The 136862-nt window shown below is 40.4% G+C and overlaps 16 protein-coding genes and 1 long non-coding RNA gene across 29 annotated transcripts in view; 9 read left to right on the top strand and 8 right to left on the bottom strand.

Moving 5' to 3' along the window:
- gale (UDP-galactose-4-epimerase) overlaps window positions 1-5960 on the top strand; it is a 6621-nt gene extending 661 nt beyond the window's left edge. Inside the window, exons 1-11 of one of the 4 annotated variants that reach the window (XM_086147479.1) lie at window positions 1-64; window positions 599-728; window positions 871-983; window positions 1789-1902; window positions 2151-2327; window positions 2413-2526; window positions 2698-2764; window positions 4909-4994; window positions 5114-5191; window positions 5385-5499; window positions 5610-5960. The exon at window positions 1-64 is cut by the window's left edge and continues 47 nt beyond it. In XM_086147479.1, coding sequence (XP_086003605.1) covers window positions 608-728; window positions 871-983; window positions 1789-1902; window positions 2151-2327; window positions 2413-2526; window positions 2698-2764; window positions 4909-4994; window positions 5114-5191; window positions 5385-5499; window positions 5610-5674 — 1050 coding nt within the window. In that variant the 5' untranslated portion in view covers window positions 1-64; window positions 599-607 and the 3' untranslated portion in view covers window positions 5675-5960. Of the gene's footprint in view, window positions 65-598; window positions 729-867; window positions 984-1788; window positions 1903-2150; window positions 2328-2412; window positions 2527-2697; window positions 2765-4908; window positions 4995-5113; window positions 5192-5384; window positions 5500-5609 lie in introns of all 4 variants that reach the window. The other 3 variants (XM_086147465.1, XM_086147458.1, XM_086147472.1) reach the window with 3 other exon arrangements.
- A 120-nt stretch (window positions 5961-6080) lies between these two features.
- On the top strand, window positions 6081-9911 carry zbtb8a (zinc finger and BTB domain containing 8A). 2 transcript variants are annotated; one of them, XM_086147442.1, is made up of 4 exons: window positions 6081-6488; window positions 7555-8423; window positions 8562-8731; window positions 8864-9911. In XM_086147442.1, exons 1-4 carry the CDS (start codon window positions 6424-6426, stop codon window positions 9179-9181), a joined length of 1422 nt encoding a protein of 473 aa, XP_086003568.1. In that variant the 5' UTR covers window positions 6081-6423; the 3' UTR covers window positions 9182-9911. The 2 variants fall into 2 exon arrangements, with proteins under 2 accessions (XP_086003568.1, XP_086003572.1); XM_086147446.1 differs by lacking the exon at window positions 6081-6488 and adding an exon at window positions 6515-6766.
- A 3894-nt stretch (window positions 9912-13805) lies between these two features.
- hmgcl (3-hydroxy-3-methylglutaryl-CoA lyase) lies at window positions 13806-16403 on the top strand. The gene is made up of 9 exons (XM_086147490.1): window positions 13806-13934; window positions 14071-14154; window positions 14347-14454; window positions 14622-14717; window positions 14819-14967; window positions 15086-15149; window positions 15251-15439; window positions 15561-15686; window positions 15825-16403. The coding sequence occupies exons 1-9, from the start codon at window positions 13839-13841 to the stop codon at window positions 15924-15926; spliced, it is 1014 nt and encodes a 337-aa protein (XP_086003616.1). The 5' UTR covers window positions 13806-13838; the 3' UTR covers window positions 15927-16403.
- A 526-nt stretch (window positions 16404-16929) lies between these two features.
- On the bottom strand, window positions 16930-19664 carry gjb3 (gap junction protein beta 3). 3 transcript variants are annotated; one of them, XM_086147420.1, is made up of 2 exons: window positions 19315-19664; window positions 16930-18787 (listed from the first exon to the last, which is right to left on the bottom strand). In XM_086147420.1, the coding sequence occupies exon 2, from the start codon at window positions 18660-18662 to the stop codon at window positions 17799-17801; it is 864 nt and encodes a 287-aa protein (XP_086003546.1). In that variant the 5' UTR covers window positions 18663-18787; window positions 19315-19664; the 3' UTR covers window positions 16930-17798. The 3 variants fall into 3 exon arrangements, with proteins under 3 accessions (XP_086003546.1, XP_086003555.1, XP_086003540.1); XM_086147429.1 differs by having other exon boundaries at window positions 16930-18776; XM_086147414.1 differs by having other exon boundaries at window positions 16930-18729.
- A 2058-nt stretch (window positions 19665-21722) lies between these two features.
- gjb10 (gap junction protein beta 10) lies at window positions 21723-24070 on the bottom strand. Its single transcript, XM_086147406.1, has 2 exons — window positions 24001-24070; window positions 21723-23670 (listed from the first exon to the last, which is right to left on the bottom strand). The coding sequence occupies exon 2, from the start codon at window positions 23634-23636 to the stop codon at window positions 22845-22847; it is 792 nt and encodes a 263-aa protein (XP_086003532.1). The 5' UTR covers window positions 23637-23670; window positions 24001-24070; the 3' UTR covers window positions 21723-22844.
- Window positions 24071-24949: 879 nt separating this feature from the next.
- ppie (peptidylprolyl isomerase E (cyclophilin E)) lies at window positions 24950-31715 on the bottom strand. The gene is made up of 10 exons (XM_086147404.1): window positions 31674-31715; window positions 31229-31327; window positions 31089-31132; window positions 30451-30477; window positions 30160-30241; window positions 29970-30073; window positions 29759-29882; window positions 25985-26170; window positions 25753-25895; window positions 24950-25131 (listed from the first exon to the last, which is right to left on the bottom strand). The coding sequence occupies exons 1-10, from the start codon at window positions 31702-31704 to the stop codon at window positions 25063-25065; spliced, it is 909 nt and encodes a 302-aa protein (XP_086003530.1). The 5' UTR covers window positions 31705-31715; the 3' UTR covers window positions 24950-25062.
- Window positions 31716-34082: 2367 nt separating this feature from the next.
- pabpc4 (poly(A) binding protein, cytoplasmic 4 (inducible form)) lies at window positions 34083-44926 on the bottom strand. Of its 2 annotated transcripts, none has more exons than XM_086147402.1 (15): window positions 44311-44926; window positions 41759-41952; window positions 40900-41015; window positions 39206-39345; window positions 39022-39116; window positions 38803-38940; window positions 38618-38713; window positions 38245-38514; window positions 37545-37635; window positions 37349-37441; window positions 35959-36086; window positions 34977-35067; window positions 34776-34906; window positions 34553-34673; window positions 34083-34456 (listed from the first exon to the last, which is right to left on the bottom strand). In XM_086147402.1, the coding sequence occupies exons 1-14, from the start codon at window positions 44501-44503 to the stop codon at window positions 34572-34574; spliced, it is 1878 nt and encodes a 625-aa protein (XP_086003528.1). In that variant the 5' UTR covers window positions 44504-44926; the 3' UTR covers window positions 34083-34456; window positions 34553-34571. The 2 variants fall into 2 exon arrangements, with proteins under 2 accessions (XP_086003528.1, XP_086003529.1); XM_086147403.1 differs by having other exon boundaries at window positions 34314-34456; window positions 34567-34673.
- Window positions 44927-47214: 2288 nt separating this feature from the next.
- Window positions 47215-48910, bottom strand: zpcx (zona pellucida protein C). Its single transcript, XM_086168770.1, is given in 5 exon segments — window positions 47215-48086; window positions 48145-48230; window positions 48300-48385; window positions 48450-48787; window positions 48904-48910. Coding segments are annotated over 5 exon segments (1269 nt in total). The 3' UTR covers window positions 47215-47334.
- A 1996-nt stretch (window positions 48911-50906) lies between these two features.
- tmem54a (transmembrane protein 54a) lies at window positions 50907-54984 on the top strand. The gene is made up of 6 exons (XM_086147394.1): window positions 50907-51133; window positions 52555-52751; window positions 52984-53043; window positions 53571-53765; window positions 53868-54005; window positions 54627-54984. The coding sequence occupies exons 1-6, from the start codon at window positions 51121-51123 to the stop codon at window positions 54759-54761; spliced, it is 738 nt and encodes a 245-aa protein (XP_086003520.1). The 5' UTR covers window positions 50907-51120; the 3' UTR covers window positions 54762-54984.
- LOC147237331 (putative histone deacetylase 1-B) lies at window positions 54876-62906 on the bottom strand. Of its 2 annotated transcripts, none has more exons than XM_086147374.1 (14): window positions 62760-62905; window positions 61986-62098; window positions 61778-61895; window positions 61614-61688; window positions 61358-61496; window positions 61087-61228; window positions 60923-61015; window positions 60715-60823; window positions 60471-60611; window positions 60092-60200; window positions 59755-59885; window positions 58630-58800; window positions 56213-56264; window positions 54876-56119 (listed from the first exon to the last, which is right to left on the bottom strand). In XM_086147374.1, the coding sequence occupies exons 1-14, from the start codon at window positions 62806-62808 to the stop codon at window positions 56092-56094; spliced, it is 1470 nt and encodes a 489-aa protein (XP_086003500.1). In that variant the 5' UTR covers window positions 62809-62905; the 3' UTR covers window positions 54876-56091. The 2 variants fall into 2 exon arrangements, with proteins under 2 accessions (XP_086003500.1, XP_086003507.1); XM_086147381.1 differs by having other exon boundaries at window positions 55618-56119; window positions 58648-58800; window positions 62760-62906.
- Window positions 62907-63790: 884 nt separating this feature from the next.
- On the bottom strand, window positions 63791-75083 carry lck (LCK proto-oncogene, Src family tyrosine kinase). Its single transcript, XM_086147366.1, has 13 exons — window positions 74914-75083; window positions 73456-73568; window positions 72863-72923; window positions 72098-72188; window positions 70782-70880; window positions 70558-70661; window positions 70001-70150; window positions 69765-69917; window positions 68748-68927; window positions 66160-66236; window positions 64603-64756; window positions 64286-64417; window positions 63791-64160 (listed from the first exon to the last, which is right to left on the bottom strand). Exons 2-13 carry the CDS (start codon window positions 73561-73563, stop codon window positions 63964-63966), a joined length of 1506 nt encoding a protein of 501 aa, XP_086003492.1. The 5' UTR covers window positions 73564-73568; window positions 74914-75083; the 3' UTR covers window positions 63791-63963.
- Window positions 75084-77092: 2009 nt separating this feature from the next.
- On the bottom strand, window positions 77093-79127 carry fam167b (family with sequence similarity 167 member B). Its single transcript, XM_086147401.1, has 2 exons — window positions 78782-79127; window positions 77093-78232 (listed from the first exon to the last, which is right to left on the bottom strand). The coding sequence occupies exons 1-2, from the start codon at window positions 79079-79081 to the stop codon at window positions 77969-77971; spliced, it is 564 nt and encodes a 187-aa protein (XP_086003527.1). The 5' UTR covers window positions 79082-79127; the 3' UTR covers window positions 77093-77968.
- Window positions 79128-80301: 1174 nt separating this feature from the next.
- Window positions 80302-85765, top strand: LOC147237328 (myotubularin-related protein 9). 2 transcript variants are annotated; one of them, XM_086147356.1, is made up of 11 exons: window positions 80432-80569; window positions 80692-80819; window positions 81412-81520; window positions 81661-81736; window positions 83424-83597; window positions 83675-83892; window positions 83989-84150; window positions 84321-84462; window positions 84916-85136; window positions 85248-85399; window positions 85477-85765. In XM_086147356.1, exons 2-11 carry the CDS (start codon window positions 80804-80806, stop codon window positions 85575-85577), a joined length of 1371 nt encoding a protein of 456 aa, XP_086003482.1. In that variant the 5' UTR covers window positions 80432-80569; window positions 80692-80803; the 3' UTR covers window positions 85578-85765. The 2 variants fall into 2 exon arrangements, with proteins under 2 accessions (XP_086003473.1, XP_086003482.1); XM_086147347.1 differs by having other exon boundaries at window positions 80302-80819; window positions 81611-81736.
- Window positions 85766-85899: 134 nt separating this feature from the next.
- On the top strand, window positions 85900-91198 carry tdh2 (L-threonine dehydrogenase 2). The gene is made up of 8 exons (XM_086147387.1): window positions 85900-86906; window positions 87497-87539; window positions 87622-87692; window positions 87791-87940; window positions 88047-88219; window positions 88302-88392; window positions 88496-88765; window positions 89694-91198. Exons 1-8 carry the CDS (start codon window positions 86729-86731, stop codon window positions 89837-89839), a joined length of 1122 nt encoding a protein of 373 aa, XP_086003513.1. The 5' UTR covers window positions 85900-86728; the 3' UTR covers window positions 89840-91198.
- Window positions 91199-96226: 5028 nt separating this feature from the next.
- Window positions 96227-107995, top strand: srrm1 (serine/arginine repetitive matrix 1). Of its 4 annotated transcripts, XM_086147307.1 has the most exons (17): window positions 96227-96326; window positions 97109-97198; window positions 97403-97525; window positions 100168-100338; window positions 100535-100629; window positions 100709-100930; window positions 101210-101392; window positions 101480-101599; window positions 101817-102025; window positions 103389-103469; window positions 104226-104309; window positions 104485-104620; window positions 104738-104827; window positions 104927-105403; window positions 105502-105688; window positions 106888-107061; window positions 107205-107995. In XM_086147307.1, exons 1-17 carry the CDS (start codon window positions 96306-96308, stop codon window positions 107313-107315), a joined length of 2574 nt encoding a protein of 857 aa, XP_086003433.1. In that variant the 5' UTR covers window positions 96227-96305; the 3' UTR covers window positions 107316-107995. The 4 variants fall into 4 exon arrangements, with proteins under 4 accessions (XP_086003433.1, XP_086003459.1, XP_086003451.1 ...); XM_086147325.1 differs by lacking the exons at window positions 96227-96326; window positions 97109-97198; window positions 97403-97525 and adding exons at window positions 97794-97917; window positions 99519-99647; XM_086147333.1 differs by lacking the exons at window positions 96227-96326; window positions 97109-97198; window positions 97403-97525 and adding an exon at window positions 97791-97917.
- Window positions 107996-108670: 675 nt separating this feature from the next.
- On the top strand, window positions 108671-132389 carry clic4 (CLIC family member 4). The gene is made up of 6 exons (XM_086147296.1): window positions 108671-109036; window positions 123481-123590; window positions 127316-127441; window positions 127561-127667; window positions 130087-130268; window positions 130827-132389. The coding sequence occupies exons 1-6, from the start codon at window positions 108968-108970 to the stop codon at window positions 130989-130991; spliced, it is 759 nt and encodes a 252-aa protein (XP_086003422.1). The 5' UTR covers window positions 108671-108967; the 3' UTR covers window positions 130992-132389.
- LOC147237325 (uncharacterized) lies at window positions 118763-123068 on the top strand. Its single transcript, XR_015106194.1, has 3 exons — window positions 118763-118845; window positions 118954-119004; window positions 122558-123068. It is a non-coding gene; the product is annotated as an uncharacterized LOC147237325 (long non-coding RNA).
- Window positions 132390-136862: the final 4473 nt, after the last annotated feature.

The following is a 136862-nucleotide window of genomic DNA, read 5'->3' as shown; positions in this document are numbered from 1 at the left end:
TAATTTTGATAGTTTGTCCGAGACTGGCTTTAGTGTCCAAGCTCAGGGCACAATCTGAAACAGAGTGAGTATCAAAACTGACAGGGCTTCAGATTTATGATGACAAAGATCTTAAATATAAATAAGTGAAGGTTTGATCAGTCACCATTCACCAAGTTGATATATTTCGTGTGGTCTGGTGTCAATCGCCCAAACAGAATTATTCTGTACTGTATCAAATTGAATTAAATTCATCATGACAATAGTTATGCTTGTAAATTGAGTGCACAGTCGGTTCAAATAAGTTCACTCAATTGAAAAATGTAGTCATGAATGAAAAATTTTGCTGTTACTCTGTATCACTGTTCTAACTGTTTTGTTAGGTTAGGTTAGGTTAGATAGGATGATATATCCGGATTATGTGTACATATAAAATGGGTGTGTCATGTATCCGTCAAGCCCACCTGGAAAAAAAGAAAATACACATATAGAGGCAAATATCCTGTTTCAGCAGGAAGCCTGAAGTCATTCAGTGCTTTGGAATACTTGAAAAGGTGATGTGGCATGTGACCTGCACAGGATTTTGAAGGAAGACTGGACTGTATTTTGTGCTTGACAGGGCCATAAAATGGCAGAGAAGGTGCTGGTTACGGGCGGAGCAGGCTACATTGGAAGCCACTGTGTTGTGGAACTCATTGAAGCAGGCTACCAACCAATTGTGGTGGATAATTTCAGCAATGCTGTACGAGGTATTTAAATATATATACAAATAAATAAATAAAAAAGTTCCATGTCTGTGTTCTACTGATACAATATTTACATTGGGTGTGTGTGTGTGTGTGCCCGTGCGTGCTTGCGTGTGTATGTTACAACTTGTGGTGGATTGAGGAGATGGGAATGTGCCAGAGAGTATAACTAGGATAGAGAACCTTCACAACACCAGCATTGAATTTCATGAACTGGACCTTCTGGACGCACCCGGCTTGGACAAAATTTTCAAACAGGTCAGAATTACAAAGCAAACAGTACGGAAATTTCAATATGTATATTCAGTTGAATCACATAATTTGTACATTTTAGGGGACCTTACTTTAAGAAATGCTAAATGATTTAACTTTTAAACAGAATTTGCTCGTTGTGATAAAATGCTATTCATGTATTGGTAGAGAGTACAAATAAAATAATCTTAATGTGCAGTTTCCCCTGAGTGGTACTAATTGAAAATTCTCTGATTATATTTTCAATAATATTTTCTTTTTTTTTTGATTGAATCTGCTTTATTTTTATAGCCATTACAATTGCTGAAAATTATTGGTACAGTTGAAATGTTTCACAGCTTAAACATAAACAATTTGCTGTTTACCCAAGTAAGCTTAAATTGGAAAAATGAACATAATGATATCATGATCTTATATTTTCTGATATTTTACTACATATTCACATATATGCATCTACAGAAAACACAAATTATTGTAGCGAGTCACGATGTAGGAGTTTATGTTGATGCTTGTTTTCTGTGTGATTTTGGGGTTGCTGGGAATTTCGTTGGTGTGCTTTGGGGTGCAATGAATTCTGGGGGTATTTTAACTGGAATTGGGCGGGAACAGTTAGTTGTATCACAGGCTTGTGTGACATGGCTGTGACCAACAGCTATTTCTCATTAAACAGGTGTTTTACCCTCACTCAGATGTTTCCGTGACTAAAACGCTACAATATGGAAAATTTTGTAGGTGCCGCATTAGTCAGTAGTTAATGCCTTATTTCGCTCACTGTACCCAGTCTCACGTCTATGTTCTCTCTGAATCCCAGCATTCTTTCAGTGCTGTGATTCACTTTGCTGGTCTGAAGGCTGTTGGGGAATCAGTGGAGAAGCCATTGCACTACTACAGGGTCAATCTCACCGCCTCCATGAACCTGCTTGAGGTAAGTCTGAATTTGTAAATGCATGTGTGTCTTCACATAATACTCTGCATCAATGTTTTCAGGCTGTCTATGTGTTTGTGTTAGCTTTTCTTTTTGCATTTTCAACCATTCAAACTGCACTTGTATTAACATTTTATATGCTTTTAATGCCTATCGTTATTAATGCTTGAGCCTAACGTGTGCAGCTGACAGCTCCTGTGTGCCGTGTGCCATGTGTGTTTGTTTGTGTGTGCAATTGCATGTTCCAGGTGATGCAGGCTCACAAGGTGCACAATCTGGTCTTCAGCAGCTCAGCCACAGTGTATGGAGATCCCCAGCATCTGCCGATTGATGAGCAGCATCCTGTGGGTGGCTGCACCAACCCTTATGGCAAGACCAAGTTTTTTATTGAGGAAATGATAAAGGACCACTGTATGGCGGAGAAGGTACTGAGCTGGGGCAGAGGGGCACCATTAACAGCAACCAAACGTGAATGGTAGATGTCCTTATTTTTTCACTCTTTGTGAGCAGGACTGGAATTCTGTGCTGTTGCGCTATTTCAACCCAATCGGTGCTCATTCCTCCGGCCTCATAGGGGAAGACCCTCAGGGTATCCCCAATAACCTGCTACCATATGTTGCCCAGGTATATGAACACAAATCCTTGCTACATCACTGTGATATGGGGGGGAGTCTCAAAACATGTCTCAATATGAGATTTTTAATGGCCAAATTTGGGCATCTGTTAGCTCTTGAAAAATCTGTTGACTGCTCAGAATTGGATTAGGATCTGTAACTTGATTTATCCTTGTCATAGGTCGCTATTGGGAGAAGAAAGTGCCTCAGTGTATTTGGGAATGACTATGACACACCTGATGGGACAGGTACTTGGGAAAGCTACCTTCCCTAACTGCATAATACATCACATCTAATTTCTAACAGGAGAGGATTTGACTTTTTTGCGTCTGTGGCCACAGGGGGGCACCAACTTATTGTGGTGGAGGAATTTGCGTCTCCCAGTGATACCCAGGAGCTATGTTGTTGCAGGCTTTATGCCCCTGGTACAGTCACCCAAGGCAAACAGATCCTGGGTGATGGACCAGACAAAGCGTGGCTCAAGAAGACACTGAATGATGAAAATTACAAATGGGCCTGGTTTTCCCTTGCCCGAACATGGGTCACCAGCGCGCCTCCCTGGAGCCAGTCCCGGGGCGGGGCTTGGTGGCAAGCACCTGGTGGGCTCTGCCCGAAAAGGGCAACATGGGTACTCCTTCTCTTGGGCTCACCAGCCATAGGAGGAGCCATGGGGCTGCGATGTGAGATGGGTGGTGGCAGGAGCAGGGGGACCTTGGTGGTCTGATTTATGACTGCAGAAGCTGGCTCTAGGAACATGGAACGTTACCTCTCTGCTGAGGAAAGAGCCATGGGTGGTGCATGAGGCATGTGGTTTCATACTCACCTCAATGTGTAACTTGGGCTCTGAAATGAGTCCTCTTGAAAGGGGTTGGACTCTCTTCCATTCTGATGTTGCCCCCGGTGAGAGGCGCTGGGCAGGAGTGGGCATATTCATTGCCCTCAGAGTAAGCGCCTTACTGTTGGGGTTCAACCAATTGGATAAGAGGGTAGCCTCCTTCCGCCTTGGGGTTTGGGGGACAGGTTCTGACTGTTGAGTGTGCCTATGCACCCAACATTAGTTGTGGTCCCTAGAGGGGCTGCAATAAAGTTGTTCTCATCTCATCTCTCATAAAGCACTCCCGTCGGGGAGTCTATCTTATTGGAAGACTCCAACGCTCATGTAGGCCTGGAAAGCCATGAATGGGAGAAACAGTCCCAAAATGAACCCGAGCTGTTTTTTTTTTTTTTTTGTTTGTTTTTTTTCACAGGACTGTGTTCATCATGGACTTTCCATAACAAATACCATGTTCAGAAATGTGTGCACATGGCACCATTACACCTTAGGTGTACTGGTTCAATGATCGACATTGTGGTCGTTTTATCTGTCTTGAGGCCGTATGTTCTGGACACTGGGTTGGAGAGAGGAGCGTGGCTGTCAACTCATCACCACCTGGTGGTGAGCTGGCTCATATTAGTGGGGGAGGACGCTGGTCAGACCTGGCAGACCCAAAGGTAATGTGAGTGTCTGTTTAGAAGAATTCACTTTCAGAAAGAGTTTTAACTACCACATCCCAGGGAAGGTAGGAAACATTTAATCTGAGTCGACCATGATCCGTGCCTCCATTGTCAAGGCGGTAGACCAGCGCTGAGATTCGGGTCCGCCTTCCACTGCAGTCAGGGTATTGAAGGGATACCAGTTTGGTGACCTCAGGATTGGGTGTTTTTGTGGATGATGTGATTCTGTTGGTTTCATTGGAGCATGATCCCCAGCTGTGTCTGGGCTCTTCCTTAGAGATAGGGTGAGGAGCTCGGCCATCCGGGAGGGGTTCAGAGTAGAGCCGCTGCTCTTCCATTTGGAGAGGAGTCAGATGAGGGGGCTTGGGCATCTGGTTAGGATGTATCCTGAACGTCTCCCTGGTGAGGTGTTTCGGACATGTCAAACTGGGAGGAGGCCCCTAGGGAAGATCCAGGACACACTGGAGGGACTATGTTGGCCTGGGAACGCCTCAGGATCCCCCTGGAAGAGCTGGAGCACGTGGCCTGGGAGATAGAGGTCTGGGTCTCTCTGATTCAGCTGCTGCCCCCACGACCGGATCCTGGATAAATAGTAGAAAATGGACGGATGGATAGCTTGCTGACTGACTTGCCCAAAAAAAAAAAAAAAAAAAAAAAAAAAACCTTGACTGATTCACGTGCATGAGTGAGAAGCAATTGGCAAGTTTTCAAAAACAAATACCTGCAAAATGAATGAAAATAAAATGCACTTTATTTTAAACAACTTTATTCTGTCTTTGTGGCCTGGTGGCCCGTTATCAAATGGTCCATAGCCCGGTACCAGTCCATGGCTTGGTGGTTGGGGACCTCTGTTCTTAATTCTCAATTTCGAATTATGACAGTGTCCCTCTCCTGGCAGGTGTGAGGGATTATATCCACGTTGTAGATTTGGCAAAGGGACACATAGCAGCTCTGAAGAAGCTAAAGGAAAACTGCGGTTGCAAGGTATATTTGGTCAAAATGAAAAACTCTAAAAATCTCTTGTCTATTGGCTGGAAGGTGTTGCGGTATTTATTAGTGAACACCTGTGCTTCAATGTGTTTTTTTTTTTTTTTTTCTTCCAGGTTTACAACCTTGGAACAGGAAAAGGCTACTCTGTTCTTCAGATGGTTAAAGCCATGGAGAAGGCATCGGGGAGAGAGGTGAGCTGTTTGTCCTGCAAAATAAACTGTTGAGGGAAGATGCTTGGCTTGCAGGAAGATTAGAGTGACTTTGGAAGGTTTAACACATCGACCTCTTCCTTGTGTGTGAAGAAATGAAACTATCTTGATAGACTTTCAGATATTAAAACTGCTATGATTTGGCCTGGCTTAACTTTTGGCTCACTTTCTGCAGATCTCATACAAAATTGCCCCTCGTAGGGGAGGAGACATAGCATCCTGCTATGCTGATCCTCGCTTGGCTGAGCAGGACCTTGGCTGGAAGGCTGAATTCGACTTAGAAAGAATGTGTAAGGATACTGTTAAATGTATCGTTAAGGTTCATGGCTTCCTTTTTGTGATAGAAACGCTTCTATAAAGCACTGATTTGTATTTTGTTTTCATACATGTTACTGTGTAGGTGTCGATCTTTGGCGCTGGCAGTCGATGAACCCAACTGGATTTGCTAATGGCACAGCCTCCTGATACCATCCCACCCCAATCCTCATTCAAACCCCTGGGCCAAAGCGAATCACTCTTTAAATATTGCTATTAGTAAAGAAATTGCAGTCATCAAATGGGAGGTTTCACATGTTTAATTGTTTTTCCTAATTATTTCAATAATTTTGATACTGCTTATTATTAGATGAAACAAGTAAAATATCTGTTTTTGCTGTATGGTCATTTTGAAATGGACATTTTGTCATTGATGTGTTGATTTTCACACCATAAAAAGACTGACTAAATAAATTTTATTTAAAAAAAAAATAAAGACCCGATTGCAAATGTAAGTTTTGGAAGACCTGCGATCCACTTTTCAAAAAGCTGTATATCTAGATGGCTGAACATACTGTGCATATCACATGAAAGCACACCGTTATGTTGAGTTGCTCGGTTTCAGTTATTTAGTTAAATGCAATTAACTACAGATTCAAGAAAATCCATCCTCTGTTCACCCTTTAACAGTTCTTTGCAATTTTTTACTACTTTGGGGAATTTTCAGGAATCCAAAACTATGGCCCAACTACACTTTCAAACTGGGCGCTGGGGCTTTAAATGGCTCCTTGAACCCTCGGGCACCCAGTTAATAAACACCCACGTCAGCACGGAGCTCCAGTCGCTTTAACCGGGTTTCGGTCTTTAGGGCTGAGCAGGAAGTAAAGAGTGTGGACCCTGGACGAAGGGGGGGGGGTGAGGAAAAAAAAGAGCGTCGACAAAGACAGACCGAATCGAAAATGGAAATGGTGACGGACCTGGGGGTGAACAGACTCTATCGGGCGCCGGGCGAATCAAGTCACCAGTGAGTATCGATGGGTTTTCGTCCGGTGGTGGGTGTTGAAGGGGGGGATCATGGCGTGGGGCGTAAGCGGGTCCTTTCGGTTCCCCTCGCCTCGGAAGGAGTCACTGGGTCTGGACAGCAGGCGAATCCCTCCCGCCGTTCGCCGCGCTCCGGACCTCCAGCTAGAAGCGGGGGGTGGTCGTGAGGAATGAATACGGGTGTGTAAGGAGGGAAGCTTATCCCCAGGCGGATGTCCTCTGGATATTTATGAATCCGAGCCTGCCTTGCTCTGTCGGGAGGTTTGTGTCTATTTTTCTATTGTGTGTTGGCCGGAGCCTGAAGTGGGCGTCGCTCCAGGACAGGCTGGGCTGCTCCGTCGCACCGCTGCCCGCTTTTTTCCTCTCGAAGGACTGCAGCACTCCCGTATGGCTTTTTTTTTTTTTTTTTGTGGGACCGGCGCCTGGATTTCACGGCACACGGCTCGGTCGAGACGTTAGATTTGGAGCGGTTTTTTTTTATTATTCGCACCGGGGATACAATAGCGGGTTGCGGGCGGGTTGTCGGGCGCTGTCAGCCAGCTAATTAAATATAAATGCCTTTTGTGGAGTCGATGTGTGGATGAGTAAATAGGCTGCCGAGGAAATAAAAAAAAAGAAAAAAAAACTACGGTTATGAATTGCAAGTGTATTTATTTTCCCAATAAGCCTCGAGTGTTTTGTTGCATCGAGGGTTTCATGTCCGCTGCCGCTCTTCCGTCCGGGTTTTTTTTTTTTTTTTTGTCACCCGACAACCGCCGCCTGGTGTCGGGTGTAGCCCAGACGAAGAAGGTTTTTTTTTTTTTCCTCTTCTCTTTTTCGATTGAAAGCCGTTCCAGCCAGTGACAGCGCAGTGTGAGGTCCCGCTGCGGACTGTCTGCGAAACCGCTACAGAAACAGAAAGTGATTAACAATTGCATCGTCGGGTGCCACTGTTTTTAAATGGAAGCACAATTACTGTCCTAGCTAATCTCAAAGTCTAATCTCGGTCAGAAAAATGTTTGGTTTTTTTTTTTCTGTGCAAGAACTGATGACCCTCCTGTCTCCTGCAGGCAGCCCCAGAGGTGGTTCAACACAGCGGACATCACAGTGGCCCACCAGAGCAACCTCCTGAAGCAGCTCAACCAGCAGCGTCGCCAGGAGCTTTTCTGTGACTGCAGCGTGCTGGTGGAGGGCCAGCTCTTCAGGGCCCACCGTAACATCTTGTTCGCAAGCAGTGGCTACTTCCGCATGCTGTTATCTCAGGGGCCTGACGGGCTGTCAGAGTCCGTCAACGCCACCTTTGATGTCTTCAGCCCAGAGACTTTCACCGTCATCCTGGATTTCATCTATTCCGGCCAGCTGGATCTCTCCAGTCACAATGTGATCGAGGTGATGTCCGCAGCCAGTTACTTGCAGATGAACAGTGTCATCAGCTATTGCAAGAACTTTATCAAGTCCTCCCTAGACATCAGTGTGAAAGATGAAGACAGTGACCGTTGCCTCAGCTTGTCAGAGACCTGTAGCTTTACCAGCGGGGCTGGAGAGGACACGTCCGACCAGCAGCAGCAAGGCTCCGTCAGCCCACCACCAGCACTTTGGACACGGGACAACTCAAGATCCCAGTCAAGTTTCATGGGGAAAGACTTAGACCAAGATATTCTGGGCTCAGCCTTAAAGAGTAACCCCAGTAGCCCCGCAAATGAACTCAGTGAAGAGCCAGAAGAACTACAGGACCCTCAGGACCCTTTGTATACTCTGCCAGGATCAGAGCGCCGGCGTAGTAAAGGTTCGTCTAAGAGGAAGGCGCCAAACAGCAGTCGCACCAGTCAGCATGAAGACCTGGACATTCAGGAAGCGAAGACTCAGAAGGCTGAAAAGGCAGAGGAGCTCTATGCCACTCTACCTCCTATTGTAGGTGTTATTGGGCACTTTAATAAAGGTGAGTTGGGCTGTGGGAGAAAAAAATGACTCAATTTTTTTTCTTAATTTCTAGGCATATGAGAAAAGGAATTACATCATCTGCAAACAACGGTTTCAGGGGAATGAACAGAATTAGAGAATGTTTGCTTTTTTGCAGACTCCAACCCCATTATGCGCTTCAAATGCCCCTTTTGTACACACACGGTGAAGAGGAAGGCCGATCTAAAGCGTCATTTGCGATGTCACACTGGAGAGAGGCCGTACCCCTGTCAGGCCTGCAATAAGCGTTTCACTCGCCTCGAGCACCTCAGAAGCCACTTTGAGACGGTAGGAGGTTATTTAAATTAAGTGGTAGCACAGTCTCATTCTAAACACCTGTGTCATTATGTACATTGACAAACTGACAAATCACATAATAAATCTCAACATGTTTATCTCTCACTTTTGGTTTCTGATCAGATCCATCAAGCCAGGAAACTAGTGTGCAGGAAGTGTAAGTGTCAGGTGACAGAAGAGACGGGACATGTGGTCTGTGAGGGCACACGACGCTACCGCATGTGCACTGCATGCATCCAAGAGGTGGGCTGCAATACCATCTCCATGGATGGTCTTGAGGGGTCCAACGAGGAGCCGGCCCTGTTGCTGGGTGTGGATGGGGAGGAGGAGGAGGACAGCAAGAGGACATGGATGGTAAATGATGATGACGACCTAGCAGAAGACTCAGGGGCGGACCTCATCATTCAGCAAGTGGATGACAGTGATGAGGAACTGCAGTGAAATGGGACCAAAGCATGCGTGTGTGTGTGTGTGTGTGTGTGTGTGTGTGTGTGTGTGTGTGTGTGTGTGTGTGTGTGTGTGTGTGTGTGTGTGTGCGCGTGTGTGTGTGTGCGTGCGTGTGTGTGTGTGCGTGCGTGTGTGTGTGTGTGTGCGTGCGTGCGTGCGTGCGTGCGTGCACCAGTGCACACACACGCTTGTGTGTACTTGTGTATGGGTTTGGGTCTGTGTGTGCAGAAGCATACACAAATATTGGGAATGTATGCAGCAATGTCATCCACTGATGTAAATATACACAATTACGATATATATCAGTCAGCATAATACTTTAATCATTATTTTCCCAGAGATTTTTGACCTTTGTGACAGATCTGCTTTTTGTTTAGCTTCATAAACATATTAGCTTCATATCCAGCATTCAAAGCATGCATAGTCAGTATTTCCTTTTGCTTTGATTATTATTATATAATAACTCCTATAATCATATATATTTTCCATATGCATGGAAAAAACACTTCTGCTTCTTTATATGACTTTCCACTTGGATAAATGTCACGCGAGTGAAACAAAACCACGGACTGAATGAGGGCTCTGCTGTCTCCTTTTAGGGAAACTCCAGTATCTTACTGCCAGAGTGCTCTCTATGTTTGTTTATGATATGCACTATAATGTGAAACCAATTTTAATTTATTTCTTTTTTACTTTTTTTTACTTATTAAAGATATTTTTCTAGATTTCTACGTCTGGGTTCTTCTTTCTGAATAAAACAATCGAGGCTCTCAGTACAATTACAATTTCACACTGGAAATACTTTTAAAGAAAGTGTTACATAATTACAAAAATAAAAGGGTCCTTAACAATTCTATGTAATTTGGGGTATGCTTGGTATATACTTTTGGAATTAGACATGGCCAACACTTATGAAAAAACCTGTATGACACGGTAATATTCATTGTAATAAACAAAACTGCATGTGAAACGCAATAGTTGTTTTCCACAGAAATACTGACAGCTGTCAGTATGGCTATGGCAAAATCTTAATATCTAGAGGAATGTTTTTTCAAAGAATGAAATACAATGAAAATGCAGTTCTGAATACATTTGCAATAAGAGACTAATTGGCTTGATAACGATGTGGCATCATATGGACATTTGGGCAACATTTTTGCAGGGAGTGAAGAACAACGAAAACACAAAGAAAAGTAACTGAACATTCTATTCCCCATGGCTGTTTATATGTCACAATGCCAATATTAAACAAATAAGCATGTAAATATCAGTGAGAAGTATAAAAGTTATTTGTGCCTGCCAGATTTGAACCCCCATTTTTGTCAGAAATGTGTTTCTGTTTTTGTTCCTGCTGTTGGATGTATGGACTTCACTCTTTGACGTTGTGAATAACCATGAGTTTTACACTCAGAAGTTAACATTTTAATGGAGCAAAATGTAGGTCTCTGGGATTGGACACCCTCTCTTTGCTTAAGAATAGGCTTAAAACATTCCTATTTGAGAAGGCTTGTAGTTAGGGTGAGGCTAGACCCTAGTTGCGGTGCAATAGGCTTAGCCTGCCAAGAGAAATCCCATGCTGCTCCTCTCGGACTCCTCCCTCTTTGCACCCATGTCTCATCATCAATGCATGACTGTAATCCATATATTCGCCCAATTCCTGAGATTCCCTAATTACACAGGAGCCCATGGGGACATGGCTCGATCTCCTGCATTTGTCTCACCAGGTCACCATTGCTATTGTCATCATGAATCTTAAAGTTACCGGTATTATTTTATCACTTTCAGCAATTATGCATGTGGGTGTCATTGCTACTAGTTTGAGCTGTGATAGATACATGAGCATTTGTTTCTGTCCTTCCCAAAGCCTGCATCACCCCTCTATCTCTATCACACTCTTGCTTTCTATGTCTGTCCTTCTATTCCTCTCACTCTGTCTTTCTCTCTCCCCCTTTTTCACCTCATCCGGTCGAGACAGAAGGCCACCCACACTGAGCGCAAACCTGTCCAAGGTTTCTGCCTGGTAAAAGACAGCTTTTCCTCACCGCTGGCAATACATGCTTTCACATTTGGGGAATTAGCTCTTGAGATAACAGTTTTGATTTGGAACTATAAACATACCGACTTGACTAAATGTTATCTGTGCTGTTAACCCTCTCCAGGCAGATGTTGCAGATTTGCAACAGCTAAATGCTACTTAGCTAATTACGCCACAACTTAATTTGAGCCTGAGAGGGTTGCAAAAAAAAAACTTTTAAGAGGGGGATGTAAATTTGTCTCATAATATCACAAACATGTAAATGTTAAGAAGACAAAAGTGATGAGGAAATCTATGCCTCAAGCATAGAAGTAAATACTGTATTGAAAGAGTTTTCGTAATATCAAAGCCTGCTGCACAAAGACACACTACCCAACTAAAAGATGAATGTTATGGGTATTTGCCAAGGATTTCAGTGTGATTAAGTATACAGATTCATTTGATATATTAATACTCCTAAGCTTGTGTTGTATACTTTGAGGTATTCTACTGTGGGATTTTTATGTGGAAATAATGTGATGTGTTACATATGAAAAACACCTAATCTTAAAAATAGATATGTTAAAGTTTGGATGTGATGTAGCTGTTTGGGGTCCCACACATGGTAAATCAAGAGTCGCTGTGATATTGGAGACCGCTGACCCAATAGCAAAATAGAAAGGAATGCAATAGTATTTTTATTGTCATTTATTGTCAATGACACTTGGTTTCAGCTCTGCAAAATGCTCCGCATAAACAGTAGGTTTTCTGTGTATATGAATGTATGTACGTATTTATAGTTTAAAAATTAGAACGTCATGAAAAAGCTCAATATTTCTTGTCATCCAGATCAGGAAGTGAAACCCATATATTACATAGTTCCATGACACATAGAGTGAACTATTTCAGGCCTTTCTTGAAATGTTTATGATAATGGGGCAGATAATGAAAACCAACATTCAGTATCTCAAAAAATTGAATGTTACACAAGATTAATAAATAAAGGCCTCTGAAAAGTATGTTCATTTCTATTCTCCTCAATAGCTGGTGGGGCCTCCTTTTGCATGAATTACTGCATCAATGTGTCATAGCAATCAGCCTGTGACACTGCTCAGGTGAAATGGAAGTCCAGGTTGCTTTGATTGCAGCCTTCAACTCATCTGCATTATTGGGTCTGGTGTCTTTCACCTTCCTCTCAATAATACTCCATAGGGTTCAAGTCAGGCAGGTTTGTCTGACTTGAAGCACGGTAACATCACGGTTATTGAACCAGCTTTTGGTACCTTTGCTGGAAAATGAAATCAATTTCGTGGTAGATGACTGCACTGACTGGACTTCAGAAAACACAGTGGACCAACACCAGCATGACTTGGCATCACTGACTGCGGAAACTTCACACTGGTCTTCAACCAACATGGATTCTGTTGGAATCCACCAGACTATGAAAATTGCTTATATTGTCTGCATCACCCCCGTTAGGAATCTATCAAGACAAAGATGCTCTCACAAACATGGCGTTAGGACAATGCTCTCTGCATACAGTAATCAAATCAGTTTCCTTTAATAGATCAATGGTGAGTTTATCTAACCTCTACACGAGTAATAGTTGCTCCTCTTGCCAGTCATTAAAGTATCAAAACAACACAGAAATCTGAGAAGGGGTGACTTTCGACGGAAAGGCTGAAGGAACAGTCCAGTTCTTTTTCTCCACAGCCCAGGTAAGACACTTCTGATGTTGTCTCTGGTTCAGGGGTGGTTTGACTCAAGGAACGCAACATTTGTAGCCTATCTCTTGGATTTGCTCTTTTGGCTCTTGATGTGCTGACTCCAGCCTCCGTCCACTCCTTGTAAAGCTCCCCATAATTCTTGAATGTATTTTGCCAGAGAATCCTCTCAGGGCGGCGTTTATCCCTTTTGCTCACCTTTTCCTACCACACTTTTCTTTCCACTGTACTTCTTCTTTAGCAATGACCTTCTGTGATTTACCCTCCTTGTTGAGGGGGTCAGTGACCGTTGTCTGGACATCTGTCATGTGATTGGGTGGCTTACTGACCCAGACTGAGAGACCATTTAAGGGATATCTTTGCAGGTGTTTTGTGTTAATAAGCTGTATAGAGTTTGGGACTTTTCAATTTTGAGCTTCTTCACAGTATTATAATATTCTGAGACACTGAATTTTACATTTCATTATCTGCAAGCCATAGTCATCAAAATTTCAGTCAATGAAGACCTGGAACGCTTCACTTGATATATGGGTTTCACTTTCAGATATGAGTAACAAAAAACATTGAACTGTTTCATGATGTTAATTTTTTTCAAACTGTACTTTATACATGAACATGAACTACTGACAACTAGGGAGAGTGTGCATAAATACAATATCAATATAACTTAGGTGGGTAGGCTCCAGCATCCCCCACGACCCTAACATGGATAGGCGGTTGATAATGGATGAAATATGGACATGAGAGAGAATGACAATTTGACGGTAAAATACGCAGACTTCTTCCAATATAAAAAAAAAAATCAAGACCTGCTGTCTCCCCCAAATTGACCGCTAGATGGCGCCCGCGTGGAGCTTTAGTAGACTGAAGCGTCTCCACGGAAGAGGGCTAAGTGACGTCACTCCTGACCAATATGGCGGCTGTCCTGAAGCACGTCAATAGACGCATATTAAGTCCAACTATGGGTCAACAGAATTTGGCGTTCAGTTCCGCTGCGAAGATTAAGCCAGTGAGTTATGTAATGTTTCACAATATGACGGCATTTAGTTCTCAAGTTGACAGCTATTTGGGCCTAATACTCTCATCCGGCCCGCAGGTTCTAATGTAATCGCTAAATTGCTAATCCAATGTGTGTGTTTTACCAGTCGGGTCTGAGAAGATGTGAAGCGCTACCAGAAAGGGTAAAAATTGTCGAAGTAGGACCCAGGGATGGGCTTCAAAATGAAAAGGTAACATAAAATATCGTGGTTCATACATAACGCCACCACGACAGATTTCGGTCAATATGTTTTTCAATCTGTTTTTTTTTTTTTTCATTACCGGGTAACACGACCTTGAACGCTTGATGGGCTGTTAGTAAGTGGCTTAATACATCAGATTTTCGAGTGTTCGTCATCTTGTTTTACTCCGTTTATTCTCAGGTTATTGTGCCAACAGAGACCAAAATCCACCTGATAGACTTGTTGTCAGAGTCGGGGCTGTCAGTGGTGGAAGCCACCAGCTTTGTGTCACCTAAGTGGGTTCCGCAGGTTAGTTTCCCCTGGCAAAACAATTTGCATTCAAATGGATGTAAGCTCCACAGTCGGTGTTTAAACTGCAGCGTTAGCATAGAAATTGCCTTTGTGTTTTTCTTTTTTCTTTTCTTTGTTCTTTTTTCTAAGAAACATTTGGTTCCTGTTTTTTGTCTAAATATCAGATGGCTGACCAGGTGGAGGTGATGAAGGGGATCACAAAGAAACCCGGAGTAATTTACCCAGTCCTTACTCCCAACCTAAAGGGCTTCCAGGCTGCTGTTAGTGTCATTTAGAAACTTTCCCTCAGTTGTCTTGATACTATGTTTCTCTTACTCTGAGTGCTGAAACATGTCCCACTCCTTGATCCTACTTGTCACAGGTGAAGGCAGGGGCCTCAGAGGTTGCCATATTTGGTGCTGCATCTGAGCTCTTCAGTAAGAAGAACATAAACTGCTCTGTGGACGAGAGTTTATTGCGCTTCGACGAGGTTATGAAAGCAGCCAAAGAAGCTGGTGTGCCAGTTAGAGGGTAGCTGTTGTGGTGTATTTATGACACTAAACTAATTTTAAAAAAACAGAATTACAACCCACTTGTAGCAAAGATCATCTCCATGTATGTATGTTTTTTTTTACCCCCTACCCTACAGCTATGTATCATGTGTTCTTGGCTGCCCATACGAAGGCAAGGTGGCACCGGAAAAAGTTGCACATGTGAGTTCTTCCTTCATTTTCCACAAATCTGTCAATTGTTTTTTAATTAAATCAAGTTAAATAGATCTAGTCACTACAAGAGCCCCCAACATCTCTCACAGGTAGCAAAGCGTTTGTATTCCATGGGCTGCCATGAGATTTCACTTGGGGACACAATTGGAGTTGGGACTCCAGGGAGTATGGGTGCAATGCTGGAGGTGGTGAGCAGAGAGATGCCAGTCAGTGCCCTGGCAGTTCACTGCCACGATACGTATGGACAGGCTCTGGCTAATATTCTTGTAGCCTTGCAGGTTAGACTTGGCTTCGATTACTTACAAAAAATACCCTCCTACAAATACCTTGACAGACTCTGGTCCACAAGCAACTGCGTGTCATTTATTATCAATTATTGTTTTGTTTTTTTGTTTACAGATGGGGATCAGTGTGGTGGACTCTTCCATAGCTGGACTGGGTGGCTGTCCTTATGCCCAAGGAGCTTCTGGAAATGTTGCTACCGAAGATGTGGTTTATATGCTTCATGGACTAGGAATTCAAACAGTAAGAGGCTATATTTTGTCCTTGCATACTTCAGCACTTGCTTTATTAATAATATGCTAATCTAATACTAATATTGTGTAATATGTGATATGTTTGAGCTTGATCCCAACTTGCTCCAATTTTTGGACTTTATCACAGGGAGTGGACATTTCCAAGCTGATTGATGCTGGGAGTTACATATGTCGAAGCCTAAACAGGAAATCCAGCTCCAAAGTGGCACAAGCCACCTGCAAACTGTAAACAAAAGTCAAACATCTGGCTGTTTCACAGTCAAGCAAAGCTGGTACCTGTGTGTGCAGGTTGTTATATTGACTGGTATGACTATCTGTCTTTGATATTTTAATTCAATGCAAAATAACAGCTACAACAGTGCCTTTGGTGAGGTCAGTTTCATCAGCCTTTCCGTCAAAAGCCACCCTTTCTCCCAATTTTGTGTTGTTTTGATACTTTACTGACTGTCTGGCAAGAGGAGCAACTATTATATTTTGTGTAAAGGTTAGATAAACTTACTGTTGATTGGTTTAAAGAAAGCTGTTTTGATTACTGTATGCAGTGAGCGTTGTCCTGATGCTATGTATGCGAGAGCATCTTGCTTTCCACATATTGTGTCCATCATCCCCTTTACAACTAGGTAATTTTCATTTGTGGAATTTATTTTTGTTTTTCTGAATTTAAAATGTATTTACAATGTAAATAAACTATATGTATTTAAACAAATGCGCTGAGGTGTGGTGAAAAAATTCAAAAGCATCGTAAAAACTGCATGAAGAAGGATGAAAGGTGGTGTACCAAGAAGTTAAAACATTGGGACAGGTCATCCAAAAACTGGTTCAAGCCTCCATTTTACTATTACAGGGAATTTAACATACGTTTTGTCTTTTGTATCTCCCTGGGGCTTTTGAAGTTTCTAGGGAAAATTAGTTCCAATTTGAAAAAAAAACAACGACCCTGTTTTCTTACCGCACCTTTAAGGAGCCTGAAGAACAAGTCAAACAGGCAGGCTGAGATTCCTACTTCAGCTCTTGGCAGTACCTGCCAAAGTATACAGCAATGTGTATCACAGAAATACAGTCACAATGACTCAAAGCATATTGAAATGTGTAGTTGATAATTTTCATTCAGGGGTCAATAGTAATGAGTCGGCATTAACAGACTTCCACGTTCTACTGTAAGTAGTTGTCAAACAATCACTAAGTAAAATGGCGCTTCCAATGAAATTGGATTTTAGTGAGTACCCCAGGCCCACAAGTTCAATTAATTTATTTATATATCAAAAATTACAATATACATGTATATATACACAAGAAGTGCCAAATACATATTTCCAACTTAAAATTCCACAGTGGATGGTTGAGTAAACATGAGGCCAACCTTGTCCACATCCTGTGCAGCAGCACAAGAGCTCCAGTTCTACCAACACAAAACTGCAGCATTCCTCTCTTGATTTCCATGAACAGTAATCTTGGATGAGGCAAGATTGTTAACAAACATGCCAAAACACAGCGATTTAAGATTAACGAGTGTCCGTGCAGCATAAGCCCACCGAGGTTTTGAGGGAAAATAGATTCACTTTGTGCAATTTGTGACTTAACAATTCTGAGAAAGTATTTGTAAAAGAATTTCAGCCTGTTTTCACTCCCAGTTTCTTCTTCTTCTCCAAGTATAACCCTCCTTAAAAACTGTCCAATCTCCACAGTAGTTACTGAAATGTACAACTAACACTTGGTCACAATAGAAATTGACACGTCAGCGTGGACACTGGAGCCCTCCTGAATATTCCTTTTTTCCATCCCCTCCCATGTCAAACCTCAATTCTCTGAGAGACATGACTGGAATATCAAATTGTTTTAAGGTTGGTGATGCTGATAAGGTAGATAGGCCGTTTATTCCAATAGCATCACAGGTAATCTTAACAATTCAATATGCCCCATGCTGACTTATCAATATCGTGCCTGAACCAAAGTTCATGTGCCTGAAGAGTCTAAAGTGTGGGCGCAAGGGTCCCACAAGATGAGCCCAGTGCATCATCTTCCAAGGAATGACACGGGCCGCTGGTCGGCTCTTAGTTCTGAGTTTGCCTGTTCTTTCAGCCATTTGTGCTTTGTTTTTGTGTTAAGCGTGACTTATCAAGTTCGGGGCAGAGGCCCGGATCTTTTCCTCCAGCCTTAGGCCAGAGGGCCTGTATGCAGACCTATCGAAGGTTCTGAAGGGTGGAGGTTTGTCCTCAATGTCCAGTTTGGAAGAGGCAAGTCTGGCATTGTTACAGAAGTTGTCATTATAGTTGTCATGGTGCACAGCCACGTTACGATGGCGCCTCTTGAGCTTGTTTGCGATTCGTACAATCCTCTTTGCAATCAGGTAGATGATCTCACAGATGTTGAGAACAATACAGAGGGCCGAGGCACCGACCATGAAGTAGGTGAAGACTTTCTTCTCAGTGGGGTGGCCGATGTAGCAGTCCACAATGTTGGGGCACGGCGCCACCTCACACTTAACCACTCTTGGCAGGTAGAAACTGTCATACACGTAGTGGAGGAGGTAAAGGAAGGCCACCTCAATGCCCGTTTTGACGAAGAGGCTGATCAGATAAGTCCACCACAAGCCGCCGTGTTTCTTCCCTGTGTTGTTGTACAGCTTGGTGTCATCTCCGTACTTAGCCTTGTATTTGCGCTCTCTGTCGTCACGGTATGCTACATGCATGACCACCAGGAACGATGGGCAGGTAATGAATATGAGTTGCAGCGCCCACAGGCGGATGTGGGAAATGGGAAAGAAGTGGTCGTAGCAAACGTTGGCACAGCCGGGCTGCTTGGTGTTGCAGTCAAAGTCTTTTTGCTCGTCGCCCCACACTCGCTCAGCTGCTACGACATACACCATCACCCTGAACACAAACACAACAGACAGCCATATGCGTCCAAACGCAGTGGAGTACTTATTCACCCCACTGAGGAGGGCTTGGAAGGTCTTCCAGTCCATGTCCTTGGCTAAGGGTCAGATATGTCTCTCAGGAAGACTCCTTTTCCAAGTTGAGTTACACCGGAACCTGAAGATGGCAGCGTGAAGAATGAGTGGACGTGCTTCTATCACCTGCTGAATATTCACTTCATTTTAAAAAAAAGGTTCATTTCAGTTTGGGGTTAGGGGGGCACTTTAGGCGACTCAGACAACCACTAACGTTTCATGAGAACTTTTCAAATACACAATTTATCTTCCGGAACAGCGAGTAAAATGAAAACATTTTCTGCATGTCTCATTTGTCAGGTTTCAGAGGGGATAACATTAACACAAAGTTCTGAACAGGCTTCCAGCCAGACCCTTCATAAAGGAAATGCTTTGGCTCAACACAGCAGCGGTTGATAGAGACATAATTTCTAAATCCAAATTTGTTTTCAGGACTTCACATTTCTTCTCACTTTTAAAGGGACGTTCATTTATTGGAATTTATAAAAACGAAAACGAATGAAGCCTGTCGTGGAAGGGCTGCGCTTTTTGCTGTTTTTTTTTTTTTTTTTTTTTTTTTTGCGGTTGTTCTCTTAGTTTGTTCGGCTTATAAGTCAGAGGCAACACAGAGAAAATACTCCATCCGATCGTGCGAGGAGAACGTAAAACAAAAGTTTTTCAAACTTACCAAAACGCGCTTTTAGTCCATGTGAGCGGAACAAAATACGAGATCCGACCGCCGGGTTTCCGTTGACGTTTAGATTTCCTGCTGATTTCTGTCCTGGAAACAAAAGCTATGATCCTTTTTTTTTTTTTTTTCGCCAGGTAAACGCGTAAAGCGCAGAAATACCTCCGTGGGTGTGGTTACAGAGCCGAAGACTACGAGCAGCCCTCTACCTCCCTCTCACCCTTCCCACGCAGAGAAGCGTGGCAAATCACATATATTATGGCAGAGAGAAAAAAGAGATCCATCCTGTGAAAAGTATGCCTCCTGTGTTGTAGGGGAAGTTTGACAATGCAAGCCCGTGGGAGTGGGGGGCGGGGGGAGATTTATGTCTAAATCTAGTAAGTACTTTTATCTACTGAATTTAATAAAAAAAAGTTGGAAGAGTTCTTTCCACCGGTCTCGACTGAGATCAAATGGATTACGTTTTCGGAGTGTGTGTCCTTGCACATTTAGGGGTAAAGGGGTATTTTTTTTTTTGTTGTGTTCACTGTAACCAGGAACAAGATCGTCCTCTTGTCCCATCTTGTTTGAGAACTACGCAAGAAGCGGTCACACCCCAAAGATGAATGCATTTTTCCCCTCTCATCGGTGTGTTTTGTTGTTGGAGGTTTCCGCTTCTGTGACGAACGTCGGACGACATTCTTTGGTCTGACGGTGTGGAGTGATGAAAAGGGTGGGTAGAAAAGAAAGTATGGAGTTTTATGCAAATTCTGGCTTAATAAGACCTAAAAATACATCTCCAAATACAACAGATTACACTGTGGTTATTAGACATCCCTGTTATTTTGCATTTACTCGTTTTACAGTTGGGATTTTGGTGTCAAGTAGAGTGAAGTATTATTTATATCGCACCAAATCTCAACAAAGTTGTCTCAGGACACGTTTCATACCACACTATTTAAAGTAAATAAACGTTTGTTACAATCCAGTTTCTTTTCCTGACTATTGCTTTCTATTTTGAGGTTTTGATTTTTTACTTGTTGCTTGACCGTTTTCATTTTAGATTCTAATTTAACCTTGATTCGTCCCTCATGGGGAAATTCTTTCTCTGTAATTAACCAATCATGGATGAACCATGATCAGTCGGCTGCCATCCTGCTGCTGCAGGGGAGCAGTCAGGGGTTCGGTGTCTTGGTCACCAACATTTTGACACACTAGTAAGAGCCGGGAATCAAACCTGGAATGTTCAGTTCCAAAGACTATTGCTTTACCTCCCGCGCCACATTGTTGACTAAAATGCGAGTCCAGTCAGTCTCTCACTCTTAATTACCAAAAAGCTTCCAGGGACACAAATGTTCAACTTGGAAGAAAACTTGTGTGGTGCAAAAGCCAAGGATGGATATCCCGGAACATTTGAAAATATGGTAGCTTGGTGTGTAGCCTCAATCACATCATTCATTCATTAATGCCAATCCTGCAGTGAGGGTCAGTGGAGTGTAAACCAGCTGTCACGCGGCACACACAGAGACATGCAATAATTCACATCTGCAATTAACTTTATGCACCGAGTGAGGGACCCGGAAAACCCGGAGGAAACCCCCGCAAGACACGGGGAGTGCAAGTAAACTCAAAACAGGCCCCCTGTTGGGATCAAACTAAGGACCTCCTTGCTGTGAGACAAAGTGCTGACCACTGCACCATCGTGCATCCTTAGTCACATTATTCTCTAAATATCTTTTAAATCCTTTTATATTTTTCCATTTATATTTCAAACAAGGGGGAAATTGCTATTCTGGAGGATGATCACAGTCCTGTCTTCTCTGAAATCAAGCACTCCCTTCAAAGTCTGGCAGCAATCTGTGAAAACCTACACGATCTTGTCAGAAGTCTCAACTGGCTTTGAGGAAAAGTCACTTTTGGCTTTGGCTTAAGAACAGGTAAGAGTTTGCGATAAGGAGAGAGCATCCGAGCGGCAAAGGTTCCTTCTCGGCCGCCAGACGAAAAACTGGTCAATGCGGTCTGTTGGGAAAACACCAGGAGGAATGTAACCAGGGAGCCAAATTTTGCCAGTTGCAAGTCTCAACAAAACATACAAGAAAACAAACAACAATGCTCAGGTCTGGAGTACATTACTAGAGTCCTGAGAGAAAGACAATGAATCTGGACTGACAAAACTGGCGACAAGGGTGGAGGCAACAGGACTTCAAAAGAACTTCATGTACTGAGCCAGGCTCATATTCAGGAGGGTATATTTAAGAGCATAAACATTCGTCCTAATTTAGAGACAAGACCTGTTACTCCTTTTCCTTACAATAGCACTGTCATATACATGATTCTCCACTGAGATTTTCCAAAAAATCCTCTTTTAACAGTGGCACAGAATTAAGAGCTCTGTTGCAGCAAAAACAAGAAAAAAAAACACAACAAGCTTATTAGTGAGCTGAAAGCAAAGTTTTAGACAGTTTTCACAAACTTCAGTGAAAGCAAAGAGAGTAGTAAAAGATAAAAACAAAAGAAGGAAATGTGAGTTTTTGACTTTTGCCTTCTACTCTGACTCAATAAATGTGCAGTGCAAATACTTGAATAGTTATTCAGATGTTTCATAGACTAAATTCCAGCGCTGGGTTGAGTGACACATCAATATGGATGAATCACCGTGAAGGAGGAAGACTGCTCCTCCTTCCCTCTTCAAGTGTAGAACAAGCCATGTTCTGACTTCACAGCTCCTAGCAACACTACAAACCACCTGGTAAACAGGAGGGTGAATCTGAGACATGGAAAAAATGGAGAGGCAAACCACTGAACACAAAACCATCACAGACATTTTTGTGGTATTAGCTGTTTCTTTTTTTCTTTGAAACCAAAACGTTCTAAAACAGCAACAATCTGCACATTACAAAATGTCATAAGTTACGGCATAGGAAGATACTGTGTTTATGTGCACTTCCACATATAGAAAGGAAACCCTCACAATGTAGACAATGTAAAAGGAATGCAAAAAATTATTTTAATGAAAAATAATATTAACAGCTATGCAGTCATGCTGCACCTCATATTGGGATAGATTCACATCCTAATTCAAGTTACAGTTCACAAAAAACATCTGCAATGATTTACCTCCCTTTGGATTTTTCCAAAAAATATATTTTTGCTGTAATATGATGACTCCCCAATAGTCGGCCATAGATGTCTGCTTTCTCATGAGTAAAATATAAATGAAGTTACTCTCAATGAGGTCCAAGCCAAGAAAAAAAACATTGATGGCTCTTTCCAAAGAACGGAAGTTATTTTCTCTCAAACACACAATCTTGGCTCCTCCTTCGAAGTGGCTGTTGCACGTTTCCTATAAACTGTGACACAAAACGCAGCAGGATTGATGTTTCGTGTAGACCTTCTGGCTATCTCCGATCCAGCGGCCGTATAGAAGTGCCTTGACTGCATTTCAGTTTTTTTTTAGAAAAAACAAGTCATGGCGACTGGCAAGTCTTTTGAGAACAGAACGCGCTTGTTCAATAAGACCGAAGTCCGTACGGATTTGTATTGTCGTGATTTCAGGCAACAGCCACAGAGTATGAAGGGGCAGGAGTTTCGGGGGTATTTTTGCTTGTCCGCTGTAGATTGTTAGCCTCCATCAACTCCTTCCCACTGGACAGCGTGTTGGGTGGGACATGGTGAGACTGATGGAGCTTGATGAAACACTCACGGCACCTCTTCCCGACCAGGTACAGGATTTCGAAAACGGAGAGGAGGATGCACGCCAGGCTGGTGACCACCATGAAGATGGTGAAGATCCTTTTCTCCGTGGGCCGAGCGATAAAGCAGTCTACTTTGTTGGGGCAGGGTTTCTCTTCACACTTGATGAGCGAGGGGAAGTCGTAGCCCTCGTAGATGTGGTAGAGAAGGTAGACGAAAACGGCGTCCACACCTATTTTAAAAATCAGCGTGAGGACGTAGGTCCACCACAGGCCCCCGCGTTTCTTTCCCGTGTTCTTGTAGAGACGGTGGCAGTGCTCGCCGTACTTGAGGCGATTCTTGCGTTCTCTGTCTTCCCTGTAGGCCACGTGCATTACGACCAGGAACGAGGGACAGGTAACGAAGATGAGCTGCAGGGCCCACAGCCGAACGTGGGAAACGGGGAAGAAGTGATCGTAGCAGACATTGTGACAACCAGGCTGGGCGGTGTTGCATTTAAAGTCCTTCTGTTCATCGCCCCACACCTTCTCCGCTGCCACAACGAACACCATCACCCTGAAGAGGAAGACAATGGAGAGCCACACTCGGCCAAAGGCCGTGGAGTATTTGTTCACGCCGCTGAGGAGGCCTTGGAGGAATGCCCAGTTCATGCTGACTTTTTGTTAACACTTTTAACTTTTCTCCCTGCGGATGGAGACAAAAGGAAAAAAAATCCAGAGTTGAAAATGGCACAGATGATTTAGACAGTTTAGATTAAATCACGTTCAAATAAAGCTGGAAAAGGAGTCTTCGGGTAAATGTATTAAAGCATCACACGCCTACTGTCTTCACTCTGAATATATGGAAAAGATTGTGTGGAGACGGTGATTTCCTTTTAAGCAGTCGCTTTGCTTGAGGAAGGCAGCTTTCCCGATAAGTCGCTCGCTTCCCGACAGACGGTTCGGTTCGGTTCGGGTCGAACCAAACGAACTTCGATATTCGGTTTTCGTTTGGGTCATAAACACGGGTACTCACGGTGGATCCAAAGTCGAAGCGCAGGAGCATTCTTCGGACGCGTCGCGTAGATGACACTGGATTTGTGAACTGGACGGGGCGGGTGGAGTTGGGGGTGGGGTGGAGATGTTTGCTTCTGAGTGCGTTCAAACCCCAAACCTGCCCAGGTGTGGCCGATCCACGCCGGCATACTTGTTCGACAAAATATCTTGAAAAAGATCGGACGCGTGAAACATTCCCTCCGTTCTGAAGGCTGCGATTTAACTTTACGTCAAACTTTTACTGTACTTAAAGCGACTTTAATTTGCTTTAAACACCACTGATTCAATCTTTTTTGGGGTCAATTGAGAAAAGAAAATATAGAAATATATACAGTTATATGATGGGGTAATTTTCGAATTGGACGTAAACTACGCAGGGTTACTCTTACTATGTGATTATATTCTCTAAACTAGAAAAACAGCTCCCACTTTTAAGAATTCATGTATGATTGTGTTCGTTATCACGGTTTGCAATGGTGCGTCACAAACATTCACACATTTATGATGGAATTATTTTGAGTCTTTCGAGATTTTACAAGTCAGTGGTTATTTCTAAAGTAAACATAGAGATATATATTTTAAAGGTGATGTCGACCAAACTTCAAATTGCTTGATTATTTTTGTGAACATTATGGGTTCGCTTATCCAGTCTGCCACATACGCTCAAGCACACACTGTTAAATCCTAAACGAGGGAAAACCCAATAGATAAGCAAAAGAACACGGAGAAGAAAGTTTTAAACACAATAATCGTAAGAAGGGTTTTAAGGAATTTGTGTTGAGTCTTTCCTCTTGGAGATTTTTCCAGACTGTGGAGGTCAGTGTTGTCCCAAACAGCAGCACGCTGGGGTTGAGATTGGAACATTTTAGCAGTCAAAAGTGGCAGAAATCAATCTTTTTTTCCCATTCTTTTTTTCAAAAAAGGTTTTTATTGAAATATTTACATGGTCAATAAATTGCAGTCAGCCTGAGAAAGACCATTAAGTCATCAATGATACCAGACATACAATGCTTCCATTCTCACACACACACTACTATATCATTTACATATATTCTCCACAGTCTGAGATGATGACTTTCTGTTTGGGTTTGCCATCCTTTGTTCCTTGAGCCTGCATTAAGGAAACAGATGCAACAGGTGGTGTCAGAGAGGGGAAAAAAAAAAACCATACAAAAGCAGCTTAAGATTATACGAGTTAAAAATCATTATCCCTATTTCTTAAAAGTAAGCACTTTTTGGGGTAAGATTTGCAAATTTTAAATTAAATGGACGACAGAGCCAAATGCAATTTTACAGTACACTAAGATAACTTCATTAGTCAAAAACTAGAAAACACAAAAATTGCGTACCCATATGATGTTCTTTTCATGCAATGGTTCTAATAATTTTCTTTAACAAGGGAATTTATTGCTTAGTCAAATATTGAAATCCCGGTCCGAGAAAGTGACTTTAGTTTTCATGTAACTTCTTTAAAATCACATTTCAACTACACCTCTCCATTAGTAATCCAAAAGAGTCCTTTACTCTTTACTCAAAATAAAATGAAATCTTTAGTCAACATGGGGCATATCAAACTAAAAGTGCAGATTCATAAATTGCAATTTGGCTCTGATCGATGTTGAGCCATAAAGGTATTTCATTATGACTTCCTGAATTTTTTTCTTATAAAAATAAAACCAACCATGATTATACAATGGCTTTTTAAAGCTCAGTATATCCATTTATTCCTTACCTCCATCAAATGAAGGACATCCATTCCATCCACCAGCTCTCCAAACACCACATGTTTGCCATCCAGCCAGTCTGTTTTGTCGGTGGTGATGAAGAATTGGGATCCATTCGTGTTTGGCCCAGAGTTGGCCATGGAGAGCTGCCCTGCATTCATGAGACACATGTTACCACATCCTCTGGTTAACTCTATAGCACTTTCGGAGATCCCAACTTTACTTCTGAAAGCTCTATACCTGGAGCGGTGTGCTTGAGAACAAAATTTTCATCGTCAAACTTGCGCCCATAAATGGACTTGCCACCAGTGCCGTTGTGGTTGGTGAAGTCCCCTCCTTGGCACATAAACTGGGGGATGATACGATGAAGGCTGCTGCCTTTGTAGCCGAAGCCCTTTTCATGTGTGCACAAACAGCGGAAGTTTTCTGTTCGAGAGATTTAAAAACAAAAAAGCCTTTGTTTACACTCTCGTAAGCTCTTGTTTATGGCAGCAAAATGTAGACAGTTTTATTTTGAAGCTCAAAGCACAACAGTGAATAAATAGCATATGACATACTGTATAAGTATGCTGATTTTTCTAAAAACTTGGATAAATAATGATGAAAGGGTAAAGGATATTTTTTCCACAAAATTTGGACAGGCCAGGATTACCTCAGGCATCGAAACAGGAACTTTCGAGTTCCAAGACAACTGCTCTTAGACCCTGATCCATACTGTCCCTATTATTATCATTATTAGTATTATCAACAAGGCATAATTATTACTATTATTACTATTTTTATTGGACAGTATTCATTCTATTACTACAAAAACAAATATATGAAATAAAATAATATTTTACACTGCACAGAAGCGTTTCAAGAACATGTATTCATTGTTCCCCCTGCTTATCAGTAAATGATGTTTGAAGAAGATGCATTCTTCTGCTTCCTCTTGCTCCTAATTTGTTTTTGCTTTGAGGAGATGGAAAAGATTGCCTGCCCTCTGCAATAACCAGAAAAGCCTTGAAGGCTACCTTTGCTTGTTGTTCAAAACTGGTATTATAGATGCTGCAGGAACCCATTACCAACCACTCATCTGTGTTTTGTTCAGCGCTTTAGTAAATTCTCTTGCAAATACAAACCTTTTCTCTTGATGACGGACATTTGTGTGATTTATTAATGAAAGTAGTATGGGTGGCACTGGCCGGTTTCTTTTGACAAAACCAAACATGCGAATCAAACATAATAACCAGATCATACCAGATCGGTCAAGGCCCCGGGTTAACAATGACCGTCATTGGTACAGGTGACCAACAGCGAACCAATGGAAAATGGGCTACTGTAGGTCAAAGACGGAGAGGAGGAAGGCATGTTCGGAAGCAGAGAGAAAAGAGGAAAGGCAAGAGTCTGGGACAGAGAGTAAGTACTTTGAATATTGGGACTATGACAGGAAAAGGTAGAGAGCTGGTCGACATGATGCAGAGAAGGAAAGTGGATATACTGTGTCCAGGAGACCAGGTGCAAAGGTAGTAAGGCTAGAAACTTAGAAGCAGGCTTTAAGTTGTACTATCACGGTACTTACAAGAAGAGAAATGGAGAAGAAGTTTTCTTGAAAAAGGAGTTTGTTAGGAACGTTCTGGAGGTGAAAAGAATGTCAAATAGACTAATGAGTCTGAAACTGGAAACTGAAGGTGTGATAATCAATGTTATCAGTGGTTATGCCCAGCAGGTGGGATGTGAGCTTGAGGAGGAGAAGTCTGGAATGAGTTACATAAAGTGATGCAGAATATCCCCATAGATGAGAGAGTAGTAATTGGTGCAGACTTCATTGGACCTGTTAGTGAAGGCAATAGATGGGACGAAGAAGTGATGGGCAGATTTGGTATACAGGATAAGAACGCAGAGGGATAGATGGTGGTAGATTATGCAAAAAATGATGGAAATGGCTCATCAACATCTTGTATAGACAGGGTAACCTGAAAGAGATCAGTGACTGCAAAGTAGTTGTAGGTGAGAGTGTAGCCAGACAGCATAGCATGCTGGTTTGTAGGAAGACATGGGTGACAAGTAAGATTAAGAGGACAAAGGCAGAGCAGAGGACAACGTGGTGGAAGCTGAAAAGTGAAGAGTGTTGTTTGGTTTTCAGGGAGGAGTTGAGAAAGACTCTGGGTGGTCAGGGAGAGCTTCCACATGATTGGACAACAACAGCTAGTGTTATCAGGGAGACAGGTATGAGAGTACTTTGTGTGTCATCTGAAAGGAAAGTAGATAAGGAGATTTGGTGGCGGAATGAGGAAGTGCAGGAGTATATACAGAAAAAGCGGTTAGCAAAGAAGAAGTGGGACACTGACAGAACTGAAAATACAGGAGTACAGGGAGATACAATGCAAGGTAAAGATAAAGGTAGCAAAGGCAAAACAAAGGGCGTATAATGACCTGTATGCTCGGCTGCACAGTAAGAAGGGAGAGAATGATCTATAAAGGTTGGTGAAACAGAGAGATAAAGACGGAAAGGATACACAACAGGTATGGGTGATTAACGCTAGAGAGGGAAATGTATTGGCAGATGCTAGAAAAGTGATCAGAAGATGGAAAGAGTGCTTTAAAGAGCTGATAAATGTGGAAGAAGAGGTGACTTTTATACACCACAAAGTAGCAGAGATTAGTAAAAGTGAAATGAGGAAGGCATTGAAGAAGATGAAGAGTGGAAAGGCAGTTGGTCCTGATGATATACCTGTGGAGATGTGGAAGTGTCTGGGAGAGGCAGCGGTAGAGGTTCTGACTCGATTATTCAACAGGATCTAAGAGAGTGAGAAGATGCATGAAGAATGGAGATGAAGCGTGATGAAGCCTATCTTTATGAATAAGGGAGATGTGCAGAATTGCGGCAAATATTGAGGGATAAAGTTGATGAGCCATACAATGAAGTTATGGGAAAGAGTAGTGGAAACTCAGCAGAGCAGCAATATGTCTTCATGCCTGGAAAGAGTACTACAGATGCAGTATTTGCTTTGAGAATGCTAATAGAGAGGTATAGAGAAGGCCAGAGGGAGCCACATTGTGTTTTTGTAGACCTAGAAAAAGCAGGATACTAAGAGAGGTGCTCTGGTATTGTATGAGGGAATCTGGAGTGGCAGATAAGTATATTAGACTGGTGCAGGACATCTATGCTAGCTGTGAGATAGTGGTGTGTTGTTCTGTAGAGGTAACAGAGAAGTTCAAGGTTAAGGTGGGACTCGACGGTGAGGCTCCAGGGAGTTGAGATTGAGAAGTTATAGGATTTCAGGTGCTTGGCGTCAACAGTCCAGAGCAATGGAGAGTGTGGAAAAGAGGTGAAGAGACGGGTTCAAGGAGGTTGGAATGGGTGGAGAAAAGTGTCAGGGGTAACAGTTACAATGACGAAAAGACAGGAGGCAGAGTCAGAGGTCGCAGAGATGAAGATGTTGAGGTTCTCTTTGGAGGAGTGACCTGGATGGATAGGACCAGGAATGAGTCTATCAGAGGAACAGCGCATGTTTGATGTTTTGGAGAGAAGGTTAGAGAAGCCAGGCTGAGATGGTTCGGTCATGTACAAAGGAGGGCTGGTGAATATTCTGGTAGATGGATGGGGGAGTTGGAGCTGCCAGGCAGAAGGTCTCGAGGAAGACCAAAGAGAAGACTTGTGGATGTAGTGCGAGATGATATGAAGGTAGTTTGTGTGAGAGAGGAGAATACAGATAATAGGGTTAGATGGAGAGGGTTGATTCGCTGTGGCGACCCCTGAAGGGAAAAGCCGAAAGGAGAAGAAGAAGAAGAAGGTATGGAAATATATTTCCTGCTCTGGGTTGATGACAATACATCCTGCAGCAAAGCTTGACCATGGCAATCAAACTTCACACCACAGGATAAATGTATACACAGTAAATAATGTCATCTCTCATGCTTGAGGATTCAAAGCATATTTAAATAGTATTTAAATACCTTAAAAGTCTGGCCCAAGAATACACTAGAGAAAGACATTACAGTTAAAGCCTGACACAGTAACATACAGACCTGCTGTCATTGGAACAATATCAGCACGAAGTAGGAAGCGTAGTCTCCCCGCAGGCTTGTTGCCAATCTTAATGTCCATATAGACCTGGGGATTGACTCGTCCCTTTTTAGCAGGAGGCTCGCCCTACAAAAAAAACCCTCCTGTCTCAACAAGTCTGATTTTGCATGTATAATCAAATGATGCCATTTACAGGAGGGAGGGTGCACTAACCTCTTGAGCTGTAGTTTTGGCAACTTCACCTGCTGCTGTGTCCCCTTCAGTTTCCTCTGCAGTCTTCCCAGAGAACTTCTTCAGCCAATCATCATCAGACCAGACTGGAAAAATTCAAACCAGAAAAATTGTTTTAAATTTCAGTTCATGAAGAAGAGTCTATCAAAATGTCTTCGTCACCGCTGATCACCTGGTCGAGAAGAACCTTCTTTGATTCTCATTGGCTTTGCTATGTTGACCCGGACTGTCCTCCCAAAGAGTTCAGACTCGTTCTGTTAAAGAAATTGAAATATAACAAACATAAACAAGGGGCTAATTATTTTGATGTGTTGAAGAATCAAGCTATTCATTAGATTTAAACTGTGATCTTGTAAATCTACAAAAGTTTTGATGGTGTGGACATTATACTTCTCCAGTGCAATGTATTTGCTGTGTGTGTGTGTGTGTGTGTGTGTGCGCCAGAAGGGTGTCATCAGCTTACCATGTTATCAATAGCTGCTGCTGCATCCTGAAAAGTACAATTAGAAGGTCAATTACAGAAAATAGCCAACAGAAATATACGTTCCAACAAACCTTGACTATAGTAAATAATGATAATTATTTTTCCTTTATTAATCCCTATTTGTTCACTGCAATTAACCTATCATGGATGAACCATGATCTGTCGGCTACCGTCCATCAGTGCCAGGGGAACATTTTGTGTATTGCTCAACTACACTTCGACACACTAGGAGGACCCAGGAATTGAACTTGGAATGTTCGGTTCCAATAGCAATTGCCCTACCTCCTGGGCAACGTTACTGGCTAAACTGCAAGTCCAGTCAGTGCCAACAAAAGGTAAAACTTCTCAGTTACAACATCTGATATGTTGTTCATATTCTATTGGGAATAAAATGTGCTCATAAAATTTGCACATCATTGCTTTCTGACTATATCCATAATTCACAGTGCATACCAACTTTTTTCAGAGTTTGGATTGTAAAACAGGAATGAAAATACTGTTGTATATTACCATCTACATTTCTTAAAATTGTTTTTTTTTTGGCTTTTTTGGAAATGTTCCTTAGTCATGAGTTAATTTGAACTAGAAATATTAGCAGCAGTAAAAGGTGGACATACCTCTGCCAGCTCAAACTCAATGAATGCAAATCCTCTGTGCTTTTCTGGAAATTGGCCGCAAGACACAAAGGTACAGCTAAATACTTGATATGTTATAACTCAGAAAAACCAAACAGACGTTTTCAAAATTAAACCTTTACCTGTTTCATAATCTAATGGTATTTGTATGTCTGTTATGTCTCCGAAAGGAATAAAAGCAGCATGTAAGACCTTCTCGTCCACTTCCTCTGCCAGACCACCTAGTGAAGGGACGCAGAAGATAAGTAAAAAAAAAAGAACAATTAAAAATGCATAGGCCAGGTATTTGAATAAGGCTCGTTTCCTTTGATCTACATATCGTCCTTTTCAGTGGTGTGTTTTAGAGGTGGTGAATTGTAACTCTGTAAGGCTTACAACAGTTTTTGTGTTTCGTACTGGACGCTTCTTATGTGTCGTTATATCCACATTCTTAACACTTTAATGTCACGTTAAAGTTACGTTTGTGACTCGTATTGTTCGAGTTTTTCGAGATGAAAGATTGGCCGTTCACACTGACAGTTGTAAATTTAAGGCACATTTGTAACGAGTAAGTCATTATGGACTTACCGACATAAAGCACCCGTTTGCTCGCAGCCATGTTGAATTCAATTCTTCAACTTTGACCCCGGCCTGTAATTGGTGGAGGATGAACAAATGCCCGCCTCTCCGTGGAAAACTTCCCTCGAGCGCCCTCCAGCGACGCAGATAGAGAATTATTCAAATACTGTACTACATTGTACTGCATATTTCATACAACTCCTCTTACTCTTGATTGAATATCATTTCAATAAAAAATGCTTTTCTTTGCAGGAAGAAAAAGCATTGTGAGTGTGCAAAGATGATCGATAGCTACTTGACCTGACTGCGTCTGTGTCTGGGTTTTCACACTGTTAGGCTCCCAATGCGCTTAGGATTGCCTAAATGGACCCGGCCCTCATTTTCATTATAACACTTGTGCTCTACCTACCACAGTAACTAAAATAATGCAAAGTTGGAGCCAAACAGTTATATGAATGGAAATTGATCGTGATGCTATGGCTTAGGTCACTTACAGATGCATTTCATGAATGTGATGAGATAAGATGAGATGACATGCACTTTAATAATCCCATGCTTGTGAAATTGTTTTGACATACAAAGACAAGAAAAGCTAACGACACACGAAAAATATAAATAAAATGAATAAACTTTGAAGTGTAAAAGTATAAAGTATAATCTAAAAAAAAATGTATACAATGTTTCTCCATATTTACCAATAGACAAGAACAAATAATGAGCAAAGTGGCAAAATGACAATGTGAAATAGCACAGTAACTGATTAGAGTGATTTATTCTATAGGGTTATGGCATGAGGTAGGAAAGATTTCATCTTCATCAAGATTGCATCTTTCTGTCTGACAGCGGAGCTGTAACAGTCTGCTAGAGAAGCTGCTCCACTGTCTATCCAGTGTGAGATGGAGGGGGTGGTCAGGATTGTCCATGATGGACAACAGTGTCTTTAGGGGCCCCCTTTCCACCACGGTCTCAAAGTTTTCCATCCTGAGACCAATCACAGAGCTAGCTCTCCTGATGACCCCGCCTAGTCTGTGGGAGTCTCTGGCTCCGATGCTGCTCCGCGAACACACAGCTGCAAGAAAGATGACACTGGCGACAACAAACTGATAAATTCCTGGGTGTCAATCATGACACCCAGGAATCTAGTTCCAAACCATCTCCACCATCTCACCCCTGATCTGTAGAGGTTGTGCCAGCAGCTCATGCATGTCCATTTTCCTTCTGGAGTCGATCACCATCTCCCTGGTCTTGCTGACATTTAGCCTCAAGTGGTTCCGTTGAGTCCAGTCTACAAAACTGTCTACCAGCATCTTGCACTCTCTTATACACTTTACGACAGCCAAGTCATCCGAGAATTTCTGTAAGTGGTATGATTCTGTGTTGTACTGGAAGTCAGTGGCATACAAGCTGAAGAGAAAAGGAGAAAGCACGGTCCCCAAAGGAGCTCCAGTATCACTAACCACCACATCAGACAGAGCACTGCCCAGGCGGACACACTGTGACCTGCTCGTCAGGTAGTCAGTAATCCAGGAGATCACCGAGCTGTTGACACCGTCATCAGCATCTTATTGCCTCAGCAGCGGCTGAATGGTGTTGAAAGCACTGGAGAATTCATAGAATGACGAATAGAGTATATTCTATATTCTATGTTATATTCCTCAAAGAATGAAGAATATGAATGAATAAGAAAAATATCCATCGTCACTTTTGTTAATAGCCTCTGTACGTGATGATGACCATGAAATGCTTATTGACAGCAGATTTTATATTGTCTTTTTGTAGTTTAAAAAACTTGCTATTCAAAGATATGCTTGGTGGTGATGGGTAATCGGTAAATAAATAAAGAAAAAGAACAAGTTAGCAGAAAGAGGCTCAATGAATGTTTTGCTTTAGAAAACAATAAGCAATTAAAGAAGTCCAATTTAGGGTTTTTCTTACCTTTTTTTCTGATGGTCAGATAGGTACAGAGGACAGAAGACTGGACTCTGTCTTGGAAAATGATTAACCATACATTCTTTGTGGGAAAACTTAAAAATCTTTGCATCGTCTCTGCTAGCTTGCCCCAATTACCTGTTTGCAGCATTATCATTCCCCCTGCTCCTCTATTCAGCTATCAAATTATGTCTGACCAAGAAAAATATCGTATTAAGCTAAATATATTCTGAAAGTAGTACAAAATAGCTATCATTACATTTCTATGACAGACCTCCCATTGATGATTCAAGTTTACATTTTCCTTAACACAAATAGAGAATTAACTCTTTGTTAAAATGATATTAGATATCCTTTATGGAAACCAAATGTCTGAATTCATAACTTGATGCTTGATGAATTATGACAATACATATTTACAACTGATTACACTAAAAACATTCAGTCTCGAAAAAAAGACTTCCTGTGTCATTAAAATAAAACAGGTGGTTTATGCTTCATATATCATCCTTTTATTGAGAATACCACACATCCTTGATAACACAGTAGAATGGAGGAGTTATCATTTTATATCAAACATAAAACTTTCAAGCAAAGATATAGGACAAAGCTCATTTTCCTTTTCAAAAATGGTTTCTCTTCTTCGCCACAAAGATCTTCATTCAAGACATCTTTGCATTGCTTTTGATATGCGTCTTTTTTTTTTTTTTTGGAGAACTAGAAAATTATTAACTGCAGTTATTTTTTTTCTCAAAATGTTCAAGTATATCTTAAAATTTGATTTTCTTTTTTGGCATACTTTTTGCATCATTGTTGGAGGACTCTTCTTTGGTCTCCCTCTCATGTAAGACCCTGTATTTGATCTGCAATGACAAAATGATCTCATGTTAGTGTAGAGGTCAAAATGATTTGTTGATTTTATTAACCAAAAACTCAATGTCAATAACTTTAAACACAACCTGAAGGGGCATACTCTCTTCAGGATGAGGCAGCAGGACCAGTTGTAGCCATGTTGCCCACTTTTTGGGTAGCATCCTTCTTGGCCTGGTGGGCCTGTAGTACAGCAACAGCTTCTTCAACCTGTGCGAAAATAACAATCAACTTGAGTAATGATGCAACTATGATGCAATGTAACCTGTGGACATATTTTTTACTGTGGCAAAAACGTAGGAAATTGGTAACCTTAGAGCGCAGAGATTCATGAGATTCCAGCATATGTAGCAGCTCAGAGTTGTCAATCTCCAGCAGCATGCCAGTGATCTTTCCTGCCAAGTTGGCGTGCATTGCCTGAATCAGCGGGAATAGGCGTTCCCCTATTTAGGAATCAAAGCCATATAAATAAAAATAAATTCCTGTGAATGTACTAAAATATGTGATTATTACCTAGCATCTGTTTCTGCTCCTGAGGGGGCGCAGCCGCCAGCATGGAGGCAGTGAGAGGCTCCTGGCCCTGGACGTGCACAGCTGGCTGAGCCTGGAAGGAACACGTTAATGACATGTTTGTGAAGAGTCAAGTCATCCAGCTCATGGTATTTGCTGAAAAATCTTTTCATGACAAAAGGACTTGCCTAAACTCTTAAAGATGCTTCACCTCTCATCCACCTTTTACATAACTGTGGAGAGATACAAGTCCCCACATTAGAAGTTACAATTCGCTCCTCAAAACTACAAAATCAAACCAGAAATTGAAGAAGCCTATTGAATGAGAGGTGAAAATGGTGAGACTGTCAAGAAATTTAGGAAGTCCAGTTGGCATGATGAGATTTCTCAGTGAGGTTAAAGACACACTCATGTGGTTTACACACTGAAGCTGAATAGGACTGGCCCAACATCACTCCCCCGAATCACATACAAATGTTTAATTGTTCTGGTCTCCCACATTTCAATTCATATTTCGAGTTGGAGTTAACACAACACGAAATAAAACAGTATTGGAGAAACAAAACTTCTCGTCCGTCAGCAAAAGAAACATGCTATGCAGGATCCAGTTAAAGACAGAAACAGAGAAGTGTGAGAAAATATGACACTCTAAACTGATTCTACCCGATTACTGAATACCACAAGAAATATAGCGAACACAATTATTTTTACAAAGTGTGCTTCCTTTAATTTTTTAAGACAATCAACCATCGAGATCACTGATGCCATCCACCTTGTGTTTATCTTTTTTTTTTCTGCATTTTGGCATGGCCTATAGATCAGTTATGAAATAACTGATTGTGACTGGCTCAGCAGGGATGAATCCATTAGAAATCAGACTATATAGGAAGGCTGGAGGAAGAATCTGCAGATTAGTCAATCTTCAGGCTGGCAAGCTAAAAATATGACCACTACCAAGCATAAAGGGTTTGAACATATGATGTACCTGTAAGGCCATTGGTTGCACAACCTGTGGATTAGGGTTACGAACACCAGTGGCGTATTTATATGGTGGCATTGCCCGGGGCCCTGGTACTCCCATGGAGGGACGAGGAGCCATGGCCTGGCTGGCACCTATCCAAATAGCAGAATAAAGGATTTTATTTTGAAAGTTCAGTCAAAAATATTAAAAGTACTCAACTTGAAAAAAATGTTTCTACTATGTATGATGTTCTAAATCATCCAGGTCATGGTGAATTCTTGTCGAAATCTTCTTGTTGTGGCAACTGGACTTGAATTTCTTCACTTGAAGATGTTTCACCCCTTATCCAAGAGGCTTCTTCATTTCTAATGACCTGTTGGGAGTTTCCTGATATACCTGCTTAGGTTTTGGGCAGGTCTAAGTCATGGTGGCTTGTTTTGTAAATGTAAGAGTTGATCAACAGATCCTCTGTCTGAGGGAACGGTTGTTGTGCTTGTGGAGCTTCCTTGGGACAAAAGAGCAACTTTTCTGGGATTACCTGGATTGGAATGTGAAAAAGGTAAAGCTAAACAAAGAAGTGAAACCTGATGGATTGCATGATCTGAGGCTCATGTAGAAGTTGGTGGGGGCTGGTTCTGGTGGTGAATCTTTCCTGGTTGTTTGGAGGGCGCCTTTGGACCCGTCTTTGTATTAATCCCAGTACCGCATTATAGGTTTGTGAAAGGTTGTGTCCGAGGCCCCCTTCTCTGTCCAGACATGGTTCTCCTGTTTTGATAAGATGGCATCTTTGACTCTCTCAAACCACTTGTCTTCTCTGGCCAGAATATGAACATTGCTGTCTTCAAAAGCATGTCCCTTGCCCTTTAGGTGTAGGTGGACCGTGGAGTCCTGTACTGAAATTGTGGCTCTCCTGTGCTGGGGCAGATTCTACGAAACACCAGCAACATATGGTATGATAATGTTCGTCCATTTGTTGTTGTCCTTCTCCTGTTCTATGTTCCTGCAGTCGGGTGGTTTCTGATTTGGAAAAGGCCCAATTAGGGTAGCCACAGGATCTCAGGGCTTACCCAATGCACTGTACCTCGGTCTTGATGCCTTCGCCGGTTGAAAGGATGTTCTTGGCCCAGTGGTGTAGAGTTCTGAACTATCTCTGAACAGAGGAGGGCGCCTCAGACACAACCTTTCTGCCAATCAACTCTTACATTTACATAACAGCCACCATAGCCTAGACCTGTCTAAAACCCTAACAGTTATATCCGGAAACTCCCAACAGGTCATTAGAACTGAAGAAGCCTTTTGGATGAGGGGTGAAATGTCTTCAAGTGTAGAAATTCAAGTCCAGTTGCCATAAGATTTAGACTATAATCTTATATGTAGTGATTGTTTGATTTTATTTTTGCCAGTTGTTACACACCTCGTGGGCCTTGTGTGCTGCCAGGAGTCATGTGTCTCAGGTTGGCACGTGGCCCGGGCTGACGTAATGAGCTCGGCATCCCCTGGAAACCACCTAGAAGTAACAAAAGTCAGTTGGTATTAATAAACTGAGGATGAATAAAACATTAAAACATGGCTATTATAAAGTAATAAACCCCTCTTTGTTTAGTACCCACCTTGACCTCTACCACCTTGTTGTTGCCACCTGGGGTTTGGTCGCATTTGGGCTAGCTGATTGGGTGCATAGTATGTTGTTCTATTTTGTGCCTACAGGGAAGATAATTCAAAGTAACTAAATCTGAGTATCATGAGTTTAAATAATAGGTTACAACCACTTTCCTACAACTTCTGAATAATATATTCCACAGACATCAACCAACACTACCTTTAATTTGGTGCATTTTTGCCACTGGACAGGCACAAGGGACTTAAGTCTCATTTATTCTGAACTCATATTTGACTAGGATCAGAGTGTGAAGGCAAAAAGTACAATATCTGATCATGCAAATCTGATTGTTTCCACCATCATTTTCTCACAGTATCAATAACAGGTTTAGTCTCTTAGAGCTAATTTAAAAGATGTATGCAAATAAAATATGACAGCAGTTGTTGACAGTCTCTAAATATGACCCCATGTTATCAATCTTTTGACCATGTGGTTCCAACTCAGGACCCCTAACTGTTCACACTTGATTTGAAATTGATTTGTCCTGCTATAAATAATTGTCTGACAACTCAAATTTGCACATTCAGCCTCACAGGAGCACGCCCAAAATAATAGGATATCACAGAGGCTTTTCATATATATGTTGATCTGACATTTAATGAGGATTGCAATATTAGCAACTTAAAAATTGCTCTCTGTGGTTATAGTACCTGTGGCACAGCTGGCATGAAGTAGCCACTAGCAGGCTGGAATTGATTAATGATGGCATTGGCTGGCATGGCCCTCATGCCAGCAATACGCTGCATGTATTGGTTGGTAAGATGGGCTTTGCGTTCCTCTTTGCGTTGAGCGAGAGCCACATAGAGGGGTTTGGAGCCAACAATGCGCCCATTCATCTCAGTCACGGCCTTGGTGGCCTCCTCTGGGGAAGAGAAGCAGACAAACCCAAAGCCTTTGGAGCGACCCTCCTCCAGCATCACCTAACATGTAAAGAGTTTACGTGTGGTTAATGTAACACGCACCATATTTAGGATACAATTTTAAAATAAAGATACATTTTACTATCTGTTTCATTTTTCTTACCTTGGCACTTGTAATTGACCCAAATGGGGAGAACTCCTTACGCAGTTTTTCATCATCTATGGTGTCGTCTAAGTTCTTAATGTAAAGATTAACACCCTGAAACAGGAGGCAAACATACTTATCAGCAAGTTGAGATACTACTGGACAAAGGTTGATTGGATGGAGGTGAAAATGTCTCTACAGACCTGATAACGACTTATTCTCTCCTGTTTCAGCAGCTCAAACTTTCTTTTCAGCTCTGCTTGGCGTTCCATTTTTTTCTGCGCTCGTCCCACAAACACAGTTTTGCCATTGAGTTCCGTGCCGTTCATGTCCTCTACAGCCTTAGGGTGAGGCTATTATTACCAGGGGGAACTTCTGACAGATTAAGATACACTTGACACATTTGCATGCAGCCAGAGTACCTTGTTAGCATCCTCGTGTTTCTCATAGCTAACAAAACCGAAGCCTCTGGATTTGCCGGTGGGGTCTGTCATCACCTTTACGCTGAGTGTTTTGCCTGCAGAGGTTAAAAGTCAGCTAAATTAGTGAAAAATTAGCGATGACATCAGGTGTGGACACATTCATGTCACAATATACGCCGTTTACCATATTTGTCAAAAAGCTCCTTCAGTCTATCATCATCCATATCATCCCCAAAGTTCTTGATGTAGACATTGGTAAATTCCTTTGCCTTCGCGCCAAGTTCAGCCTCCCGTTCTTTGCGAGATTTGAATCGACCCACAAACCTGAAGACAAAGAAAGAGCAGCAGACCACACTCTTGTAAAGGAGACCCAACTGGTATTTAAAAATAAACCAGAATCGTTTTTGACTTCTTTTATCCGCTTCTGCAATGAAAGAGGAGAGCCTGACCCTGCGACCAGGGACTACATTCACTTCAAAAAACAGTTACAACATTCACAAAACAAAGGCACAGCTACATTTGATATGAACCATCAGAGCTGGGGCATAGAATGAAAAGAATATTTGACTGCTTTTAAGGTCATCAGAGGCAGGCAGATATGTTCGCATGCTAGACAAACAGTGGTAACCATCATTGTTCTCAGTCCAAAACTTGATGCGGAGGTGGATGGAGGAGGATGGAGGAACAGAGTCTCACATTACAAAGGAAAGCTGAGGAGGACCAAATGATCTTATATACCTTGCTATGATGACCTCTCCCCTTCTGCCATCCAGTATTGCATTCTGCATTCGATCCATCACTAAAACACACAAGCATGGTCATACATACACACACACACACACACACACACACATACACACACACACACACGCGCACACTGAGACGGGTGACCAGCGGCGGACAAATGAGGCAACAAAAAAAGCGTCTGGTAAGAAAGATAAAAGTTGTAAGTGGATAAGTTTAGGGATTTTCTTTCTATTTGTGAGATTGTGAGGACAGCTTATTAGTCATATTAATCAGTCACTAACTGACAAAAGGCATGGCAGGTCATTTCAGTAAAAACCACGTGCAGAATAGAAAAGTCAGGTTTGCAAATCAAATAAAAATCATGAGTTCGGAAAACATCAACAGCTTGAGTTGAATGTGTTCTGAACATTCTCCATGAAGCCTCTAACAGACTGTGATATTTCTCATCTTTTAAAAGGTTTATTATCAGCCACAACTTTAATCTAAAAACATTGGGTAGGACATCAACTTAAATAAGGAACACTGGAACACCTGCTGAACTGCAGGCCACGGTGGTAGACAATAAAATCACAACCGCTAACATAATCCAGCTACACTGCTGTTGGAGCTAGCAACAAGGCCGCAACAGTAGGAATCAAGTTCTTCTGATATTACTTTGATGGGGATGTCAGAAACCAAGAGACTGGAAGAGGGACAAACTGTCTAAACAAATAAATTAGATGTAAATTGCCTGTTCCTTTGCATTTACCACAACTGTTGTTTGTTCAGTGCGTTGTGCCATCTGCACTTCCATTGGTTGGTTGATAATCATCATCACAACAGTTGCATTGAGAGGTGAGCACCTTCAATATGGTGCCATGCTATTCTTGGTCACAAAACTGTGGAAAGACTTGTCTCTGAATGTCTTTCACATTGAAACCTGCAGCAGCTATTTTGAAACCACCAAAGACATCACCATGTTGTGTTTTGCCCACGATAGGCCCCGCACCCCTCCAGAATTGCACAGTGTATACTGGGCATTAGGGCTCCCAATGGCTTGATTACTTTCAAGTGATATGACTAGCTCAACCTCTGAAGGTCTTTCAAAAACAATGAAATAATCCCCCTTCAACTAGATCATAAGACACTCACACCTTGCGGTCATTTAGAAGCATGCCATTCATCTTCTCAATGGCTCGATCAGCAGCATCCTGGGTCTCGAAGTGAACAAAGGCATAGCCCTTTGAGCCGTTTTCATCACACACCACCTGAAGTACAAAAGCAGTGTAAATATGCATAAACACATAGGAAACATAAGAAACATAGGATTATTTAGTTTTGGAGCTTCATCTTGATCAGATGTTATCTGAAAGTGTGATACCAACATAACTGCTTTATAAAATTGAAGCTATTGTGGAACCTTTAGCTTAGCAAAAATTGAACGATCAAAAGTTGGGGAAACTGCGAGCCCGGTGCCATCTGAATGTGATGAAAATTGCCATGCAGCCACTTGAAAGCTCCATAACAAACATTCAAAGGTGTGCTGGGCTGTGTCTTTGGTTGTGTGAAATTAAGTAGAATAATTATTGGTGAAAGACAAGCATGGGCGGGGTGGGGTGTTGGAGCCAACGCAAACCGACACTGGATGAGACGACCACGGGACCACATCTTGTATAAAGACATGAAGCCATTCAATGTCTTGATCACGCCTACAGACAATTTATATTTGGAGTATGATCCGTTTTAGATTGAGAGAAAGCCAGATGATCAACAGGGGACCAAAAGAAGGACAGGTTGAACGTATAAAATTTACATACAAAAGGCTCCAGATACCCAGCAAAACCTGAGCAAGAACTTTTTTAAAACAAGAGAGCTAACCACTGCACTGCACTCCCTAGATGACATTCAGATTAAATGTTCTTATTTTTAGTGACTGGATATTTAGTTAATAGATAATTATTTATTACTATAAATAATAACTGTCCAGGTTTTAAGTCTGTTCATGTGGTACCTTGCAGGAGAGGATGTTGCCAAAGGCTGAGAAGGTGTCATAGAGGGCTTTGTTGTCAATTGACTTGTCGAGATTTTTGATGAACACGTTGCCAACTCCAGACTTCCTGAGGGAGGGATCTCTTTGGGACCACATGATTCTGATTGGCTTCCCTTTCACCACATCAAAGTTCATGGTGTCCAGGGCTCTTTCAGCTAGTGAGGAGAGAGGGCCAGAGAGGTGGAGAGAAAAGACATCAGTGTTTGATTACATGGGATCAGAGATTTCTTTTGCAATCTATACAACATGGCCCTATAACTGATGAAGGACTTCCGATAGCTCAGTCAAAATACAGCCCAACACTGCCTTAAAAAAACAAGTATTGAAGCGTATTTACTTCATCACTAAAGTGTGTTCCGCAATGGAGAACACACTGCAGCCGAAGCAATATCTAGACATGCTCAACATGGTTAGCATCTTACAAGAGGCCATGTGGCAAATGTGGTATTGAGAGAGACATTCGCACAAGTGTGAGGGGCAGCTGCAATGAGCCAGCTTGCAACACATGGCCCTGTTCGCCGACTAACCACATGCTGCCGGCCACAAAGGCACGCTGCAGTAGCAGCACAATAGGTCGTAAGATAACGCAAACAGGCTGAAACTGTGGTTTCTTGGCATTGCACATCTTTTTTTTCCTTTTGAATGAGTCATGCTATGGTCTTTATGGTTAGCAAGGTTGCTTTTAAGTCTCTGTTACTTTAATTTTTACATAGGCCGTTGTGTCCATGTGGGCACACAGGCTGAGCTTTTGTTCAGTCACTCCACAGTAAAACGCACAGGCCAGGCTGTCCAGCTAAAAGTGTCTGGTAAACAAAATAGAGCTGCCTTGCGTCTGCTGGCATCAGCAGTTTGGCTTGCAATTGTACTTCACAACCCATGTGTTCAGAGGTGTGTGATAGCTGTCAAACGTGAACTTGCAGCGGGTACCCATGGGAAATCTCGACTTGAAAAGAACAAATTCTCTGGTTGTACACATTTTTATTCCAGTCAGCTGGTGCCGTTTGAAATTGTGCATGCTTCTGGGAAATGGCCCATATGATGAAATTCAAAGTGAATACCTTGTCAATACTTTTAAGAGGTTACACAGCACAGGCACATTTTGGGCAGCTCAGAAAGATGTTCTATATTTAGAGAGGGGTCCTGAATGGTATGTACTGGCATGGAGTGTGAGTGGAGAATGCTTTGCCATTGATGGTGAGAGACACATTGAACAAGAAACTTCAAAAAGCCGGGCCACATTTTGCAAGTGTTTACAAATAAAGAGGAGGCGGGGGGTTCATCAACAGCTCTGCCTTCAATTGAAACGAGTCCTCTGCTCAAAACCTTCCCCACAATTAGCTGTATTTTCTTAGTAGCAAGCTGCTGTCCAGCAAGCATGTGCTAGGACTCCATTAAAATACCCAAAGGCTACCATCCCCCATGTGTATACCAACAACATATGATGCCTTCTCACTAGTGACTTGACTTACACTTACTCAAGCTGAATCTTACTGAGTCTTTGGATAACAGACTCATGCACAGATACACTGTCAGATGGCTAACCTTGATACTCAAGGTAAAAGGTCCATACAATGTAAACACTTCTACTAGGCCTTGAAAGACAAGCACCACCTGTTACTATTGCTCAATTCATCCATACCATCGACTGTCAAGGGAAAAGCCCTTAGGCAAACACATTAACAATTCCATGCGCTTACACATTTGTAATTGCATTTCTATTCCTCAAGTCTAACAGGAACAACAACCATCTACATTCCCCTATGGAAACAATAACACTTTGATACATTATTTTTTTCATGTTTCTATATATTTTTAATTCAAGTCCTACGGGACTTGACACACACACACAGCACCAGTACTCTCACGTGGTCACAATAATGCCTATCAATCGACTACATGACTCAGTTCTTCTGAGTAGCCTCAAAAAATAAAGATGGAATGAAATCCAGAGAGAAATATAATCACCTCTAATATTATCACAGGCTATGTACACATCATAAAGGCCTTATTTGTGCCCTTGTTCTTTTCTTACGAGCAGAGAGATGGGAAATAATTTCTCACAACGGACCTTTAAATAGGTGCAGAAATGGGTCATTTGTGAGGGGGGAAAATAAAGACACTGCAAAAAATCTACCAGCTGTTCCGAACTGCAGGACATAAACTATAAAGGTAAAAGCAAGCTGAGCTGGTGTAATATCAAACTCTGCTTGTAGTAATTGATCTATAACATAGATCAATTGTTGTGTGGCTCAAACCATAGGTGAAAAGAGTTCCACAACTTTACCCAAATTCCCTGACATCAACATTTACCGGGCAAGAAAGACATCAACATTAGTGCGAGCTTTGCTTATCCTTCTGATTTAAGCGATTCTGGAAGAATCCTCGTAAGTCGTTTCTAGGGTTGACATTGAAGGCGTGTGACAATGTCAATAATTGTCGGGAGGATGCGTGGCGTGTACGCGCCCCTTAAAGCCGCATGCACAAAATAAAACAACAGCATATGTGTTTCTTACCGTCGGCAGGCTGGGAGAAGTTCACATAAGCGTATCCCAGGGAACGCCGGGTGATCATGTCACGGCAGACCCGAATGGAGAGCACCGGTCCGGCTGGGCTGAATTTCTCGTACAGCATAGCCTCCGTAATGTCGGGGTGCAAGTCGCCAACGTAGAGTGAAGCCATCGGATAACTCCCCGTCGCCGTGTTCATATCTCACTCCTCACGGCGTTCGTGGACACCAAACTTGCCCTCAAAGGAAAAGAAAAATGCGATGCAAGCCGTCGTGTTTCGAAAGGTCCTAGCCGCTCGTTAATGCTCGCCAAGTGAAAAACGGCGTATTCGGTTCAGATTAGTTTCCAGCTTCCTGACAAAACGTTTTGGAAAAAAAAAATAAACCTAAGTATTTCTTCTTTTGTAGACGCAGTGCCTCATTTATTTTATTTTTTTTAATTTTGCTATTTTTTTTAAAGTATTTATTTAATTATATGATTCTTGGGTTTTTTTTTTTATTTAGATTTTTGTTAATTTTATATTTTTTCAAGTTTTTTTATTTTAATTTTTCAAGAACAGTGAGTTCGACACTCACGGTGGTTTTGTGGTCGGGGAAAGAGGCAGCATGAGGAAAGCATGGGCATTTTATAGACGGTGCGGTGCGGAGGAAATAGTGGCCAGGGTCAAACTTGGAGAGAGAGAGAGTGAGAGAGAGAGAGGAGCATGCGTTGGAAATGGAGAGCGCACCGTGGTGCGTCTACTACAAGGCCCTTTGCCCCACAGCGACATCTGGATGGAGGAGAGGGGACCGCCGTTAAATCTCACTGATCCAGGGGGCGCTTCATTGTAAGAGGCACCCCTGTGGTACAGCACCCCCTGAAGTCAGTGCATTAAACATATAACGATTTCAAACTTGAATTTCGTGAAATAATCCAGTGAGAGATACACACAGCAATGGTTACCCTTGACAAAAACATTTTTTTCCCATTTTACAAATTAAAAAAAGAAAAAAAACCTAGATGCATAATACGTAGCTGATTTGAATGACAGTATGGCTCAGGAGAAATCTAATGGCTTTCCATCGCATTCCAATTAAAACTCTCCCTGGTTTGACATATCGTGAGGGAGTGGTTTGCATGCCCTCATGAATCTCAGAGCTTGACTGTTGGGGTCTTTATGTCTGGAGGACATTGAGTGGGCCAGGTTACATGTCTCTGTTAGTTCGATGGTCGTTGACTGTCAGTCCAAAACCTGGTGGTGGACACCATTATTAAAGGATGCCATCAAGCTGCAGGAGTCCTATCAGGCCCTTTGGGCCTGTGACACTCTGAAGGCGGCAGATTGTTAATGGCAGGGCAATGTGAAATATGGCTATGATGGTCACTCTAGCAAAACAGAACAACATTTTTTGGGGTGATTCTGTGGAGGCAAGCAGTGTGCCATTTTAAGTACCTCCAGTTAGGATGTGGTGTATCTCACCCCACATCTACAAAGCTACGGATGTTGAGGAACTGTCATGGTTGACCCACCTCTGCAGCATCACATGGATATTGGGAACAGTGCTTCTGGATTGGTAGTTTGAGATGGTGGTTCCTATCTAAGACAGGGAACCAGAAGATTTGTTCCAACCACAGGGGAATCACATTCCTCAGCCAGGTTTATTTTAGGGTCCTGGGGAAGAGGATCAATCACATTATTGAACCTCAGCTTCAGGAGGAGCAGTGTGGTTTTTGTCATGGATGCAGAACAGTGGACCTACAGGTGCTTTGTAGACCTGGAGAGGGCACGCTCTAAGACTGTGGGGTACCATACCTCCTGATGCAAGCTGTTCGGTTCCTGCACAACCAGTGTCAGCACGAGGTCTGCATTGCCATTTGGATTCATTTCCAGTGGGGGCTGGACTCCACTAAGGCTGCCCTTTGTCACTAATTCTTTTCATAATGTTCAGGGACAGAATTTCAAGAGACAGCAATGGTATTTGGAGAACCCAGGTTGGTGGCCTTAGGATTAGGTCTCTGCTTTTTTGTAGATGTGGTTGTGTTGGCCTCCTCCAAACATAATTGCCAACTGTCATTGGAGTTGTAAGCAACCAAATGTAAAGCAGCTAGGTGAAAATCAGCACTTTCTAATCCAAGACCATGGTTCTGCTATGTAAAAAGGTGGCGGGCCCTCTCTTGGTCAGGTATGACCTGCCACAGGTAGAGTTCAAGCATCTCTTGTTTACAAAGAATAGTGGCAGATTGACAAATTTTGACATTGATGCAGACTCTGCATTGGTCTATCATGGTGAAGGAGTTGGGCAGAAATGGGATGCTCTTGATTAACATTCTTACTCCAGGATGGGAGTAGATACAAGTTACTGAAAAGACTCTCCTCCCCCCACAGGGTGTCTCAGCAGTGCATTGAGAGCTTAAATCAAGAGGAGGCTCCCTGGACATCTGTCATCATGTCCAACCAAGAAGAGACCCTGGGACTATTTCCCCATTCATGCCTCAGGATTCCTAAAAGAGTTGGGTAAGGAGACAAGAGTCCACCCTCTCTGCTTGAATTGCCGCCCCTGAGTAAGTGGATGGACTCACTGTTAAGTTTGTTTTGACTTGTTCCAGATACTGCATTAAGAGATCCAGATGAAATCCCCCAACCAACCCAACACACCAGTTCACTTATGACTTACTGTTTGAGAAGGTATGGTGATCACTTTAATTTCTTTAGTGTGCAAAATTTAGTAAACAGTAGAAAAGATTGTCTGTCACTTTTTATACTTCAAAAGAGTCAAAGTCAAGGGTGGGGGTTTCCAGAACAAGTTGAGTTAAACAGTTTCTTCATACACATTGTACTGTGGAGATTCAAACTGTGTGTTTATTAGGGTTTCCCCTAATCAGTTTGGTGCAGCATGATGCTTTAAGATTCCATAGAGGAGCAGACACAAGTCAGGTACTGCAGTTTATTCAGTCAAGTCAACTTCTAGATCACTCCGCTTTGTCCATTTTCCTAAAAGAGAAATTGCATTTGAAAATACGATAGGGTAAAATTCAAGTGTCAAACACCAGTTACCTCAACAAATCCAGCCAAGCTGAAAGCAGACTCTTCCGTCTGGGCTCCCAGTCCCCTGGAATTTCAGTCACATCAGGTTGCTCCTTATTTCGCATTACAATTTCTTCCTCATAACTTAGCGTTTGAGTGCCATTTTGGTTCTTTGAGAACTGTAGTTTTGACCGAATTATTGGTTTATCATTCGCACCTTCTGAGCCTGATATTACATCAGCCTCACTCAGGTCGATAGTATTCAGCTCAAGTGTCAGCTGGTCATAAGCCTGTGGGACTTCTTTGACAGACTTTAAACTTTCATGCCAATTTCCTTGAGACTCATCTGCCATCACATTCAGAGGTGCCACACCACTAATCTCATTTGAGGACTGCTCTGTGGTGGGATGCACTTTCTCATGAAGATCTTTCAGAACTGTGTAGGATTCATCAAATTCAGTATTGAGGTTGTCCGCCAGTTCTGAGGAAACAAAGTCCTGTCCTGCATCTTGTGCCAGCCCAGGTTGCCAAAGTGTCAGTCTGGTAACAGGGTCTTGACTGAAAAGCAAGAGTACCTTTGGGAAAGACAACGGCTGCAATTCAGAAGTCTTGCGCAAGACAGAGGCACCAGAAGTCACATCCTCAGGCATTGCAGCATCAGCTTGCATGGAACTAGAGTAAGAGCTCCTGGAAGTTTCTTCCTGATCAGTGATCAGCGATCCAGGCGACGTCACTTCCTCAATGACCAAAGGGCCAGTGCTAATGATTGCTTCGGCACCTGAGAGACAGCTTTCAGTAACTTACTAGACTTTAGAATGTTTGATCAACATACATACCATCAAAATGGTGGTTTACTGACAAGTCTTCACACTCTGAGCTACAGCAGGCACAAACTTCTACATTTCCTCCTAGATCCTCCCATCTGAAAGACAAGTTTATATATATATAAAAAAAAAAAAAAAAAACCCTCATATCTCTGGCGTTTTGATACCTTGACCGGATGAAATTGTAGTTGCAGGACTTTGAGCCACTACTGACTCCCTGGTCAGAGATGATCAGACTGCAGTGGATGTACATCTTCAGGCAGAAAAGTTAGTCAAAACAGAGACAATAGTCCCAGTAAAAGTGTTCTTAAACTTACCCCTGAAATGAGGTAAGTACTGTTCAGTGCAACATTGACCACATCTGGGGTTTTGGACTCGACAAAGCGATTGGTGGGATAAGAACCCAGAGTGACGGAGCACCTGCAGACAAATGATTTATTCATGAACATTACCTTCAAGATTGACACCTGAATGGATGCTTACCCTCTATTCTTTATGATGGCATGTTCGAGTCTGGTCTGAGGGTTAGGAGATGCAGACAGGAAGCAAGACTGGATGAAGAGTTGTTCATTTGGCTTTGTTTTAGCAGAAATCTGAAGATTGACCACTTGGCCTCTCTTGTAGACATTAGAATTGTCTATGTTGGTCCATGATGCTGTAAAGGGAATAAGGGGAGAGACCATTTAAGACACCAAACCCTTAATTCAACCCTACAAGTATCACAATGCACTTCCATAACCCAACAGCCAACTTTGATCATGCTGCGCTCACAGTCCATGGTATTTATTTTAAAGCGCCGGTCAGTCTTGGGAACTAGTTTTGGAACAGGAAACCGTGAATTTCCAGACCTAGAAAGCAAGTTAACGAATTGAGTCATTTGTTGTTAGTTAGAAATTGGCAAGCTACGGAGACTTACTTCATTGGCATGCAGGTAATGTGAATGTTGGATGGAATTTGCCACCATGAGGAGAGGGGTTTTGTAACATTAATGTAGAGAGTGTTGAGGAACACCTTATGGCCATCCTCAATCTGTCAGACAATGCGGAGTCAGAGGGGGAAAAAAAAACAAAAAAAAAAAAAAACAGACATGGAGGTAACAACTATGCCACGCACATCTTTGACAGTTCCACATTGATCAACACTGTAGGTGAAGACAAAATGGTTCTGTAGCTCTCCATTGCTACGGCACCCGCTACCCAACTGGATTTCCTCTTTGGTAAGAGTTCTCTGGCCAAACTGCTTACCAACCAGCAATGTCAACTGTGATTCATCACAATTCACATGGAGTTTGGGGTCACTCATGAGTGGATACATTTCAGGAAACATATTCAAATCAGGGAACCAGGGTTCCCAGGAACTGAAAATGTAGTCATATGAAGGGAAATCAAAATAATTCTCAAATGGAAAACTTTTAGAAAACCCTGGAAGCTCCTGGAAAAATACACCATGTTGTTCCTCTAGCAATGACTGAACAGAAATAACATGCCAACCAAAAATACACAAAATCACTCCTGCCCCCATTACAAAGGTGAAAGTAAAGCTCTCCATGATTACAGTTGCAATTCAAAGGCATATATAAGATGGTGAGGGATGGGTATAGCAGGTGTTACTCATCTTGTTAATGACATCTGATAACATAACATTAGCCAGGCTGCTTGTGCATAGCATGTGATCGCTTTGCCAGTGATGAATATATCTAACCATTTATGATGACATATTATTGATAAAATTGAGGTGTTTGTTTATGTTTTATTTTGCTTAAATTATCTGGTGATGCAGTTTCCTCTATTGTAAGCCACGAACCGCCATATATCAATTAAAGTTGCAACTATCAACACAAGAAATATGGTCAGCGATTACATTTTTCATTGTAATTTTCATTTTTTAAAGAGTATTAAAAAAACACATAAACACACACACACACACCATGTTTGTTATATTGTTTTATTTGTTGTGTTGGAATTCTGAAACATATCCACCTTTTTGACAATATTCTGGTAATACAATGACTATTTTAGGTATTTCGACATATTTTACCCTTGAGAACCCATTATCCTGTCACAGAGCTTATAGATAATGGTATCATCTTAACAAATAAACAGATGAAAGGCCATAAAAATAAAAGTCAGATCTGATATAATATCTGATATTATTATTTTTATTATTATTTTATTATTATTTATTTTATTATTATTTTATTATTATTATTAACAATGATAATAATAATAATAATAATAGATATTAGCATCGCTCTAATGGATAGAGGGTCCTCGTCTCATTTAGAGTAAATATTTGAGATGAGATGAGATGAGATGAGATGAGAGATGAGAACAACTTTATTAATCCCGAAGGAAATTGTTGTGCCAGAGTTTCAAGTAAAAACATAACAGTAAAAGACAATAGTGGAAAGGAGGAGAATAAGAAATATAATGAAATATAAATTGTCTTAGCTGTTAGCAGTAACTACAAATATTGAAGATTCCCTGCGGCTGAGGGAAGAGGAATTAAAAAGTCTGATAGCCTCAGGTAGGAAAGACCTCCTGTGGCGTTCAGTGGAGCTCTTTGGTGGTATCAGTCTACGACTGAAAGAGCTCCGACAGGACATCAACGTGGCATGCAGGGGGTGATGGATGTTGTCCATGATGCTGAGGAGCTTCCTCATCATCCTCCATTCGGGTTTATGGCCATGAAAAAAAAAAGATTTCAGAAGCTTTGAGTAAGACTATGCCTCGATGTGAAACTTTTCCTGGCGTCTAATTACGACTATGTGTGTTTACTGTAGTTGATCGTCTTCTTATACAGGAAGTGGTGCAGGGGGCGGAGCTTCCCGCAGGTAAGTGGGAGGAAGTGTCTCTCATTCCGGAGACGAGGAAAAGAGAATCCAATGGAAGGAGCGTCTTCGATTGAGATTTTTCTTTAAAAAATGGTTACAAATGACTTCGATATAGCTTGAACTGTAATGCGAATTAAAAGAAGATAACAGCCATCATGGTCAATCTGGGTGAGTTAACTTTTATATGTGATTCACTAAATAACCAGCATATGAAGCCATTGTTGTTCACAGGAGTTTCTAGGCGTGGTCTGCGCACCTTACGTCCCCACATATCCCCGATGTGCGGACAGCGATGACATTTCAAGCCTTGATAGAAAGTGTAATAACCCAGCTAGCATCGAGTATTGAAAAGGGCTTTGTTCAACGGTTTGCAACTTGATAGTAACGTTTAGCTTTAGTTGGCGGGCAAATCAAAAGTTTCAAACCCCCCACTGACATGTGATCGACAGAAACGCAACACCTCTTTGTGGTGAATTTTGTGGCAAAGAGTGTCCCTAAAGCAGTTTTCCGCCGTAATAAATTCATTACACTCTTCATAGTGATATTATTTTACCGTCAGTCATTTTCAAGGATACACCGTAGAAACGCAGTAAACGCGAGACCCACAATATTATGAGTGAAAACAAAGTAAGCCCACATTACTAAGTTGTAACGGTGAAGAAGATTAAGTTCCTTTGTTCAGATGCATACAAAGTTTAACAAAAAAATGTCAACCCTCAGTACTGCCCACAGTGACATTCGCCCCTTCTCACATGGCGGTAGCAGATTGTGATCCCTACCTGACCCCTCAGGGCAGATGAATGTTTGAATACCACGACCTCACCTTTGTTTTGTTCAGTTATGAAAGGAGGGAACATTCCCATTTTCTGTGGGTGTTCTAATCTTTTCTCACAAGGTAGATCAAAACAAACTAACAAGGAAACTCTTAGTTTGCCACCACAGCTTCAACGCCTTGCAGCTGAGTCCTGCAACAATATTTAAACATCTAAAGCTGCAAAAATATTGTTGCAGGACTAACAGATAATTGTAGAGATGTAATGATGAAATAGTTGTGGGAACCCAAAACTATGAAATAAATGCCAATTTTGTATTACTATATGTCCGATCAAAATTTAACCAAAGTCTGTCAGAGGGGATGTTAAGAGGAGGAAAACATCAATATCATGATATTAAGCATTGGTATGTCCCAAGATCTGCTTAAGCTTGGAATGTAAGATGTGGAATGACTAAATGAACTGATCCATGGAGGTTCTCAATCATCCAAGTTATGGTTAATTTGTATCAAAATCTTTTTGCGTCATTTCTTCCCTTGAAGACATTTCACCTCTCATCCGAGTGTTTTTTTCAGTTGAAGAGCCGAACGTCTGAAAATGTGGTTAAATTATATAGATGACATTTAAAAAATGTATGATATGACAGCTATTTCTAAATTCTATATTTCTAAAGTTGTGTGTTTCTGCCCACTTGAATACATTTAGGTTTCATAGTTGTTGTGCCTGACAATACAAGGTATGCAGTGATTAGTGGTTTTACGGCTGATGGTTCAATCATATAACAGGGTAACAATAATGTATTTGTATTTACTGTAGGAGTTTGCTGTGCCAGCCTCAAGGACAACAAAACCCTGATGAAAATGGGCCTGGGGTTGGTGTTAGTTGGCCATGTTAACTTCCTTCTTGGTGCTCTGGTCCACGGTGCGGTGTTAAGACACATTAATGTTCATGCTACGGCCCGTGTCATGGTGTATGCCATAACTAATGTCATCGCAATCGTGGCAGGTCTTGTGGTAAGTAAAATACAGATAAAGGAAAGCGTGTACAGTAGCATCATTTAGAAATTAAACTCTTATTTTTAGTATTGGTCAAGATAAGCAACACCAAAGTGAGAAAATGTAATTCCTTCTCTAGTGAAACATTATACTGTAGAAATTTAATTTTGAATTCTTAATCTATTTTTCTTTACCTTTTGGATTAAAAGTGATCAGTGAGAATAGTGAGCCTGTCTTTTGTGCTCCTCAGGGAATCATTGGTGGGGTAATAGCTATTGTCCTAGCCAAAAACAAGAAAAGCAGGTTGTTGGTAAGTCCTATATGCTCTTCGTCACAGAACCCCAGAGGATGTTTACACAAATTAAGTAAACTTTCAAATGATGATACAGTATACAAAATTGCAGAATTGGGACAGTTCAACCCTAATTGTAATAAAAAGCCATTTTAACACTAATCCCTTTGCAGTAAAGCATTTTTTTCGAAAGTACTTTTTTTTCATTTTAATTTTGCTCAATATTCTTGGGCATTTTGTGGATTCTGAGTATTTTCATTCCTGTTCTGTTTATATAGTTTCTAACCTCATTAGCTTAGGGCATCCAGAGTGGTAGGCGATGTTAAGAATTATAGCCCTATAAGTCTTTGAGGCGTAGTGAAATAAATATTATTTTTTCCCAATGTTTTTATTTGGTTTTCCTCAAGTAAATGCACACATCCATTGACATGTTCAAAAATCAGTCATTTCTGTCAAAATGGCCTTCATAAATAACGCATGAACATTGCTGAGGGAAAAGTCACTTCTCATTATCGCTGACACATGATGTCATGTCATTTTCAAAGCAGTGGGTCCTGTTGGTCATTAGCTTTCTGGCGGGTCTCTTGGCAATCGCCTCCACCTTGGGTCTGATGGCATCCATGGTTACTGCTGTAATTCATAAGGGCAGGAGCCTCCTGACACACTGCACCTTCACTGAGGAGAATGTTGGTTCTTCGACCATTACATATGAATGTCCGTTTGACCCCACCCGGATCTATGTAAGTTCATTATGGATTCCCAGTCAGCTGCTGCTGAGGTGTTCAGGCCAACCAGGTTATGTCATCTTATGTCATCATGTCATCTTTTTGTTTGTCAACAAGAGCACTACAATTATTCTGTGGGTGCCGCTGGTCCTGATGTCTGTGGTGGAAACAGTATTCTCCTTCCGCTGCTTTGCTGCCTGCACTTCTTTTCTGTACTTGTGTCCATGCAGGAAGAGACCGACACGTGCAAGGAGGGTAAGCTTCCTCTTCTGTTTAACTGTAGCACGCCATATATTTAGAATATCGTAACATTTTTGAAACTGTTGCTGGAGATTTTGTGCAAGAAAGGCTAACAAAGCAAATATTGCATTTATGTAATGAGTAATCTTTAATATTGGGATATTCTTGTAGCATTTGGCTATCCTATTTAAAGGTTGCCTATAATCCTGATGATGGGTGGGGATGTCTGTCAGGGCTGATGAATGACAAAAATTAAATCTCTAGCCCCAATAACACATTGGTGTGTGCTTCTACTGGAAAGAGAAACTGAAACTATGGTTATTGTATATCAGCCTGATCAGTCAATATGTCCAACCTGCCACCTAGTGGAATATAATGCCACTGCACAATCTGACAAGTTTCGAAGACCTTTTCTATGCAAAGCCAAACGTGTTTCAAATGCTTTTTTGTACTTTACCTCTCCACTTTTCTTCCCCTTTCAAATTATCAGTCTTGCCATCCTGATTTATCTTAATGTAAAGATAAATTGATTCAAAATAAAATGTCTAGTGTAATGTCGAGTTCACTTGTCACAGAAAAGTGAACTAGAGGCGCTTGGCTAACAGAGGCTGGAATTATCCTTTTACCTTGTTTCAGGTGCGTATCCAGAGGGCTGGCAAAATCCCTGAATCCCCTACAGCCAAGCCAGAGTCAGAGACTGAAGCCAATGCAGCAGAGCAGGATGACTTGTTGGGAGGAGATGCTGTCGTCCAACAGAGTGACTGGCTATGAACCTAACGAGACTGATTTCAGAATGCTGGGCTCAGCTGCATAACAAAGCAGCGCCTTTGAATTCCTAGCATTGACTATTACATTTGAATTATCAAAACAAGAAATTTATAGGACTTTGCATATCAAGTATTTTATTTTCATGTGACCATTACGATTGCTTTGTTTGAATGGTTGGAATTTCTTGTGTGTTGATATTGTTTTGATATTACAGTAGTGACACTCATGTCTACCCTCTTACTTGATTTTTCATTTTAATCATGTCAATGATTTCATTCAACATTTTATAATTATTATAAGAACATTTAATGTATGAAGATGTAGCCTTTTTCAATAATACGGAAATACCAAGCTCGAGACCCATACACACACACACACACACTGATCTTACAAAATATCCTTCTCCTAACCAATGAATACTCATCGCCATTAAAGTAGTGATAGTTAATATTTTGAATTCCCTAAAACAATGATTGCATTGTTCATACTTTAAACACCAGGTAGGAATTGAAACATAGAACTGTAAATAGTGGAAAAATTAATTGAAAGCTACAGATATTCATAGAAAGCTGTCTTACTTGGTTGAGGGGAAGATACCAGCATGTCCGATTCAAATTATATTTCCAGGTATTCGTGGAGATCAGGTGTCCTCAGTTTGAGAAGATGAACTTTTATCTACAATCCTATGACGAGATGAACGCCAATATTCTTAGGAAGGAGTATGCGTACTACATTATTACTTTCAAAGTATAGAAACCTACCCTCTTCACACAGTGCCCTCAAAGTATTACTCTGTTAACGACATTCTTTACAATTCTTGATGATGTTAGGAGACAAGACAACTGACACAAATCTATTACAGAAAAGGGTCTATTTTACAAACATGCTTCAAATACATACTCAAAAGGCACAGGACGAAAGTAGGACTGAGACAATACAGTGTAGCCAAAAATATCTATGAATAAATTAAATCCATCAGATATATAAAAACAAACATGTGCTGGGCAATTTTTTTACACATTTGCCTCACAAAGGAAAAGCTTTAAAAAATAAGAAAAAAAACAACAAAAAAACAGGACAGAAATGAGAAAGCATACTAATCAATACTCCCAAACACTTGATCAGACTTTAGTTAATAACAGTAATATTGTAAAGGTTTCCTAAAAAACACTAGATCCGTGTCCCATTTTGTAGGGTACAGTATCATAACGGCATAGTCTTTTTTCCCCACCGTGTGTTACCCTCCCTTCCCCTAAAAAACAAACCAAAAAAAACGAAACAAAAAACAAAAAGCTCTGATCAGATGTATTGCTGTTATCGAGTGCTGATGACCTTAAGGTGTCTTGGACTCCTCTTTTGGCCTAAAGGAATACAAAGTAAACAAGGCATTAACTAATACTCTGGTTCAGAGACATTCTGAACAAGATCAATGAAAATTGACAATGTTTTCTCACTTTGACGTATCCATTTTCTCCTCTTCTGGTGCCTTTTCTTCTTCTTTCACTTCTGTTGAAAAAAGGATATAAATACATATATATACACACACACACACATATATATATATAAACACATAGGCATATACTATACATGCATATATGTGTGTGTTTATATATTTATAGTATTATATTACATAGATATATATTAGTAATTATATATATAGATAAGTAATTAACATCCTGCAGCGCATGCAAGGCCCCCATGCTAAAACCAGAAATGTCCAGGGCCATCTGAACCTTGCCAATGACTATCTGAATGATCCAGAGGAGGAATGGAAGAAGGTCATGTGGTCTGATAAGACAAAAATAGAGCTTTTTCATCTCAACTACACTCATCGTGTTTGGAGGAAGAAGAAGGAGGAGTACAACCCTAAGGTGGTTGTACTCATGGTGGTGGAAACATCATTCTTTGAGGATGCGTTTCTGCAAAAGGGGACAGGACGACTACACAATATTGAGGGGAGAATAGATTGGGCAATGTATTGCAAGATCTCGGCCAACAACCTCCTTCCCTCAGCGTGAGGCTTGAAGATGGGTCATGGCTGGGTCTTCTAGCATGACAATGACCCGAAACACACAGACAGGGCAACAAATGAGTGACTGCATAAGACACATCTCAAGGTCCTGGAGTGGCCTAGCCAGTCTCCAGACCTGAATCCATCTGGATTATCCAGAGGAGGAATGGAAGAAGGTCATGTGGTCTGATGAGACCAAAATAGAGCTTTTTGGTCTAAACTCCATTCGCTGTGTTTGGAAGAAGAAGAAGGATGAGAACAACCCCAAGAACACCATCCCAACCATGAAGCATGGAGGTGGAAACATCATCTTCCAGCATGACAACAACCCGCAACACACAATCAGGGCAACTCAGGAGTTGCTCCGTAGGAAGCATCTCAAAGTCCTGGGGTGGCCTAGCCAGACTGCAGACCTGAACCCAAGACAAAATCTTTTGGAGGGAGCTGAAAAGTTATATTGCCCAACGACTGCCCAGAAACCAAATGGATCTGGAGAAGATCTGTATGGAGGAGTGGGCTGCTGCTGTGTTTGCAAACCTGGTCAAGAACTACAGGAAACATCTGATCCCTGTAATTGCCAACAAAGGTTTCAGTACCAAATATTAAGTTCTGTTTTTCTGATATATCAAATACTTATGTCATGCAATGAAATGCAAATTAATTACTTAAAAATCATACAATGTGTTTTACTGGATTTTTGTTTTAATTTCCGTCAATCACAGTTGAAGAGTATCTATGATAAAAATTACAGACCTCTGCATGCTTTTCAAGTGGGAGAAGCTGAAAAATCAGCAGTGTGTCAAATACTTGTTCTCTTCACTGTATAATTGGGACCAAGTCCCTGACACATACATGCAAAAATTTGGGTTGACTTATAGCACTGTGTTGGCCTACTTTTTGAGGACTTGAAAGATGTCCTGAATGTTGAGCTCTCTTGTTTGTACATGGTCAGGGTGGTTCAATGTGAGAATACAGAGCCTTTCATTTGCTGCACAATACACAGCTTGAAATGAACTGATAAGTCCCTTAGGAGCTCTTTGTGTTTTACCTTTAGCCAAGCAACTGACATTAAGTGCCAGGATAATTCAAAAGTTACTAATTTCAGTCACTTTTATATATTATCTATTTAATTTTTTATTTGATCTATGTATTCATGCATAACAAAGAAAGCTACGATTCAGCTTACTAACATGATTCAGTTTCCAGTTTTATCACTATTAGGTCACCATATATTCATAAAAGTCCATAAAAAAAGTCATAAAAAAATTGTAAAAGGTTGTTTTAGCACTTCAATGGCAACCATATGGCTATCTAGTGCAAGCCTTAGTCAATCCATAAATTAAGAGCTATTTTAAGGCCTCTGAGGGCAGTCATGCAATATTTGTATCACAATATGGTGTTATTCTTCATTTTACAAACAAAGATTTGCTAACTAGGAACACAAGCATTGCACTGTTAACCTACAATTATCCAAGCTTTGCCCACAGAAGACTTATGTGTTGCAGATGTGTGGCAAATGTCAGAAATGGTACTAGATCAAAATTTAAATGATCTTTAAACAATTGACACTACATTTCTGAAAGTGTTACTGCTGATATTGTAAAAAATAGCCCACATATGTCTGGTTAAGGTGACATTTATCATGTGACCTAACTAAACTAAGAATTATCTGTTGAAGAAACTTGAACAATGTTAGACAGGCTAATACTGATCGATGAATGGGTCCAGACTAATGCATGAAAAGGAACCTAGTTTAATGTTGCAATCATCATGCCATGGAAAGCCAGTGATAACCAAACAGTGCTTTATTCTATTACATGATGTAGAGTGTGATGAGAATAAATGAAAAAGAATAAATACCTTTTGTTTCCTCCTCACCTTTCTTCTCCTTTTCTTCACCCTCTTTCTCTCCCTCAGTTTTAGCTCGCTTGGCTTTCTTGAAGCTGGCTGTGTTTCTGCGGCCTCCCTCACCTTCATCCTCAGAGTCAGAGAATTCCTCCTCACAAACTATCCTCTTGTCATGGGCACGGACTGTTAGATTCACAGGACAAAGCAATGCATTAGAATAAGAAACTGATATGAAGGAGTTAACAAAATGTGAGCTTTTCTTGTGATCACTCTTTTAAAAATTTCTTGCCAAAATGTTATGTATATAGTTTGGTTGATGATGACATACATTTTCAGAGATGTATTAACATACATTCTGAGGGTGGAAGATAAATTTATATTCAGTCACTCACACACGGTGGGCATGGAAGTTGTTATATGTTGTGATTTTAAATAACGAAACTGATTTATTTCCGCGTAAAACAACTGAAAAATGAAACTATCCAAACCATGCAATTAAAGGGCTACATTTGAAGTTTTGCTATTTCTCAATGCAATAAATTAACAAGTACCAAAGGGAGCTATGTGCTTTAAATTCCCTCTATTCTCAGCTATCAGGTCAACGTTATATAAAATTGGTTCTTATTTAGACCTTTACATCATATAAGTCTCGTAAACACCAATTGATCCAGAGTGACATGGTTTTTGGACATGGTAATAAAGTGATCAAGGGAGAAGAAAACCAAATCACAAACAATCTGAAATTCAAGGTATGCATTCATTTTTAGAATTTTAAATTTGCAGGCTCAACCTCGAGGTGCCAATTTAATAAACCCATTCCAATGTGCTCTTGGTCAGAACCATTTAAGAATGGCTATCTTAACCAGGAGATATCAAGGAATTTCCACCATCGGTCTCAATCAGATTATTCTGTATTGTGAGTTGTTATGATTTCTTTAACTAGGGAATTGATTAATACCCAAAAACTGAAAATTAGCAAATACTGAGTTTAAAATGCTCAATTTCTCTTTAGACATTGTTTCATGGTAACTAGAAAGTTGTGTCCAGTTAATTTTATAACTGGAAACAATAATAAACTGACCTAAACCTGAGGTGATTTATTTATCCTGATGTAGTTTTTGACTGAGATCTTCTTACTAGAGATGCGTTTGTTGGGGTCATCCTCCTCCTCGTCTCCACTGTCTTCCTGTACAGCATCTTCTGGGATGGCCTGCATCTGTACTCCAGGAGCATGTGGCAGCATACGAAGGTTCTCGAACAAACGTTGCCTGGAGGCCAGGACATAAACATGCTTACACAATGACCATTGCAATGACAACATACACATAAGATTGGCAATGTAAACAACATGAGCAGGCCCGCTGTTTCCTGCAAGCATCATGCAAGCTCGGGCAAATACCAAAGAATTCCAGACCTGCCATGAAAGCAAAATAATAGACCCAAACTCATTTGAGATGTAGGTTATGCAACATACTTGATCTTCTCCAGGTAGTCGTTAGTATTCTGGTTGGTCATGTTGGAGGGACTGATGTGCAACTTGAAGTCCGGGCCAAAGTATTCGAAGTAGTCATTGTATGGGAGCTCTAGAAAGTCAAGTTGAAATGTAAATTTTAACCACAATAACAACAATATGTGAATAACAATATGACTACATACACGAAGAAGACTTCCGGGAGTAATATTTTCAAAAAAGGCTAAAATCATTGAATTTAAATCTTGCTTGATGATCTCAGAACATGGCGACCAATAAATCAATGTTTTAATTAGCTCTGCTCTTATTTCTAACCTAATACTTGAAACATATTTGCACCACAGGTAAATGCAAATTTCAGTACATGTGCAGCAAGACGCACCATTAGGGATGGAAGTATCAAGAGCTACAGCAGTCTCATAGGTCCAGCAGCGTGCCACATTACGAATAGTGTAGCCTCCTCCACCCAGCATTAGTAGAGGGAGATTGAAGCTTTTCATGTACTCCACACACTTGGCATGGCCTGAGGAACAGCATAAACAATCTTTTACAATCTGGAATAAATTCTTTATTCAATGTAGTCTTTGCTTTTAGCTTCACTAGGAGGGACATGTTATTCCACATACCTTTAATGGTGAGGTTAAAGCAGCCAAGCCTGTCTCCTGAGAGAGAATCTGCTCCACACTGCAATACGACTGCACTGGGCTGGTACATCTCCATGACCTTAGCCATGATCTAGACAAACAGCAGTATCCACTCCCTTGAATTTTTCTGTATATGAAGGAATCTCTCTTGTACCAAAAATCAACAGCAAACAAGTTTGCCTTTACTTACCGGTTTGAATATGGCTTCATACGACTCATCGTCGATCCCATCCCTCAGCGGGTAGTTTACGGCGTAATATTTCCCTTTTCCTGCGCCAATATCCTTCAGAGATGGTAACAAGTGTCAAACCACTATTTTATGACTTAAGTAATCTTTATTTGTCAAAAACTTACTCTCAGGTCACCAGTACCAGGGAAGTACTCTCCATATTTGTGGAAGGAAACAGTCATGACACGGTCTGTGGTGTAGAAGGCCTCCTCCACACCATCTCCATGATGGATATCGATATCAATGTAGAGAACTCTCTGGTGATATCTGGAGAAAGCAAAGTACTTTTAAAATCTGGTCTTTTTATTGCACTTAATTAGTACTTCATAAACACATACATGGGAAATAAACTGGACCTGCATAGCACACTTGAGACTATAGGACTTGTCTACTCACTTCAGCAACTCCAGAATTGCAAGCACAATGTCATTGACATAACAAAAGCCAGAGGCTTCCGACTTCTTAGCATGATGCAGGCCTCCAGCCCAATTGATAGCGATGTCAGTCTGCTGTTTGTTCAACTTCACAGCACCAGCTGGGGAACAAAGAAAAGGCAAAAAATACTCATCTGTTAATACTGAACAAGGGAAATGATGAACACTACCTGACATAAGGGGATCTATCACAGCAGTATTCAAAAGATAAAACTTACCAACAGAACCCCCTCCAGATAGCTGGCAGAACTCAAATAAACCATCAAACACAGGGCAATCCTCCCCAACATTAACTGGAAAGCAATGGCAAAAACATATATATATTACTGTGCAAAGGATGCAGATTATACTTCAGATACACAGATCATTTGATAAAACGTACATCTCTGCATTTGTTTGCTGTACTCTGACATGTTGTCTGGTCTGATGGAACGCAGAAACTTGATGTAATCATCACTGTGATACTTGGTCATTTCCTCACCGCTGGCCTTGTGAGGGCGCTAAGACGGAGAGGAAAAATGGTTCCTGAGGCAGGCAAACACAACTACACAAGTCTAAAAAATTCACTTAACAGTTAATGCAATTCTCACATATATCTCCATCTTTCTGTAGAGTCCATAGTTGAGCAGCAAGTTGTGTGTCATCCGGATTCGGTGGGGCTTCATGGGGTGGCCCTGACCATAGTAGTAATTTCCAACGTCACCTAAAAGTACATAAGCATATTTAGTTATCAATTTTAACTTAATTTATAGGTTGAATCTTAGGTGAACACAAAATGGTACTACACTGTTTGTCTTGTTCATAACAGTTTGATGCAAAATTAAATCAACAGTTTCGCACAAGAGTTGAACCTATAATTGTAACCCTTTAAACAGGATTAATATATTTTTACCAAGCTGCCTCGAGTAAAAGAGCGGGATCCCTGAACACAGCGATATATTTCCTTTAAATCTTGTTGAACTGCCTGCTGAAGTGGCTAGATGAGCCAGTTTTACGTTGCCTTGATGTTTACGTCAATGGTATTGTCAATGAACGACTCATCGCCATTATTAGCTCGCAAGCTAAGACCGTTTGATGGTGAAAAACCATCGGACAAAAATCTAAACACCCAAGATCAATTTAAAATACATATATAAAAGCGGAGCAAATTGCAATCGAGTTTCTTCATTCTTCGGTCTGGTCTTAGCTGCAAGGTACGAGATGATGAATGCCGTCTGCAACTCCAGCTAACTTAGCTATGGGAGCTAACATGCAGGAGTAGCAAGTGGTAAGATAAAAAGTTCCAATCTTCGTTTACTCACGTGAGGGGAAATTAAACATCAATAAGACCGCTATCCAAAATGCACCTGCATTATAGTACTCACCATCATAGTAGTAACAAACTTTTTTCTTTGTTCCTTGACTGAGCGCCATTTTGGTCCTTAATGGTTAGCCTTCTTCACGCCGCGAGACAACAGCTACGGGAGGCTGACGGTTTGTATCGTGACCGATCGATGGAATGCAATGAAAGCTGGTTCCGCCAGGAGGCGGTAATTCAAAGACCATCACATGTTTTGTGCCGTGTTACGGTAGTCGAAGAGGTTTCACGTGAGTCCTTTGTATGTAGAGCACTGTGCAATGCCTCGTGCCTAGCCCGGATGAAAAGCTTATTGCAATACCGCATTTCTTAAAGATAACCCTATTGTATCATCATTACTGGTTAACAATGAAAAGCTGTTCAATTATAATGGGAAATCACCTATGGTCACCATTTAATAATATTAATAATGAAATGATGACAATATTGAAACAATTTTAAGCTGAACATTTTCTGCCTTGTATGTTTTTTGCCCAATAACAATTGAATAACCCTTATAAGTAATTGATACTTCATATACAGTACCTATGCACATTACTTTTTACTGCTTTTTAGCATTTTACAAAGCTGAAAAGTTTTGTTCAATGTTCACTTGTCCTCTGCAAGGACTATTCTATTCTATTCTATTCTATTCTATTCTATTCTATTCTATTCTATTCTATTAACAAGTAGTTATTTTTGATGTTCAGAGTACTGTTTCTGCAGGAAGATGTCTTTTCTGTCATTGATGATGTATATTTCGAGTCTATCTTTGCTTAACAGTATTTTAGGTAGGTCGATATCAGTCGAAAATAATGCTAACACTACGCTGGAGCAGACAATGTAATACATTTTAGTTCTACATAAAACAAAATACATCAATTTGACATTTTTTTGATTCCTTGGCAGTCAGCTCGTATGGCAGTATGGTGTCATGCAAGCTGTTGGTCCATACCTTTTGGAGCAATTTGATGTTCATCTACCACGTGCCCCTATCCCATTTATTATATATGTGACAGTGTATTTATTATGAAACAAAACAGTCATAATTCTGATTTTATTTATAGTTCATTTTATGCTTTGTTGGTCTGCCAGGAGTAACTCTAAGAATAAAACAACGTACAAAGGAAAAAAAATTCAAAGCAACATTCAGAGCATATTAACATCTTGATAATGGGCACCAAGACAGTATTTGGTTTGAATATATTGATTAAGTGTATGTCTTATAAGTCCTACTCCTGGTACTGTCTCTCTGTGGCGGTGAAAAAGTCTTCCAGAACACTTCTCAGGTACTCGAAAGTGGGCCTGTTGTCTGGGTTTTCACTCCAGCACAGACTCATAATATCATACAACCCATCTGAACAGGTTTCTGGTCGTGGCATTCTGTAGCCCCGCTCCAGGTTTTGGATCACCTCAGGGTTGGACATGCCTAAAGGAAATCATTGGAAGAAATAATTTTGGCTATTACAATTCATGCAATGATTATCACGTGGTCACATAATGAACTTGTTGTGTCAGAGAACCGTTATACAGTGCTGACAAATGAGTAACTACCTGGATAAGGTATGCGTCCATATGTCACTATTTCTGTCAGGAGGATCCCAAATGACCACACATCAGACTTGATGGAAAAGGTTCCATAGTTAATAGCCTCTGGGGCAGTCCATTTAATAGGAAACTTTGCACCTATGAAAAGGGGCAAAAGGAATCATGGAGCTACTGCACAGATGGTGTAAGGCATATTAAATCCCAGTATTGGAACTTGACATTTTACAAATCCTTCTTTCACCTTACATGTCTATATGACCTTAATAATGTTCTTGCAGTTCAAAAGACCAAAAAGAAATTATCACAGTTGTCTTTGTTTTCACCTTCTCTGGCAGTGTATTCACTGTCCGCAATGAGTCTTGCAAGGCCAAAGTCAGCAACTTTACAGATGAGGTCATTAGACACGAGAATATTTGCTGCTCGGAGGTCCCGATGAATGTATTTTTTCTGCTCAAGGAAAGCCATGCCATCTGCCACCTGCAGAGGACAGCATAAAACAGACCCCAAACCAGACACAAGATACAGCTTGAGCTTACGTGTGTTGGATGGAACAAAAAAGTCTCCACAAAAGGGAGTGATCACTTCCCCAGGTCAATTTGGCACATCCTCTGTCTCTCTTCTCCACCCATGTACTCCACCTAAATGCCTGTCTGTGCCCGATGAGTTGTGGCTGGTTGTGCTTCCTCATACTCCAAGTTATGCACCTTTAACCCCCCTTTTTTTTAATATCTGTTTATTTTTGAGAAATGACTGCCACCGGCTTGGTCATTTCCATGTAAAGAGGGCTTAACTCAAAAGAAAACCGATGCTGTATCCAATGTATAAGACATCTGGAGTGTGAATTATCTCGTTGAGGACATACAGATGATATATAGAATCCATCAGTTTTAGTTCATAAGCGGTTTCGTTTACTAGTTAGTGATGCATATTTTGGACCTCAAAAGAATATGTTTTCCATGTGCCATTAGCCCATGCAGCCTTGTCATAAACATGTTTGAATGTCCGGGTATTTCATAAACCTCAGTCATTGTCATGAATCCCCCATAGGAAATCTGGAAGCCCATTCCATTTCTTATATTGTAGTATGAATTACTAACTCTGTATTTGTTATACTTGTAAGACATTGAGTACAGCAATTGAAGTCTTTGATTAACTTCGGTAAAAGCTGAAATTCCCTTGAATACATGTATATGCAAGTTTACATAAATATTTAGAGAAGGTACAATGTGCTTTGGCAGAAGTAGAGTCATTAATCATTTGAACTGTGTGGCCCATCAGAAAAATTATTAGTTACTTGCTCAGACATTTTTCCTGAAATGCTTTTGGTGCATGGAAGAGGGCTTGAAATAGTCTTTTTGGAAAATAGGTTTTCCCCACTGTCTTAGTTCTTCTACCTCTTAAAGCCAAGCTCCAAACCATCTGTGGATTTCAATTTTGCGTCTAAGATTTTGAATCTACAGTCTCTAGCTTTGTGGTTTGTATCAGAAGAGCATTTAACTGTATAAAATATAAGGACAAATTAAGTGGGGAGTCTATATTACACTTTTAGTTTTAGTCTGGCACTGTAGCTTGACATGTTTTAAATTAATAGAAAAAAGTTACATTGGGTCAAATTGGAAGTTGCCAGTGAGACGGTTTTGAACCCCATTCTTCACACAAAAAGATTTATACATGCACATTTACAGGTGTGCTGCCATAACATTCAAAGTATCTAGACTATCAGAATCACACACAGGGCAATGATGATATATTTTTCAATCTATTAAATTCGAGAAAAATAATTCAATGGAAAAATTAAAGACAAGTAACATTGTAAATTGGGTGAAAGGAGTGCAAAGACAATAGCACAAAGACATTAAGAGAAAGGAGAGACACCATACCTGAGACGCCATGATGATTAATGTGTTCATTGGCAAATTACCTCCCGCTGGTGTTTTCAGGAAATCCACCAGGCTTCCTGTAAACAGGACATTCAACTTATATCTTTTCTTGCATTAACTAAGTAAGTATAGATTACTGTCAACTTCTCTTAAAGTACAGAGGATGAAGCTGGAAATTACAATGTAGTGTTGTTCATTTGAGTAATTCAAATTCCCCTTGAAATAAACTCTCTATTTGCTAAAAGTCATAAATAGACTTGGTTTGACAAAAATAGCAGTCCAATTCAGGGAACATACACAATCTGAGGAAGTACACAGAACATCAGTCATGTTGACGCGTACTCTCTGACAGTCATCTCCAGTAAGGGAGACTTTGTTGAGCTTGATTGGGACAGAACAATAACTCTGCTTGCTGGCCAACAAGTCAAACCAAAGGAAACAGTTTAAGGAAAATGGCTGAGCCAGGACAGTAGAGGAATTTGCTGCCCTTAACTTCAGTCAGGAAGACTGCTATTGAAGCCTGACCGCCAAAGGCTTACGCTTTTCAACAAGGTTGCAACAGGAAGCTGTGATGACACTCCTGTTATTTTCAATATCTGTTCTCTTTGATCAAAAAGGTAAAGAACAAGCTGAAAATATGGGAACTCCGAGCCACCCTTTCACTCAACAACGGACAACAGTTCCTTTCCACACGTGGACCCCAGACAAAGAGGCAGGCTCATGTAGAGTTGCTGCCGGTGGTTTACAGGCCACTCAAAGAAGACTATACAAAGGCTTTCCATTCAGTTCAGCAATGAGGGCGTTGTTGTGTTTGTGACAACATCGCTTCTCATTTTGCTATTGTTCCCTCTACATCTGTATTCCTTTCTCTCTATGAGTGCCATTTGGGTGTAATAATAATTGCAGTATGGAGAGTATTTTGCAGCTGTTACCACATTCCCCTCTTTATTGCATATGTTTTTGATTTGCAGTAATTCCACATGCACTTTTTTTGCCAAGATGAAAATGAAATGAGGAAGATCTACTGATAAGACATTCAGCAAACTGCCACTGCTGTAGTAATTTCAGTTTAGTGCTCGAACCACAGTACATCAGCATGCGTCAATCAAATGCATTTGTATATGAGGAGGTATCTGTGTACAACACACTCGGAAAAAGCCAAGTATCCCTAAGGGGTCTCAGGGAACAATAACCCGTTGAATCACCTTCTCCTATTTAAATGCTAGTTTTAGAGTTTTCACACCCACCATAAGAGATTTCCCTTGGTGAGAAAACATTAAAGATGTGTTTGCACCTGGAAAGCAAGTGAAAGTTCATATTTGCTTTGAACTGCAAGAAGCCAAGTCACTTCTATCCATCCATCTTCTTCAGCTTACCCTGCACTCAGGGTCGAAGGGGATGCTGGAGCCTATCCCAGCTGTCATCGGGCGAGAGGCGGGGTACTTCCTGGATTGGTTGCCAGTCAATCGCACGGCCACATATATAGACAACTCATTCATTTGGGGCAATATTCCCATTTTTTTCTAATCAACCTGCATATTTTTGGACTGTGGGGAGGAAACCGGAGGACGCAAACTCCACACAGAAAGGTCCCCTGGTCGGAATCGAACCAGGGTCCCTCGTACTGTGAGGCTGAAGTGCTAACCATTGCGCCACCATGCAAAATGCTTTTCCTAAGCCACGGCTCCGTTTGTGTAGATTCTCTCACATTTGATCTCTGAGCGCCTGTAAAACCCATATAAACATGGAGGTGGATGTGATTCTGGATGAGGGCAATAGTACATATGAAATATGACTCATGAGGAGGGTGTAACACATGGTCTTTTGTTCTGGGTTGAACTCTAGTACCTGCTGTCTGAGGTCAGATCATGGTTGATCCTGAGTACTCATGACACGGCATTGAGAGTTTCTTTGTATCTATCTGAGGCACAGATTGCCCTGATGACTGTATGAGTGTTGTACAGCAGTGGTCCCCAACCTTTTTATCACCGCGGACTGGTCAACGCTTGACAATTTTACCACGGACCGGGGTGGGGTGGGGGGTTGCGGTACACGTGGATTGTTTTTATTGTGACTATAATAATAAACGTGAATCCACTTTGTGGATCCACCTTTTCCCCTTTGAAAAGATGTCTGTTTTTTTCTCATTTTGGTCGCTTGTGGGTTACATTTTTGGCGCTCAAATGTGAGATGTAACCGAGTGATTCCGGTAATTTTTTAAAATAAAAGATTTTTCAAAATAAAGATTGTTCCGACTCAGATAATAAATCCAACGGAAATAATTGATTATTTCTTGTGCGACCTGGTACCAATTTATCCACGGACCGGTACCAGTCCGCGGCTCAGGGGTTGGGAACCACTGGTGTACAGGATTGCAGAGTTGCAGTTTTAAGACAGTGTTTATATCAGACATGCTGAGACATTTTTTGTAATTGCTGCAACAGAAAATGATTACAGAGACTACTTTTTGATGTAATAATAAACCGAATTTCTTTTTTATGATATTTTTAGCAAGACTTCAAATTACCACATATTAGCCAGTATTTCAAATAAATTGAATAGTAGTCCAACAATGTATGTCTACCTACCATTTTCCATGAATTCAGTAACAATATAGATTGGTTCTTGGGTCACCACTGCAAAAAGGCGGACAAGACGTGGATGTTGCAAGTTCTTCATCATGTTGGCTTCTTCCAAGAAGTCATTCACAGACATCGTGCCCATCTTCAGATTTTTAATTGCCACCTTTCTGTCATTATTGTAGACACCTGAATATCAATAGTGAAAAATTGTGAATTCAATTTGACTTGCGTATGCACAATGCATATCGTGTAAGGACCATGATACACTGTATCAATAATAGTAGCAAATTCTGATGAATTGCGTACATCCCTTGGAGCCATGTGACCTCCAGTCAGGTCTTGAATGGTTTTTTAAGTCACAAACAGGCATATAACAGATTTTGTTCATACATTATCACAAACAAAATGTGCTATGTACCCAAATGTACCCATCACTGAATTATGTCCCAGAGCAGGTGTTTAAGTGTGGTTAGAGAGATCACATTAAATTAATCAATGGCTCACCATGTTTTGAACTAATTCAGTGGTTTACTACGGATGTTTTTGGTTAAAAAGTGATGAAATAAAGAAAGACATTGTAAATCTGTTGAATGATACCTGGCCTGTACTAATCATCTTTGAGCTCTCACTTATTATCTAATCATGTTCATTGTAACAATTCAAAGAAAGAAAAGACACCTATTCTAGTTCATCTATTGTTGCTGGAAAATTCCATAATTCCACAAATTCTTTTGAAAGTTATATGTACGTTGTTTGAGTTATGGTGCTTGACAGGGTTAATACCTCACATTATTCTCCAGTCAACCAACTAAAAATGCTTACAGCTAAGATTCTTTTGGAGAAAAAATTTAAGCACACAGCGGGTGAACACCCCAGAAAAGGTTTCCCAAACAGAGTTTCATTCAACCCGCCCACTAGATTGAGCAGTTGGGCTGTTTTACACGTTTTGCAGTTTTGTTATTCATCATTATGTTATACTTCCTTCCTATGAAAACAAAAAGTTCATTTAAAAAGCTCACTCACCCATCCAGACCTCACCAAACTGGCCTGCTCCAAGCTTGCGCTCCAATTTCAAGGACTCCCGCGGAATCTCCCATTCATCCTGCCACCAGGGTTTCTGTGGCACTCTTGATTGACATGGCTTCTCCAGCTTTCTGCATAGACCATCTGCCTCACCTGTATGGAGCCAAGTAAAGTATGGGACAACAGTGTTTTCTAATGAAGATGCAACTTTTATGATATGTACACAGGCTACCCACGTGAGTGATGCTGGATAAGCTCCTTCAGTGAATTAAATGAAATCTTGGCTGTGATATAGAATCCACCATTGTCCAAGTTGCGGATCCTGTAGTGCTTGACTCCTTCCCCAGAGTTGTAGTCCAAGTCCCTGACTGATAAAGAATATGACCCTGGAACATAAAGGAAGTACTTGGGAGTTAATTCATGAAGACTTTAACTAAAATAGTAACACAATTGAAATCCGAAAATTGTAATTTCTCTTTTAAAGTAACACTAGATTTAGTTAGAATCGTAAGTAGACCACTTATAGTTTAGGTTTGCAAAATGCCAGGGGAGCATTTGGGACTGTTATTGGTTGTGATCCAATGAATGTGGACACTGTGGCCAGCAGTGATAGAGAGTATAAAGTATGTTCCATATTTACATTATTAGCTATCACATTGCTGTTGGGAGGGGATAGTTTTTTCTAAAAATAACAGTGGGGAGAGAAAAAGGTTACCAACGGTTTCCAGCTTGATTTTAAATGAAACATCCACTAAAATTATACAAAATGTAGATCACATAAGCATCAGTTCACCTGGGGTTGTCTCACTTTCTCGAATCAAGAATGAACCTTGTGTGTTCCCTGGAGCAAGAAGGAGCCTCACAGCATCGTCTCTAGAAATGTTTTTAAAAAACCACCTGCAGAAAAAGCCAAAGTTCGCTTTACGCTAACTAACCACTTCCCCTCTTTTCGAGACAACGTATGCATTTTATGAGATGGTGTTGACATCATATCATTTTATTTCCTGTTTGACATACGGTTCAGTTTCCACTGTGTTCATTGCCACAAAGTTGTATGGAATGTATCCTCTCTGGCCTGTTGTGAGAGATTCTGCCAAATACCACTCAGGATCATCCCTGGTATTCAAAAGAGACAACAGTAAGATGAAAAATGAATCAAATATTTGTTGCGACTCAGATTAGTGTGGATATATTTGAAATGAATTGGTGTGCCTAAGCAACTATCTCCATGTCCCCCCCAACACACACACACATACACACACACAGATACACGCACACACCCACACACACACACAAACACACACACAATAGTAGTCCACAGGGAAGTGTTTACTTGTGTTGACTGCATAACATGCATCTCAGCACACTTTTAGGGTGGGTAAGCTTATTCTATTAGTCAGCCCTTAACTCAGAAGTTGTGCAAGAGAAGAGGAACACTGAACTTGATTGCATTTTCATAGCAACACTGTTTGATTTAATGGGTGAGAACATGCACTCCCCGCACCTCGTGTTGGACTTGAACGAGAAACCTTCTCATTGTTTGCAGAATCACTAACGCCGCCACTGTGCCTCCATTAATCATTAATATTAATCAAACCTTGATTGTATTTGTGTTGGTGATGTTCCTGTTTATCCATTCTTAAGAACAACGACACTATGGGGAGTATTCAGATCCTTAGGGGATAACCAGTGTGGTCTTTTTATCACTGTTAAATCACGTAACGAGTAAAGGTCCCTGCACATCTGATTTTTGGAACAATATATATAAGTAGTCATTGCTTTTACTAGAACTAAAAATGGCATACATTTAATACTATGTCAAGCACCATAGTATCAATTATTTCAGATGTTTTGTGTACATTTTTGTGAATCTGAAACAAAGGTGGCATATAAATGTGCAAAGTGCATAACATTCATCTCCAGATGAGCAGAAGTAGAAGTGTAATTTTTTTAATATCTTGGTCACTAAAAATAAATTTACTTGGTAGAAATATTTTACTCGTAATCAACAACAGATAGAGAGAGAGAGACAGGAAATGTGGACGTGAAGGCACACACACAAGCGTATCTACAGAGATAAACTGTAAATAATGCAAGTCAATGATGCTGGCCCCTCGCGAAGCAAGTTCAACGGATCTCTTGAGTATTTTTGGAGCATCATATATTTGCAAAGTTGGCAAGGAAATGCTAGGTTTATCCTGCTGAATATTGTGGCCTTACTCAAGTCCCAGTCGCTGCAGAAACTACTTTCATCATGAGTGGAATTTATAAGGTGCAATTATTATAACCGTGATTATTATCATGAGATACTCCTATATTCATTAGCAGCTTACTTGTTGATGATCTTGAGTTTTTCTCCCTTCTCAAAGCCCAGGTCGCCATCATGGTGGGGTTCATAGCTGTATTTGGCAACTACAAGGTTCTCTGTAAGAGGGTGAATGTTTTACAAATCTATGAATGCTACAGATAAGAGTTGAAAAAAAGGTATCAAATTGTTACAATTGATTAGAAATGGGTTTGATTCCTGTGCCCCTCCTAGCCTGTTGAAGTGTTGTTGAACAAGACACTGAACCCTTAACTGCTCCCTTGGCACTGTTTAGCACTGCTAAGAGGCAACCTACTCCTATTGTTGTCTGTGGTTTCAATTGTGTCTTGATTTTTTCCAAATTGCTTCAGGATTCTAAAAACTGTTAAAAAATGTTCACTCAGCTTCACTGATCACATATAACAATTTTGATACAACCCAAATTCCAATGGTCCCCAACTCTCCCTTAAATCATGCAATGTTTTCCACTTAAGAACAAACATGCAGAATCCTGAATGTAGTCCTCACAGTTAATACTTGTCTCAGTTTGGCTGTAAAGAATTTGTGACACACCTGTTTGTAAATACTGAGATACTACTTGCAAAGTTTTAGGGGCTTAAAAAGGGGGCTCTATAAATGTGTGCCATTATTCCATGTACTTGACCTCATAATAATTTTTGCAGACACAGTAATTTCCTTTTTTTGTGTGAAACAGCCACTGCAGAAGTAACTGTAGGTATTTTCAGAGACTCCTGTGGATCTCCCCAAATGGTTTAATGGCTTTTTGCGTTACCTGGTAAAGGTGATGTCGGTGGTGTATATTGCGTTTGGTATGGAATCCGCTGGTCAGTGTACTGATGAAAGTACAAAATGCATTTTGAGATCGCACAAATACAAATTTGTACACATTGGCATCTGATATCTAAGTCAAAATAATTTTACATTTCTGCTTTATTTGTAAGATTGTATTTTGTTATCTTCCTTCATAACACAGGTATCTGTTTTTCCTTGTCATTCTACTGCAGTAACATTTATGAGCCACTCTGCTGTCCAAAGTTACTTTAAAAAGTTTCTATCCTCACAGCGATCGACATCATCGCTGTGAGGAGACATTTCCACACAGTTTACTTTGTTCTCTACTTTGCATTTTCTTCACTTTATTTAACCATGTATCTTTTTAATGCTTACAGAGTTTGCAATACGTGAACTGATTTCACATCATGCGTGTATATGCATCTCAAGTGGTCATCTCCACAACTATCAAAACAAATAACCAAGGCCATTCATGTCAAGAATTTCATGCACTTCAGTGGGCCAATGTTGCCTAGGCCGAGACATACTTCTGCAGTCGAGAATAAAAACTCAAATATGCATATGCACACTTACAGGATTGCATGACTGGGGAGCGATAGGACAGTTGCAGTGTTCACATATCTCATCCAAGTTCTCAATCCAGTCGGTGTCCGAATAGTCGGAACTGCAGTTACATCCCATCTTCCCTGCAACATCATGATTTTATCATCAATGTAATTTTTTATGATTAAATAGCAAAACATTGCCAATGTGTTGGCCCCCATGCTAATCTCATCACGAGTGATGACCTGAAACAGTTACAGTAGCAGGAAAAGTAACTGAAACAAAGTGAGGTTTTAAAAAAACCTTCCTCACTAAGTTTTAATAGAGGAGTTTGCCTCAAAATGGATACTCAGTAGTGAAGCAGTTACACATTTTATTCCTATGCTTGTTACAGTTTTATGTTAATCACAATTATAGCACTGAACACAGTTCCAAAATCACACTGACTGCTGTGTTTTCACTTCGATGAATCACATTCTTTTAAATGTTCTCGTGCCAATTCAGCATTAACTTGTAAATTCTATAAACTTGTCCAGTGACTAATCTTGAATAACCCAGTAAATGCACGTGCTCTGTCTTGGTTTTACAGGGGTGCACTGTAAGAACTGGTTTCTCAAGCTCACTTGGCTCCCGTCGGACCACTCATGACACAGGGTCAGTGGGCTAATCCCAGCAGCCGTCACTCTCAAACGATTTAAAGGTGTGAGAAAAATCTAGAAAAGCCTGTGGCAGCAGTAACCAATTCTGCAGTGAGATCCCAGGAACTAATCACTGTTTTTGTTGTTTTTTATTTTTTAGTGCTCAAACGCCTACTGACCAGTTCTCAGGGAGTCAAGCAACCAAAGTCAGTATTTGCCATTGAGGGACTATTTTTTAAAATTTCCTGATTGTTACTCCTCCTCAAGGTTCAAGTTAATGTCTGTATGTCTGTGTGGCCATCAGCCCAAAGCTCAATGGTTTAATTCACCACCAACAAAATGAAACAAATTGAGAACAAATTAATTAGATAATTCTAATCTAAAAATGCTTGTCTTATTCTGTCCTGTATGATTTTGTGGTACACCTTTTACTCTACTGGGATTTTGAACTTCATATCATAATTTTTGACAGCAACAAAAAAAATCTATCATCACAATCATACACTTAAATTTATACATATGAGTGTAACTGGTTCACATTTGCCTTAAATTAAAAGTAATTTGGTTAATATTGTGGTATAATAATGTTATGAACATTATGATTATAGGGTAAAAATATGTGTATGCAAATACAAATTATGACTGTATGTAAGGTAAGTCATATTTATTTTTGTAAGTTGTACTGATAGGGGTCTCATCAAAACCAACTAAAAGTTACAAACCCTACTCAAATTTTTGATAAATCGCAATGAAAATTATGATAAATACATAATACATCTCACGTTTGAATCACCTTTATCTCTATGTTCTATAAAAATGCTGTGATAATCATACAAAAGATACTTCTTACCTCCCAAAGATAAACTGTCTCTTCAAGCCTCCAACAATGTCAGATACTAAGTAGCATCATGATGTTCTTACTCAGTTATTTTTTCAACAGTAGACTACTTCCAACATTTTTCACCGCTTGAGCTCTATAGTGAGAACGCCACCATCCACCTCTTTTAATAAAACAAAGTGATATGTATCTACACACGAACATGCAGAACAACACTTTGACGAGAGCAACCAAGAGAGTTTCCGGTTGTTGAAAGGTTGATGGTTGGACCACACTTTTCGAGCAGGTGCTCACCATGCAGCTGTCTTAGAGGAGCAAGGTTAGACTCCATGGTAAAGGGGTCAGTACATGTAACAAAGTGTGAATGTTCAAGTACAGTTAGGAGTGTGTCAGACACCAGTGATGAATTACATACAGATATTTTTTCACATATTTGTTCGACTTTGTTGTGAATAACTGTCTTTTTAATGATAAAATGGTCGACAAGAATGGCTAAATAACTTACCATGCAAGATTGACAAGACAGGAGGTTTAATTTGGATTAATATTCATCTGTATTGTCACTGACTATAGTTGCTTCTACATATAGTAATACATTGTATTCTTGACACCTAACAACTGATTTATGCATAGAGTTTTATTGTCTTTGTCGAAATAGAGATCTAGTTTTCTCCATCAAACATACGGTTTCCAACAAACATATTGTAGTAGTTCACCTTACATTCCACAAATTATGATATACAATGAAAACTTTAGTATAATAAAAGATGCATTGAATGAATGCATGTATGGGTGTGTGTGTGTGTGTGTGGGTGTGTGTGTGTGTGTGAGTTTGTGAGTGTGTCAAGCAGTGAAAAACAGTTTCAGTTAAGTACCACACTTATCGGCAAGAAAAGTTAATTTATATACAGTATGTTTCACATTAACATCATGCTTTGTGTCTGCAGATGCTTTCTCTACCTTTCAGACAACTGTGCTGCAGACAACATGTCTCATCTAGTGGCAAGGGGCTGTTGGTGGGACGTAAGGACAAACCTTACAGGATGTGAAAAAAAAAAACATGTGCAATGCCGCAGCTAGGATTAGGTCTCCAATGTGATGAAAGAGTGCATGCTTCACCGATTAAAACTAGGCGAACAGGTCAGGAGGATGGAAAACAGCTTGTTTATTCATATAGCCATTTATCACAAATTCGTTTTCTAATTAATGATGCATTATTCTGCCTGGAAGAGCTGTAGTAATGTTAGTGCTCACCTATTTACCTCATGATGAGCAAAGGGTATTCCTTTTTTCTCTGCCTCCACAGCTGATACTTTGTGGCTGGAAATTAAGTTCTGTTACGCAATCAAACTGAGATACTGTCGATATGCAGAATGTTTTCCAACCCTTTGCCGTCTGTTTCACAATGCAGGTGCTGCGATCTTTCAGAGGTACAGAGGAAGCCTTTGTTATTTGCTAAATGAAATACTCCTTAAAACAATATTTTACGATTTTATAGTGATTACAGCTCACAAGAAAATATATGTTATAATGCACTTAAAAATGTTATTTTAAAAACTTGAAAAAGATATGATTGATTTGTGCTTGAGCCTTTGCTCATAATTACAATGTGTAAAATTATCTGAGAAAAATCAAGAGAAACTATCTGTTTGGCAGAGAACAGTGGCATGAGAAACATTATTCTGCAGTGCTTTATTGTAAAACCCCTTACAGAAAAATAAGCCTTAAGGTATGACAATACTGCAGCCCAATCACATATCCCATTTGATATTCATTTACACTGTTGAACTTTTATGTCACACATGAGGTCATTTATGTCCTGAAGCAAGCCATGTTATCATCTATTCAACAATCCTACTTGTGCTATCACTTTCACTGTGACTCTTCCAAGGCATATTTGGTTTCTCATTGAACTTATTGTGTCCAACAGTGTCTATGGTTCTGCATAGCCTCCTGGGCCCCAATTCATTTGTTAAGAAATTATACCAGGTCATGTATGTCTCGAAAAGAAAAGGCTAACATGCACAGCTGCGTGAACACCTGGATACAATGGAAGGTGTGTGTGGTGGCATGTGACCTCAACAGGGCGAAGGGTAGATCATCAATGTGAAAATGTAATCCTTTAAATGTTTCAAATTATGTTATTGTTTTTTTTCTTTTGCTTTGGACATGCTTATAAAACTTCATAAACTGCTTGAAAAGTGTCTTTAATGCTAGGCTGTTTTTGAACAACTTACATCACTTACATTTTTATACAGAATACATGGAATAAACATAATATTTTAAACATCTGAAATGTATGATGGAAATATTTGTATGTCATAGTTAGTTAATTACAACTCAACATAAAAACATCTGTCAAACCAAGAATATTTATGTCAGATAACCTATTGTTTGATATCACCAAAAATACCACATTTCATATTTTTCTGAACAACTGAACTTACTTTTCAGTCATTCAGCAGACAGCAACTGCTGTCAAGCAACATATGGACATTGTACTTCAAAACAGATTCCATTAAGTCTGGCCTCCTGGGTTCTGTCACTGCAGTGGTGAAGCTATTTTGGTTTGTCGAGACAAGGTGTAAGAATGCTGCTGTGTGACCTTTTTTGAAAAGATGGCTGGGAAAATACCACTAGAACTTCTGGGCTTTTATAACATTTTAAAAAGTAGCAGCTCTTTCTTACTACCTGTTGAAAATATTGGGGCAAATGCAGTTCTTTCATGCCATAATCTTTCTTTTTTTTGCTTTGTGCCTTATAGCAACAAAGTAACTGCCTTTTTTTCCCCCCTACAGCTGTTACAAAAATAATTGTGAGGAGAGCAAGCATTCAAGTAGCTCAGTCTGTCTGAAAGATGCATCTCTGTTATGCATACACACTTCCTGAGATGTGTACAGTGTAGGTCAAGTCAGAGTACACAGAAAAGAAGTCATCTTCATTCCCACCAGTGTACACATAGCTGACAGCCATTACAAAACTCCTCCCTCAAGAAAAATAGTTCCAACAGTTTGGCCATGCAAACAGAGCTGAGGCAGAAGGGAACTCTTCAGAGGCCTCAGTTTCTTTAACACAATGAGAAGCGTCTGGAGTTGATGTTCATCTTGGTGAGGCCGAGGTGTTTCAGAGGAGTGGACAGAGCAAAAGCAGCCTTCATGGGGATGTCACACAGCAGGTCCAATTCCTCGTCACACTCCTCCAGCTCATACGTGGCATCATCTAGCATCTCCTTGTGGCGATCACACACCTGTTCTACCTTCAGTCTGTGTATCTCCCCACGCAGACGGATCAGCTGACAGGCAAGACGGTTATCCTGGACCTGCATCTCCCTCTGAAGATAGGAGGTTAGGTAATGAGTTGAAAATGAGCATCAATAGAAAATCAAAGTTAAGAGTTTGATCATAAAAGATGCAAACCAGGAAATCTGCATGGAAAAAGCAGATCATTAATAGCTGAGGTGTAAGCGAACAACAGACAACAGATAATCACCAAGAGTAATGATTTTGAAATTCATATTTCACTACATTTATTGTAGTTTTTTTTTCTTTTTTACACATTAGAATTGAGTTGTAGTGTTATATATATATATATATATATATATATATATATATATATATATATATATATATGCATACACACACACACACACACATATATATATATATGCATACACACACACACACATATATATATATATGCATACACACACACATATACATATATATATGCATACACACACACACACACATATATATATATAAATATGCATACACACACACACACACACACATATATATATATATATATATATATATATATGCATACACACACACACACACACACACACACACACACACACACACGTGAAACGCACACTCACCAGCTCTTTTCTTAGATACTCGAGAGCGTCGTCAATGGTATCAAAGCCACAGATGTTACGCACTACTAGATCCGAATTTCCATCCCTTATCACCGCGGGAATGGGGACGATTTCCGCTCCTGAGCCCGGAGCGTCAGCGGGACATCTGTCCTTCCACGGTCGACTCTGCAACTGCTCTTGCCACTCGAGATACGACGGTCTGCGAGTCTGCAAATTTAGCTTTTCTGTTAGTGCTTTAACGCTGTCGAGATCCTCCGTGCCTCTGTCGGGAGACTTCTCTCCGAGCCCTTTAAGATCCATCGGCGCAGCAAGGGCTCGGCACCTGGATCTTCACGAAATCCACTTTCCGGACTACCAGCTGAGGCGCAACAGGTCCGCAGCCCTTCTTATAGGCAGAATAGTAACCGCCCAGTGGACGGGGAGCCAGATTTTTGTTTTTCCTTTAGGACATTTCCTTCACGAAATTAGAGCAGTGATGACAACTAAGCTGAGAAAAAATAGATAAGTTTGTTTTTGTTGTGTGAAACACCGTGGACATCGAGGATATATCCCGGCTCCATCAAGACATAAGGTTTCTCATGTAGCTGGTAGTCAAACACATATGATCAGTATGCATGTTAATATAAAACTTAACAGACACAGCAACTTGGTACGCATGTGAAAATCTAAACACACATACATCAGAAATATAATAATATAATATAATATAATATAATATAATATAATATAACAGAAAATTTATATTTTTATTTCATGACAAATTATTAAGTATAGGCTTTGTAGTATAGGGCCTATACTACAAAGCCTATACTTAATAATTTGTGACATCCCCATGTGAATATTATTATTATATATTATTATAATAATTATTATAAGTAAAGGCACCGTTTACTGCAATAATACCATGGTTAAAGTTTGGGAATGAATCAGCTATAATTTTATAAATAAAAAACAAAACAGTTATAATATCAGTTATATTAAATCATTCCATGATCCTGATGACCGAGATAATAATAAGAAAGTAAGCAGCGATTAACATGGTCATATCCATGCCTGACGGTCAAAACTGGAACAATGGGTATGTGGGTTTTAAAATGGACTAGCAATAGCTGAAGAGGGAAAATTAATTTCAAAAATGGATGCATCAGACAAAAATATATTTTCTGTATTTGACTTACGAAAATATTACTTTGCTATTTTCAGTGAATTGTCCGCACTCATGTCCATCGCTATACGTTTCTTCAACGCCTTATCATCAGCCATTCCAAATTACATCAAACTCCTCAGTTCAGTGTTTTATCTAGCTTTCAAGTTTCTGGAACAGCTCTTATTAAGACTAAGAGTTTCCTATTTTGTATTGGCACTTCTGCATTGTCGAATAATCAGTTTAGAAAGTCTAATACCTTGACATCATGAAGTAACTTAATCCTACTAATGGAAATTCTGAGCCTTTTATATGCTGTCATCTAGTGGCCATTTTTTGACAGCGGGCAGTCCCATATCATCATGGCGTGACGGCCTTTTTTCTCAGAAATATGTTGCGCACCTCGTGTGCTGTTTTTCAGGAAATGTTCACTTCCCTTTTCCTCTTCGCTCAATCGCAATGCTTTGATTTTCAGAACAGTGTCGAGTCCTGTCTCCTGCGACAGAAAAGTATGTGGACATTGGGGCCTTGGGGGTCAGAAAAAGCAAGCTATTTATAAACCACTTGTTTTCAAACATATTCAGTGGAGGTCTAGCAGACCAAGGAAGAGGTTGGACCAGGAGTTGACTTTCATTTTTACAAGGGTGAGGAAGTGATTATCAGCCGAGTTCTTTTTTCGTACGCTAAAGCAGTGCTTTTTGGGGAGCTGATGGAGTTCTCCGAACATATAAAGACCGCAAATGTGGAAAATGTTGTGCTCCGGCAGCCGCTCATTCCACCGAGCAGAGGAACCCTCTGCATCACCGGCCACTACCTGCTGTTCTGTGACAGGGAGGAGGGAAGCTCTCAGCAGGTTCTCCTGCTCCTCAGGAACGTTGATGCCGTCGAGAAAAGGTGAAGAGAGACTGCACACCAATATTAGCTTTAGATTTTATTAACTTATTGAGGCAATAGATGCGTTACCATAAGGATCAAAAATTCATACTAGTCACTACTGACTTCGTCATCATACATGGCCACATCACACTTTGCCATTCAACACACTGACTAGGTTTCAGTCAAGAAGTGACTATTAACGTTGACTACATTATCCCTACAATCTTTTCTTGACCAGTGTGGAAAACCTTTTGGTCTATTCTGGCCTCATCCCTAATGCAGGCCACAGCGACAGGTTGGATTTTATTTGTCTTGCATTATATCTGCTATGTGTTGCCTCTTCTCTGCCCACGTTAAGACCAAAAGAAGAAAGAGCTTGCTTAATTTTCTCCTGTCTAAAAGCTTTGCCGTTTCTGTCATTTAACTTGTGCGTGCGTCTGGGTTTGTGCTTGTGTTTGCGAGAATGAGAGAGATATAGATATAGTTGGGTTTAGGCCGAGCTGTGCGGATCCAGTGTCCATGTCTCAATGAAAATCACTGGGTGTCCCTGAAGCAAGAATGACATGGGGATAGGGCTGATTTAGCGTGTGTGTTTTTGGTGTATGTGCAGGGCTTGTGAATCATCAGGGACGATTACCATCAAGTGCAAAGACCTGCGTGTGTTCCAGCTTGACATTCCCGGCATGGAACAGTGTCTCAACATTGCACACTCTATTAAGGTACAGTCACTCACCACAGAGGGTTGAGGTGTACGTTTCGTCTTATCATTATACCCTTCAATCAAGATAAGTTTATTTCTCTTTCCCTAGACCCTTTCCAGTCTGGATTGTGTGTCAGATATGTACCCGTTCTTCTACAGACCAAATTATCGCAGCCTTCCCGACCAGTGGGGTATTTCGTGCACTGCAACGCACTATGCACAAATGAAGACCATCGTAAGCACACTCTCCCTTACTAATGATTATTTACTGTATTTCATCATGAGTATTACAGTGTACCAATCATTTGATGTTCTTTAATGCTACTGTATAGGCAGCTCCTTTGTCTTTAGAGGTCAGTATTGTCAAAAGATAGTCTCTCAGATTATTTTATTTTGTCACAAATGTTATTACCTTGCATTTTTATTGTTGCATATTTACTATGAGTTATATAGTGGTATTCTAAATCCGGAGATGAACTAACAGAAATGTCGAGTCAACAACAATATACCTGGGTCTTGTCTAACAGACTCTTATTTGTACAGTTGTAATAATAATCTCTCCCAACAATGAGCCAACAGACATATGACGAAAAAATGCCAAGGATACTAATTTAATGAGTCAAGATTCAGGATATCCCGTGTTACTAATAACGCAGCTGTCACCCTACTGCTAAAATGTCCCATGTGTTCTCCTGCTTCTGGAATCATCTGCACACAGGTTAAATTATGCTTAGTACATGAAAGTTCTCATTGGGAAATACTGTGTTACTCTCATGGATGGTGAAGCCTGAATGCATAATTGTTGACTTGATTTCAGGACACACAAAGCTTGTATATCTTAAAATCTTACTAGGCTGTCCTGTTGACCTGGTGTCTTTTTTCCAGAGGAAACTGGTTTTGCATTTTATCACTGCTAAGCATTTCCTGTTTTGTTCAGGGGATTTGTTCAGCTTTTTAACATTTCAACTGCTTTATTTCTTAATATTAGAAAATGTGATTTGTGATTGAGACTTTCTGCATTTTTTTTGCACATACTGTCAGACAAATGAATAAGGCACTTAAGCCATGTTTTTACTTTCTTTGTTCCACTCTGATCCCGGTATACACTTGTTTCTGACTCCTAAAGAGTAGATCCATCAGCTGCTTTACAATCTATTTAATTACATCAACTACATTTAGGTTATCTTGTCAGAATTTCTTCTAATAATCAATGTAATAACTAATTTAAAATAATTTTACCTCCTTTCACTGACCCCTCCCAAGTCTGGATCTTTACAAACCGGCCTTCCATATATAAGAACCACTGGCAAAATGATGAAAAGAGGATTTAATGTAGCAAGTGATGGTAGTTTTTAGATTTTAATTAAAATCATTGTTGGGATATCACAATAGTGCAGTGTTAGTGCTTCTGTCTCACATCACGAAGGACCCTGGTTCCATTCTGATAGGGGACTTTTCTTTGTGGAGTTTTTGCATGTTCTCCCCCGTGTCTGCTTGGGGGTTCATTGGTTTCCTCCCAGAGTCCAAAAACATACAGCAGGTAATTTTGGAAATTGCCTAGATGTGTGAATGAGAGAGCGAATGGGGGTCTCTCTCTATATGTGGCTCTGCGATTTACTGGCGACCAGTCCAGGGTGTACCCTGCCTCTTGCCTGATGCCAGCTGGGATAGGTTCCAGCATTCCCCGTGAAACCCAAGTAGAATAAGCTATAGATAATGGATGGAATATTCACTTTTATGAGACAACAATTCAAATGTTATAAGAGACCTTTCACATTGTATCTGAGTTACTTTAATATATTTAACAACAGGAAACCATGGCGAGGGTCCCTTTCCAAAATGTATGTCTGAATCTCAACAGTTTTCCTGCTGTTTTTAATTCATCAGGGCTTCTTTTAATGACCACTTTTTGCTCTTTGCAGCACAGAAGATGGAGACTGAGCAATGTGAACAAAGACTTCACAGTGTGTCTTTCGTACCCTCCCACTGTTATTGTCCCCAAGGACATAGATGATGAGACACTGAAGAAGGCTGCCAAATTCAGGCAGGGGGGACGCTTCCCTGTCCTCTGCTACTACCACAGGAAGAATGGCATGGTAAGGTTTCCACATCTTCTGTGGTAAAGTTTGCATTAGCATACAGTTCCAATTGCTGATTAAAAAAAAACTTTCAGGTAATAATGCGCAGCAGTCAGCCACTGACAGGAGCCAACAGGAAGCGCTGCAGCGAGGATGAACTCCTCCTTCAGGCTGTGATTGACGGCTCAGACAAAGGTTACATTATTGACACACGATCTAGTCAGCAGGCGCAGCAAGCCTGCATCACAGGAGGAGGGTTCGAGTCCAAGTCGTGCTACAGCAGGTGGAAGAGACTGCACAGACAGATTGAAAAGTGAGTATTTCTGAATATGGATAAAAGGTGCTTCATCATTTCACAACATTTATCAGTTTTATCAAAGCCAAACTCTTCTTCTTATGATATGTGCAGGGGTAAATCACTACAGGAGAGTCTAATTAAGCTGGTGGAAGCATGTGGTGATGAGTCCCAAAATATGGACCGCTGGCTTAATAAGTTAGAAAATTCCAAGTGGCTATCTCATGTTCAGACAGCTCTATCAACTGCTGGCTTGCTAGCAGAATGTGTGGAGAGGTGAGAATAAAACAAATCTCTTAATAAACCTTTGCCTGGTGATATTTTAATGTGTAAATTATTTAACAAGAATATAGTTAAAAAACAACTTTCACATATTTATTACATCACCAAAACATCTTTTGTTTTCATGTGGATAAACAAGAACAACATTTGTTGTTTTTGTCCAGGGATGGTCACTCGGTACTGGTTCATGGATCAGAAGGAACAGACACTACTTTACTAATTAGTACTCTTGCGCAACTTATCATGGACCCGAGCTGCCGCACACTGGAGGGCTTCTTAGCTCTATTGGAGCGGGAGTTCATACAAGTAAATGGCGTTGTCTCAAATCACTTCCTTTAAATGATACAGAGTCAATACAGTGATCGAAACTTTGAGAATCTTAAACGTGATAAATATTTTGACGCATAAATGCCTTTTTAGTCAGAGTAGTTATTCTGATGTAACATTTGCCAAGGTAGCAGTAGCTTCATCTTGTTTCCAGTATGATTAGGTATCAGGTATTGCCAAATTCGAACTCAGACACAATTGGCATAATTTAACTTTTTTTCCAGATGTAATGAGACTTAATGAGACTGATTTAATGAGATTTAATGAGTTTGTGAATCAGAGTAAAAACTCATGAAAAGGGAGGAGCACAGAAATTCAGAGAGCATTACAATGTTCAATTGTTCATAAAGGAAATAGATGCTATGTCAACATGACATGCAGTTTGATATGCATATGTTCTGCACAGAATCAATACGTATTGCTTGTCTGCAGGCAGGACACCCATTCCAGCAGCGATGTTCACACTCAGCATATTCCCATGCTCGTCTCCAGCAGGAGTCCCCAGTTTTTCTACTGCTGCTGGACTGCGTCTGGCAAATGTGGCATCAATTCCCCCTTGCGCTCGGTTTCTCTGAGACACTGCTTCTGAGACTTGCAAGTGAAGTTTACGCTTCAGATTTTGGCACCTTTCTGTGTAACAGTGAGCAGGAAAGGTCAGTCATGCTCCATAAAAAGGCTGGTCATTATAGATAGCGGTTGCATTTTCAATATGACTTCCACAATTTTTGTTGCCCATATCTTCTACCTTTGTCTATCCTTATCAGGTATAATTTACAAGTGAAGGAACAGACTTATTGTCTGTTCCAGGCCCTATTGAAGCCAGACCAGAGAGACCATTACTCCAACCCCCTATATGTGCCCACTGACCTGGCCATTTGGCCCTCTGTCCATCCTCAGTCCCTGCAGCTATGGAGAGGTGAGCTTTGATGCACATACGTGTTCAAGCTTTGTTTGCTGTGACAATACAAACTCAAATTCATGTTTGCCCGTCAGGTTTTTTTCTGAGATGGACCCATCAGGCTCGCCACCTGATCGAAGTCCAGGAGGAAATAAGGAACATGGTGATCGAGTGGGGGAAGCTGACTCTTAGTTGATTCTTTTTGAATATGCGTTTAAATGGGGATGATCAGGAAATCAAATCAAAATCACACCAATCAGGAAAGACATGCTTCTCAAGCAGAATCCATTGTTGTTCGCCTGATTATTTTTGACACATAACTTAATTCAACTGTTAGTGTCAGATTGTGCAGTATAATTTGTGTTAATAAAAACTCGGTTCACTGGAAATCAGAATCCTTTGTGATGTTTTAAGTTTTGTTAAATGCTCCTACCACTGTTCCACCAGAAGTGACTGGGAGAAAAACTTTGTTTAATGACTCAAGCAATAGTATGGAAGAAAATAGAGAGAGGTTGAGGTAATTGCTGTGAATATTGGTACCCCCAGAGATAGGACAAGAGTAAGAGGGAGAGAAAGGGGAGTTGCCTTTTTTCAGTCTTTTGAGTATTACACTAAGTACTCAAATGATACTAACATTAGTCTTTCAGACTATCCTTCAAAAATGTCTGTCTGCTCCATTTAGTTTTTTTGGCTTCTATTTTTAATGCTGTGAAACCACCAGAGCACCTTGAGTTTTTCGCTAATTATAAAGTATGCTTTTCATCTACTGCATATTTTATATTTTCAGACGAAGGCTGTACAACTGACACACCTCCCAGTCCTGTTAAGCTCAGCTAAACACTCTTCACAATACAAATCCCTGCGCACAGCATGTCAGCATGTTTGCTCGTATGGAGCTTTGCTAGCTGAAGATTGTTGTCCTGTTCAGTCAAGAGCCACAAATTCCTGCTGATTATAAAATGTGGACAAGGACTGCATAGCCTGGCACAGCTGCTTTTTTATCCACTGGTTAGGTTTGTACTCATATCCGAGGTTATCATTTGAATTTATACCTAAAATCCTTCGAGCTCTTTCATCTGTCTTTTTTACAAGCACATGCAGAGGGATTGTTTGAATTTAAATGTTTCTGGTTTCTTATCAACAATCATCTGCCTGAGGTTTCTGATTTTGTCATCATACAGGTAATATGACTTCTTTTGTATGTTTTCCTTGAGGTCAGCCTTTTTGATTTTATTTCAACACTTTTTGTATCCCTAGACATTACCACCTGTGAAGTTGTCTCTCACCAGCATGCTCTAATCGGCTAGTTCCAGCCTAGTCTATCTTTCGTAACGGCCGCAACTGGGCATGCAATCTCGTTTGCAAGTGTGTGTGTCCACTCCAGCTGTGTTGGGCCTGTTTTGCCGAGGATGCCTCAGCAGGACTACCAGCTTTGGCTGCTTATCCAGGTGGATGAGTAGGTGGAACAGCCAAGACACCTCCAGCCCATCAACTCTTAAGGAAAACCCACATGTCCTCATCACAGGTGACTCCTATTTCCTTTTGACATTAATCAACAGTAACTCTGGAGAGAAGGGGAAAATATACTTTTATGTCATGCTGCCATTGCACTGCCTCCATTTTGGGTGGAATTACTGCTTCACAGATATCCTCTGTGGGAGCCAGCAGAGTGAACTAAATCACTCAGGTAGATCAGAGATTTCAACTAAAAAGAATAAATAATAAAATAATAATATCTAAAAGGATGACTATTAACATGGCATGAATGGAGTACAATGGATGCATGTGGTTTCATTTTACGTTTTCGAGTTGTTTTCACTGTGCACTAGCAGCAGCAGCCTATTTTTACTCATCACAATAGGATGTGCGCAGACAGTGCTAGCGAAATAAAAGAGCCAATGAGGGACTGTAGAGAGTATAATAGCCTGCCATCATGTTTTGTCCCTGGGTAAAGCTTTTGGAACCAAACAAGGGGTTTTGTTTTTTTTTTTTTCCCTCTTTTTATTTTGAAATGCGGTGCACCAAAAACATTAATTGAAATTGTGATGGCTATCTCCACAAATTAATTTGTTTTTCTTGGACAGAATAATTATTAAGGTTTGTTTCTCTATGCAGGTGGTTTAGGACAGTTAGGTGTGGGGCTCGCACAGATACTGAGGTGAGACATTAAATTTACTTAGATATAAAGTCATTACAAAATATGTGTGATATGAATGTCGTGATGCCTTCATTTTTTCCAGGAAACAATATGGAACAGAGAACGTAATCCTGTCTGATATTAAGAAGCCTCCTCCTCATGTTTTGAGCAGTGGTGCGTTCTATTTAACCCACGCAATTATTTACATTTAGCTATTTAATCGATCACTGGGGTGACCCATTCTCATTCACCTCCTTCTATATGACTGTTAGGTCCATTTGTCTATGCTGATGTGCTGGACTACAAGCACCTAAGAGAGCTGATTGTAAATAATCGTATCACTTGGCTGATCCACTACAGTGCACTGCTCAGTGCTGTTGGCGAGGCCAATGTGGCTTTGGCCCGCAAAATCAACATCACAGGTCTGCTTGAACACATGCAACCTCTCTGAAAAACGCACCATTGCTTGTGCCACTAATATATGGGTAATTTTATTTAAACTATTTTGGTTTTATGCTGCCTATGTAGGTCTTCATAATGTCCTGGACTTGGCTCTAGAGAATTGCCTGCGCCTCTTTGTTCCCAGCACTATTGGAGCATTTGGTCCCTCTTCTCCTCGTGACCCAGCACCTGACCTCTGTATCCAGAGACCTCGAACCATTTATGGAGTGTCTAAAGTTCATGGAGAACTAATGGGGGAGGTTGGTACATGTAAAGATAGACTTTGTAGCCCACAACATGAAATGAAAAACAAATTAGTCCTCTTATTTTCCTTCTTATCAGTATCTGCATCATAAATACGGCTTGGACTTTCGCTGCCTGCGTTACCCAGGTGTAATATCATTCAACACACCCCCTGGAGGAGGAACAACGGGTATTTCCTCACTTTTCATCTAAATATTATGTCTGTAAATGTATATACACTGTAATCATGCAAGATGTTTTAAACTAAGAACTTGCATCCTCTATTTTCATAGACTATGCAGTGCAAATCTTCCATGATGCTGTCAACACTGGTCACCATGAATGCTACTTACGCCCTGACACCCGTCTTCCCATGATGCACATCTCTGACTGCCACCGTGCCACAGTTGAGTTCATGCAGGCTCCAGAGTGCCAGCTCTCTCTGCGGACCTACAACATTGCTGCCATGAGCTTCACACCAGAAGAAGTGGCCCAGGAAATCCGGAAGCATATTCCTTACCTGAAGGTCACCTACAATCCTGACTCAGTCCGCCAGAGCATCGGTATGACATAACACCCAAGGATCACAAACAAATCTGTGATCAGATAGTTACATGTCTTGGTCAATTTTTTGTTGACATTAGTACACAACCAAATAACAGTAATAGTATTTAGTAAACAGTTCATTTAAAAAAAAAACAATTAATAGAACACTGACTTAGACCTGTGGACAGAACAAAAAGACATTGCAAAAATGATTTCAATAGAACTTAAATTTAAGGGCTGGGGACTTTGGACATATCTCCTTATGGGTTAGATCATTTTTGGTATCAATGACTGTTCTAACATGTCTTTTTAAGAGAACTGCATGCTATACATTTCAGGAAAAAAAAACTGACAGAAGATTTGAAAAATTGAGTGTCTCAGATGGCTTTTTGTCCTAATATTTAGCACTCTGGAAGTTAGAATGTATCATTATTTTAAGGGGATTTAATTACTTGAAATTTTATGTTGTTGCCTATATTCAGGGTTTCATGATGAAAGGGCAGGTGACATACTGGTCTAAGCCTCTGCCTTACAGCAAGAAGGTCCCTGGTTTGATCCAAGCAGGGGTTCTCTCTCTGTGCAGAGTTTGCATATGTATTTGTGTGGATTTCCTCCAGACTCTCCAGTTGTCTCCCACAGTCCAAAACTATGCAGTGTGTTAGATAGGTCAGACATGTGAATGAGAGAGTTTGTAGGTTTCGATATGTGGCCCTGCGATTGGCAGCTGCTCCGCTGTGTCTCCTGCCCCATGCCCTATCTAAGAACATCTTGGAGAGGCTCCAGCTACTCTAAGTGCCGGACTAGCAGTATACATTATACAACTTGATAATACCAACTAATTTAACTTGGGGTTTTATACAAATTTCTGAAAGCTGTTTCAACTTTGGTTTGATTTGAAAAATCATAACATTAAATTGTATTGTTGCCTTGCTTTTCATTTTACAGCAGATAGCTGGCCAGTGAGATTTGATGACTCCAATGCAAGGAGAGACTGGGGCTGGGAACCATCATACAGCCTTGAGGAACTGGTGTCAGACATGCTGCTCTCCATTCAGGACAAGAGGACCAATAAGTGTTTTCCAGCCAGCTAGCAAAACCTGCTCTGTGAAGAGGGGATTTTCCTCAGCCTAAGTTTACAAAAGCTACTCTTCCCTCATTTCAATTTCCTAAGAACCTGTGCTGCTGTGGGTCTCTCCACACCCACAGAGTTGAACAGGCACACATTTCAGATTTTTTTCAGGGAATCACATGCTCAAACCTTTTCCACATTTTTTAATTGTTCTAGTTAAAGCATCAACTTGAGAATCACTATGTTGCCTCAGAAAGAACAGCAAGGTCATTCCCTCTTTGACTTTCCAAATGTCATGTTAATTGCATTTATGTACACAACATTCATAAAACAATGTCTATTAAGTTGCACGTTTATTGTAGCAACTGTTGTACACAATGGCTGTCCTAGATTTTTCTGGATTGTGACCACTTCTAATGTATCCTGTCTGTTTTGTGAAGGAATGTTTTATAAGTGAACTGAAAGTCACACTGAGTTTAAACTCCACAACCTTTGCTGTGGTATCTAACAGGAAGAATGTTTTTCTCTTTTGCCAGCAGTTTGATATTGGTAATTTATTAACCAGCAACAAATAAAGACCTATTTACTGTAGATTAATAAAAAAAAAGGAAAAAAGCATTAAAGCTCACATCAGACCTTAATAAAAATGTTATTTACTCCAAATTTGTTATTGCTGAATGATGCTTCAAATGTAGTCTATATACAGCGTACCTAACATTTTATTTCTTATGAGACATTTCTCATACTTTCAGATGAATGACTCCTTTTTTAATATTGAGTTATAATTACAAGCTCATTCCACATTATTAGGAAAATAATAAAACAAGAACATTGGAGGAGGAATCATTAACTTTTATTTACATAACCCAAAGGCACATTTGAATTTATTTCTAGTACTTTTTTTTTAATTAAAAAAATCTGTGTTTGGACTATTATTAACTCTGCTTGGCTACTGCCAAGATTATCTGGCCATTGCCTTCTCAAAACGATAAACTGTATATAAACTGTAGAACAATACTTTACAAATGTTTGACTTTCTCTGAAGTGCAGTGTTACTACAGGTTGTATCTCTCTACCTCACTTTTTATTCTAAGTAAACACAAATATACAATTAATTTGTTCTTTCGGATTCAATCCCTCCCAAAAGGCTGGATCAAAAAATGATTGGATTAAATTTAGTGTGTAATTGTAAACAACCATCAGTCTCCATAAAAATGTGTTTTATGTAAAAAGCTGGGCATTTATTCTTTTCTCTGTTTTTGGTGCTTTGCTGCCTCAAGAGAACAAAATCTACCATTTAATTTTAGCTTACACTATGTTTGAACAGCTCAGCTGCTCAAGCTCAACTCTCATAATGTCAATACATTATGCTCCCTACATGCATGTATGTCTGTGAAAAAACAGTCATTCATTTAGTTATTACTTTCCCCTCGTCGGGTTCATATACAATCCTGTATCAATTAAAAAAAAAGATCCTCAATCATTTCTATTAAGTTACTGAGGATGAAGCAGAAATTAATGGTTATGTTGAATATAGTGATTTCTGTGAGGAGTGTTATATTGTTATGCTGTTTTAATTGGTATTGTAATTCATTTTTACATGGCATTTTCAGCAGCAGAGGTTATTTTCCCTGTGACAGCACTCTGGTTCAAAAAAAAAATTAAATAGTCTATGTTTTGGACTGTGGGAGGAACTCTATGTAAGCACTGAGAGAACATGCAAATGCCACACAGAAAGGCCCCCTGTGGGAATTGAAGCAGGGTCTGTCGTGCATGAGGCGATGTGCAAACCACTGTGCCACCACACTACCTTCCCTTTGGTGTTTTTTTTCTTCTTTCTTTCCCATCCTGTCACCTGCAGGTTTTTTAGTTTTTTTAAGTTCTGTCTGCAAACACACACAGTCCAAAAACATATGTTAGATTAATTCAAGAATCCAAATTGCCAAGATACTGTATGTAAAAAGGAGAGTGACTGTCTCTGTATGTGGTCATGTGATCCGCTTGCAGTTGGTCCAGGGTGCACCCCACCCCTGGCCCAATAACCGCTGGGATTGGCTCCAAGCCCCGCGACAGCACTGAGTGCAGGGTAATACGTATACACTTTAAATGAAATCAATCATCCACTCAAAATGTAATTAAAAAGTGAGGTGGTATAATAATAATCTATTAAAAAAAAGACATAATCATACATAGACCATAATCATTCTCAGACTGGAAAGGTTGATTGATTTTGGTTTGTGGTTCCCTTTTTAACAATGAGTTTCCTGTTTTAAGTTCATACAGCAATTCAAGATTCAAGATTTTTAATTGTCATTGTGAAGGCACGGTGAAATTTTGCAGTGACAGAACCCAGCTCGGAGTATGTACAGGATTATAAATAGACAAGTTATATACAGGGCAGCGCAGTGGTTTGCACTTCCGCCTCACAGCGCAAAGGACCCTGGTTTGACTAGGGGACCTCTCTGTCTAGAGTTTGCATGTACTCCCCAGGTCTGCATGGGTTTCCTCTGGGTTCTCAGATTTCTACCCACAATCCAAAAACATGCTGGTTAATTGGAAAAAAATGGGAAAATTTAATGAATGAATGAGTGATTGTTGTTTGTCTATATACGTGGTCCTTCGATCGACAGGCAACCAGTCCAATGACAGCTGGGAGTGTGCTGGGATAGGCTCCAGCATCCCCCGCGACCCTGTGTGCAGGATATGCTGCAGAAGATGTAGCGCTGAGAAAGAGGATGCTTTCTATTCTTGTTCTGTAAAAGTTTGTGAGGGGCTGAGAAGAGAGCCCAGCTCGTCTCAGCTTCCTGAGGAAGAAGTTTTGTTGCCGGGCTTTCTTCACCAGGTATGAGGTGTTAGCAGCCCAGGTCAGGTTGGATGAGATGTGGATGCCCAGGAGCCTGATGCTGTCTACGCGCTCAACTGAATACCCATTTATGTGAAGGGGAGTGTGTGCCATACCCATGGAACTTCGGTATTCACAATGATCTCCCTGGTCTTTTTTGTGTTGAAGATGAGGTTCTTGTTTGAGCACCACTGAGTTAGCTGGTGGACGTCTTCTCTGTAGTGGGTCTCATCATTGTCGGAAATGACACCCACCACTGTGGTGTCATCTTGGAACTTGATGATGGTGTTTCTTGTGGGGTGAATGGCAAGGCATACCTTGGCTGAACAGGTATGCCAAATGCTGCATGCCTACTCTCATGTGTTTAGGTCCAGCAATGAGAAAAAGCTGCTAAGTACAGACTGAAGAAGGCCATCAGAACAGCCAAGAGGCAGTACAGAGAGACGCTAGATGGCTTGTACTCCACTACTGACCCGTGGGGAGATGTGGCAAGGCCTGCAGCACATCACAGACTACAAGTCCACCAGCAGTGTCAGCATCTCCATAGACAGCCTGCCGGACAACCCCAACATCTTCCCTGCCTACTTCGAGAACCCTTAGCCACAACACAGAGTTCAGTCACACACGCAATGGGACCCCCCCCCCCCCCCCCCCCCCACTCCTGCTCTTTCCCAACAGTAACATCAGACCAGGTATACCAAGCGCTGAGAAATATCAACTCCCGCAAGGCAGCTGGAAACACCCCGGGGCGGGCCGTTAGAGCTGGCTGATGTCCTCATCGCCATTTTCAACCTCTCCCTCAGCCAGAGCACTGTCCCCACCTGCTTTGAGAACACAACCATTGTTCCCTCTCCCACCTAGAAAACAAAGACTCCTACATCAGGATGCTCTTTGTGGACTACAGCTCCGCATTCAACATGGTCATACCCCACAAACTAACAAACAAATTGTCCACCCTTGGCCTGCACCCCATCCTCTGTGACTGGCTCCTGGACTTCCTAACTGAAACACGCCAGTCTGTTGAGAAAGGTAATAGGACCTCAGCCGGTCTTGTTTGATTACTTGAGGCAGACAGGAACCGTGGGACGGGTTTTGTTTGGGGTATTTTGAGGGAATTGTAATTGTGTGATGATACCAGTACATCGATCTAACTCCAGACACCCTTGCTTTTCTAAATGGCCAAAGTTCTGTTATAAAGTTAGAGTAGGTTCTATAGACCACTTGTATTTTAACAATTACACAATCTACCATGATGTGACATATCTCTCCAGTGTAAATTCAATAGAGCACTCTGCTCATACTGAATTCAATCATTCTCCTTTACCGCTAAACATTAAATATTCTCCTAAAATTCTAGACACTGCATATTATGATTTATTACCTAAAATAATGTGTGAAGCATGGAGCAGAGATGAGACCTTCAGGTGAAAGTTATTCAAATTTCACTTAAAGGTCACTTTTGCAAGAAATCAAGACCATTGTGAAAGCATACAAGGGATATCACAAATACCCTAATTCTTTTCTTTGTTCCTTATCAAGAACCGGAGGTGGCCTTTGTTGGCATCCAGGTCTTTCACAGAGTTCTACTGGTGTGCTCCAAGGATCCCCCTTTCCTTTGGGTGGCAAATATTTTAACAAATGATACAAAACTCAAATACATAATGCAGTACGACAGTAAGACAAAGGAGATGGTGATCGACTTCCAGAGGAGTGCATCCCAAGTATCACTGGTTAAACATCCAAGGTCTGGACATCAAGATTGTGGAGGAGTATCCAAATACCTGGGTGCTCAACTCAACAACATGCTGGGCTGGTCCCTTAATACAAATATCCTTTTTTGAGAAGGGCCAAACTCTCTTCACCTCCTGTGGAGACTCAGGTCCTTTGATGAGTGCATGACACTGTTAAAGACTTTCTAGGACACTGTGGTGACATATGTTCTGTCCCATGCAGTGGTCTTTGGGGGCTGTGGAAGCTCAAAGAGGGGCAGGAAAAGACTGAATAAGCTGGTCAGGCTGGCTGGGTGGGTCTTGGACTGCCCTCTGGACTGCATAGAGGTGGTGCATGAGAGGAGGAAATTGTTATCTATTTTTATCCTTGCTGATGCTGTTGCCACTTGTCACTTCTATTTATTTATCTCTTCTATTTATATGTCTCTTCTATTTATATTCACATTTATTTGATATTGTTATTGTTGCACTACTGTGACAAATGAATTTCCCCTATGGGGATCAATAAAGCAATCTTTGGCTTTGAAGCACCATACAAAACACCATACGAGCATCAGTGACACACTGAGAGGGCATGTACATGACAAAATTAAAATATGATTTCCAGAATGGAAAAAAAGGGTACTGTATAGAATCGATAAAGTACCTGAAAGGCAGCACTGAAGAAATGCAAACCCATGACAGACATAATGGTTGCATAGTTGATATTTACTCTGGAACCTTGCTTGACCAAGGATGAATATTCGACCAGTGGAGGATATCTACTCGTTTGTCCACATTACATCACAGCAGTCGACTAACATCATTTGAAATTAGTGTTTAAGTGCTGAATGTGCACAGGTTTATTATTTGGGTTCATTATATATATATATATATATATATATATATATATATTTGGGAAAGGGATGTTCCTCATGATGCTTAAATGTATACATTGTTCTTCTTGAACTTTTCAGGGTTTTCCTGAAACCTTAAGAGATTTTGTGTCAAAGTCAAATTCAACTTTATTGTCAAAACTGCCATATATTCACAGATACAGAGCACTGAAATGGTGTTACTCTAAGACCCGCTGTGTAAAAGTACAAAAAATGATAAATAATTTGTCACAGAGAACAATAACGAATTATACTGAGATAGATATGGTCAGAGTGCGGTTTTCTTTGATTTGTTTTTAAAGTGACCAAAGTACTAAGGTACAGTTGCAAAAAAAGTGAAAGTGATAGCATTATGAACCTGTAGTTGCATCAATAGTTTTTACAGTGCATTTTTTGCACTTAAGTGAATGAGTAAGTGAGTCCATGAAGGAGGTCTTATGACAGTTAATTGATGATTGTCCCATGTGTGTATGGGTCAGTTTTAGATCATACATTGCAATTCTTCATCTCAATATAATGATTGCAAAGACCTTTCAGGCTGTTGTATACAACAGAAAACAGGTTGATGTGCTCAAGCGCCTCTAAATTGATGTGGCACTTTCCTTCGATGATGGAAATCAGGGGTTTATCATCTGTTCTAATGATTGACAATTGTGAGAAGTCAAGGCCTTCACTGACCAGTCCCGCTTCGGATTCGCCAGGTTACATCACAGCACACTGTGCTGTGATGTATGACAAAATACAGCGTGTTCTGGGCTATATGACATCATAGCATGCGTCACAGCATGCTTACCCAATTTCCATTTAAGTATTTCCAAGCTTTCAGTGTTTGTACAGGTGGCCAAAGAATTTTTTATTTATTTATGTATTTATTATTTTTGGCGTCGCTTCAACGATTTCTTCGGCCTTTCATTTTCTTGCTGCCACAAATGTAATAACTATTGGGTCCGACAGAGGCGCACTTCCCATACGCTTCAGAATTTCATCGGAGCTTCACACGTCCTTCTCTACTGCATCTGCGAATATCAACTGTGTTCGACAATGGACGCGGGGTTCTTCCGCGTAAGATATTTATATAACTATTTTATTTGTGTGTTTGTAGTGACGCTTAACTAAGATGTACATATATTACACATCTAATAGCTTGCTCAATAGCAACCCTGTAAGAAACGTTGGGTTTTGGGCCACGACTATCAACTGAAACATTTTTGGATTTTGCCACGCGCTCTGTCCTACCGTGTTCGTTTCTGCGATTTATTAAATGTGTGATCTACTCTTCAGTATTGTTGCATTGGACGCTATCCTACCTAGATTCCATTGCTTTTTGGGGTGGCTCATCAGATACATTTAAAGGAAGTGGATCGCCGGATTTAGCGAACATTAGCTTGTTTCTAGTCTTGGATAAAGATGGCGCCCGGGCCGTGCATCGCCTCTGTCTTCACGAGCCGGTCACAACTGCATCTACGCCAGCGTTAGCTAAGATCAGGAAACCATCACGTTCACGTCACGACAGTTGGACAAAATTGCCATGTTTCCATAATCTGCCAGTTTTTGATAGATTATGTATATTAACCGAACCCATCCCAAAATTAGCTAGTTAGCACATTGCTATTTGACTGTGACTACGCAATCTTAATTCGCTGCGGTGTAATTTAATTGTGATTACGTGAAATTACGTTTATACCAATATAAACAGTGAAATATGATAAACTTGGAAATGAACTCAGAACTGGTAACGGATTTCCAACATTATCAGTTGTCTGTGCATTAATGACATGGCTATGTGTAAGGTAAATGTACACTAACAATATGTAAAATCAAGTAACATTAGAATTTTTTTCAAGGGCACAAGTGCGGAGCAAGACAACCGTTTCAGCAACAAGCAGAAGAAATTGCTAAAGCAGCTGAAATTCGCAGAATGTTTGGACAAAAAGGTATGTTATGCTTCACTTTTTGTTTAATTTCTGTATCACACATTATCAGATAAAAGTGAATGATAAGGCTTGGAGATGGCCTATTACAGTAGATAAATGATAACTCCATGAACTTTAAATCACAAATGCGCCGAACCATTGTTTTAAAGCTACACCAAAGTTTTAAAGTTATTATATCCAAATGGTGCTGTCTTTACTTTTAAGGTGGACATGACCAAAGTTAACCTGGAAGTCATCAAACCATGGATTACCCAACGAGTGACTGAGATCCTAGGGTTCGAGGATGATGTCGTCATAGAATTCGTATTTAACCAGCTTGAAGAGAAGGTAATGTTTTTAGTTTTTAATTGTGGTTAATATTGTTTTTTTTTTGTTTGTTCTTTTTTTAATACAAAACTTTAATAAATTGGTCATTTTTTTAGAAAACAAGGGTTACAAACAAATAATGCTCATCCTAGTAAAAACACTGAATAGGTAACGTAGAAATTGGTGTGAAACTGATTCTTAATACCATACTAAAAATGTGTTATTGTTATGTGATAAAGTGCCTTTATTCAGCATACTTCTAATGATGATGTGATTTATGATTTAAAAGGCCTGAACCAATATGGATGTTATACCTTGCATCAGAAGTATAGCACCAACACCTAATTAGCTCTCTCCTGAGCCCAAAGTCACTGAGTCCAACTCTCCCTTCATGATGCAGTGTGTGGTTTGAGGTGAGTTGTATGCAGGGCTTACCAGTATCATGTCAGTGAAAGACAACTAAACAATGCCATGATCATATTCTTGGTATTTATCAACCATCATTAAATTGGCCAGATTCCTTAACAATTTGAGAAATATGCTCAAAACAGGAAGGTTAAACTTAGCTCTGTTTGGGGGTAACGTAACACAATGTTTAAAATCTTAAAAGTTATTTCAGAAGTAATTGTAACAAAAAGCTTGAAAATCTAGTTTAAATTCATAGATTGTGTTCTCCACTTTTAACAAATGACTACCCTCTTCCATGATTAACACAATTAGGACTGTTAAAAAGTAGGACCAGCGAATTTAATTGTCTTCCACTTTTAACGGATGACTATACCCTCTGCCATGATTAACACAATTATGACTGTTAATAAGTAGGACCTGCATAAAAAATATTTTAAATTTAATTAGTTGAAAACTGTAAACCCTCTGATTGGAACCAGTGTCTCACTTGCGTATGGTGAGTGGTATAACAGATGTTAAGTGATACCTATTCTTAATGTTTTTTAATGGAGTGGCTCTTCTGAATATAGTTCTACTTTGGAGCTTCTGTATTATCTATTTTTACCTTTACAATATTCTCAAAATATTTAAAATTGTATAACATCTAAACCGATTTCCTTTTTTCAACCTTTTAATATTTTCATTCCTCATTTCATAATTCCTTTGGTTCCGTTAATATAGAAACTCAGTACATTAAATAAGCTTCAAGTTCTCTGCTATTCCCTATTTTGGTTTCCATCCAAATGAATTGCAAATGTCTATATACGTTTTTTAAAAACTTTACCAAAGAAATTATCAATTTGTTTCCAATTCAGGTCAACCTGGAGGTGACACCATTTTGTGGTCAGCTGTAGTCAGTGCGGAATAAAAGAACACCTCTGTACCCAGATGACATAAAATGCGTCATATATTTTAATCCCTCTTAATGATCCAGTAGAGCATTCACCTTTACTTCTTGGAGTATTTCAAGAAAATTGCAGTCTCTTAATATGTTACCACATTTATTTTTGATGATCTGGCGGAGGAACTGTCACAAGTACTGCATGTCACATCTTCTGAGCATAAAAATGTTTTTATAGTAGTTTGTGGCATTTACACCAAGGGCTTTCTTTATCTATTAATTGATAATGCCCAGTGAAGCAGGTGGATGGAAACCCCATTTACGTGTCAAACTTCTTGGGATGCCTAAGCAATAGGTAATTTCCAATGCACAGGCTCTTTGCAAATACATTTTAAATAGGATAAAACACATTTGTCACATACAAATATATGCCAATTTTCTTAAAGAGCATTATGAGGTTATCTATCGAACATAAACAAATGGAGATATGATTGTGCAGAAATAACATTTACCATTCAAAATTTATCCAGAGAGATTCTGAAAATCAAATAATTTTGCCCATATAATATAGGGGTGGGAAGGACTGAAAGGTTTAAAGGGTACTAATGCATATTGGTAAAGAAGAGAGCAATTTGGTTTCTCAGTCTTAATTTTCAGTTGTTGAACAAAACTCCTTTTCTGTGTGACTGTGTACTCATTATTGCTTGTTCGTCTCTTGCAATTTAGATAAATGATATAACATTAAGCTCAAGGTGGTTGAGTCTCAAGCAGTAGGGAGGCGGAAGCAAGCCAAGGGAGCTCCGTGCCCACTGATCCCACGGGACTCACTGAAGACACCGGAACTGTTCTTGCAGTGTTGGGTTTTAATGCACTCTGTATTGTGGCTATTTGTTAAACTCCTGAAAGCGTAATCTGTGGGGAGACTGTTAAACTTGAAGTGGGTGGAGGGATGGGGTACAACAATGTCAAGTAGTGGGTATAGTGCTTAGCAAATCCAAGTTATTTTATGATAGACTATGTTTGAGAGATAACATTCAGAATTGGCCATAACAGCAATATTGCATGCTGGTTTTTGTATTTCTAGATATGTCTCCCTTCAGCTGTCTCGCACTCTAACTTCTATACTTTTGTGTACAATTAGAATCAATCCCACTTTTATTTGCTAGGTTATGAGCTCGTCATTGAAAACAGGGATATTAAATAGTAGTAGCCAGTGTCTAACTTGTATGGTTAACTATGACAGGTGTAGTTTAGCAAAGGCGAGAATGTAGGCAGTCTCATATGAGGAAGCCTACTGCCGCCTGGAATTTTTCCTTCTATAATCTAAATGTCAATATTTTTCTTTTTTCTCTCCCACTTTGTGTCTGTGTTACAGCATCCAGATAGCAAGATGATGCAGATTAATCTAACTGGCTTCCTGAATGGGAAAAATGCCCGGGAGTTTATGAAGGACCTGTGGCCTTTGTTGCTGAGTGCCCAGGAGAACATTGCTGGCATCCCATCTGCTTTTCTAGAACGCAAGAAAGAGGAAATCAAGCAAAGACAGGTGAGCTTTTTCCTGAGGTATTACAATGGAAAATGTCTCCATTATCCATGATTTCCTGATATATTGCAGCAGTATTTTTGTTTGCAATCCATATACCTTTATAATCTAGTATTTGACACTTCAGATGACTGTACAAATGTTTTATTGGATCTATGGCCAGTGACAGTGACATAATCACCATTATTGCTTTGGACAGATCGAACAGGAGAAACTGGCTTCTCTGAAGAAGGTGGATGAAGACAAAAAGGAAAAGGACATTCGAGAGAGAGCTCAGTCAAAGAGTCCAAGGAGGTACAAAAGATCCTTTAATATTGCTATCATAGAACGGAGACTGGATATTTTTATGTAGAAAATGTGTACCTCTGTTTAGGAGAAAAACAAGGTCACCCTCACCAAGGCGGAAGTCACCACCGAAGCGGGAGAGAAAACACAGCCCCTCACGCTCCCCAAGGCGTAAAGCAAGTCCGGTTGGAGGTTCACCCCCTCCACCATTGATGCAGCTTCCAACAAAATCTGTGGAGATGATCGTAGAGCCTGATACATCAGGAAGGGCCATGCCAGAACCAGTCATCCAAGAGGCCTCTTCCACTTGGTTTGTTTTTTCATAATGTTCTTTGCTTTGTTAACATTGTCATGGACAAGAATTAGTTAAGTTATACTTTGTTATTTCCACAGTTTGCATTATAGTTTTACTTGAATTTTCATTATTATTATTTTTTAAAGCCCTTCTGGTTTGTAATTTTCAATGTGTATTTTCCACCATAATTTGCTTTACCACACCATCAGGAAGCAAATGTATTGTCAAATGGTTCTTTCTAAGATAACATAATTTGAACAGTAAATATTTTAACCTACGTTCTCTGACCTATAGTGATGCACTTGTCGAGGTGGTGAAAGCAGACTCTGTTTCTGAAGACAAAGAGCCCTCGCCACAGAAAAGTAAGAAAGATGAAAGGCCAAGATCCAGAGAAAGGGTGAGGGATAACAGGAAGGAAAGACCCCACCACCGTTCTCGTTCTCATTCTCGATATCATAGGAGACGCTCCCATTCAAGGTTAATTTTCACATCTAAAAGATTATGTGTCCTTCAGACTAAAAGATAATTCTTAAAAGTCAAAGTTTACCGTCCACCTTTTTTCAGGTCTTACTCCCCACGGAGAAGGCAGAGTCCTAGGAGGAGGGTGTCTCCTCGTCGAAGGAGTCCTCCCAGACGAGGGCCAACCAGCTCCAGAAACCGACATAGACGTTCGCCAGTCCGCAGGTTCGTCACTTGCCAACACTTTCAGGGTACACTAGACCAGCTTAGAGTTTCCTGATGAACCTCAAATCCTTTTATTATCTCATCATATAAATTCCAAGTATTGAATTTCCACAGAGTTGAATGATAAGCACAAAGTTTTATGAGAACATTTGCATCCCACAACTGCAAAATGTGAGAATGTGGTTTTCTAATGTACTTACGGGTTTTTGGATTGCAGGAGGCGATCACGCTCTGCTTCGTCATCAGGCAGCAGCTCCTCAGGGTCTCGCTCACCTAAAAAAGCAATGAAAAGAATATCTAATTCACCACCTCGAAAACAAGCCCATCATCCTGAAACTTCCATTAGCCCCACCAGGAAAGATAGACTGTCACAGTCTCCTCGGATTAGAAGAGGGCGAGGTTCGGCATCCCCGCCCAGGCCAGCTGGTATGATGTTCTATATTTTCTAGCCAAATACAATGCACCAATTTTCTTGACTCTCACCAGTGCTTTAAAATGTGATAATATTTTCATTATTATTATTGAAAATATCTTATTCAGAATCAGAATACTTTATTGATCCCACAGGGGGAAATTGCTTTTTGTTGAAAGCAGCTCCTGCTACAGAGTCAATTGGGGAAGAATCAAAATAGAACTTTATATCAAAATAAAGAATAGAAGAGCAAATGATAAAAATAAAATAAAAAGAACAGTAAAAATCAAATTGAATAAATGAAATAAAGTTAAAGGTATATAAAGAATCTATAAAAATATATTTAACATATGTCTGTGTATTTACAGTACAAGTACATGTGTATGGTTACATGTAGTAATTTTGTGTAAAGTTGGGGTTGTTGCACAGAAAAAAAATGTATTGCACAGAAGACAATGGAACTATTGCTCATACTAGGAATGAATGCACATGATGACTCCACCGACAGCCAACATACGACGAGTGTCTGACACTAAGAGTGAGGAGTTATACATTATGATAGCTGCCTGCAGGAATGATTTCCTATGGTGCTCGTGGTGCATTGTGGTGGGATCAGTCTGGGGCTGAAAGAACTCCTGCACCTGGCCAGCACATTGTGGAATGGGTTGGTCACGGGATGTATCCAGGATTACCTTCACCTTATGAAGCATTTTCCGATCTGACACCACCGTCAAGAGTCCAGCTTCACTCCCACAATGTCACTGGCCTTGCAAATCAGCCGGTTTAGTCTATTGGCATCCGCTATTCTCAGCCTGCTGCCCCAGCACACCACAGAATAGAAGATAGCATTGGATACCATAGACTCGGAACATTTTAAGCATGGTCCTGTAGATGTTAAGGACCTCAAGCGCCCCCGCAGATAGAGGTGGCTGTGGCCCTTCTTGTACAGGGTGTCAATGTTCTTTTCCCAGTCCAGTTTGTTGTCAATGACTACCCCCAAATACTTGTAGTCAGTCACAATGTCCACACTGATCCCCTTGATGAAGACAGGGGTCACTGGGTCATTGGTCCTGCTAAGGTCCACCACAAGTTCCTCATGTCTTTGCCACATTGAGCTGTAGATGGTTCAGCTCACACCATGTGACATAGTTGTCCACAGCAGCTCTGTACTTAACCTCATCACCCTGGCTGATACATTCAACCATTGCCGCATCAATCGAAAACATCTGGAGATGACAGGACTCTGTTCTTTCTTTCATTCTTGTCAGAACATAGTAAAAATTCACAATTTTGTATGGATTAGAAGAAGGGCTGTCTTTTCCTAAGTAATAAATCTGATCATTTCAAATGTTTATTAAAAAAACCCTTGTTTTTCAGGTTTTAAGCGAAAACCAAATGCAAGAGCTGATTCCCCATCTGACAATTCAAAATCGAGACTGTCTGAGGGGTCTGAGTCTGGTAAGTGTTTAAGGAACCATGACAGCTGGTTTGCATATCCTGTATATCTATATCAGATGGTACCCTTAAGTTTCCAGGTCTTGAAACTTTTGGCCAGAGGTAGATAAATGTTAATACTGATCTTTTTAGTTATAGGAAAAACAATCTAAAACTTAAACCAAAGTGGTCTCAGTTAAAAGACTAAAGGCATTTGTTTATCCTTGGCTGGCAAAATATATGGTTCTGATAACAGATTGGCTACACATCACACCAATGTTATTGATAGACCGTGAGGGGCTTGATGCCAACACTCATCCATTTTACTGCAACTAATGTAGAATGAGAAAAAATATGCACTCCATGTATCAATCAAAATTTGAATTAAAAAAAAAAAGTTTGACAATGTCTCAATCATGAGACTCTTGTTTTGAGGACATAGCTCTCCGACAGTTTCATCCATTTCAATATCTTATTTGATTCCACCTTGTTTTACTGTTTATCCATGATCTTCAGACACACAGGTGGACGCATAATCTTCAAGATGTAACAATTTTTGGAGTAGCACAGCACACAGTTGCAATATAAATACATTGTTAAATTGCACCATAATGCCATTTTGAGTCCTTGTTTCTAGAGCAAATCATCAAATGAACAAGATATCTTTCTTTTTTTTTGTTTTGTTTTTTCCCCCCAAATTTCAACCCTTCCATGAAAATTTACTGTATATATCACAGCTTTTGCAAACCCTTATTGGACATTCAATGCTCTACGTTTCAGAGGAGGATAAAATTGAGAAAGGGGTGACAGATTCGGTTCAGCAGCGTCGACAGTATCGCAGACAGAATCGACAGTCGTCATCAGGTTATAAGTGTTTTTATCACTAATTTATTTCCCTGTATCTAACTCAGTTTCCACTTTTGTTTACTCATGGACTTTGGAAAATGTGCCTCAATCCTGAAATTGGTTTTGTCATTCCTTAGCCAAATTCTGTAACTGGAGATTGCTATTAAGTTGTCCTCTGTGCTATTGGTCATAGATACAGGTTCTTCTTCCTCAGAAGATGAAGGCCCTAAGAGGCCAAAGCCTGTGTCAGATGCTAGAAATGGAGAGGTTAAAAGGAGGCGTAGCCATACACCATCCCCGCGGAGGCGACATAGAGAGGTTTCTCCAAGGTCAGAATCATAACAAATATGTGGAGTCCATGTGATCCAAATTGAATGCCAAGAAAAAAAGTTGACTACATTTAGCTTTGCCAGTTCACATTTTTTGTATTTCTGTTCATACCTAAGGAAAAAGCGATCACTATCTCCTGGTGGACGCAGACGTCGTTCTCCATCCCCCCCTCGACGCCGTAGATCCCCATCTCCTTCTAGACGCAGGTATACCATAGTAGACATGTTTATTGTAGACATAAAATGATTGTGTAAGTCTAACTTGATATTCATAGGGTCCAACTACTTGTCTTTGCCACCTCACAGATCTCCTTCCCCACCTCCCCGGCGAAGGTCTCCATCCCCAAGGCGTTACTCTCCCCCAATTCAGCGTCGCTACAGCCCCGCTCCTTTGCCTCGACCAAAGAGGAAATTGTCTAGTTCTCCCACAAAACGCTCTTCTCCAGGAATCAAGCGCCGTACTTCCAGGTCCCCAAAACGCAGGAGTTCTCCTAATCAACGGAGACGTACACCTCCTCCTACATCCCCACTCAGACAAAGGAGAAGCCCTTTGCTATCCTCTGCACGGCCAAGCAGGGATACACGATCTCCAGTTGCGGCAGCCAGTCGCCTCTCCCCATCACCTGCTAACCGCAATCGCACTGTCAGAGGTTCCACCAGTCCTCAGGGACGTTTTGAAACATCTAGTGCATCTTCCAGTAGCCAGTGGAGACAGTCCCCTTCACATTGTGGTAAACCTATCCGCAGAGTTTCACGTACACCAGAGCCACGCAACAACCAGAGGTATTCCAAGTCAATGAGTTTATTCTTTAGTGCATTTGTACATCAGAACCTGTTTAACATAAATGCATTTGCTGACATCCCCTTTGCTTTCCTTAAAGACCCTCAGAGAGCCCCCAACCTATGAGGAGAGTGTCCTCCAGATCCAGATCTCTTTCCCCTCAACCAGCAGTTCAGAAACTCCAAGTCCCCCCACCTACTGCCCTCTCACTGTCTCGATCTGTCAGTGGCTCCCCACCACCAATCAAAAAGGCCAGTAGTGCATCTGGCAGTCGATCACCCAGCAAGGTTTGGCATTTAAGTTTTAGTTTAATATGGTCCTACAGATATGGATTCATTATTCAATGCTTTTTACCCACTGAATAACTTAAATTTCAATAGGCAAACCCATTCATTACATCATTAAATTAACAATGTAAACAATATGAAATAATCTTTCATTACCCATCAATGGTAAAATCGTTTTTATGTAGTATGAAAGTGGAAAGTGACAAACATTGTTAAAAACATGGCTTTAATAAAAACATGAAAATGTTAACAAATTTCAAAAGATTTTGTAATTATGAACAAATAGAGTTCAGTATGTCTTTTGAACTTAGAAAAACTACCTAACTGCTTAAGCTATGTCATACATTTGCAAAAGCCAAACAGTCTGATAAAATAAATGCAATCAAGCACAGATTAGTGAGTGGTTGTAACTGCTATGTAATACCACATTGGCGCTTGCACATCAGCTTCTTTATGCTATTGTTAACCAAAAATGACGCATAAGGCTTGCCATAGACTCCTAGCAAATCTAACATTGAAAGTAGGCTCTAAATCGTAGCAAATACAATCTGACCCCTTTTAATTTTTCAGACTTGATGCTGGATTATGTGTCTGTGTGACACGCTGTATTTAACAAAAGATCATGTCTTCATCCAGACAATTTATCCTTGTCTGGTAAATGTTTTTGTCACATAAGTATGAATCGTACTCTCTCTTAGAAAAGAAAATCTGTGCTGAAATTTGCCTGGTCATGTTTTCATAATAGACCAAAAGTCTTTTAACATTGTTGCAATAGAAATTCTGCTTTCAAACAGAAAATGCTTTCACCAAAGTGTCTTTACAGTGCATGCAAAGCAGGCCATGAATTGACTAGTATTATGACAAGATGCTCTCTTGAAAGTATAGGACAAAAACAAAAACAATGTAAGCAATAGTAACCCAGGGCAGTGCAGTTCCAGCAAGCAGGGGCACTTGGAGATTAGGACCTGAGTGCCTCACTCAAAGGCTATTTAAAGAGAAGGGGAAACATTGGCCATGGGCCATGGGATACTTTTGGTTTGCAGACAAAATATTCACTCATAGTGGGTTTTAATTTGCATAATAATGTAAATGATTTAAATTACTGTGAAATGGATGGTCTCATTAATATATCAAAAAATGATCCCTGCAGCCCCATCAAGAAACATTTTAATTATGTCCTTGTAAATGGTTAATTGCAGAATTCAGATGTTGAGGGTGGTGGAAAGAAAAAGAAGAAGAAGAAGGAAAAGAAACATAAGAAGGAGAAGAAACACAAGAAGCACAAGAAGCATAAGAGGGAGAAAGGTGGCACTACTGGAAGTGGAGTTGGACAGGAAAACCAGACTGTCGATGAGGATGGAGATTCCAGAAAGGTTATTCCCTGTGTATTAAAGTACTCGGGCTTTGTCTTTGATAGATGTGAACAAACACAATTTTTAGAATTTACTGTTAGTTACCATAACCCAGCATTTTCAATCTATTGCTTAGATAAATGAAATGTTTTTTATCCCCTTAGGAGTCTGACAGTGAGGTGGAAGATAGCTTGGATGACCTGGAGAAGCACCTGAGAGAAAAGGCCCTCCGCTCAATGAGAAAGGCTCAAATGTCCCCTTCACAGATGTCCTAAGAGCGAGAGGCACTCCTTTGTTTTTTCACTTTCTCTTGATGTCTGTCATCAATCTGATTCAACTTTAGAATGTACAAATTATTCTTCTGTCATTTTTTTTTCTTTTACTGATTTGGTACATTCTGAAGAATGTGTTGGAGTGATTAGTCAGCGTATTATCTAATCTGTAAAAACTTGTGTTGTCCATACCTTTTTAAATTGTTAAGAAGAGAAATGGTTGAAACTCTTGAGCTTGGTAATCTTTTTCCACAGTAGATTCCATTATGAAATGATCGCATGTGCAGTGACTTGTCTGACGTGCATGAACCACTGTCTTAAAGGCTTATAGAGGATTAACCTTCATAAAGTAACGTACTGTTACATTGCCCTTTTTTAGTGGAAATGGTGGGTCAACTGTGAGATATTATAAAGGCTGTAACAGAATGTCTTGTCCCATATAACTTCATAGAGGTGTGGCAATGTTTAACCTGCTGTTTTTTTGTTTGTTTTTTTTTCTCCCTGGCTATTAAGTAGTCTCCTTTGAAGACCCACAATCTGATGTGAGTAGAGTATGCTTTAATTTTCCCAACTGAATTGACAAGCAATTTTATGTTGAAGCCCTTGCACCCAGTTAAACTCTGACTGCTTTGATTTGTAGCCCTAATTCATGTCATCCTTTGAAAATTAAACATTTTATAGGATTCGTGCTTTGCTTGTGTTCAGGTTTGAAATATAAAACCTTTTTTTTCTCAGGGGCGTCTAATTCGTTGAGGTTTTACGCATGGTACTGTTCATTCATTTGGGAAGGAAAATAGCAAAGGTAAAGGTGGAGCAGGCCAGCTAGTTGGGTCTATTTTTCCCCCATTTCTTGCTGCAACACGAGACCCGAGTTTCTGACTCCTAGACGTAAGGCAAACACCACATTTTACAAGTGAATAAAATGAGTAAACGTTACCCCAAAGCACATGTCAGGTAAGCACCCTTGAGTCATGACGTGGGCTTTATTGAAAAGTGCAGGGTAATCCAAAATCTAAAGTGTAGAAAGAACTCAATATAAAAGGGCCTACTTGAAGAAACTAGCACGTACGCTCACAAATGTGACCAAAGTGCGGTTTGCTGCGTGATCTGGAACGGGGTGCTGCCTTACTGTTTTTAGAAACCTACGGCGTTTTTAAAGAGTTACACGATCGAAGTCAATAAGTTTCATATTCCGGATTTTCAGTGGATATTTGATGCAACTAAAACCGACTCTCGTCGGAGCGGAAAATCCTCATAACACCCCCGCATTTCTTTTTTCCCTTGTGTTTTTGTGTGTGCTGTAAATGACATCACGGCTTTAAATAATCCGCTGCGCCGCGTCTTCCCACCGTCTTCATCACTGGATCCAGGAGAGAGAGGGAGAGAGGGCTACGCGACCCAACATGTCTTTGTAGTGTCTCTAACTTGAAGTTACGCTCTACCATAGAAACAATAGTGATCTTGAGGACGTTATTCTCGGTTTTAGTGACTTAGCGCCGGAGTCGTCTTCCTCGGGGAGATAAAGCAACCTGGTGGTTTTGGTGCTGGGAGAAGAAAAAACAACGGTTGTCCGGGGTGAAGAGGACCGAGCTACGTCGGGCGTGGTAGCGAGAAAACAACTCATCTTTTACCGCAAAACTCCCCAAGAAGCAACGATGTCTCTGTCGGTACCGCAAAACGGGGTGAAGGCGGATAATGAACCCGTAATCGAGCTGTTTGTGAAGGTAGGACCATTGGTGCCCGCCGCCTCGGATAAGTTGGGATATTGTCGGCGCCACAACCCGAACCGTCCTGACAAACGCTTCATTCCCGCAGCGGTAACTGCCACGTGTTTGGCCCCTGAATGTCGCAGTCTGTCTGGCCATTGTGTATCTGCTGCTATATCTACGCCCGAAGTCATCTTTAAGAGCTTTTCTATCCTTTCTCATCCAGTGAATCCCTCCACCAGTGCTAGCTGCCTAACCCCTGCGGTGTCACAGGCAGGGCGGATGCAGTTCTCACATTTCTGGGAAGGGAAGGAGCCGCTTGTTTCCCCGATTACAAATGACCTCTAACAGTCGTTCAACCCCTGAAAAATACCCCTCTGATGTTTTAAGTTTGGGAAAATATTTTGTTAAAAGTTATTTGGACCCCCCCCCCACACACACACACACGAATACCCGGCACAAGGTCAGTGTCTTGGATATAAAATTGAGTTGAGGTCTCTTTGTCATTTCTGCTTTCAGATTGTCGGTCGGACCGATATGTTAAAGATTAAAAAATTACCACAGTGAGTTGATTAGTGATAGTGCACGACAGAGCCCGTGTGGATAGTTTCAATCCTTATTAAAAGTACCTTATTTCTTAAACAACGCCCAGTTAACCCAAATCTGCCCATGCCTCGGTTTTATCCCCCTTTCTGTTTTCTTTCCCGTTACATTGTCATGGCGGGAAAATGGGGGGTTGGGGTACCTGGAGCTGGGACACAGCGGCGAGGGGCTGGTCGGGTTAACTGACTCAACTGGGTATGTGGGTGGTTATGCAGTTGCCTATTTCTTACGTGAACCACCAAGCAGCACCGAAATACACTTGTTAAGGGAATTTTAAGTGGAGCTGTGTTACATTTTTATAGAATCCATTGTCTTGGGTCTGCGATGAACGCCATAGAACTGTGTACTTCTAATGTCTGCTTAGCTTTAAATCCACAATGTTACTTCAAAAAAAAAGTTCCGGAACGACTGAAAAAAACTAGTTGTGCTGCGCCTCTTTATTTTACCGCCCTGGCATAATCCCGTGTTGTTTCCATCTCCGGGTTGCAGGCAGTATCTATTGCTTTTACTGTGTGTTCGTGCGCTGCATTCAAACAGCTACGGGAGACGAAGGCAAACGTGCAGGTTGCCATAGGTACACCTCTGTGACCGGGGGACTCTGAGAACAGCTGACAACACACTGCGTGCGTGTGTCGTTTACACACCGTAATGTGAGATCTGTCAAGGCCCTGTCACCTATCAAAGGTCGTACATTGAAAATGAGGCGTCTCTGTGTCAGGAAATAATCGAGCGAGTTGAAGAAACACCGAAAAAACTGAAACGTTGACGATCATGTAAACGTGAACGCCGGACAACTGTTGTTTATTGCAACAGTTGCCCAGGACAATGTGGGATCACTTGTGATCTCTGGTTCAAGGGTGTGGAGCTGCAATTTCTCTTTGTGTTTATTGCTCTTACCGACTAAAAAGGACGATAGCGACTCTGGAATACCGAGGATCGACCCATTGCCTTATTGCCTTATAAGATTACCTCTTGTTTTGTCCTCTCAATTATGTGTCCCCCAGCATCATCTTTGTCTGTCGATAATTCCTTTTTTTCCTCACATCATAAGGCATGATATAAATGGGAGCGAGTGCGATTTTTTTTAACGGTTGTCGTAAAATGTCGCAAAAAATTCCAACCACACAGTACCGTCAAGAATGAATGATTGTAACATTTTTTTTCATTTATTATTTTTATTTTATTTTTTTTTTAGCTTTTATTGAACTTAAGCTAATTAAATCGTACATCAGTGACATTTAACAGGCATGAGGAAACATAAAGACACTTATTTTGTATGCAATCCATTAACTGTAAGAGTAAACAAGAGTAAAGGCCTGAGAAAAACAATGTATAATTAGAGGGAAAAAGTGGCAAGGGGAATATCATTCATAAAACATTATATTTTTTGAATTCTTCCATACGTTTTTAAGATTTTTTTTTATTGTATTCAAAATCGTTTGTGAAGAAGGTAAAGTTGGGGGGAAAATTTTGGATTCTGTTTTTTGTGTATAAAGAACTTGGCCAAACCCAAAATAACATTGACACATAGTTAATCTCTTTGTTTTTGTTTCAAGAATTTTGATATGGGAGGGTTAAAGCTGTGCTTACCACAAAATTATCCGTAGTCTGAAAGATGACCATTGTCATCCATCAAGTCAATTATTGACTATATACCTTTCTCAAACCAGTCCCTGTAAAATAGAGATTTGTTTCAATGCAGCACATATAATATTATCCCATATTATTTTACAGTGTGGTGAGATGTTGTGTACATTTATCATTTTCCCTCCATCCATCAGGAATATTGTTGATATCAAAATCAGAAATAAGCAGAAGACTAAGACCACCGACTTTGTCAAGTATGAATGACTATCATTTTCCCCCTCAACGCTGTTTGTTTGAAGATGTCAAGTGCGTCAAAACCACCCCTTTAACAAGCTACACCAGCAACAACAGTCGGGAGTGAGTGGAGGGGGCCAAAATAAGCAGTGAATTGTGTTAGTTGTTCTACATCTCATGAAATTCTTCATCTTTTTCTTTTTTAAATAAATAGTGATGACTCTGGTCTTTTATAGTTATTCGGCAAGCCTTGAGATCTATAGCTATCAGTTGCAACATGTGACAAACATTTTTGGCCTTGTTCTGTACTGTTTCATAGAAACATAATGACCATGCGTTTTTAGCAGTTTCAGTGCTCCAGTCATAACTTTTTTTTTTTTTTTTAACCAGTCAACCATTAATTTAACCTTTTGGTAGATGGCAAGCAGCACCAACTTAACCTGCCTAATTTTAAGGTACAAATTTTATCTTTAAATAAGTGATGTGTCTCGCCCTTGGGTGCATTTGAGGCAAGTGAGTGCTGCTGTCTTTATAGGAAAATCAATAGAGCCATTTATTTCTCGCAAGCATTATGCAATGCTTCTGTCAGCATCCATAGCTTAGGGACAAAGATTAATGGCTTGTTACTTTTACAGACTGCAGTCTCCCTGCTCCTTATTTTTTACTTGAATGGCCCTTTGAACACCAAACAAAATCCAACCATCTGTTTTTTATTTGTTTTTTGGGACTGAGGGTTTGATCCAAATATGTACGAGGACCGCTCATTCATGGATAAGTTTGTTATGCATTTATTAATATGAACGTTACACAATAGGAAAAGGCAAACTCTAAGAAACAAATGGTTAAATGCTCAAGACGACCATACACAAAACTAAATATTAGGGTAATGAGGAATCATTGTAATACAGAGAAAATGCTAAAACCCTAATTTTGTGAACAATTTTTGTGAGACACCCTCTATATCATCCATCAGTAGAATTCGCCCTGGCACATGAGAGGTATAATCTCAAAAATCTTAACTTGATAGTCTACTTGTGTGTCACATGTATATGTCTCGAGAGGACCTTGCCCTAGCATACCCAACCCACCTTGTAGCACATGGATACAAAGGATAGATGACATTTGCGCTTAAAAGCATCACTGACACTTTAAGTGTTAAACATTAGCTAGACAGCCCCTGGGTACTTCTAATGCACTCATTCTGGCTTGTAAGTGATTGCATTTGATCTTTGATCATTTTCTTTTATGTTGAAGTTGGAAAGCTAATTTAGTTTAGATGTTTTTCCCAGCAATATGTTCAGGATATGTTTAACTATCCCACATTTTCTTATTGGTTTAGACACAGAATGAATATAATCAATGTGAAGTTTTACTTTTTGGTTCCAAGAACAGCAACATTATATTTGATAAGAAATTCAGTGTGAATGGAATAAAAAAGAAGTCCTAAAATACTACTAAAGGAGACTTAAAAATCCTGAAGCAGCCACCGGGGCTTTCCCAATACTGGCATCATAAAAAATATGCGTGTCACAAAAAATAGCATGAACATGCAATTGTCTTATAGCATTTTTTTAACAAGCTGCAGACCGTGTTACTGAAAACAACAAAAATAACAAGGAGTTTTAAAATTGTTAGCACAAAACAAAAGTACAGTATAACAATTATTAAGCCATTTTCATACCAAAAAATACAGACTAAAAGTACAAATCACAATCATTGGTGCTGGTTCAGATTATGGATGGCCTCTCACTAATTAAGAAGTGTCTTTCTGGAGACAATTCTGGGGAGAAATAAACCATATACGTTGGAATATGTTTTTTTCACTCCAGCAAAAGTTTGTTTTGCCTGAACATGCAGATATGTCCTGCTGTTTGGTTCATCACAATAGTTTTTTGGTTCACTCAAAGCCACTGGCTTGTTTTTTTTTTTTTATCAATTTCAATATGTTGTATTTGAGCAAACATTGCCAATGCACAGACCCTTTTCTTCAGCACTTGTTGCCACTGTTTGTGTGGCCACTGTGTAGGCTTTTTTTGCCATGCATGTTTTGCATGTGTTTGAACAGTGTTTTGGCTTTGTTTGTGACACTAGTTGTTCACAGCTGTTCAGGTATTTGTCCTGAATAACCTGAGACATGGTTCATTTAAGTTTATATCCAACAAATGCTGGCCCTAGAAAATCTGATTCTTAAAGATGTTTGGAACAAGTTATTTACCACTTTTTGCCATTGCTAGTTTCAGTATATAGCTCGTTTGACCCTTTAACAGCCGTTTATGCTATTTAAACACATTGCTAGCCTTCTGGCCCTGTGTTACTCTTGATAAACACCTTCCTTGTTCCTATAGAAACACAGGCTGGCAGTTTTATGTCGTCCCGACTGTTGCTAAATACATTGGGGTTTATAAATAGGATTCACTTATCTTTCATCAGTTTGGTTGTGTGATTATGAAGGAACCTTCTTTGAACCAAGGTTTCCAGTTTTCCACAGCAGCTGAGGTTTCTTTAGAGCTCACATGCTCCAGCACAGTAGGCCTATGTCTAACTGGAAGTCTAGAGGTTTCCACTATGTGATGTCAGCCTGAGTCAGAGCCACACCAAGGTTGTAATGCCAGGCAGGGCCCGGCAGGGTCTTACTCAGGCTCTTACTACCCATGTCTCACCATGGTTAGACTTCGAGTCCTTTTGTCACTTACCACCCAGCCCAGACGCAACCTCTCAGACAGGAGGGTTGTATAAAGTGAAGCACAGTAATATGACTCAAAGATCATGGAAACACTGAGTTGGTTGATCTCAAAGAAAAAGTTGTCCTACTGTCTTGTATCCTCTCTCAGTAATCACTTAGAAATACTCTGCTCGTTTCTACATAGTTCATAAATATTCTCTCAATTATTATGCAACAGAGGCCAAAATTGTCTCAAAATAAAAGCTGTCCAAAGCAAAAAGTGGTCAACAAGTGGTCCACAATCTAACTAGGCAGAGCAAAGACATTTGAAGGAATATTTGGTGCGCTGTCGGGGAAAAAAAGAGTTCCTGCATGAAATTTATAGTTTGACGTAGTGCCTGTATAATATGGGAGGCGACAATCCCAATTTGAGGGGGGAGGGGAATACTGCAAAGATGGCAGACGATAAGGGGAAGTTTTGCTGAGCTGCGGAAATACGCTCTTGACTCGATTACATCAAATGCCTTTACAAACATTATGGTCTTCCATAATTGTCAAATTATGTCTTTTTTTAATATTTCAACCTTGTGTGAGATGTAAAAATGCATCATTGAACAATTAGACAGGATAATTGAAATATGCTGGACAATTCAGTACTGTACCTAGAATGAAAATATCCATCCATCCATCCATCTTCTCTCGGGGGGCCAGCAGTCGGAGCAGTGAGGCCCAGACCCCCCTCAGTGAGGCCCAGACAGTGAGGCCTAGACCTCCCTCTCCCCCGCCACATGGTCCAACTCCTTTTGGGGGGGGGGCCCGAGGCATTCCCAGGCCAGCCTGGAGACATAAAATATGACAAACTAAATACATGCTGTATTAAGAGGAGTGTCAGATAGTAAGGATGGTGCGCTGTTGGGTTAATACAGTAGCTGACTGGCTACCGCACAAGTGTTTTTATGGCAACCAGGACATTTTTTTTTTAAACAGGCAGGATTCTTTTCCAGGGGACTCAGTACCTTAGTCTGTAAAATGAAGGCTTTAAAGGGGTCCCCAGTTGCCAAGATATTATTGTCCTATTTCATCAATATTCGTACCAGCCACAAAAAAAAGTATTATAAAGTCTCTGCAAATCTTAGTTTGTATAAAATTCAAAAAAACGTTTTCACATGTAGGCCGCCATTGTTGTTTCAACGCTGTCTGGGTAGTGAGGAAGCTTCATTAAATAGTAGGGGTTGCATCGCAATGCTGTCTGGGTAGTGAGGTCACAGGGTTGACATGGGCTTGGTCCCATTCATTTTACTCTGATGTGCAAAACATGTCATCTGCGCAACCCTTCCCATTTGAACCCGAGAGTCATGTGAGTGAGGAGGATAAGGCGGAGGACAGAAGTCAAAATGAGCTTAAAAACAAGCCAAGAGGCAAGAGTCTGCAAAAGTTGCCGGTGTGCCTGTGGCAACTGTGTTGCGATGCTAACAGAGAAGAGAGCATCTGTTTTAAGTAGCTCCACTTTTTTTGTTGACGGTTGTTCACTGTAGACTTACGGACTTCTGTTTTGACTGATAGGGTGACTCGTCATCTTTCTCCGTGATTGTGCTGGTGCCCGGTCATTAAATGCTTCTTTTGTAGTAGCGGGTCCTCAACCTTTATATGTCATCAACCCAGGATGCATTGGGCTGGTAAAACAATGACAAGGCCCTTATATCAAGATATGTGTTTATGAATTCCGATTATTTTTTTTAATCATTTTTTTATTTTTTAAACAACGCATTCTAGTCGCATTCTCATGAAACAACCAGTAAAACATATTTTGGCTTATTAGTCCTCCCAGGTCGGACCTTTGGTGAAGATGTTGAAAACTACAAGTTAGGGACCTGTTTGAACTGTCTGACTGAAGATTGTGACAAAACAATATAATTTTGTTTGGGGCCTGTAATTGCACATCTTAACTACTATTTGGTAGCATTCCTTTGTTTTTATAGTGTAAGTATTTGGTCAAGTTCTACAAAAGAAAAGCGTCATCATACTATGTAATGAAACTTGCAAAATGTTTTATTTACATGTTGTTGACCACATCCATAATGCATGCCACAAAAATTACATCATTTGATATCAATAGACATTGTTACTGTGCAATACTTCAAGTGGAAGTGGTAATTATTTGACAACATTTCTCTGTATTGCACTGGTCAATACCATCAATTTGTTCGTCTTGAATAGATTTTTGGAAGCAAAACTCATATGGTCGGATATTAACAAGGAATCCCTCTTCCCACAATATTCTTGGTTAGACTTGGTTGAAACTTGCTGATTTAAGGAGAAACATTCCACATTATTTCTATGAGACACTGAGGAAAGACTGATAAGCAGGTGGCTATTGCAAGGGGAGGGGAAGGCAGGTGTTATAAAGACATTCCTCCTTTAGCGCTGTGTATAAACTTTCAAAACTTTTTTTTTTATTGCACTGAGTAGTATTAAAAGATACTGTTGGGAAACACAGAGTTTATGGGTCACAAGCTTAACCTTGTTAACTACTGTAGGTCCACTAAGACCACCATAAACAGATAGACTTTTTCTTTACGGGCCAGACTTGGTACTGTTGCCTCTGTACAGTTACAGCCCTAACCCCAGCCCAACCTGCATACTTGTCCAGCAAATAGGGAGAGGCACTGCCCTTGACGTTGCCATGACTGCCTCTTCTCAAATAGATTTTCCTGCTGTGTTTTGGAGCTAGAGGAAGAACGTTGTGGAGCTTGTTGTACCATCAGTTCCTTATTCGGTCAAAGTGTGGCTTGAACTTTCAGAGCAGCCCACCCATTTGGGGGAAGGCACGGACCTCAATGTTGCTAAATTTAGATTGTGAGCAGAGAATGGGCTGGGCCATGCCCAGCCTAAACAGGGTTGATTTGTGTTTGACTGCTAGTTGAATCCTGATCTCCCATCATCTATCAAGAGAAACATCTGGTTCAGATGAAAATTATGAAAACAAGAACCGTCAGAAAGGTAGATGTTTAATGTGAGGCGTTCACAAATAGCTGAGAAAGGAAGATGAATGAAAAAAGGGGAGTGTTTGCATGGCATACCTTTTCCATTTTACTTTCTGACTCATGAAACATTTATAGGAGTAGAGCTGAGAAGAAGCTAGATACCTTTGTGGCTGTAAAAGTGCACACTGTCTCCCGTGTATACCCAGCCATACACAGGATAATTAGTAAAGGCCTTAAATCAATCTCATTTGAAGTGAGATGTGCTAATTTGGCCACTGCCCTAAAAGAGAAGTCTGAAATGACATGTCTGATTAAGATGATCTCATCATTTGTCAGAAGGAACATTTTTAACTTCCTCCCCTTGACTGACTGACTGACTGTACTGCAGCAAGGTCATGATGTCCTGACCACTGATTCTTAGACGACATCTAACTGCACTTTATTGGACCTCAGTGTGTGTTCTGGGATTAAACCAAAAACATTGGTTGAGTTACTGGGAAGTAACTGATTTCACTTGAAATCTTTCATTTATCTCTAAAGTATGACTCACTCTCAGCCAGTGTCCCTTTCCTTATGTGGGCTCCTTCTGAAATTATTTCTTGTCTCAATAATGCTTTATTGGAGTGTTTCCTCCTGCTTGGGAACTGGTGACATGCCCAGAATTCTGCTCACACAAAGTGCTTTGTTTTGTCACTGTACAGAATTCTCCACAACTCATTCACTTAAATGTAAAGTGCCCCACTTGAAAGTTTTAGCTGACCAAAAGAAAACAATGCTATGAGATGAATCTCTTCTATATTGTGTTGGATATTTGTATTCTTTAAGTTATTATCAATCCTGCATGCAATTTGACAGAGGAGATAGAGCCATTCCCAGCTGTTTTTAGGTAAGATGTTGGTACCCCCTAGATTGAATATCAGTCAATCATGTAGCCTTACATGTACACAAAAAACCTGTGGTCTATTACAATTTCCCAGGATATTTACACAGATTTTAGTTTTATTGGACACCTACGACACATGTCATTTTTTTATATCATACAAAACAATCACTTCTGAAGATCATCTTACTTGAGTTCACACAGTGAATGGTTGACCAGCCCTTCTTAAGAGTGCAGTAGTTTATATGCCTGAAACAAACTCCCACTACGAGCATCATCACTTAATTCTAAACAAAGCATGCTCTTTGACGGTAGTAACAGGACATTTCTGAAATAGCCCCCTCCTACACACACATACACACAGGCACAGAAATGCTCTCACCTCCCCCTGACTCCACAGAGGGGCCCAGAATAAGGGGAGAGAAATCGAGTGGGAGGAGGAGAAACAGCTTGTTGTTCCTTTGGTCCTCCCACTTAGAGCATCTGTTTCTGTTTGCTCTGTCTCACTTTGGTCAGCACTCCCTCCAATCCCTAATTTCCTACCCATTTCCTGTAATACCTCTGTGTGTTGCTCAGCACAAGATCCCTGCTATCAGTGTCTGACACAGAAGTGCAGTCTATTCTGCTGCAGGCTGAAGTGGGTGAGAACACTGCCATGGCTCAAAGGACTGACAGCGAGTCCATAGGGTGAAATGTCTTTCTCAGCTGCTGCGACCTTCTCTATTGCCTGGGTTTTAATGTCTGGGTTTGCTTCAAAGCAGTTCATCAAACCAATATAAAGTAAACTTTGAGGACTTGCAAAAGACTTGTCGTAGACTGTAGTTGTTGCATGTTGGTTGTGTTTCACGTTGTAGAACAGTCTAATTCTTGACATCAGGTAGGCCTGCTCTGTTGATCTATTTAAAGAAATACTGTTACCCACTTTTTTGCCACTATATATGGGTCTTGAATGGTGTTTGAGTTTTTTTCTCTCTCTTTCTCTCAGTGTCATGGTGGTACATGGGTTATCCCTTGAGCCTCACAACGTGAAGAAAGTGTAAGAAGGTCCTGATTTAATCCTTACTGGGGACCTTTCTGTGTGGAGTTTGCATGTTCTCCACGTTATGTTAATTTCATCTGAGCTATACTGTTATTCCCTCTTAGTGTGTGTGTGTGTGTGTTTGTGTGTGTGTGTATGTGTATTCCTCTCCAAGTGCTGTTCTGTAATTTTTATCATAGGTACTCTTCAACTGTCGGTGGCGGACTCTGAAACAGAATGATTTTTAAGTATTTTGTATTTTATTGCATGACAAAAGTATTACCTGTATTAACTGTACCAGTTTGAACTTCTTACCTGTATAAAAGACACCTGTCCACACAGTCAAACCTCTTCCCAATGGCTAAGACCAGAGAGCTGTGTAAGGACATCAGAGATACATGCTTTGCAAGTGGGAAAAGCTGAAAAATCAGCGGTGTGTCATATATATATATATATATATATATATATATATATATATATATATATATATATATATATATATATATATATATATATATATATATATAGATACACACACAATAATTTTCCCTGGAGAAATGATCTTCCAGATGGTTAACCTGTGCACTGGTAATCCTGTCACTGTGTGTTCCTCTGTTTGGTGATTGCTCTGATTCAAAGCAACCCTTGATCTGGGACTGAATGGTTTTCAAAGGAGACTCACCACATCGATGTCCTTCACTTTATCAAAGTCTGATAGCCTTTTTTACTGTACAACTGGTGAATTTTTCTTTTAACTCTTCACATTGTTCGGATTTCTGTCTATATAAATTTCACAGATATCACAGCTGACATTTACATTTATTCTTTAAAAAGAAATTCTAAGGACTTCAAAGATAACTGGTATATCTTGCATTGCCTCTGATATTAACTTGAATAGAAACTAAATTCTATATAGGAGACTTAAGAAAACATTCAAACCTTCTATTCATATAAGACAGAATCTCAATTACACTATGTGTAAAGCACCTCACATTTTCAAAGATATGCCAGGAGACAAATTTTCAAAAAAATCTCAAGCGAACTAGACCACGCCAGCCCTCAAGCAGGGACTTACACAATAGAACAGATTCAAGGAAATACCAAAGAATGTGGTACAATGTAAAAATAGAAAAGAAAATGTTATCTCTCTTATCACACACAAGGCAAAATCTCAATCAAGACACATGCAAATAAACTGTTGTGTCTGGTCAAAATTGTACGCATTGTAAAAGTAGTAAAAAAGGGATTCCTGTTTACTAAGATGTTATGGTCCTATTTGATAATTTTTTTTATCAATAACATAAAAACAAAAATTCAATCTTTCAACATATGTTATGATTTATTATATTGTAAAAAACTTTTCACCCATAGGCTGCCTTTGTTGTGTATGTCACAATGCTGTCAGGTTAGTGAGGTCGCTTGGTTGACCTGGGCTCAGTCCCATTTAACCCTAACGTGCAAAAAACATGTCATCTATGCAACCTTTCCCATTCAAACCCAAGAGACGGCCAGCAGGGTTCCTATGCCTCTTGGAAAGTCAAATGTCCTGGAGAAGCTCAAGTTGTCCCGGAAAGTGTTTCCTCTCTCTGCTTCTCTGTCTTGTGAGTGAATGCAGGCAGGTTAAAATTTGTACACTTGCATGTCTGTTGCTGTACTGTTGTCAGTGGAAAACATTAGAAACAGTGGGTCATACTGCAGCAGCTGAAAATGTCCTGGAAAATATATTTTTTCGTATTAAAAAAGGTGGACATCTGATCAGTGTTTAGTCCAGGGGTCGGCAACCCACGGCTCTTTCATCTTTACACTGCGGCTCCGAGTGGCTTGGGAAAATGAATTATAAATATTTAATTGAAGTGTATTTCATTTGTGTTAATTCCTTTTTTTAACTTTTAGTTCTGAGTTGGAAGATTATTGTGATCTTGAAATATTAAATAAAATTATATCTATTATTTTTCGGCGCACAAAATAACGTCACACTCGCGGAAGCTGGTATACCCGCCAGCCGGTAAAGTCCCGATTTGCAGATGCTGTGCGCAGAAGTTCAGGAGCAGAAGTCCCATAAACCAGGTAAAATAAATATTTATGAAGATATTTTGCAAATACTTATTTTTTATTGTTTACTGACGCAGTGATTTTTCTTCCCGATCTATTTTTAAAATTCAGGTCAAGGCGCCTCTACAGGCTCTGAAAGCCCAAAGCTCAAAAAGGGGTTCATTACATAAATAAAATTTAATTTTCTCCGCAATACTTTGTGAATTTCAGAAGCAACACACTACACACTTGTTTATACAAAGTGTAAAGGTGATAAAAAGCATAATATACAGTGGTGCCTTTATTTTAGATGTCAAAAAGTAATTGCGGCTCCCAGAGTTTTCTTTTCCGAGGAAACAGGGTCCAAATGGCTCTTTGGGAGTTACGGGTTGCCGACCCCTGGTATAGTCCATGTCGGTGGTGTGGGGCTGTCTGATTTTGCATTCTCTGCTATGGACCTTTGAATGGTGAATATTCATCTAAAATGCTAGAGATTCACCAGTGTTCCTCTGCAGTCTTGTTCTGCCTCTTAGGCACTCACATGCTCTCTTTGATGCATGCATATTAGTCAAGGGGAGATCAGTCAAAGTTCCTGGGATCCTATACATAATATAATGTTATACATTACATGTAAGAATATATATTTGTGGCTTGTGGCTTTCATTAGATTATTTTAAGACTTTTTTTTCCAAATATCTGGTAAACTTCAAAGGTCCATCTATGGTACAGACCAGAAACTTCACATGTTCCACAATTGTTTTTTTTCTCATCGAAAACATGTTGTTGTTCCTGTTCAAATTTTCTGTTTAATCAGTTATTTTGATCAGTAACAATAATTTCCAAATAAAATTGCATAGGTGTTAAGGATTCTTTATGGGATGTCCTGCCCTTGGCAGTGTAATTGTGGTTGCCACCAAAATGTGTGTGTGTGTGGGTGAGTGAGTGTGTGTGTGTGTGTGTGTGTGTGTGTTGCAACTGAAGCTAAAGCTTAATCAAAATATTCACTTTTTCAAGGAACCTGAATAAAAGTGCAACACAGAAAAAAGGTTCTATTAAGTGACTTGAGGGCCACCTTAATTGTTAAGAAATTTCACATTATCCCTGTGTCGTGTTTCATTGTCTCTTGGTCATTTTTTGGTCTTAAGTCTGAAAAGGGTCTCAAATGGAGTCTTACCTACAATAATGTAATGATGTATGATATTTGACATTACCTAGAAGAATTCAAAGAACTAATGCAGGAATGCGGACTGCAGTGAATGAGTGTGAAAAAGAGAATATTCAGCTAAATCAGTGGAGCTCTCCTACAATAACTATCTCAAAGAAAGGGTGCACTCCAGAACATTGCTGTTTGAATGACCTCCATGCTTGTGCATAGCTCGGTCGAAAGTTGGATAGCAATTGATCCAAAACAAGCTACTTAGTGCCTATAACTGTCACAGATGTATGATTCTTGATCATATGAGTCATTATTTTCCTTAAATACTCAAGACATTATGGACTCACCCTTTAAATTCTGATCCCATTCTTATTGTGCCCTCAGACTGAGAGTTCCAACCAGAGTCTTCCCTTAGTGCATGCCTGTCGTTAGCAAAAACAAGGTGAAGGAGGGGAGAGAAGAGTGAGCATGTGGACAAAGAGGTAGTTGTGCAGAAGGTGGGAGATATCACTGAATGCTTGCAGCACCCCGCATTTGGTGACGCTATTGTCTCTTCAGCTTTTTACACACAGCGTTCTTGTCTTTGGCCAGCCTCTCAATGGTGAACATTTGTTAAATTTTGAAGGCACAAGCTGCTTCCACTGATGTCATTCTCCCAATTACTTCTCGGCTTTGTGCTTTTGTGCAGCACAGCAGAGGAATAAACAAAAAGCTAACCAGGCTTTATCACTTCAAGTTTCCTCTCGCTTTCAGGAAACAGCTACAGTTTAGTTAAGGATAAATGTGTGGAAATACTTTAAAGGAGCTCTTCCTTTATTCCTTTACATTCTGTCTCTCCTTTCTTGTGCTTGAGCTTTGTTTTGTTGACGGCAGTTCAAAATCCGGGAACATATAGTTAAGCAGCAAAAGGGAGGGCTCTATAATCATGGGGACCTTTTTAAAAATAAATTGTATGATTGAATGTATAATTGAGCTGCTATCAGTGGTATTTGTTCATGTTATTAAATAGATACTTGAAATTAATTCACTCTCTTGTGCTACTTTCCAGAGTTAAATATGTTGTTTGTTTAAAGAGTTTGGTTATTTGGTTGAAAAGGTGCATATTTATCAAAACAGCCATTTTGCTTGACTAGTTATCTCAACATATTTTATAGCAATATAAGATGTAACACCAGTTTCTGTCATTAAAGACATTGACAGGTAGTAGTATTAACAAATTAATGAAAATAAGCATTATTTTTCCCTTTTGTTTAATTTGCTTTAAAAGCAAAGACGTTTCTTATGCTATCTGTCTCTTTCTGTTGAAGGCTGGAAGTGATGGTGAGAGCATCGGAAACTGCCCCTTCTCCCAGAGGCTCTTCATGATCCTATGGCTTAAAGGCGTTGTCTTCAATGTCACCACTGTAGACCTCAAGAGGTGAGTCCTCTCTTGTGATCAAAAGCCTTCCCTTTTACTCCACTGAAAGCCTCTTGTAGTTTGTTTTGGATTTTCCCACAAAAATGATAGCCATTCCTATCACCTTAATTCAGCTCCACCATTAACACTTGGTCCTTTTCAAGAGCTTATTTGATTTTATTATTTGTGTGTGTGTGTGTTATGATAATGTTAAGAATATAAAATGTTTTTCTTTATCATTTTTAACTTGAACTAACCTGCTCAAAAAGATACAAGGGTAATAGAAATTGAAAGAGAAAGCAAATATAATTTTTAGATTAAAAGGAATATCTTTCTGGTTTCTGGTGGTTGGAATTGTTCTGAGAAGGGAAAAATGTGTTACTTTTTCAAGTGCTGTTATTTTAATCCCACAATTACAATTTGGATACAATGTTTAACATAATGTATAGCGATAACAACCTTAATATCTGAAAAGCCAATGGAAGATTTTTGATTTATGTTTTGTTTTTTACTCATTCATTTTCATTTTGTCCTATATCCAATACATTCACAACACTAATCACTAGAATTGTGAATAATGAGATCATATGATCCTGTGCTTAGCATTTTCTGCCATTATTATTTTTCACGAATCAAAATATCATGACTGTGATTGCCTGCATTGTATGTAAATTGGTCATTTATTTACAACTAATATGCAGGTTACATTACTAGTCTTAGCCTTGAATTGCAGTCTCACTAAGTCCATAAATGGTTGCACATGATCAAAATTGGGGGAAAAGCTCTGTTTTGTGCCACCTAATTGTATTGCCTTCTTTGATTTGCATTGACAAAGATAGGATATCCTCATTCTGATGAGAGAATGATTAGATTCTCAGCTTTGCATTTGGGGAAAAAAGTTTATTCAAGAACAAATTTCATGTAAATGTTTATAAAAGCAATTTAAAGAGAAGTAATTTGAAGTCTAAAAATGTCTTTAGGACACACTGGAAAAGATGCAGGAGGAAAATATCTTGAACAACAAAGCCATTCATATAGCAGTGTGAGGGGATCTGGATGGAGTACATTTTTATATGAGCTCCTTTGACCTGCTCAATAATAACTCTTTCTTATTCTTAATTCTTCTCTCTCTGTGTGGAACAGTGGGGATGGTTCTGGGATGTGAGTAAATCTCACTCCTCTATTTGCCAATAGAAATTACATTCCAGTCAGTGTATGGTTTTAGCCCTGTTGATAATCAGGTCAAACTCTTCCCTAGAACTGAGGAAATGTGGATGGCCGGCTCTGTAGGCAAATGCGAGGCTATTTTAAGGTCTGGTCACTGACTCAGAAAGTCGAAATTCCCCTAATCTCTACAAAAGCATTTTTCAGCCATCACTCAGCCTCTTCCACTTCTCAAGCACAGTGCCTCTGGGATCAAAGAAACTTGGACGTGTCTGACAAAGTCGTCTTAAAAAACAGGAGGAAGAAAGAAGCAAAGATATTTGATAAGTAGTTTGCATAGAGTTGCTTTACTTCCATGACTTTTCCCCCTCTTATGGTGTTGCAGGGAAAGTTGAGGCTGTCTAACCCAAGACAGACCTCAAGTAAAATGAGGTCTATCCAGTGAAGCTGTTGTTTTGTAAATTATTAAATTCTTACCTGTAATTATTAGGTCTAACAGCAGGGGGCAGCAAGGTCTTCCTTGCTGGATTGGGGCAAAAACAAGATGGTTTGCTCTCTCCAATCACCATTGCCTTAATATTTAAGGATTTGACAGTGTGTGTTGCTTAGTATTATCTTGAGGTTAGAAATGGTCAGGGATACCTTACAAGCCTTTTCTAAATCCTCTAGTGCTGGGCAAACAGGTTTTTACAATGGTCAAATGAATGGGATTGAGGCAAAAGTAGCTATTGGGATTGGAGGTAACTTGACGCTGACCAGATGAACTTGGGAATTTTTTTAATCAGGCATATAAGTTTCCAAAATAATTATAAGTAGTGGTTTATTTTAATGCTTTGTTTCCAGTTAACAACATATTGGATTGTTGCTTTCAAAGTGGTATTATCTCTTATAACCTGCTGCAAGCATCCTGCAAGAACCTAGCTTGCAGGATGGCCATCAAAGGCTATCAAACAAACACAAAATAAATGGGACTTTCCTTACATTCTCTGGGTGGATGGTATCAGAAACTTGTGCTTCCTTTTCTGCTGCTTGGACAGAAATGAATTCTCTCAGTGCCTAAGAAATGACTTTGTACTTCTCCTTCCTGTCACCAGCATCTGTTGTGGGGATGGGATGTAAAGCCTTACATTGCAGATGTTCTACACAACACGTGTCAATATGTCACAGTTCATGAGATAAATGTATAGTTCTCCTTCAGGTTTTTGATATTGACTGTCATTACTCTAAATTCTTCCCTCAATCATTAACAATTAAACACACATACTGCTGTGGCAAAACCTAAGGGACAAAGTCATAACAGAAGAGAAATAAAGCAAATGCATCTACAGAAATCATGTAACCACCAGGAGGCGTGCATGTAAGCCATCTGAAAGGTTACGTTGTAATCTCAGATGACAAGATGTCAGACCTAAAAAGGTTAAATTCCATGTTCTGCCAGAAGTTTCCTTGAAAATATCAGGATCAGTAGGGGTGCCCCTGCTCCTGAAATCTGCTAGTTGTATAACTAAATTTGCTTTTTTTCTAGAAGCTCACAGGCTTTTCCGTGAACTCTTTGGCATCATCTTCATTGTAAATATTTTCATTCATAGAATTCCCCACATCATATTATTTATATTACAACTCTGCAGAGTGAAGTTGTGTATAGGCATGTGACTTACTTATTTAACCTGTCTATGTGGCATCTGTAGTCCTAAGTAAACATACAACAGCTGTGCTGCACAACGGTTATGTGTTTGACACATTCATTGTCCTTTCATAGTTGTATAAAGATACAAAAATGCTGCCACTGTGCAGGAGGATGTGACTGTCACATGTCTACTGCACCAAGTCTTAATCTTCCTTGAGTTTAACATCCCTTGTTGGCTCTAGTCTAAAGCCTGTAATGCCCAAGGAAGTCTCTCACCCCCTCCTCTGTGATATCATCGGGTGAGGGTGCCACTTCCCCTTTGCGTGCCAAAGGGTGGAAGTCATTTCCCCCTTTTTAATGCCTATGTGACCTGTCCCGAACTAAGCCATTGCTGTGTTTAATTGTTAAAGTAAGGACCCAAAGTGTCAGTAGATGGATGGATATTTTGGGTGCTTGTATTATATCACAGGGGATTCCCAGCATCTGGTATCGAGTAGTTGTTGAGAAATCGTTGTATGATTTTTACCTGGAAGGGATTTTTGTCGCTGGCTTCCAGGGATTGCCAAAAGTGAGATGTGTCCTCACTTATTCAACACATGATTCCTTCTGTTTTTATATGTGTATCACATGCCAGCCCAATACAGAATCTTTCTACAGCTCGAGTCATAGAAAGATAGGCAAACACACACAGTTAACCCGAGCAAATTAAGTTATATGATTTTGAAGTACAACAGACTGCGACCATGCAGCACCCTTAATTTAATCATAAAAAATTATTAATATACATACATTAGTTGATTTGCTTGCACACAAATACTTTATATGAATTATTCATCATTTTTCGTCTTTCTAGTGATATATTATTACCATAAAACCTAATAGCAGTAATGCAAGTAATTAACCTGCACACTCAATTCCGTTTTGACCAATCACTCTGCACTGCCATGCCTCACAGGAAGCCAGCAGACCTCCAAAACCTTGCCCCAGGCACACACCCACCCTTCATCACCTTCAATGGGGAGGTCAAAACTGATGTCAACAAGATTGAGGAATTCCTTGAGGATGTCCTCTGCCCACCCAAGTGAGTGCCCTCTATGACCAAAGCCAAAAATCCATAAAAACTGCTGTCAAACACAACGTTTCATTTTTTTGGTTGTTTCCACCTAGCGTACTAATTTTTGATATTTGTTTCCTTTGCAGGTACATCAAACTTGGTGCAAGACACCCTGAGTCAAACACAGCCGGCATGGATATTTTTGCCAAATTTTCAGCATATATTAAGAACTCAAAACCAGATGCTAATGAAGGTAAGTCATGTGCCCTTGAAACACATTTTGACCTTGGAAAGTGTAAACATGGAGTGACTCTGAAAACAACTTAACTAAAGCAGAATTTTTATTCTGTTGCTTTTCAGTTTCACAGTGATGCTCTTGTTTGAATGCCAGAGAAAAATAACTTCTTGTTCTAAAAGAAAAACAACCAATCAGCTGATTGGAAGTGCAACCTCAATGTTTTCAGTCATTTTTTTTAAAGTGTGGCAACCACAGTGTTCCTGCTTCTTTCCTCACAGTGACGTTTAAGATCTCAAATTGTTATCAAGATGAGTATGTCTACATGTACTCAGCTAGTTAAGATGCCCAGAAACCCTCCCATTGTCTGAGAGAGTTCTCTGGTTGCTTGGCAACATTGCTCACATGTCCCGATTGTTGACACAAGGCTGAACTCAAAGGCACAGAGCTTTTATTATGCTGCCTACCTTCATCCTCATGAGCTTTGTCTCACCTGTTGGGACATGAAGCAGCTGTCCTGGGAATGAACCAGTACTTCTGATTGGGTTTTTTCAGTTTACAATGTGACTACGGCATGCAATCTAAGATAAATATTTTATCATAAATGTAGTGACAAAAAGGACTGAAATAGTATGAACTGGTACAGTCCGTTGTGTATCCCTGATGAAAAATGGTGATATTCACAAAATATCTGATTTTAATTTTTTAGTTTTCTGTTATCCCCTGTGAAAATATTGAACTACTGATATCAAAGCCAAGGCTGTGTAAACAGCTGAGGCTGATATCAGGTGCAGTGATAAGTGCTACAGAAGTTCTACAAAATTACAGAGTGCCGCACGGAGGAACATTCATGCCATTTTTTCTTACAATGGTCCTGTTTCTTACTACATATTGTCTCATACTGTCGAATAGTTGATGGAAATATAGGTCAGGGCTTAGGATAAAATGAAGCCCCTTTACATTAAAATGAAAATGATTTCATTTAAATGTTCCCCCCCAGAATCTATCCTGATTTGCAAAAAGTAGCATGAATATATTGCAACGAACCATGTGTACATCGCCGCATATACTTACAGAGCACAAAGCCTACTGGCCTTTGGAAGCTTCACCCCTGATGCAATACTGCCCTCATGCGGTTACAGGCCAGATAGCTCATCCATCCATCTTCCTTCCCTGCTTATCTGGGGTTGGGTCACGGGGGCAGCAGCCAGAGCAGTGAGGCCCTGTCTCCCCTGTCACATGGCCCAGCTCCTCTGGGGGGGGGGGCTGAAGGCATTCCCAGGCCAGCCTGGAAACATTGTCTCTCGAGTGTGTCCTGGTTCTTCCCTGTGGTCTCCTCCTGGGTGGACATTCCTGGAATACCTCCCCTGGGAGCCGTCCAGGAGGCATCCTGACGAGATGCCCAAGCCTCTTCATTTGACTCCTCTCTATGCGGAGGAGCAGCGGCTCACCCACCCAGAACTTCTCACCCTGTCTCCAAGGGAGAATCCGTCCACCCTGTGGAGGAAACCATTTCGGCTGCTTGTATCCGCGATCTCGTTCTTTCTGTCGTTACCTACTGCTTCTATCGATAGGAGAGGGTGGGAACGTAGATTGACCAGAAATTGAGAGCTCCGTCTTTTGGCTCAGCTCCCTCCTTACCAAGACAGACCGGTACAGAGTCGCTGCAGACGCCTCACTGATCTGCCCATTGATCTCCTGCTCCATCCTTCCCTCACTTGTGAACAAGACCCCAAGATACCTTAACTCCTTAATTTGGGGCAGGACCTCTTCCCTGACCCGGAGTGGGCATTTGAAGATGCTGATCCGCATCCCAACCGCTTCATACTTGACTGCAAACCATTCCAGTGAGAGCGGGAGATCATGGCCTGATGAAGCCAACATCCACATCATCTGCAAAAAGTAGAGAACCCCTTCTTACAGGGGACTCTGCTAGACGTTCCCAGCAGACCCTCATATTGTGCTTGGGTCTGCCGGATCTGACTGGCATCCTCCCCCAACCATCGGTGCCATCTCACCACCACGTGGTGATCGTTGACGGCTCTGCTGCTCTCTTCACCCATGTGTCCAGGACATGCAGCCGAAAGTCCAACGATAGAACCACAAGGTCGGTCAATAAACTGTGGCCTACAGTGTGTTGGCACCAAGTGCACAAATGGACATTTTTATGCCTGAACATGGTGTTTGTTATGGACAATCTTCTGAGCCACACATTGTCTGGTCCCTACCTTGGGACCTGTTTGCCTTTGGTGACCTTTCAAGGGGCATAAAGCCCCCAACAACATAGCTCCCAGGATCACTGGGATGCGCGAACCCCTCCACCATGGTAAGGTGTCAGCTCACGGAGGGGACCCAGATAGCTGTTTCAGGAAAAACATCAACTGCTCACATGGCACACGGATAAGTAAATGTTAAGTTCCCCTGTGGATCTTTGCAGCTCTGGAGCGTGGGCTACTGAAAACACTGCAGAAGTTGGATGAATATCTTCGCTTCCCTCTGCCTGACGAGATAGATCACAACTCCATGGAGGATGAAAAAGTGTCCAACCGCAAGTTCCTGGATGGAAATGAAATGACCCTTGCTGACTGTAACCTGCTGCCCAAACTGCATATAGTCAAGGTAACTATAGAAAACTGTAAAAGAATAAACTGATTCAATTACACATTGGTAAAAAGTGTATCAAGCTCTTTGTTCTTTTTTTTGTTTTTCCTTTTTTCAAAATCGATGATCATTTCATATGGTTACCCAAAGCTGTACATAAAGATGGTTGGAATCAAACAGCAATGGTCTGTATGCAGCAACACTGTTACATGTATTCAACATGCTGTTTCCAGTTAACTGTTTTTTTTGTTGGTGCAGTTGTTTTTTTGTTGATTCTGATTTTTCTTTAAGTTTAAATGTTAGCATAAAGCATCCACTTCTTAAAAAATCTTCTAGAGTTCTGGATTAAGAGTGTGTGTGTGTGTGTGTGTGTGTGTGTGTGTGTGTGTGTGTGTGTGTGTGTGTGTGTGTGTGTGTGTGTGTGTGTGTGTGTGGTGTGTCTCAAAATTCAATTACTTAAAGTTAATATGGCTTTTGATCACTTTCCAAATGAAGTATTAAATAATTGAATTAAACTCAAACTTTAGTTACAAGCTTAATTGACATGCAGCTTCTGAGTTATGATGTTGATTTCAGGTGGTGGCAAAGAAGTACAGAGGTTTTGACATCCCCAAAGAGATGACAGCCATCTGGAAGTACCTGAACACAGCCTACATGCGCGAAGAGTTCACCAACACTTGCCCCAGCGACAAGGAGATTGAAATTGCTTATGCAGATGTCGCAAAAAGGCTTGTCAAATGAGCTTTCCTGTCCTGACATCCCCCTCGCACACACACACACACACACACACACACACACACACACACACACACACACAAATGCACCGCCTTCATCACACACATACCCCTGCTTCACTGAACCAGGGCTGAAGTGCTCATCGTGAGAAAGAAAAACTCTGGACACCTTTCCTTCCCTCCTCATCTAGAGCAAACCATAACACACACAAAGCTCGCTGGCCACATCATCTCCGATTATATGAAGATCTCATTAGCTGCTTCAGCGAATGTCACCATTCTTCCATCTTTTGATGTCACTCACTCTTGGTCTTTGTTTTACTGATGAATGATGTAAGGTGTATCAGCAGAGAAGTAGCCAAATTATATGAATCTGTGCTCATCAATGTTGGGATGCCTCCCTATAAGTGACCTTCAAGCAGACAGGGAAAGGTCATCATTGTCTCTTTTCAGCCTTGCTATAAAATGAATACTGAGAACCTATTTCTCCCCTTGTTTTTTGGCTTGTTACCTGCATCCATCCTCCTATTTCCTATTTGCCTCAAACAGTCAAAATGTTGTTGCTCTGATCAGTAGATCAATGGCCTCTACTAGCTGTGGGATTGTCAACTCAGGTACATTAACCTGAGGTCCGAGAGACCTTCGTCCATATGTAGCTTACCAAAAAATTAGTTGTTGAAAACGGTTGAAAACCGTTCAAAATTAGTTTTGAACGGTTAAAAAATGGCAACACATCCAACAGCTGTCAGATAAATCAAACAAGTCATGTCTGAAACATGAGGGTTACTCACAAGTTTGAATACCATGTTGAAGAAAATTTCATTCTGACTGCGGATTCATTGTAAACCAGTGTCAGCAGGGCAAGAAACTCACACATTTTGTCCAAATCACTTGGATGGGAAAACTGAAGAGTTTGGTCTGGTGACAGGAAAGGTGATGCTAAAGATATTTATAAAGTGCTGCAATGAAATGGCTGAATTTCACTTCCTCCTCAGTATGTTGATTTTTCTCATTTGTAGTGAATGTACGTTACTATACAGTAGCTCCAAAAGTACTTTAGTATAGCATGGACAAAGCAACACTTTTTCCAGACTTTTGTTATGAGAAAAATTTGATAAAAGGAATTGTAAATATTTGTTTTTATTGCTCAAAATTCATTGTTTAAATTTTATACATTTCATCTGAATTTTGAGAAAAGGGGCAGTTTCTTATCTGCTTAGATTTTGATTTTTAAATAGACTATTTCTTCTTGGCCTTACTCTCTGTCTGTTTCTTTATCTTTCTGTGTGATGATTAGCAGGTTGGTCCTCCTTTTCTTAAATGTGTAACAGTTGTGTACATTAAAATACAAAAAAATGTTTCCAAGAGAAACCAAATTGAAATAAACTTAATTGGCACTCTTAAATGTTTTGTGTAAGCCTCACGTGTTTTGACATAGCTTGCTCTCTGCATTGTCATTTGTATCTATTTATTGGATTTTCTTATTTGATTACTGCTCAGAGATTGTAAATTATTGTTCTGTAAAGTTGAGTTACTCAACCTTCGAGATCACAGTATACAGATGGAAAACTGGCCATTTGATTACAGGCATTGAAATCAGTAACTTCTACATGCTGTTAGCTTTCCTCAATGCATTGAAAGCGTAGCCTCTTATTAAATGAACATCTCTTCTCACAGACCCATGCTGTTGTCCCAATGTGCCTCACAGCAACAACCAATGTGCCTGGACGACCTCAAACAAAGATGTCAGTTGTCTGTTTATTATATTGCTTTCACCCTGGATAGAGCCAAATTTTTGAGTGTCCAATTATGGCCTACATTAAATGTATCATCCCTGCAACCTAAGAGCAATGCCTGTTTGATTCTCCATCTAAAATCAGCAGGATAAGCGAACTATGTTGCCCCGATGCAAAGCTTTTGGTCATCTATAGAGATGTGAACTACACATTAAGGATTGTTCCCTGAAGTTCAGTTTTTATTACTCTTACTCTCAGCAGCCTAGTGAGCAGACATCACAGGGTGGGGGTAAAAGAAGCTACTGGACTCTGGGCTCCCGAACCAAAGAAAACAAATGTTTGTAGCCCGCATCCTTAACAAGAGTGCTCCTCAGCATTGTGTGTGGAGTCCTACCCTGTATGGCTGCCTCGCCCATTACTGCCTACCTGCTTGCAACAAACAGTCATACTTACAGTATCGCTGTAATGTTTTCAATTGCATCAGCATTTTGACAATAAAGCTCCATTTTGCATTTGCATATTTCCTTGCGGATTAATTTCAATAGATAATACTGGGTAGAAAAGTGCAAGTCTCACCACAGTCTGACCAACATATTTCTGAAGCTTTTAGAGTCATCGGTTAAAATGAGAATCTCTTTGAAAAGATCAGGCAATAGGTGGGAGATTCAAGTTCCCCAGTTCTTTTTTGTACAAATAACTATGGCCCATCATTTTTCATTAAAAGCTCTTGTGTTTTTGCTTGTCAGTGTTTACGCATTATGTGAATGGATACTTGTCTGACCTCACTGGGACAAACACTGCCACCATAATATATACTTTAGATTTATTCAAAATTATAATTTTACCTTAGGAATTAAATCAAATTTTGAAAATGTCCTAATTTGTAAATGTATTGCTGTTAATAAAATGTCATTTAGTTTGCAAAGATGAATCTCTTACTTTTGACCTAGGAAACTATAAATACTAGTGGTAGCAATCACCAGAGCCCGCAAAATACACCATTAATGCAATACTCACTTCTAGTATTATGTATATTTAATATGTATAATATGTATAATATAATATGTATATATTTATGTATATTTATTATGTAAGTTCTATGTATTTTTCCTCAATCATTTTTTTGGAAAAAAAGGCAAGTTAATCCAACACTCTACTTCCCCTAACCATCACTATCATGGTGGCTACCGTTACTCATCATTTTAGTTTCTTGCATCAAATTATATGCTCAACAGGATTCAAAAAGAGTAATACCAAGAGTCATTTGGGAATCCCAAGGATCAAATATTTTTGACTGTCCAGCAATTGTTGATGGCACCCCCTTCCATAGTAGGAGACTTATAAGATCGTGGTTTTTAATCAACTTCCCTATGTAATGGGGTAAGTTTGTACTCAGGGCTGGTCGCAGCCGAAGATTCTCAGGACAAGTGGGGAAAGGTGTGGAGGAAGACAGTTTTTGGATCCTCTCCACATCATTAAAGTATCCAATTGCAGCCCCAGACATTCTCCTCCCCCTGCAGAAACACAGGCCCCACTTGTAATTCACATGGAGGAAATCCACTCAGACGCAAACAGACAGGCGTGTGTGTCTATGTATGTGTGCGTGTGGGAGGGGGGGCAAAATGAAGGCACAACAAGGCTGGCTATCATTCAGACCACACACTCATTACAAGCATCGTTAGTCTACTAGTTTAATTGTGTAATGAAGGTGAGGCCCAGAGGGCTGAGTGTTGTTTTGCACATCCACTTAACTATGCATGCGTGAGTGTGTATGTGTATGTATGTGTGTGTGGGTGTGAGTGTGTTTGTATGTGTTTATGACAGACTCACAACTATAAACACACTTACAGGTATGAACTTGGTCCATCTCCGTTACATCACGAACGTTCACAACCAAAATTATAACTATATGATAAATATTTGCTTAAGAAAGTGTACAGAAGCTAAAACCTGTATTTCTCAATTTCCCTTAATGCAGCTATGTGAACAATTACTTTCAACAGGACAGTGGAGTCTGCATTTTCTCTGCTTTGTCAGCTTAGTTTGCAGGTTTTGCACAACACACATTTATACAGCTGGCTAAATATTTACATTGGTAAAATAGCTTGCTCAAGGGTACACAGTAAAATTCCACCTTGGTTTTGGACCTGCAATGTGTGAAAAAGCATCTTAAAATATGAACTCTGTGCACCTGACCTCTTATGTTGCTGCCGGTCACTTCATGTTTGATTTACTGTGTGATTGACTGTACATGGGAATGTGGAGAATTTATGGATATAGAAGGCTTTTCAATTTCAGGATATGTCTTTCTATGACCTATTTGACCAAGTCACAGATTACATATTTTCAAAGTGTCAAGAAAAACCCAAAATGATTTTCATACTTCTTCTGTGAGGTCCAGAGTCTCTGTGACAAGACCACTGGCACTTGTGAAAAAACTCAAATAAATATCACGATTTCCACTTTTTTTCCAGTATTAAGTTAAAAAAAAAACACAGTTAATCATGTGAGTCATGAGAATTTGAATTTTCAGGAATCTGTTTTGGATAGCTGTTTTTTGGGGTGTTTGAATAATATGTGTTACTGTTTATCTATTCTTGCTGATATTTGATCAAACTTGATTAATTGATTTAGACATTATTCATTGTAACCTAGTATCGACTACTGGCTTTTATGAGATATAGAATTAATCCTGCCTTAATTTTAGTTAATGACAGTTGCATGCAATAAGTATGTCAGGATGTGTGTAATAAATTCTCGAGTAAGCCTATTTCTATTTAGCACTGCTTGACGTAAAGTCGTACTTTAAGACCTCCAACTTGTACGGCATATAACTTTAATGATAACAGATTACAGCTGAATACCTTGAATTGTGCAAGTTGGGGTTTTGGAATCTATATTCTTCTAATCCCTGTATGACACATTGGCAGCCCTCAATGAAACACTACCGGATATAATATTAGTTCCTCATGTGTACATTTTACAAGGGTAATGTCTGCCCATTTACCAAAGCTTTGAAAATTCTATCGCAGTATATAGTTGCTGTAGTTATTGAAGACACCTGGTTAATATTCAAAATCAGTGAAGTGTGAATTATGGCTATTGTGCAAAAGTAATGTCCACTAGGACTAGCTCTTTCCCAAGGTGTTCCCAGGCCAGCCTGGAAACATAGTCCCTTCAGCATGTCCTGGGTCTTCCCCTGGGGCCTCCTCCTGGTGGCATCCTAACCAGATGCCAACCGAGCCAACTCATTTGACTTCTCTCCACATGGAGGAGCAGCAACTCTACTCTGAGCCCCTCCCAGATGGCCAAGCTTCTCACTATCTCTATCTCTAAGGGGGAGCCCAGATATCCTATGGAGAAGTTTCATTTAAGCCTCTTGGATCCACAACTTTATTCTTTCGGTCACGACCTACAGCTTTTGACCAGAGGCGACTGACTGGTAAATTGAGAATTTCGCCTTTTGGCTCAGCCACCCTTGGCTCCTTCTTCAGCAGGACAGACCAGTAAAGAGTCTGATCTGCCTGTCGATCTCCTGTTCCATCCTTTCCTCACTCGTGAACAAGACCCCAAGATACCAGAACTTCCACTTGTGGCAGGACCTCCTCCCTGAATAGGAGTTGGCACTCCATCCATCCACTCCAGCTGACGGCCATGGTCTTCATTTTTGAGGTGCTGATCCTCATCCCGACCACTTCACATTTGGCAGCGAACCACTCCAGTGAGAGCTGGAAATCACGGTCCGATGAAGCCAACAGAACCACATCATCTGCAAAAAGCAGAGACCCAATTCTGAAGTCACCAAATTGGATCCCCTTAAGAGAGGGGCGGAGCTGTCAACTGATCACCACCTGGTGGTGAACTGGCTCCGATGGTGGGGGAGGATGCCGGTCAGACCTGGCAGACCCAAGCACAGTGTAAGGGTCTGCTGGGAACATCTAGCAGAGTCCCCCCGTCAGAAGGAGTTTCAACTCTCACATCTGGCAGAACTACAACCACGTCCCTGTTGAAACACCTTCCAATGAGGAAGCAGAGCTGGGGGACTCCGAAACGGACAAACCTATTTCCCGGCCTGAAATTGCTGAAACAGTCAAAAAGCACCTCATTGGCGGGGCCCACAGATGGATGAGGTCCACTCTGGG

The sequence above is a fragment of the Fistularia commersonii genome, chromosome 1 (genome assembly GCF_037954325.1).
Source record: "Fistularia commersonii isolate RoL2024-O1a breed Wild chromosome 1, RoL_Fcom_v1.0, whole genome shotgun sequence".
In the NCBI taxonomy this organism is placed as follows: domain Eukaryota; kingdom Metazoa; phylum Chordata; class Actinopteri; order Syngnathiformes; family Fistulariidae; genus Fistularia; species Fistularia commersonii.
The sequence above is the reverse complement of the archived record's forward strand: the minus strand, read 5'-3'. Positions and strand labels throughout refer to the sequence as shown.

What these genes read in the sequence shown, in the direction of transcription:
- zbtb8a (XM_086147442.1), top strand. Translation starts at nt 6,424, where the DNA reads ATGGAAATGGTGACGGACCTGGGGGTGAACAGACTCTATCGGGCGCCG. An exon ending in CCGGGCGAATCAAGTCACCA is followed by an intron (nt 6,489 to 7,554) that starts GTGAGTATCGAT and finishes TGTCTCCTGCAG; the next exon opens with GCAGCCCCAGAGGTGGTTCA. An exon ending in TCAGAAGCCACTTTGAGACG is followed by an intron (nt 8,732 to 8,863) that starts GTAGGAGGTTAT and finishes GTTTCTGATCAG; the next exon opens with ATCCATCAAGCCAGGAAACT.
- hmgcl (XM_086147490.1), top strand. Translation starts at nt 13,839, where the DNA reads ATGGCGGCTGTCCTGAAGCACGTCAATAGACGCATATTAAGTCCAACT. An exon ending in CCGCTGCGAAGATTAAGCCA is followed by an intron (nt 13,935 to 14,070) that starts GTGAGTTATGTA and finishes GTGTTTTACCAG; the next exon opens with TCGGGTCTGAGAAGATGTGA. An exon ending in CACCGGAAAAAGTTGCACAT is followed by an intron (nt 15,150 to 15,250) that starts GTGAGTTCTTCC and finishes CATCTCTCACAG; the next exon opens with GTAGCAAAGCGTTTGTATTC.
- gjb3 (XM_086147420.1), bottom strand. Translation starts at nt 18,662, where the DNA reads ATGGACTGGAAGACCTTCCAAGCCCTCCTCAGTGGGGTGAATAAGTAC.
- gjb10 (XM_086147406.1), bottom strand. Translation starts at nt 23,636, where the DNA reads ATGAACTGGGCATTCCTCCAAGGCCTCCTCAGCGGCGTGAACAAATAC.
- ppie (XM_086147404.1), bottom strand. Translation starts at nt 31,704, where the DNA reads ATGGCTGCGAGCAAACGGGTGCTTTATGTCG. An exon ending in TTGAGTTTGAGCTGGCAGAG is followed by an intron (nt 30,478 to 31,088) that starts GTATGTCCACCT and finishes TGTACTTTTCAG; the next exon opens with GATGCAGCAGCAGCTATTGA. An exon ending in TCTCAAGCACACCGCTCCAG is followed by an intron (nt 25,896 to 25,984) that starts GTATAGAGCTTT and finishes TCATGAATGCAG; the next exon opens with GGCAGCTCTCCATGGCCAAC.
- pabpc4 (XM_086147402.1), bottom strand. Translation starts at nt 44,503, where the DNA reads ATGAACACGGCGACGGGGAGTTATCCGATGGCTTCACTCTACGTTGGC. An exon ending in AGAGAATAAGTCGTTATCAG is followed by an intron (nt 38,714 to 38,802) that starts GTCTGTAGAGAC and finishes CTCCTGTTTCAG; the next exon opens with GGTGTTAATCTTTACATTAA. An exon ending in TGCAACCAATGGCCTTACAG is followed by an intron (nt 35,068 to 35,958) that starts GTACATCATATG and finishes TGTTCCTTCCAG; the next exon opens with GCTCAGCCAGCTGTGCACGT.
- tmem54a (XM_086147394.1), top strand. An exon ending in CAATCGTGGCAGGTCTTGTG is followed by an intron (nt 52,752 to 52,983) that starts GTAAGTAAAATA and finishes TGTGCTCCTCAG; the next exon opens with GGAATCATTGGTGGGGTAAT. An exon ending in ACAAGAAAAGCAGGTTGTTG is followed by an intron (nt 53,044 to 53,570) that starts GTAAGTCCTATA and finishes TCATTTTCAAAG; the next exon opens with CAGTGGGTCCTGTTGGTCAT.
- LOC147237331 (XM_086147374.1), bottom strand. Translation starts at nt 62,808, where the DNA reads ATGGCGCTCAGTCAAGGAACAAAGAAAAAAGTTTGTTACTACTATGAT. An exon ending in ACAGAAAGATGGAGATATAT is followed by an intron (nt 61,896 to 61,985) that starts GTGAGAATTGCA and finishes TCTCCGTCTTAG; the next exon opens with CGCCCTCACAAGGCCAGCGG. An exon ending in CAGCAAACAAATGCAGAGAT is followed by an intron (nt 61,689 to 61,777) that starts GTACGTTTTATC and finishes ATTGCTTTCCAG; the next exon opens with TTAATGTTGGGGAGGATTGC.
- lck (XM_086147366.1), bottom strand. Translation starts at nt 73,563, where the DNA reads ATGGGATGTAACTGCAGTTCCGACTATTCGGACACCGACTGGATTGAG. An exon ending in ACCGACATCACCTTTACCAG is followed by an intron (nt 72,189 to 72,862) that starts GTAACGCAAAAA and finishes ACCCTCTTACAG; the next exon opens with AGAACCTTGTAGTTGCCAAA. An exon ending in TACTGAATTCATGGAAAATG is followed by an intron (nt 66,237 to 68,747) that starts GTAGGTAGACAT and finishes TCCTGTTTACAG; the next exon opens with GAAGCCTGGTGGATTTCCTG.
- fam167b (XM_086147401.1), bottom strand. Translation starts at nt 79,081, where the DNA reads ATGGATCTTAAAGGGCTCGGAGAGAAGTCTCCCGACAGAGGCACGGAG. An exon ending in AGTATCTAAGAAAAGAGCTG is followed by an intron (nt 78,233 to 78,781) that starts GTGAGTGTGCGT and finishes TCCTATCTTCAG; the next exon opens with AGGGAGATGCAGGTCCAGGA.
- LOC147237328 (XM_086147347.1), top strand. Translation starts at nt 80,635, where the DNA reads ATGGAGTTCTCCGAACATATAAAGACCGCAAATGTGGAAAATGTTGTG. An exon ending in TGGAGCGGGAGTTCATACAA is followed by an intron (nt 84,463 to 84,915) that starts GTAAATGGCGTT and finishes GCTTGTCTGCAG; the next exon opens with GCAGGACACCCATTCCAGCA. An exon ending in GTCCCTGCAGCTATGGAGAG is followed by an intron (nt 85,400 to 85,476) that starts GTGAGCTTTGAT and finishes TTTGCCCGTCAG; the next exon opens with GTTTTTTTCTGAGATGGACC.
- tdh2 (XM_086147387.1), top strand. Translation starts at nt 86,729, where the DNA reads ATGCAATCTCGTTTGCAAGTGTGTGTGTCCACTCCAGCTGTGTTGGGC. An exon ending in ATGGAGAACTAATGGGGGAG is followed by an intron (nt 88,220 to 88,301) that starts GTTGGTACATGT and finishes CCTTCTTATCAG; the next exon opens with TATCTGCATCATAAATACGG. An exon ending in CTCAGTCCGCCAGAGCATCG is followed by an intron (nt 88,766 to 89,693) that starts GTATGACATAAC and finishes TTCATTTTACAG; the next exon opens with CAGATAGCTGGCCAGTGAGA.
- srrm1 (XM_086147307.1), top strand. Translation starts at nt 96,306, where the DNA reads ATGGACGCGGGGTTCTTCCGC. An exon ending in CAGAATGTTTGGACAAAAAG is followed by an intron (nt 97,199 to 97,402) that starts GTATGTTATGCT and finishes TTTACTTTTAAG; the next exon opens with GTGGACATGACCAAAGTTAA. An exon ending in AGGAAATCAAGCAAAGACAG is followed by an intron (nt 100,339 to 100,534) that starts GTGAGCTTTTTC and finishes TGCTTTGGACAG; the next exon opens with ATCGAACAGGAGAAACTGGC.
- clic4 (XM_086147296.1), top strand. Translation starts at nt 108,968, where the DNA reads ATGTCTCTGTCGGTACCGCAAAACGGGGTGAAGGCGGATAATGAACCC. An exon ending in TAATCGAGCTGTTTGTGAAG is followed by an intron (nt 109,037 to 123,480) that starts GTAGGACCATTG and finishes TTTCTGTTGAAG; the next exon opens with GCTGGAAGTGATGGTGAGAG. An exon ending in CCAAACTGCATATAGTCAAG is followed by an intron (nt 130,269 to 130,826) that starts GTAACTATAGAA and finishes TGTTGATTTCAG; the next exon opens with GTGGTGGCAAAGAAGTACAG.